The following is a 144,179-nucleotide window of genomic DNA, read 5'->3' on the forward strand; positions in this document are numbered from 1 at the left end:
GTGTTCAAAATAAGAAACAATGTATTAATTCGACACGAATCTATCTAAAATGACCTGATAATCAACATAACATAACCAAAAAAATGCACACTTTGCGGTGTGCGGACTGTGACGCATGACAGCCGTGGCAGTATATGGGGTAACTGCAAACATTTTGCGATGCCAGACTATTTCGAGTGTTATCAATTCGGAAGCTCGGCAACAATGGTGAAACGGTCGCCGTTGAATAACGAAGTTATTCTGATCTTTAAAGCCAGCCAACGGATAGCTAGTCAGATATTTAGCCCGACATAGTGAAATACCCCCTGTAACTGTAAATTATTCTCACGTGGTATGCTTTCCACGAACATCAAGCAAACTCCTACGTGATAATTATTGATGTATTAGTTAGTCTAGCGTTGACACGCGTTGTTACGCGCGACAAACTCTACGAGTGTGCGTGATTTATTTCGACGGTACATTTAGCTAATCAGGGTTGTATTACGTCGTCATTGCCTCGTGGCTTCAATTTCTGGTTCGTCTTTTCGATTTTTTGCAAAAAAATTATAGAAAAAAATGACGTCGTTCAGTAATCTATTTTATGTGTAGGTACTATGTAGGTATATTAACTATATTTCCTTTTCGTTGAAAAAAATATACATTACAAAATTGAAAGAGATTCATACTTTTTTATTGTATTTTGATCAATTTTTAAAATGTAACTTACTTAACAGATATTACCAACAGGAATTACAAGGAGGAAAACATATGCCGGTAGCTCATTCGACACAAGAGCCGTCTTACGTGAAGCCAATATCAACTATGAACGGCTGTTCCGCTCGTGCACCGGGATCAATGCTGCTAGCTCCTTAGAACAGGCTCAGCATGCCCACACTGGCATAAATAAATAAATAAGTATATATTGTAACCATGTAACACCCACCTTCCCTTATTCCTCATCCATTCCCTCTCTGACTTATTACATTTGCGATTCGAAGCCACGAATTATGGGAAAAGAAGGAAGCAATCCCTTGCGGCGTTTCGCACTATTTTCGGTTGCTTTGTTCCTTGCCTATAAGTCCCATCGTGGTTCAGCTCGGCAGTTCGGCTCGCGTGGGTATACGCAACATTATATGATTTTTTTAATGTATGTTTATCTTATATTATACTTAATATAGAGTAGGTAAGTACTTGGATGAGTTTAAAGAAAGGCAGAAGGCGTGAACTCCATCAAAACCTTGGTCCTGTCTTGACTTGACATTATCTTTATTGTTTTTTGGCTTCAATTTTTGTCATAGCTGTAATTTTCCCCTATATTATATCATCTCCTTGTATTAGCATCGTGTAATGTGTTGTAATTGGACATTGTCCATTTTCCCCACAAGGGGGTGGATAAACCTCGTCCCCTCATACGGCCAACGGACAGACCCCGGAAACAGGATATCCACAAACCTACCGCGCCTCCCCCGAGGACAGTAGCAGGTTTGAAGGATGGTCGGTCGACCTTAGGGGATCTTCCTCCCCGCCTCCGACGACTCGACGCATCTCTCCCTAGGGTCTTTGGGTATCCACTCCCCCATCTCCCAGTTACACTTTCTTCAGGGCACCACCGAGAAATCGGCTAAGGGGAGCGGTCCCCTGACTTCGTAACCGATCAACCCAATCACCAACTGACTCGCCTCGGGACCGCCGAAAAGAATGTGTATTATTCCTCTCCGGACCAGCACCAAATGTTTTTCGTTTATACTTTTATTTTCTCTAAATTACTACGCACATACTATGTAGACAAACAGTCTACACCAATTTTTTTTATTTTTGTATTTATTTTTTCCCCTTCTACTAACATAGAAACAGAGGCAAGTACTCTACTAACAAACTAACATTGTACACAGTAAGCACTCGCAGACTGCTTCCCTAAAAACGTATGCGGGGACATTCGAGGTTTAGCTTCGTTCTTATTAAATGTAGAGTCGTTCTTAACAAAAAAATTAGCGTCCTTGCAAGAGCCCTGAAGGGGTAACCATAAGTTACCTATACCGGGGCGGGTAAGTGGTGGGATCCTCGAATGTCCGTTAGTAAATAAATATGTGATCATACATCTATCTCATTCGTATTACGGAAAGAAAATCGTTGCTGTTTCCGTTTCCATTGCAGTCACCGTAGGCATTTCAAAAGCGCCCCATTGTGTTGGGTTTGTGTAGCATGCAGTTCAAAAGCGCCCCATTGTGTTGGGTTTGTGTAGCATGCAGTTCAAAAGCGCCCTATTGTGTTGGGTTTGTGTAGCATGCAGTTCAAAAGCGCCTCATTGTGTTGGGTTTGTGTGGCATGCATTTCAAAAGCGCCCCATTGTGTTGGGTTTGTGTAGCATGCATTTCAAAAGCGCCCCATTGTGTTGGGTTTGTGTGGCATGCATTTCAAAAACGCCCCATTGTGTTGGGTTTGTGTGGCATGCATTTCAAAAGCGCCCCATTGTGTTGGGTTTGTGTGGCATGCATTTAGTTCCCTGTAGTTAGTAAATATTCCCCATTCCTAAATAGTTACTTAATAGGTACGAATAATCGCTTAAAAATAATGCTTCGTTTCAACTTCGAGTTTATAAAATCCCAACACATAAAATAATCTAACATTGCAAATTATTAAACAGTGGTTGGATGATAATCTACTCACCTTAAACATAACTAAAACGAAATATATAACGTTTAGTCTTAATATTCCGAGTCAGCCTTCAATCAATCATACACTAAAAATACATTCTTGTAGAGATAACTCTAGTTGTCTGTGCAATCCACTAGAACGAGTAGATTCCATTAAATATTTAAATATTTGGGTGTAATAATTGACAATAAACTGCGATGGGAAGATCACGTAATAAATGTTACAAAGCGTATACGGAAACTGGCATATATCTTCAGGTCATTACGAAATATTCTAAATAATAATACACTAAAAACGGTATACTTTTCTTTATGCCAATCAATTATATCTTACGGTATAGTAGTCTGGGGAGGATGCCCTAACACGATATTAGATCCATTAATTAAAGCTCAAAAATTGATAATGCGGACTATTTACAAAGTACACTATATTCACCCCACGAAGGACATATTTAACGACTTCAAAGTACTCAACATAAAATCCTTATACGTCAAAAACATATCCTCCTACCTACTATAAATTCAAACATACGAAAAAAAATATTTTTGAATCGACCCATAATACAAGATATTCCAACAAATCCAATTATACTATTCCCCCAATAAAAACCTCAATGGCACAAAGACAATTTAACTTTCTTGCTCAAAAAAATATTCAATAATTTAAAGTTAGAAATAAAATCAATAGCCAAATACGACAGTTTCAGGAAAGCGCTCGGGGATTTTTTGATGTGTGATTGTTATAGTGTTAGTAGCCTATTCCAAGTACTCAGATAGAGGTGTATATATTGTTTATATACGTGAGGATGCGTCATATGGGTGTATGTATACATGTGTTGTTATATGTATATAGGTATGTCTGCTGCTATATACACATGTGTGCTTGCATGCACACATATTAAAAATTATATATATATATATATATATATATATATATATACATATATAATTATGTACATTTTTACAATCTAATGCTAATTTACTTCTTTCTCCTTTCTAATTTCTATCTTCTACTTTTTATAACTATTTTTCCAAAATTTTAGCTTCATCTATAGTTACTAATTTCATATGTTTACACTAGATTTCATATTTCATACAAAGTAATTACACTCAATTGGTCACCATGAAACAGGCAGCCGCCTAGTATGGTGATTCATTATATCTACTTTATGTAAATTTCAAAATAATGTAACGTGTATTAAATAAAATAAAAAAATATCTGTGGTGACCAAAACCTACCTAATTGTAAGTTTAAGTTAGAAATTACTCGCCAGTGTCAGATTTCGAAAGTGAAATCCTATATGTTTTCCGTATTTTACAATTTACAACTATAGTTATGAATCTGTACTCTACACAAAATAAGATAATCTTAAAATTGCAAAAATATCGTAATATCATAAATGCAGATTAGCAAAAGTTAATGAGGGTTTATAGGAATAAGGAATATTCACAACTTAATGATATAATTTTTTTTAAATATTGCTTTAATTCAACATAAAGCATCACAATGTCCAATTTTGTTTACAGAGGAACGCTTCAATGTAGACGATTCTGCCACATTGTGCATAAATTCCTTTTGATAAATTTTGGTCACTCGGCGCCCTCTATATTATACCATTCTTGTGAAACAATATTTGAAACAAAACTTAAGTTTAATTAGTGTCTTCGGCAGGTTTTATGTAAAATTATTAACACAAACATTGATGTCTACCAAATGTGCAGTTCATTTACGTTTTAATAAAAGTGATAATTCTGTGGGAATTTTCTTATCAAATTGTAATTTTAAAACCCTAATAAAAATAAAAAAACCCTTTTTTTTCCCTTCACCTTTTCAAAAAATAATGCCCGAGTTAGCGAATTATCTACATACAAAAATTGTAATAATGTAATATGTATGCGTGCATGAATACTAACTCAATTTTGACTCTCCTAAAACGGGAATTCCTCCTAGTTGGGCAGTCAAAGTATTTTTTATGTATATGTACATGTGTCATTGTATCATCACCTGTACTAAATAAATAAATAAATAAAAAATAAATAAAGCAATAAAAAAATCGTTATTTATTATTTTTCCCGTAATCTGCACATGAAATATGAATAAAGTTTTTTTTTCATTGGAAAAGAAAAATCGGGCACTGAAGGGTGATTTCAATTGTCAGCTGCTAAAAAAGAATCTGCTAAAGAAATACGTAATTACATTTAATTCATTAGTTTCAGAATATATTTTAAAATTTTGTAAAAAATTAAGTATAATAATACCTAATCAAGATCAAAAATACAATAAACTAACCATCATGCCGTTTCGGGACGGACCGCCAAACAATGCAGTCTTGGCACACACTCCTTGCCTCATTCACATTCACACATCGTATTATACATTCACTTCTATTAGTCTGACTCTTATGACCCGACTCAAGAATCTGGTTCACTTGATCGTGCCATGTCTTCCTCGGGCGTCCCCGACTTCTGCTATTCACATTTGCGTCATATATTCTCCTTTCACCTCTTTCTTCGTTCCTTCGCTCTATATGCCCAAATCATTTTAGCGTCCCTTTTTTCCCTTCCACATTTTTCACACGATCATATGTGGTTTTACCACTCATAAGCCTCAGGAATCTAATTTCCACAGCATTCAGTCTTACAATTAATCATGATTAAAAATATTTGTGAAAACATTTAAAAGTCCATGAATAATAATATCCTACTTCCATGAAAGGCAAGTCACAACATCTAGTGAATAGCGTTCTGGGTTATTATATAGGTCTATAAACAGGTCAGTTAATCTAGTGACCTCTAATTACCGCCATATCTATTATAAACAATACAAAGAGGTACGAAATATTCTGCGCCAATTCTGTATAATATCACTTTGAATAACATTATTAATGATTATATTAATGCTGCTAATAAAAATTTGTTCAAAGAACAAGGCTAGCAGTGCACAATGGAGTGCTGATACCAACCATATGGCAGTATGGCAGCGGGGTATGGAACTGACAGAGGAAAGATAAAAGTAGCTGAATGCTCTAGAAATGAGATCTCCATGTGTTAAAACTACATGAATCCGTCGTAAAATCGTGGAGATCAGGAGAAAAAGACTGATATATATCACGGGGAAGTTAATAAACACTTTCAAATCTTTCCAATACTAAAAATATTATAATAATAGGCGATTTAAATATTAACATACTACCGAGCAACCAACACCACCAAAGCCAAGACTATATCAACATGCTAGAATTTCATGGATTAGTGAGTACCGTCAACTCACCAATAAGAACAACAAATTGATCTATATCATGCATTGACTACATTATGGTCAAGTCCAAAAAAAACATCTAAAAGTATCGTCTACAAATCAACTATCACGGACCATTATTCAACTATTTTTGCACTACAAACAGCTACCAAAATAAATAAATGTAGCCTGCGTTTAGCGTACAATGAAATCAACTTTCAAAACAAAATAACCAATTTTAAGAACAAATCATGGCAAGAACTCTTCCAAATTAAACAATCGGAGGACGCATGAATATACTTTGTTAACTATTTGAAAAACAAATTACACCACCATACCCAGACGATGACCAAAAATATAAGTAACAAATTGAAACCATGGAATAACCACTCCATTACAAATTGCATTCACAAAAGAAACACGCTACACAAAAAAACCAAAGAAAATCCGTATGAAAAACTAACATCCAACTATTATAAAAAATATAGAAACATGTGTTGTAACGTCATCAGAAAAGCAAAAGAAATTTACTACTCAGAAAGAATTAAAGAAAATAACAATAATCCCAAAAAAATATGGGAAATACTTAGAAAAGCCCCAAACTCGCAAACTACAAAAGAGAAACAGAGCATAAATAAACTCTATATTGATGGACATATTGTTGAACCACAAAAAATCCTAAGCTCGTTGCTGATCATATCAACAATGTTTTTGTTAACATAGGTCCAAATCTTGCTTCTCAAATTGCCCAGAGTGAAATCACCCAATCTACCGATACAGTGGTTCAAGCAAATAACATAAACACAAAATTTATATTCCAAACTGTGTCACAGGAAGAAATTCTCAAAACAATTAAATCTCTAAAAAACACTTCTTCTGCTGGACCAGATGAAATTCCAACCAAAATCCTTTAAACGCTGTCTTCGGAGATTACATTGCCTCTAGAATACCTTGTAAACCTAAGCATTACGCAGGGCTACTTCCCCTCTAACCTAAAACAAAGTATCGTAATTCCCATCTACATATCTGGAAACAAGTCAGATCCAGACCAATTACTTTACTGTATAGCTTGTCTAAAGTTTTTGAAAACCTCATTAATGCACAACTTTTAAAATTCATCGAAAGCCATAAAATACTTTAAAAAAATCAATATGGTTTTAAAAAAAACAACAGTACCTCAGATGCCATTGTCAGTGTGACAGACTTCATTGTAAAAAGTCTTGATAAAGGAAATAAATGTATCTCAATCTTTTTTAACCTCTCTAAGGCTTTTGATACAATATCACACATTAAACCAATTAAAAAAACTTGAAAAAATCGGCATTACGGACAAAAAGCTAAACTTTTTTAAAAGCTACCTAAATGGACGCAAACAACAGGTTAAAATACAGAATACCCTCAGTAACCAACGCTCAACTGACTATGGAATTCCACAAGGAAGCGTATTGGGACCAACTCTGTTCTTACTGTATATAAACAACTTTTGCAACCTTGAAATTAAGGGAAGCATTGTTAGCTTTGCTGATGATACTGTCTTACTGTTTGAAGGCAACAATTGGTCAGCTGTATTTAAAAAATCTGAAAAAAATATTAACTTAGTTAAAAAATGGTTAGATATAAACACGCTTACCCTTGACACGAAAAAACAAAATATATCACTTCAAGCATCAATACAGGCCAACCTAATGATGATTACTCCATAAAAATACATAATGTACGAATTCCAATGAATGCAATGAGTGCCCCCTGTATAGAGCGCACTCCACAGATGAAGTACCCCGGCCTCACCATTGACCCATACCTCAAATGGAATATACATACTGTCGCGCGTCGGACCTGGGGGGGCCCTGACTTTCCCTCGGCCAGCTCAGAGCGGGGCATGAGACGTCTCTCTCATAGTCAGGGTTCGGGGTCAGCGCGAGGCTCAAGAATCCATATCCCACCGTCTACACAAAACACTCCCATACGACTGCTATTCCCAAATGAAAGAGGTTAGGTTTTTATGAATCAACATTGTATTTGAGCGGCAAAATGGACATTACATGGGTGAATAACAATAGAATACAGGTTGTTACATCCTAACTGGAATTATCATCAAAGGGTTCCCTAATCTCTCTCTGGGGAATAATTAACAGCTCTCTCTCTCTAGACCGACAGGCAGCGTGGACGAATTTAGGTTATTAGCGGACACATTCAAGGGTAATAGGAAACGTAAGAGACTCACAGCGTGGTGTTGTCGGGGTATCCTGTTGATTGTAGGGCTGAGCGCCGTGTTTCAAACAAACGGTGCCAGCCTGCCGATGTTCAAAGCGCGCCATTCTCGTACATATTGCTTTTCGACCGAGCGGAGCGTATTTGGGAACGCGGGCGCTGAGACGAGCACACGTCCAGCTAGGTCAGAGGTCGGCGCGTAAGAAGGAGGAACGAGGCGCTTGGTCGCCGGGGGTGGGGGGAACTGTAGCGGATCTTTTGCGCGTTATTACTGCGTTTGGCCCAGCAACTAACCTGATAATTCCCGCTCTCAGGCTGGCAACTGTAGGATCTTTGCGCCTAAAATCTGTTATATGACAATACTCAGATCATTGCAAATAAAATTAGGAAAACAATACATTTCTTCAGATCCGTAAGGAACTTCCTTAAATTACAAATTCTAAAATCGATTTATTAATACCCAATCTATCATTCAGTATGGTATCATTGCATTGGGAGGGGGTACTTCATCAGCTCTAGATCCTGTTGAAAAGCAGAAAACAATTATGAAAATTATTTTCAAACTTCCTCAAACTGCATACAGTAACTTAATTTTCAACATAATGAAAGTATTTGATGTTCGACAGATGTATGTAAAAACTATCCTCATGCATCTCTTTAAAAACAAACACGTGATTTACGAAAAAAAACTAACTTAAGATTTACGTGTTATTCGAACAAAGACATATTGCAAGTTCCTGCACTTTCTTCCACCTTTGGTCAACGTAGCTTTAGATTTTTTTATTTTTATTATTTTAATATACATCATATGGGTTACATTAATATATATATATTTTGCAAAATATAATATTAAGGTTCATAATTTGTCATGTATACCTTATCAGAAAAGAGGAGCTCTTGTGCCTGATAAGGGAGCCACGATTCTTACTTAGATTCAATGTTATAATATTATGTTATATGTAAAATATATAATTTAAATATATATACATATATATTTTTTTTAATATAAGTTTTTTTGGAAAAAAAGTTTGATTTTATTTATTTGTTCTTGTTGGTTCGTAATAAAGCACAATTCGGAAGGGAGATTATTGTAGTTTTTTATGGCTTGGTAAATATAATGGTTTTGCATTTGAGTTGTTTTAAAGATACTTTGCAACAAAAATATTCAACATGCTCCCAGAAAATATTGAACTGAGTCAAACACAGAAAGAGTTTAAAACAATTTTAAAATTTGGATTTATTCAAATGATCGAGCCTATACTGGTGCCTTCACCCAAACGCCTTGTCATTGCAGTATGTACGGTGCTAAAACTTACTGTATTTGTATTGTGTAAATGCAAACAATAATGAAAGCTAACCAAATGCCTTGTCATTGTAAGTTATTATAGTATGTATTGTGCTTAAACTTGCTGTATTTGTATTTTCTATATGTAAACAATAATGTAACCTATGTATAGCGCCCTTCGTGGCAGCAGGACGCGTCCTAACGCGTCCTCCAACCGCTTTGTGTTTTTTTTGTATTTTCATGGGAAATGAGGCAAAATCCCTTAAATTATCCTTTCCCTTGTTTTTAAAATCAATCAAATAACATTTTAACTTTAATAAAAATAAACTTAACAACCAGTTATTAGAACTTTATAATATGTGATTTGAGTGCAGTGTTTTAAAAGTGAATATTCTGAAATTTTGCTCAAAAATATTTGATATTCGAAACGAACGTCGATCGGTAAATGCACCCAGATATTTTCAACCGAATTCTCGGAAACTCTGAAGGCAAGTGTTTTGCTAAGCCCAGGGTAATTTTTTATCCCGTCGCTTTTTATTGCGGGCAGAATGCACCACTTCAACAATCACCAGGAACAGGATTACATGGAAATGAATGATGGACTCGCCAAACGTCACAGCAGTGCTGCCAGGGTCTCTTATCTATGTGAGGTGTCAGCGCTTTGTTAGCAGCAGACACACGCCTGGACGGATGACGAACCTCGTGCTGGCACTGTTGGTGGATGCGGTGGACTCTCTCGCTGCAGCAGCTGGTCCAGTTTCTTCACCACCAAAGATTCTTGCTGCAGAGTCTCCATTTTCTATCTTCGTTGAACGTCACAACGGTGCTGCCAAGGTCTGGTATCTGTGAGAGGATATTGTGTCAGCGCTTTGTTAGCAGCAGACACATACCTGGACGGATGACGAACCTCGTGCTGGCACTGTTGTAAAGCGCCCCTGAGGTGATATCTCACAAAAGCGGCGCTATACAAATTGTCCAATAAATAAATAAATAACCTAAAATAATGGATTGCTGTATGGGAACCCATATTAAACATTTATAAGCAAACCATAGACAAAATGCGAGAAATAATTAACTAAAAATTCTGCCTCAATACAGGTTCGCCTAGTGAGGCAGGTTGTGCACAACCTAAAATATAGTATATTATGCAATTTCTATATAAAACTCTTACATTCATATCTACTTTTTCTTATATTAGAAACTGCTGTATTATTGTAACATTATTCTTTCAACAATTTCATTGTTTTTAACTGACATATAATTATACAGCTTACTAATGATATACTATATATTCTGTAATTTTTTTGATGAAATAAATAAATAAAATATATATATATATATATTTAGTACCTAGTCCTTACTAGATGTCGTGGACACGGCCCTGGCGAGACAGCTTGCTTATTCTTCCCGTCTCAGTAGAAGAAACGGCCCTGAGAGTGAACTGGATAAACTAGTTTTTCAGATTCATTTGTTGATGCACACTACACAGATGCAGTTCTACCGGCTTGCGTTTTATTAGAATAGCTGATATTATTTGTTCAGCCAATGTAATTATAAATTAATTTAACCGAGTATTCAGATGCAACTTGCCATTTCGAAGTCAATAGGAGAACATTTAACTAGTTGACTCTCATTATAATTTTATAATTTAAAAAAAAATTAATCCCGGGTTACGAATAACCTGACTTATATCGACTTATATCCGCAATACCTACTTATAACAGCCATAATGGGTAAAATAAAGGCATTTGATAATACAAATGTATGTACATACCTTCTTCAAATTTGTCTCCAGCGCATAACGTCACACAACATAGCAAAAAGAACACACGATTATAAATCATTATAGCAAACTTGTGTTTACCAATGACGTGACTGATGGTTTGACGAGCGTCGTGCGTCGGATGCTTAAATACACCGAATAACTATTTCAGAGCGACAACAGCGCTTTTAAAGGATCGACTATCAAGCAACTTAAGGTGACACAATACCCTGATAACGGGGATTTGCCCCGACGTTCACATTTTAATTATTTCTGATGAGCTTATTACTAAAATGTTAAATGTTTCTTGAGGGATTCGAAGGGATGCAAGTTATTTATATATAAGATTAATAAAAACAGGACCTTATCATTAAATATATTATGGAAAAAGGTATGTACATTTTATTCATTGTAAAATGTTGTAAGATAAGCGGCAAGCACCAGATTTTATTTTTGTAGACGATGAATTAGTAACTTCCCGACGAATCTCTCTAGAAACTTTAGAGATTTTATTAATGTATTCATAAGAATTAATCAAAATATAACACTCTGAAATTTCCAATTTCTATACCGCTAAAGGAAACACGGCCGTAAGTACTTTAATACTGTAACGCACGCAACTGTATTCGTGTGCAGGTGCTGAAGTACTTAGACCGTTCCAGGCCAGTGTCGGCCAGAGCTCAAGCCGGAAAGGTCGTCTCTGTTCCGGCCCGAATGTACGGTGATTTCTTTTACGTATTTATTTATTTAATCAAACGATTACTTTTAATTCTATTAGTGAAATTTTCTGTTTTTTATAATTTAACTCCTTCCTCAAGTGAGTAAAGGTTTTTTGTATGTTTCACCAATATAAAAGAAAACATTACTTTTTTTCAATTGTTTATACTTAAAATGTGCACAGTGGTCATGTTTCAGATAAATTTGGACATTGTTAAAAAAATATGAAAACAGTTTATTTGGTAGAAGTTTTTTTTAATTCTTAAGTTTCTTTATTTTAATAGTTAAATATTACCTTAAATATTTTTTTGAATAAAAAGTTCCGCTGTTATGTGCGATTTTTATTTGTAATCGTCACACCTAAAAATGATTATCAAGTAAAACTTATTTCATATAAAAAGTATTTCAAATATAATAATTATAAACAATGTAGTTTCTTTTTACATATAAATTATATTATTTGGGTTTCAGTCACACCAATTTTTGGGCACAGAAAAATTGGAACTGATTGTGAAGAACTCAGACATGCCATAAATACCTAATATAATATTTTAACTAAAAATTGCTTATGCAAACAGATTTTTCAAGAATTAACTGGGTCTGCCCTAGACTAAGGTATTATACAAAGTGACCGGTATAAAATTTTGGAAATTAGAAAGTTTTTTTTTCCATAAAACAAATACTCTACATCGAAAATTTTTCTCCATACAGACAATTAGACATATGTTACCTGTAAAGTACCTAAAGTCATTCGAATATTAAAAAGAGTTATTCATCTTTTAAGTTTAGATTGTTAGATCATTTGTTGTAGATTTAATTGTACAATTATCCCCCCCAAGTTACTGCACTTACTTACTTTGAAATGATTTTCAAATTTAAGGTAAAATTGAACCAATTTATAATAAATCTCTTGGCTAATATATACGTACGTTTCAGTTAAATATGGGAAAACAGAAGACAGAATGAGTTTTATCCCGAACAAAATGACGGCACCAAGGAAAATGCTTAACGGAATTGAGACGGTACTACATAAATAAACACTTAAAAGTAAATTTTTGGGCTAAATTTTCTACAGAAAATAATTGTAAAATGACAGCTTAATTAATTTTATATATCTATAAATATGTAGGTATATACATGTATACGCACTCGATAAACTTCCAGCGATTCCTGAGCTTATTCAATTTGTAGATAGTATAAGAAGTACATTCATTTTGGTTTCCGATGAAATATTTTTTCCACTTCAAAAGAAAAACAAAGCATTGGACGGTGAAGGTTTTTTGATATCGAAATACTGACATAAAATTTTACCCATTAAATCCCACCTATGTATTGTAAATTCCTCTAGTCCTACAATGTACGAACTATTTTCTATGTCAAAGTTTTATTAGTAAAAATATTTTATTTTTCTATTTTTGTACTGTTTCGTATGTGAAACTTATAATTTTGATATCAAAATACCAATGTAAAATTGTACCTAATTACTCCCACCTATGTATTGTAAGTTCCTCCCGTCCTACAGTGAGTTTTTTAACTCATCGGGATTGTTCTATCAAGAAAGAAAATAATAACAAAAAAGTATTTGTCATTTATGATTATTTGTGATGCCTTGCATACTGCAGATGATTATATACTGTATGTAGATACCACGATTTTCAAAACACCATGCAAATTATGCAATTCATTAACTAATGCCAACAATTATGAAAATTATTATTATCATTTTAAATTTATAATTATAAAACTTGTCCGTGTGAAATCAAACTATGTCACACTGTGCGAAATTTTGACCAACGCGGGGCGTGAACGAAATGTTTTGGGCTATAGTATTACTCTAAGGGCTATAGCCGCGCCCACTAAAAACGCCCATAACTGATATTATTTTGACGTCTTATGTCCTCGCTATAAGTGAAATCACTATTTAGATTAACCTTTACTACAAATCGGTATAGGTTATCAATACCAAAAATATACTATGGATACATTGGAGCTTGTTCTATCGCTTGGCTTGATCAGAATTATAAAACAAAAAAGGCAAAACAAATGTATATGTATTATCTTCAAAAATAACATTTTTTTGGAACGTCAAGACTAAAGGAGTTAGCGAGAAACTTGTTATAATTCGGTAGAAATTGAGAATGCCGGGGTTTAACAAGAGACTCATCAGCGGTGGCGTGAGTTAGTGGACCCGAAACCAGTGATTGAACCGATGTTCTAAGTCTTGGATCTTAGGCGTTCAACACCGACGCGTGATATTTTAACAAACATGCTTTCCTACAATTAGATTATTTTTCCTTTTAATTGGTTTACTTCTATTGTATTTTCAATTCGTTTCATCTTCATTGTGAAACTAGTGCCCTAAGTATTAAGTATTCAGTATTTCTACCTACATTTTGACTCACCATCTAATCAACACGACAATTATTTTACCGACTTACTATTTTTTCTTACAGATTTTTTAGTCTCATGCTAATATTTGTAATAATTCAATTAATTATATTCTTAAAGTTTTATGAATCTTTTATTTAAACTCACATTATTATACATCACACATTAGATGCATCATGTGCGTAAAATGTCATTAAGGTGAAGCTATAAGTGAAATCACTATTTAGATTAATCTTTACTACGAATCGGTATAGGTTATCAATACCAAAAATATCTTATGGAAACATTGAAGTTTTTTCTATTGTTAATTACGTCATGAAAAATATAAGCGTAAACTACTAAATAGATTTCTTTTCAAGAGTTTACTATGAACTCCAATAAGATACAACTTTTAAAATATACTGTTTTATGGCCATGTTTATTTACTATCACTTGACTTGATTAACTTTTTACCGTTTTTATTAAATTATTCACAAAAAAATAAAATCCACTTTGGCGCTTACGTAATAATTTTTAGAGTGAAACATTGTATTGAATTCTAGAATTTCTTCAGAAGCCCGCCGAGAGCGGCAACGTCAGACGTCAGTATTTTTAACGGTTTCTTTCCTGTTGACATTCGTTTTCTTGAAAGATTTTATCAATGAAGTGGATTCTTGGAAGTGGAAATTAACCCACTACCCGACATCCAATCGAGCTAAAACTCGGCAATGCATTTTAGTGACACATAAATGAACATATACGCATTTATCTGAAATTGGATAACATTACAACAGTTAATGTACGCAATAAATGTCGGTCTTTCCAAATTGGGATCTGGCTCAGTTGTCAGCGCGGTTGACTCCAGTCCCCGGGGAGGAAGGTTTAATCCTCAGTAAAACCATTTTTAAAACTTTTTATTAATAAAAACAGATGTATTATAGCGAAAAAAAACTTTTTTTGTTGTTCACAGTTTGATTTTTTAAATCTCAAAATACTATTTAATAATCGATGGTTTTATTCCCTATTTACCTGCATTAATGATTTATGTCTCATTAAAAAAATGCTTTCCATTTGTATTTATAATGACTAATAATTCGTTTTTATGTCTCTATAATTCCTTGATAATTTCTAATACTGAGATTTGTTAGATTAAATTGTTTTTTTAAATTTCATTTGTAAAATGGTTTTTATAATGATTCTAGTGGGCCGAGGCAGACGTTGTTCTGCCACAGACCGCCTTTATTAAGGGAAGTTAAATTTTGGGTTTGTATGTATTTTTGGATGACAACTCAGAAAATTAAATTGTCGCTGAAAAAATATTATATATATATATACTATATTGCGCCGCATATCGGGTCTAAAACTATTCTATATTTCAAGCTGGAACCAACCATACACTTTCATTTAAATCGGTTGGGCGGTTTCGGAGATTAGCGTATACGAACACAGTAACACGTGATTTTTATATATTAAGATTATGTAAGGTCTTCTTCTGCAGCACATCTTTTTATAAAAAAAATATAATATAATAGTTATAGTAAAATATATTTAACGTATGTATGACCGGTCAATGGCTTATTTGGCATTGCGGCTTAATTTTTGTCTTTTTTTAAAGTATTATAACTAACACTTCCGGCGGTAAGGGTAGTTTAACCTCTTACGCCAGTCCTATTTGAATAACGGGATATGCATTGCTGTCCGATAATTTTATACTTATTTTTTATACTTTGTAAGGGTTCCAACTTCCAACTATATGTAAATGTATTTAATGAATTTAAACCAACTCTTCAACTTCTTGTCTTTTGTGTGTAAGAATATTTTATCAAAAGGAAACTGGGTATAAACCCGTGGAACGGGTAAGAAGTCCTCCCACTTGTTTCACCGGAGATGCGGAATTTTTTGTTTGTTTTATAATCATTTGTGCATGAAAAAAAAATAGTTAATACTTAAATTTTTTACAAATAAAACGTCACTAAATGTCTAAAAATTGACCTACACATATTACGTGTTAGTAAGGCTCCTGTTATTTTTAATGATTATAAATAAATAAAAACATATACAGGGTGTATCGGCACTAACCCGACAAACTTTAACCAGCTATTCCTTAGCACATTTGGAGTAAAAAATGTTATGGGCACTTTGCTGTCCGGTAGCATTTTTTTTTCAATTAAAAACAAAAAAAATTAAAATTTCCACACTACATCACTGTCATTGGCATTGGGTTTCGTGTTAAACAGCTGTTATAAGCAAGTGTGTCAAAAAGCGTCTTCGCTCTTTCGCACACACTAAATAATAATAGTTAAAAATGAGACGAATGGTGCCGTGCTATTTCGTTGTGACTGTAAACGTGCGCCAATATAGGTACACACGTGCATTATTCAACGGAATTCGAATAAAATATTTGCCAGATGGGTTTTCAAACTTTATCAAAGGATAAAACAGTGGTGACATGTGGTGAAAATATGAATAATAAATTTTTTATTAAAAAAAAACGTTACCGGACAGCAAAGTGCACATAAGATTTTTTACTCCAAATATGCTAAGGAATAGCTGGTTAAAGTTTGTCGGGTACGTGCCGATACACCCTGTATAAAAAAAATGAAATGCAGCTTTTATGGTTAGACATTTTTTTTTTTAGTTTTGTTATTCGACGTTCGGAATTTTCTCATACTTTTTGTAAAAAATTTCGTCTCGGAAAATGGAAACAAATTATCAGAAAACAATTTTAATCTTTTGATATTATGTGAAGTATGGAAGTTTTCCATGTCGGAAAATTAAAAAAAAAATAAAAACATTTATTTTTTTTATATTATGTGAATATTTTTTTATATTATGTGGAAATTTCATTAAAGTTGTATAAAAGTCGGGGACGCCTTCTTCTACAATTCAAACCACTAACAAAGTTTGTGTTAGTGGTTTGTGTTAGTGGTTTGAATGGTAGAAGAAGTCGGGGACGCCTTCTTCTACCATTCAAACCACTAACAAAGTTTGTGTTAGTGGTTTGAATTGTAGAAGAAGTCGGGGACGCCTTCTTCTACCATTCAAACCACTAACAAAGTTTGTGTTAGTGGTTTGAATTGTAGAAGAAGTCGGGGACGCCTTCTTCTACAATTCAAACCACTAACAAAGTTTGTGTTAGTGGTTTGTGTTAGTGGTTTGAATGGTAGAAGAAGTCGGGGACGCCTTCTTCTACCATTCAAACCACTAACAAAGTTTGTGTTAGTGGTTTGAATTGTAGAAGAAGTCGGGGACGCCTTCTTCTACCATTCAAACCACTAACAAAGTTTGTGTTAGTGGTTTGAATTGTAGAAGAAGTCGGGGACGCCTTCTTCTACAATTCAAACCACTAACAAAGTTTGTGTTAGTGGTTTGTGTTAGTGGTTTGAATGGTAGAAGAAGTCGGGGACGCCTTCTTCTACCATTCAAACCACTAACAAAGTTTGTGTTAGTGGTTTGAATTGTAGAAGAAGTCGGGGACGCCTTCTTCTACAATTCAAACCACTAACAAAGTTTGTGTTAGTGGTTTGTGTTAGTGGTTTGAATGGTAGAAGAAGTCGGGGACGCCTTCTTCTACCATTCAAACCACTAACAAAGTTTGTGTTAGTGGTTTGAATTGTAGAAGAAGTCGGGGACGCCTTCTTCTACCATTCAAACCACTAACAAAGTTTGTGTTAGTGGTTTGAATTGTAGAAGAAGTCGGGGACGCCTTCTTCTACAATTCAAACCACTAACAAAGTTTGTGTTAGTGGTTTGTGTTAGTGGTTTGAATGGTAGAAGAAGTCGGGGACGCCTTCTTCTACCATTCAAACCACTAACAAAGTTTGTGTTAGTGGTTTGAATTGTAGAAGAAGTCGGGGACGCCTTCTTCTACCATTCAAACCACTAACAAAGTTTGTGTTAGTGGTTTGAATTGTAGAAGAAGTCGGGGACGCCTTCTTCTACCATTCAAACCACTAACAAAGTTTGTGTTAGTGGTTTGAATTGTAGAAGAAGTCGGGGACGCCTTCTTCTACAATTCAAACCACTAACAAAGTTTGTGTTAGTGGTTTGTGTTAGTGGTTTGAATGGTAGAAGAAGTCGGGGACGCCTTCTTCTACCATTCAAACCACTAACAAAGTTTGTGTTAGTGGTTTGAATTGTAGAAGAAGTCGGGGACGCCTTCTTCTACAATTCAAACCACTAACAAAGTTTGTGTTAGTGGTTTGTGTTAGTGGTTTGAATGGTAGAAGAAGTCGGGGACGCCTTCTTCTACCATTCAAACCACTAACAAAGTTTGTGTTAGTGGTTTGAATTGTAGAAGAAGTCGGGGACGCCTTCTTCTACCATTCAAACCACTAACAAAGTTTGTGTTAGTGGTTTGAATTGTAGAAGAAGTCGGGGACGCCTTCTTCTACAATTCAAACCACTAACAAAGTTTGTGTTAGTGGTTTGTGTTAGTGGTTTGAATGGTAGAAGAAGTCGGGGACGCCTTCTTCTACCATTCAAACCACTAACAAAGTTTGTGTTAGTGGTTTGAATTGTAGAAGAAGTCGGGGACGCCTTCTTCTACCATTCAAACCACTAACAAAGTTTGTGTTAGTGGTTTGAATTGTAGAAGAAGTCGGGGACGCCTTCTTCTACAATTCAAACCACTAACAAAGTTTGTGTTAGTGGTTTGTGTTAGTGGTTTGAATGGTAGAAGAAGTCGGGGACGCCTTCTTCTACCATTCAAACCACTAACAAAGTTTGTGTTAGTGGTTTGAATTGTAGAAGAAGTCGGGGACGCCTTCTTCTACAATTCAAACCACTAACAAAGTTTGTGTTAGTGGTTTGTGTTAGTGGTTTGAATGGTAGAAGAAGTCGGGGACGCCTTCTTCTACCATTCAAACCACTAACAAAGTTTGTGTTAGTGGTTTGAATTGTAGAAGAAGTCGGGGACGCCTTCTTCTACCATTCAAACCACTAACAAAGTTTGTGTTAGTGGTTTGAATTGTAGAAGAAGTCGGGGACGCCTTCTTCTACAATTCAAACCACTAACAAAGTTTGTGTTAGTGGTTTGTGTTAGTGGTTTGAATGGTAGAAGAAGTCGGGGACGCCTTCTTCTACCATTCAAACCACTAACAAAGTTTGTGTTAGTGGTTTGAATTGTAGAAGAAGTCGGGGACGCCTTCTTCTACCATTCAAACCACTAACAAAGTTTGTGTTAGTGGTTTGAATTGTAGAAGAAGTCGGGGACGCCTTCTTCTACCATTCAAACCACTAACAAAGTTTGTGTTAGTGGTTTGAATTGTAGAAGAAGTCGGGGACGCCTTCTTCTACAATTCAAACCACTAACAAAGTTTGTGTTAGTGGTTTGTGTTAGTGGTTTGAATGGTAGAAGAAGTCGGGGACGCCTTCTTCTACCATTCAAACCACTAACAAAGTTTGTGTTAGTGGTTTGAATTGTAGAAGAAGTCGGGGACGCCTTCTTCTACCATTCAAACCACTAACAAAGTTTGTGTTAGTGGTTTGAATTGTAGAAGAAGTCGGGGACGCCTTCTTCTACCATTCAAACCACTAACAAAGTTTGTGTTAGTGGTTTGAATTGTAGAAGAAGTCGGGGACGCCTTCTTCTACAATTCAAACCACTAACAAAGTTTGTGTTAGTGGTTTGAATTGTAGAAGAAGTCGGGGACGCCTTCTTCTACAATTCAAACCACTAACAAACTTTGTTCGGAAAACTTAACACAATATTTCTGCACTGTAATGAGATACGGAGTCGAATTAAATTCGATATGATGTAGTTTTTATAATAGTAACAATATGGTATACAGTACCGAATGGTAGAAAAAGTCAGGGACGCCCGAGGAAACAAAAGTAAACTTTTCAATTACTTAGAATAATATTATTTCCACCTTGAAAATAGAGGTTTTCACCAGTTTTCAGGTACCTACACTAGAATTCACAACATCAAAACCATTAATAACCCCGAGCAACGCTGAGTACAAGTCAGCTAGTGTTTATAAAATAGTATATAATCTACCATAAGTAGTTTCCCCAGAACATTGAATATGTTGGCACTCGAGAGGTTAATAAAGCCCTAGAGGTGATTTTCTCACGAAAACGGAGTTATACAAATAACCCAATCATTATTATTAGTATGCTTTTTTGGCTCCATCTGTATTTCCTAGCGAAATAATCTATATCATCTCTTTTATACTAAAATAAAGTCCCTATCCGCGTCTGTCTGTTTGTGCGCTTACTACACAGAGGATTTTGATAGGGTTTTTACTATCACGTAGAGAATTTCTTCCGAAAGTTTTGTATAGTAGAAAATTAGTTTATCCTAGAATTCACAACCTCAAAACATGACTCCAAATCATTCACAACCCAGAGCAAGGCCCGGTATAAAAAATTAAATCTATCATATGGAAAAACGACATAACAGATCATTACAAATATACGAATATATTTGTTTATGATTTATGTAAAAACTTAGAAATTCATGATTCTGGAAAAAATGTTAAAATCATTTCTAAACTGAACTATCAAAAATTAAATAATAAATTACGTAATGAATCATGAACATCAATACTAAATTTGCCAAAACTCTGATATATGTGCAAATTATTTTGAAGAAACGTTAAATACTCATATCGCTGACTGTACAACCTATATTAATCTCCAAATTAATTAAGGAAAATTAAACCATGGATTTCGCAAGGCTTATTTATATCTATCCGGATAAAAGAAAAACTCTTCATTCAAACAAAAAAAAAACCACAAACAACAATCACATCAAAACTGAATATAAATATTTCGAAACAAACTCACAACAAAATATTAAAGACACGAAAGAAAAATATTATAAAGACAAAATTATCCTTACAAAGAAAAACCCTAAAAACATGGAACACTATAAACGAAATTATGAATAAAAATAAATCAATTATAAATGTTATAAACAACAGTGGAACCATATTAAATGCTATCCGATATTCAAAAAAGTGTGCAAATATTTTCAACATTTTTTTCGTAAACGTCGGACAAAAACTTCCACACAAAATCGATCAAAATTATCAATCAGATGATATACATAAAGATAAACTCAGTAATAACAATCTTATCAGTTTCTAAATCGACTACGGAAAAAACTGTTGAAAACATAATAAAATCACTAAAAAATGGCATCGAAAGTGGAATACTCCCATCAAACTACAAAAAATCCATTACAACACCTGTGTATAAATACGGAGATTCGAAAGAAATAAACAATTACCGCCCAATATCGTTAATACCCAATGTAGCTAAAATATACGAAAGAGTAATAAAGAAACAAATTGTAGATTACATGGAGAACAAAAAATTTATTAACCCCAGCCAATACGGTTTTAGAGAAAAGTTGAGCACGCAAGACGCAATAGCGGAATTAAGTTATTTATAAAGCATTGGATAAAGGGAAAAAATGCTTAAGTATATTCATTGACCTCCGTAAAGCTTTCGACAGTGTTTTACACTCAAAATTAATCAACAAACTAAATAATTTAGGAATAACTGCCAAAGCAAAATCGTAGATAAATAGTTATCTATATCAAAGAACCCAGCAAGTGAAAGTAAATAACTAGTTAAATGATATGGAAAAAAATAATTTTGGAATCCCACAAGGAACTGTGTTGGGCCCAATACTATTCATATTATATTATGTAAATGAACTTTTTGAACTCCCAATCATCGGAAAGATTATATCTTATGCGGATGATACAGTATTAACGATTGAAGAAAACTCTTGGAAAGAAGCCGAAATATCTATAATAAGTAAATAAATAAATAGTAAAAAATCTATCATAATAAGAACGAACTGGTAAAAACCCTTTGCCAGACAGATTATATAGTAGGATGCTAATTAATTTCTTTTTTATTATGTCTTTTTTGTGGTAATACATTATTAGTATTCTTAATTTTTTTTTTATTTCTAGATAATAAACCTATCCTTACTTTTATTTGTTGCCACTTAATCCCACGGTAACTACTTACTCTCTTTAAATGTTGAAAAACACTCATTTTCTACCTCTGAGCCTAACAGAGAATATTTCAAATATAAATGTAAACATTAAAGTTCACGACAGAAATTGTATACTTAAAATCACACGCTGTAACTCAAATTGTATACATATTAGTAGTAAAGAACAAATAAAATATCTCGGAATAATTATCGACAATAAAATCAAATGGAAAAATCAAATAAACTCCACAGTAAACAGAATGAGGATACTAATTTTTTTTTTCAGACTTAGAAATACTATCTCATTAAAAATATCAAAAGAAATTTACTTTGCACTTGCGCACTCTGTACTAAAATATGGAATCATAGCCTCTAATCATATGCCTCAGCACGGGCAAGCCACCCAGTGAGGCCAACATTACTGGAAAACTTTGAAATGTAAAAAATATTGTACCAAATAAAAAAAATAGAAATAGCTTGGGGGTGCATATAAATCATCCCTTCTCCCACTATAAACAATTTAAAAAATTATCCTAAAACAGTATTACCCAACAATAAATGTATTCCAAGAATTTGCTGTTCCCCCACTTACAAAAAATTACGACTAAATTGCACTACTTCAGCTACACAAAGATATCTTTTGAAAATAATACCCCACTGCTAAATATTAGCATAAGGAATACTTCTGTTGGTGGACTAACTGTTCCACCCGTACGAACCACAACAGCACAGAATCACTATGTATAAAGGAATAAAATTATTTAATCAATTACCCGCTGATAGGCGAACAGAAAAAAATACGACAAATATAAAAAAATAATTAAATCATATTTTGTAGTACCACCATATAATTTTAACTTTCTCTTAGATATATTCTTGACTGTTTTGTTATTCCTAATGTTTTATGTACATTCCATATACATTTCTTGTTTTAATTACCTTTACAATCTTAAAAAATATTATAAGTCTAAATCTCTTATATGTTAAATTGTTAAGTTATTGATAAGGATTTTTAAGTTATTTATAAGTTATCCTTCACTAACAACAAGCGTGAGCTTTTGTAGGAGAGTGTGTATATTATATTGTGTAAAAAAAATTGTAAAATAAAAATAAAAATAAAATCATTCACAACTCCTAGCAAGGCCAGGTACACATCCGCTAGTATATCCTAAGATGACTCCAAATCATTCACAACCCCGTGCAAGGCCAGGTACACGTCAGCTAGTATATCCTAACATGACTCCATATCATTCATACCCCGTTCAAGACCAGGTACACGTCAGCTAGTATATCCTAACATTACTCCAAGTGATTCACAACCCCGAGCAAGGCCAGGTACACGTCAGCTAGTATATCCTAACATGACTCCGAGTGATTCACAACCCCGAGCAAGGCCAGGTACACGTCAGCTAGTATATCCTAACATGACTCCGAGTGATTCACAACCCTGTGCAAGGCCAGGTACACGTCAGCTAGTATATCCTAACATGACTCCGAGTGATTCACAACCCCGAGCAAGGCCAGGTACACGTCAGCTAGTATATCCTAACATGACTCCGAGTGATTCACAACCCTGTGCAAGGCCAGGTACACGTCAGCTAGTATATCCTAACATGACTCCAAGTGATTCACAACCCCGAGCAAGGCCAGGTACACGTCAGCTAGTATATCCTAACATGACTCCGAGTGATTCACAACCCCGAGCAAGGCCAGGTACACGTCAGCTAGTATATCCTAACATGACTCCAAGTGATTCACAACCCCGAGCAAGGCCAGGTACACGTCAGCTAGTATATCCTAACATGACTCCGAGTGATTCACAACCCCGAGCAAGGCCAGGTACACGTCAGCTAGTATATCCTAACATGACTCCGAGTGATTCACAACCCTGTGCAAGGCCAGGTACACGTCAGCTAGTATATCCTAACATGACTCCAAGTGATTCACAACCCTGTGCAAGGCCAGGTACACGTCAGCTAGTATATCCTAACATGACTCCGAGTGATTCACAACCCCGAGCAAGGCCAGGTACACGTCAGCTAGTATATCCTAACATGACTCCGAGTGATTCACAACCCTGTGCAAGGCCAGGTACACGTCAGCTAGTATATCCTAACATGACTCCAAGTGATTCACAACCCCGAGCAAGGCCAGGTACACGTCAGCTAGTATATCCTAACATGACTCCGAGTGATTCACAACCCTGTGCAAGGCCAGGTACACGTCAGCTAGTATATCCTAACATGACTCCAAGTGATTCACAACCCCGAGCAAGGCCAGGTACACGTCAGCTAGTATATCCTAACATGACTCCGAGTGATTCACAACCCCGAGCAAGGCCAGGTACACGTCAGCTAGTATATCCTAACATGACTCCGAGTGATTCACAACCCCGAGCAAGGCCAGGTACACGTCAGCTAGTATATCCTAACATGACTCCAAGTGATTCACAACTCCTAGCAAGGCCAGGTACACGTCAGCTAGTATATCCTAACATGACTCCAAGTGATTCACAACCCCGAGCAAGGCCAGGTACACGTCAGCTAGTATATCCTAACATGACTCCGAGTGATTCACAACCCCGAGCAAGGCCAGGTACACGTCAGCTAGTATATCCTAACATGACTCCGAGTGATTCACAACCCCGAGCAAGGCCAGGTACACGTCAGCTAGTATATCCTAACATGACTCCGAGTGATTCACAACCCCGAGCAAGGCCAGGTACACGTCAGCTAGTATATCCTAACATGACTCCGAGTGATTCACAACCCCGAGCAAGGCCAGGTACACGTCAGCTAGTATATCCTAACATGACTCCGAGTGATTCACAACCCCGAGCAAGGCCAGGTACACGTCAGCTAGTATATCCTAACATGACTCCAAGTGATTCACAACCCCGAGCAAGGCCAGGTACACGTCAGCTAGTATATCCTAACATGACTCCGAGTGATTCACAACCCCGAGCAAGGCCAGGTACACGTCAGCTAGTATATCCTAACATGACTCCAAGTGATTCACAACCCCGAGCAAGGCCAGGTACACGTCAGCTAGTATATCCTAACATGACTCCAAGTGATTCACAACTCCTAGCAAGGCCAGGTACACGTCAGCTAGTATATCCTAACATGACTCCAAGTGATTCACAACCCCGAGCAAGGCCAGGTACACGTCAGCTAGTATATCCTAACATGACTCCGAGTGATTCACAACCCCGATCAAGGCCAGGTATACGTCAGCTAGTATATCCTAATTGAAAAAAATACATGGGTTCACATAATGTATTATTTTTAAATACATTATTTGAAATAAATCATTTATTTACTGTACTAAACTCGTTTCTTTATGATTAACATAATATTAATACGTATGTACAAAAGCATAATCCTTCAACAAATAAAAAGTTCATCCCATCCACCACAGTATAATCATGTTTCTCTTCTATAGAATCAGGCGCTTGGGTTTAAATTAAATTTATTTAATTTATATTTCTACAGAGACAGAAAGACTTATATAGGCTTTATATTCAATAGGGTGAGTATGTATACTGTTTTTTTTTTGCCTTAAATTACGATAGTGAAAATATTTTTATGTTGACCAATAAATTTTCTATAGCGACTTTTTTAATTGATACCTTTTTATTGATACCTCATCTTTGCCGTCAAAACAGCAAGATGAGGTATCGATTAAAAAAATAATAACAATTTTAATTGATACCTCACAAGAGCGCCCCATCTGTACAGGGAGCTATGTCGCCACCCGTTGGACAGCGTTTCGAGGCGGCTTAAGGTAGGGGCTGTAGGGATGTATTAATGAAGAGGTCTGAATTATGTGGAGGAAAAACAGATGTCAGTTTCTATGCCAACGGTAATTAACAGTCTTCATTGTCTGTGAAAACACCCCATATCATTATTTAATTTAACAAAAAACAGGTTTAGTATAAACAAGTTCTGCTATCTAATTATTATTACGCTTGACAGGTGTTTCATCTTCCAAAGGCATTATCAAATGAAGAGGCCACTTTTAAATTCAAGTTTAAGGGTCCCTTGGGTTTTAGAAACAAACATCTGCATGAAATAACTCCTCATATGGAAAACGATCAATACAGGGAATTCACTTCAACTCCTCAACAAGTCTTGAGGAGGAATTTTAGATTAATTTAACACAAATTCAGGTTATTTTTTAAGAGAACTTTTCTTCCTATCAAATGTTTTCTTGGAACGAGAAATTAAATTAAAAGCAGTTGGTAATGTGAGATAACATTATTTAATATACTAATTTTAAAATAAATGCTTCATGTTTAACACAAATACAACTAGGTATATGTACAGACTTGTCCGGGGGTAAAGTGTACTAACTTCTGGTGTATATGTTTACGATGGTAGAAGTGCAAAGACAAATAATTTTTTTCGAAATTACTTTTTTCCTATACAAAAATATTTTTTCATACAAACAATACAACTTTTTTTACCTGAAAATCTTAAAACACTGGAATTTCTAAAAAAGTTATCTTTATATATCTTTTTTAACCTGTCCTCGTATCTTGTAAACAGAACCCCGGCACCATAACAACAAGGATCGTCACTCTTGAGAATGAATACCCGCTAATATCTTCATTTTTATAACCTCTCATAAATCTATAGGAGCTTCAAACCTGAGAACCACATTGGACTAATATTGGTTCTACATTCCATCTGTCTATATACTCTTTATAATCTCTATAATACCATTCTGAAGTTACTCACAATCACAGTGCGGCGTTGAATGAACAAAATAAAAATGAAATTAGAGTTTTAAAATTAATATTAATATTTAGCATTTCATGGGTGAGCAAAAATATATATATTGACAAATAAATATTTTTATTGTTATTATTGAATTGTCTATGTATGTGTATCTGTTGGGAAGTAAGAGCTTCATAGATGCACGCACAGAGGGCAGTGCTTAGAGCTTGCGTGGAAATCCGTAAGATGGAGCCAGTGGCCAGTAGTCGCCAGGGGGGCCAGTGGGAAGGCTCCCAGAGAAAATTACTGTTTAAGATTCCAATTAGCCAGCTTCAAGTTAGGTCGACTATCGAGTCATCAATATAATACGCAGAGTATTAATAAATCCCTGATTAATCTAAAAGAACCAATTATTTATAAACTCCTTCCAAGATGAGTTGGAGACCTGTTTGTACGAACACAACAGTATCCTAAACATTCATCCAAATCTTATAGAAAAAACGTCACGAGTAAAGCTCGTGAACGGTTGACAAAAAGGTGCAGTAGTGAAATTCACGGCTGTTAAAGTGTTAAGATACAAGATATAATAAAATGGAGGCGGTGTTGTGAACTACTAATAAATCAGCTATGTGAATTCATATTCCAGCACACAACATATGAAGTGTCAAAAATCCGTGCATGTCTTAATAACTAAGAAGAAAAATAAATGTCAAAAAAAGTGCTTTTCCATAATTAATATTTTTATCATAAATTCATTGTAATTTATTTTCTTTCTTCATTTCTAAGAGCGTGCATCGGTTGACAGCCTCAAAATAACTAGGTATTATGGGACATGTAACTGAAAGAGTTAGACATTCTTGAGGCGAGCATCGGGCTTCTTCTTGAAGTAATTGTTCTCAACACGAGCGGCCAGCGCCAACAGCTCGGGGTACGCCTTGACGGTGGTAGCGAGACGACTGCACGGCAGCTCCGTGGTAACCAGGGCAAACACGTGCCCAAACACCAGCGCGTCCAGCTCACACGGCCTGCAACACACAAACACACACAACTAGTTACTAGTCATTGTGGTAAATGGTCCTAGGTGCGGCCCTTTTGGAACCCCCACTTGTGGCATTCAAATTATATGATAGAGCAGAATTCATTTCGACTGTGAGGAACAATGGCGTGTGGCACTTGGTGGGTGTAACCATATCAAACGCTTTACTTTAAAGTCGGTGAATATTGAGCAGAGTCAACTTGATTTCCAGATACAAGTGAATCGAATATAATATCAGTAAAATCAGTAAATGAACTCACTTATTTCCAAAGAAATATTCCTTGTCTCCGAGACGTTCTGTCAATGCCCGGCAACATTTGTCTACCTGAACAGAAAGGTTTCAGATTACGTGTGTTACATTATATTATGTACCAACATTGTATGCTATGTACACGTGTCATGTACACACATCATGTGAAAATGTGAAGTAACAAAAAATAAAATCATTAGAAGATCAACCAAAAGGCTTGCGGAAGAGAATAAATATTTAGATAAAATAAAGAAGTTATTTCAATCACTTGTTTAGATGAACACTACAGCAATAAATAAACGAAATGAAGACCTTAAAAATATAACAAAATGGCTGAAAATAAGCATGTTCAAACTGAACGCAAACAAAACAAACAATATATGGAAATAAACAAAAAAAAATAGAATAATTAAATGAGATCAAATACCTAGATAAAATATTGGATTCAAAACTAACATTCAAAGCAAATTTTAATATGTGCTAAAGAAAGTATCAAAAAAGTAACTAAATAGAAAGTGTACAGAGCTCATTTTTAAAAGTAAAGTTGCTCCACATTTAGATTACTGCTCCTAGATATTACATTTGGCCAATGAAGGAAACAGTGCCAAATCCTGGCTTCAATTCCTAGATGTTGTCTTGTTACCTCATCCACCACCTGGTCCATGGAGCGCTCAGCCCAGCCAAAGAGCCGCAAGCGCTGCAGGACTTGGCGGCGCTTGGAGCGCGCCTGCAGCCAGCCCAGTGGCCACGGGAACACGGAAGAGTAGCGCGGTGCCGTGACTTGGCGAAAGGTGGGCTCGTGCAGCCAGCAGGCGTACAGCTCAGCGTGGTACAGCACGCTGTGCAACGTGCTACTGAAGGCGCGCGTGTCTGCCTTTTGCGCGGGGGGCGCCGGTGGCAGCAGGCCGCGCTCGCCCAGCAGCCCCGCCACCCCTTCCAGCTCCGCGGCCAGGAAGGCCCCCGCGCGCACGAAGGGAACGCGCCCGCCCGGGGACATCCACTCAGCGTTCCAGCGCATCTCCACGCTGAAGGGCAGACCCAGCATGCGCAGGAAAGCCTGCACCGCCAGGCAATTGGCGTTGTCTGGCAGCAGGATCTGCTCCACCTCATACGGCTGGAACAGCTGCGCGTCTTCCGGCCACGGCTCCCGACCTGCAATAACACAACATGATTCTTACTGCCTGATTTGCCGACTTTTGTGTTTCAAAGTCGGCAAATCCAGTTATCGAATGTCACTTCTTCCCTTCCTTCAATAGAACCTCCTCTCAAAAATAAGTCAATAATCTTCATAGATTAACCAACACGCGTCATCACACTTGTATTAGAATCATTTATAGAAATGACATTATTACAGGTTATGTAAGACAAAAATAAACATCTTTACAAATTCATTTCATAATTACCATCCAACTCAAACGTTGCGTTTTCTACTATGGGAGAAGGCATGACTGAAGATCAACTAATCAATATATCGGAAAATTTATTACGACGAAAACAACCACAATATTGTTATATTTTGACACCCATTGACAGTATTGACACTTGACCATAGATATATATTAGTTATATTATTTTAGTGATGGGCATAATGGTAACATTCAGATAATCGGAAAAAATACTCGAATTATTTATTTTCGTGCAAGCAAGACGATGCAAACTCTAGCACACCAATCAAGTACTTTTTGACTGACTGAGGTTTATTTTAATTTAACCCTAATATGATGAAAATTTGACACAATTATTTTTTTTTATAATGTGCTTAAATATATTCATTTACTTTATGTATAAATGTTTACAAAATTATTAATATGAGCACATTTTTGTACATGTACAGTATTTTCAAGCCGTCAGAAAAATAATATTTCAAGATTAAAGTAAGCCCATCTGTTTCGTACTTAGAATTTGATTGGTACTTGGAATAGACTTATTTTAACAAGAAAGAAAGGATCAAGCAATCGTGTTTATTAATCACAAGGAATATTAGTGAGTGAGGAAAAAGAGTTTCTGGCAGATTCCGTAGGTTGCTTATTGTTCATAGATGAACTTCTTATAAGCACTGTTAATGTTAGAGATTTTACAATGTGAACTCTTTTACAATCACCACAAAAAACTATTTTAAGTATTTAACTTGGGAATGATAATTTACACTTTTTTACCGACTTTTCACGATTTTAATAAATTGTAACAAGGAGCGAAAATAACAAGCACTAAGGCAAGATTTTTAGGAAAGAAACCAAAAAAGGAAAAGGGAATGTGAGTTGGAACCGGAATGTGGAATAATCATAAATCTGTGATTTAAGATTTTCACGGCCAAAAGTATTTTTGTTATTTGTTTTTGGGGTGTTATGCCGTGTTGCGCTATTTCCTTCTTTAGCTTAAAGAAGGAGTTAGGAGGAGGCTAAAGAAGGAGTCAGCGCAACACGGCATAACACCCCAAAAACAAATAACAAAAATCATAAATCTGATTCAATATTAAACACCACTTCTGCTATTTAACTGTTTTCACCACTCGCACTGAGCTTCTCAAGTTTAAATATTATTATACATTTCTTGAAGTCTTTCTTTCTCCGGCAACTCCTCCGTGACGTCACAAAATCCTGCCTGGAAATCTCGTAAGCGGTGTCTGTAAAATAAAAAATAAGATTGATGCAGATTCGTACGGGAAAATGTCGAATAGAAAAATTGTTGTCTTTTATGTACATAAATTTAAAAAAAAAATTAAGATTTTGATATACCTATTCTACGAAATAAATTCTTGAGACGTTAAAAATTTTAATTTTTTTAGAACACAGAAGTTTTTTATTATTTTAAAAAAAATATTAAATTATTTGGAAAAAACTATACAATATATTTTCAAAGGTGAACTCCGTTTTTTCCAGAACTGAAATAAAACACCTTAAGCTCGATAAATAACCTAAAACGTCACGCGACAAAGTGCATTAAAAGATATTTTTTTAGTCTAATTATCTGGCTTTCGGACTTTGGCATCAGTCAATCCATGCATTACTCACTCTAATTAAGAATGCATTTACCGCACTGTCTATTTGATGACACACCCACGACATCATCGTTGAATTTTTTTAAATTAACTTTTATACCTTCTAGCTTTCATGAGGTGAATCACTGTGCAACTGACTAATAAATAATTATTTCAGTGATTCCGATTTGGACATTTCGATTATTATGCACATCGCTATTAAACTCTTATCTCTGGTTAAGTGTGACAGAAAATGACAATGACAGTTCATGGATTTCGGTCAATTTCGGTTCTATAGATTTTACGAGTTTTGTTAGCAGCGGCCAATAACTTAAACAATGCTCTAATTAAAATATTACAGAAAGATCAGTGTTTTACAAATGCAAAGCGTATATTGGAAAATAATGCTGATTTAATAAAATAATGATATTCGCGAGTTTATTAACCTAAAACAGATATTTAATTGTTTGATCCATTGTTGTTATCTGCTGTTTGTTCTGGCATTATAACCTAAAATAGATATATAATTATTTGATCCATTGTTGCTATCTGCTGTTTGTTCTGGCATTATAAGTATATTAAAGTGTGTTATATATGTAATTGTAAAGGCGGTTAGCTTTTGGTCGTTGTTTCCTCGTTTTTTATCAAAATCTTAAAGCTATGGATTTAAATCTCAAGCGCACTATGAAACATAATTGTAAAAATGTTCCACCTGAAAATCCCTTTAATGACGAAGTTGAAAAGCAGCACTTCTACTCCATTTTAGCTGCTTTCAAATATTACAAGTATGTACCTATATGGATTTTAATAAAAGTAAAGTATTATATTTATTCCATTTGTGACGCACAAATCGAAGCTTTAGATCACAGTGGCCTATCTGCAAAAACATAGTTGAGATAAACGCAAATAAAGATTGGAGTGCTATATTCCCAACTGATGTGACCAACTTTATCTCTTAAACTGCTGTATGTACAAGATAGAACTTTGTGTCACTAATAAATATTATTATGGCATTACTGAAATCAAGCTTAACTCAAAACATTTGTTTTTGTAGTTAGGCCCCTGTGTAATGTTACTTGAGGTATAGAAACAAGTTACGACCGCCGCGGTAGAACGAGTTGCTCTGGACCCAGAGGTTGCACGCCCACAGCCCGGCTGGGTTCGGGTTCCCCTTTTCATTAGAGATGTGCAACTCGTTCAACGGTACAGAATGTTATGACAGAACTTCACTACTCCTCACGTGGCTGTTTGAATCTCCCAATTCGCAAATGTTGAGGCGTTGAGAAAAATGATAGTAGACTTCAGTAAAGTGAATAATGGTGACTTAAATCCATGTTGTGTTGTGTTCAGGACCGCAGCTCTGAACCGGGTGGAGCGGCGGGAACAGTTTGTGGACACTCTGCCTTTGCGTCACCAGGCCCGCCTGCCGCGCTACCGCCGCGCGCTGCAGGACATGCGCGACGCCATCCTTCACAACCACCAGCTCATCTGCCTCCTGGTGGAAGGCGCACAGTCCATATTCGAGAACGTGCCTAGTCAGGAGTTGCTCCTGCAGCACCTCCCCGGTGACTCGGGTGCGCCAGTGCCCAAACCTCATGATATCGAAAAGGTTAATCCCGCACAAGTATAATTAATATACTTATATAAAAATGTAGTAAGTGATGATAATGGTTGTATGTGTGTTGTTAGGTACACTACGTACTGAAGCAGGTGGTGCGAGACTGGAGCGCTGCGGGGGCCCTCGAGCGCTTGCAGTGCTACTCCCCCGTCATCCAGCAGATCCAGCGAGAGTTCCCTGACCCCAGGTAATGCCACCAACATGAGACTCAATTTTTCTGCAACATAAGCAATAAGGCAGCTAGAAATTTGCAATTGTCACATTCTAAATAAGAGATTCTGATAATAAAAAGTACAGTACAAAAGGAATTGGCTTTTGCAAATTCCTAGCTGCCTTTTTGCTTACGGCAGAATTATTATTATTTATTTTTCTGAAATCGCGTATTTAGTCAATAGTTTAAATAGCAGTGGTAAGTAAGTAGTGCAGTATTGTGGACTGTACCGGACTATGTATATGGAATGAGTGTGTTTGTCGCAGCGGGGTGAGCGTGCTGGTGCCGGGAGCGGGGCTGGGTCGGCTGGCGTACGAGATTGCGGTGCTCGGATATATCTGCCAAGGAAATGAATTCTCCTTCTTCATGATCTTCGCCAGTAATTTTGTGCTAAACAAATGTCACGAGGTATTACTTTTTTATTTTTTTTAAATGTTCGTGACAAGATTTAAAAAGGATGACATTAAATAATATAAAAATAAAATTAATCCTAATTAATTATCAACAGTTGGGTAACTAGAACAAAGGTTTTAATCAAAATATTATTGTAATTGAATTCTACCACAAAAGATAGAAAGGTAAGTGTCCACAGTACAATCAACTATTGTTAACCACTCGGGTCACATAGTGCTATATCTGTCACCAAATGACACATCTCATAAAACACGTTCTATTACATTTTCTTTTGGGCATACATATGTATTTATAATGTAAACAGATTTAGAAAGAGAGAACACCTAGCTTTCTCTTTGCATTTAGAAGTTTACTATAGACGCTCCCGTATAATTTGATATAATTCTATAAAACAGTTCACCTGATCGAGGTTTACCAATTTTTAATAAGTATTTAAATATAAAAAACAATAACCTTCATAAAACATTTGTCTAATATATAGTGGTAAATAAAGTTTATGAGAAAAAAAACATCAATAAGCGATTTTAAAAACTGTGGCTGTGTTTGTATAATTTTTTTAAATATTTTGAACTACATTCATAAATAAATACATTCAAAAACAGCAAATATATTTGATATTGAATGTATTTATTTATGAACTACATTCATAAATAAATACATTCAAAAACAGCAAATATATTTGATATTGAATCTCATGCAGTTATATTTGATGATATGATGTTTTTTATCTAGACCCGAGGGTTAAATTATATAAACCAGTACAACATCTGTGGTCATTGTTTAAATTAGGTAAACCAGTACAGCGTCCATCCGTGGGCCCACCAGCTGGTGAACAACCTGAATTGCGAGGAGCAGCTGAGGAGTGTTTCCTTCCCCGACACGAGCCCGGCGGCTCTGCAGGGCCAGGAGTTCTCTATGGTGGCCGGGGACTTTGTTGAGGTACAACCTGCCCATGTACATCTCATACTTTAAGTAATGAAATGACGGACTAAGCACGTAAGTCACTCCTCTTGTCCCATTTCAGGTGTATACCAAGGAAGCGGAGTGGGATTGTGTAGCTACGTGCTTCTTCATAGACTGCGCCCCCAACGTTATAGACTTCATAGAGACCATCTACCACATCCTCAAACCCGGGGGCATTTGGGTCAACATTGGTCCTCTGCTCTATCATTTCTGGTAAGCAATACACAATCTCTTCACCCTGTGCACGGTATATACATATTGTTCAAGTAATGCTCATGCCGTGACCTTTCTGCAGCGACACTGACACTGAGGGGAGCATCGAACCTCCCTTTGACATCCTCTGCGACATCATTCAGGACGTGGGATTCATTATCGAGGTGTGTACTTACTCTCCTATCTTATTGTCAACTAACTAACATTACACTATCACAGGGGTCAGCAGACTTCATCAAGTGATAAGAACCAAGTTCTCAAGGAAGCGGGATAGCAGCCATATAATAGGGGGTGGCTAGAGAGTTTCTGGGAAAGAAGAAACCAGTTCCTCAGACTATTTTCGTATCCTGGGGCGTAGCAAGGGTGACTAGAAAAATTCTATGATAAAAACAAAGATTTGAACGTAGAAATAACCGGTTCCTTAGATAAATAACTTTTAGGACGGGTTGTTTCGGAGAATTTGAACAATTCATCAAATTTCAACGTTCATTTACGGGTTCTGTGAAAGTCCTATTCAAATTCTGTTATTATATCATTATAGGCTAGTTGCTTGACAGAACTGAAATAAAAACAGAACTAAAAAATATCTTTCACAGAACTTGAAAATTAACTTTGAAATTTGAAGAATCGTTCAAGTTCTCCGAAACAACCCGTCCTTAAATTTCCATTTGACATGAATGTTTATTTTATACGTTCTGCATTATACAATTCAAAGTTGGTTCGGAGGCTATATCTCATAAGGTTGGTGTTGAGTGGAGGTAAACTTGGAGTTGATGTCTGTAGTCAAGGTCTGAAGAGTGGCGGTCTGCCGACCCCTATACTAGCCTAATACAATAATAACTTTGTGTGTAGTAAAATTGCAGCAACTTGCTCTAAAATCACATTCAATACCTAACTGTTGTGGAAAAATAGAAGTAACTTGTCAAATAGTTGTGTCAAAAATTGTATATTTTGGACCTTAACTCGTTCGGTGCCAGCTATTTTGTTGTTTTTTTTAATCCGCTTATCATAAGTTTATATGAGCCTACTTTTAAATAGCTACGTCGGAGGGAGTGATCGGCACTGAACGAGTTAATGTCAAAAAGGAGAATATATTCATTGGAGCATCAGCGGCAGATAACATATTACAGCTATAAAATGCTATTATATAATAATATTTGCATGGTCTTAAGTTAGCGAATAGCAGAGTTGAGAGTACACAACAATACTTTGAGGGATTTAATAAAAATAGAATTCAAAATGAATTGCAGAAATCAGAGACTGGAGTGAAGACCAAATACTTCCACAACCCGAGTTCCATGCTGCAGCACGAGTACGACTCTGTGTTCCTGGTGTGTCGCAAGCCCAAGCACATAGACGCAGACACAAACCTCTGACTGTATCCTCATCACCACAAATAGTCATAAGTGACCTTTACCTCTGGAATTTACCTTTTCATGTTACTCTCAATTATCCATCCTCTCTGTAAAGCTCAGTAGCTCAATACCTACTCCTATACAAGTAGACACGGGCAAAGCGGACCAAATGAATTGACTGTATCAGTCTGGTGATTTGGCTACCTTCGGCCTTGTTCGTGTGAATCGTTAAACTAATTAACGAAATTGGTGATTTATCAAATTAATAAATGCACTTAACATGCTAAATCTGACTGAATTGATTAATGGATCTGGCCGTGTCTGTAATTCAAAGGTACAGACAGGGCCGGCCATGTGCAGGCGCAATTGGAGCAGTCCGCTCTGGGAGCCAACCTGCCAAGGCGCCTATAATACCTAACTCCTAATACAGGGCCAGCCCTGGGTAAATACTTTACAAAGCTGGGTCTGCTGCTGGAGCGCAATGATCAAGTAACCTGTGACAATTATGTACATATTATTATTTCATTAGTATTTAGAATTTATGTATGTAGCATGACATGTGCCCAAGATTTCCATAGCCAACAAAACGCTGTTTTGTAAATGGAACAGTTTAATAATTGCTCCACTGAACGTTAATTGGTTAATAAACAAATGTGTCAATTGGTATCAAAACTGGTCAACTCCACTTTAGGTGAATTTTCAGGAAACACCAAAACAAGTGCTGGATTTGACTATTTTTCATACCACAGCCGCTTTTTAAACCGGTTTCTCTTACAAAATATGCGGATATGACTGCTTTTGAAAAATAAGAACTGTTCTTTTGTTAATAATGAACACAGTTCAATACTTAGTTTATTTTTTTTAAATTTTGGATCTGACCAGTTTTGATACCAAACAACTCAAATATGCAGTGAGACAGAACTGCCGATTATAATTTGGTCCCTCTATGTTTCGCTAAAATCTTGAATTATTATATGCTGTACAAATATATATTTTTTTAAAGAATGACTAAAAATTTGTTTCAATTATTTTTATATCTTTTTGATTTATGAGTACAAAACTCAATTGCTATGATACTATTATTAGTGCCCTGCTATAACTTTTATTCCAAAATTAAAGAACATAAAGTTTTAATTCAAGTAATTAAACTAAGTAGCGTATAAAACTAACTAATCATCATGCCGTTTCTCCGCAGGGGTAGGCAGAGAGGACGGACCACCAAACGACTCGGTCTTGGCACACGCTCCTTGCCTCATTCACATTCATACACACTCTTCTATTATTCTGACTCTTGACATGGCCCGACTCGAGTATCTTATTCACTTGATCGTGCCATGTCTTCCTCGGGCGTCCCAGACTTAAGTAGCATATAAATATTAAAATTATCCTTACGGTAACTTTAACGCTTTGTTTGTGAGTTAAACAAACTTAATAATCAACATCGCTACTTATCTCACCGGCTTGATAAAAATACAGCAAATATTGGGATGGGCGTAATAATATTATAAAGGTGCAAAGTATCTATGTTCGAAGTCCACGGACGCAGAGCAGATATGTCAACAATATGTCAGTGTTTGGTAATATTTGGTTCCAGAGTTTAACCAGTTTTGGCCCGTAGATACCTACTAGCATCGTTCAGAACAGACTTTATGTTGTATGAAATATGCCATAGGTTTTTAGCTTCCTTGTGCGTTCTGGAATTATTTTTTTTTAGCTCCATACAGGAAGCCCTGAGAAAAATAATTTCTCTTAGGGCCTATGTCATCTTCGGGGATGCTGTGTGAAGGGTTTTTTTAATGAGAGGAAGATCTGGGAAGGAAAAAGGTATGAGTGTAATTTGTTCATATTAAGATTAAGATAAACTAAAATAAAAAATAATATCTAAATAATAAATATGATAAACGCACTCTTGCTTGCTTATGTACTGGGGATGGTTCGCGGTATTGACTTAACCGAGTACCAGTTGTGTATTGATCAATTTCAAAATTTATTGAACTTACATGGACGATACATAAGTGAAACGATTGACCCATATGCGTTATTGAACTTACATATATTATGACTGAATGTATTGTCAAGAGAACAGTTCAAACTATCTAACTATCTAGCATGTAATCTGAAACACTCAAATCAGCCGTTTAGTTTAGTCGATATCATGCCAGTCGTTAACTCCTAGGAAATGGCAAAATAAAAAAAAGTTTAATAATAATAGGGATTAAAATGTATCAATGTTGTATCATGCCTGTATGCTCCTTGAGAATGTCTGGACATAGGTTTCCAAGTGATGAACAGTTAAGAAAAAAGTGGGTTGTGCCTTAAAAAGTTGGGGACCCCCGAGGACATGGACATAAGACATGACAAGGTTTAGTGAACCAAATGTTTTAAATAACTCAATGATTCAAGTATCTTTTGATATCCCCGATGAAATCATACTCACATGTAACAGAAATGTAATTGATAATCTTAAAGACACAAATACATTTTGTTAGGATTTGTATGGTCTGAAAATCATACACCAGAACATAAGAAGTATAAACAACATTGATGACCTCCTTGTATTTCTAGACCAACTTAATTTCACATTTGACAAACTAGTTTAGACCGAGTGCTGGATCAATAAATATTACACCTCCAAAGAGATACAATATTATACTGAGTATCACACAACTAGTGTAATAAATAAAGCTACATAGTGGTATTGTCATGTACGTGAGAGATGGTGTGCAAACGTGAGTTGACGAACTCACTTTATCACAGGCAAACTGTGCTTAACAAAAACATATGTATATTGGAAATCTATATATCAGCATCATTCCATAACATCGATACCTTTCTAAATTCACTCCATTATATCTTTAACAGCAAAAATAATCCAGACCTGAATATTAACACTATTTGAGACAATCATCGTCAATCTGATGATTGTTTATGTTTTCAATCGACACCCCCACCAGAGTACGAGTAAATCCTGCTTAGATCACTCGTTTGTCATACACAACAATTTCAGATCATTATATATACCACAGCTCTAGGCCTAATAAATAAGCCTTCCACCCTTGCTAAAAATAAATATATTTCAAGAATAAATTACAGCAGCATGCTTGAAGAGTTACGTACAGAAAAGTGGCAAAACGTACTAGACCAAACTGATACTGACCAAGCAATGCAGGAATTTATCACGAAATTACCATACTACATAACTAACCAAACTGTCAACAAAGTTATTCCGAACAAATAATATAAACTCATGCCATGGATCTCCCCTGGCCTAGTCAAATCTGTCCACAGACGCAATCAACTTCGCAAAAATGCTAAAAGACAACCACAGAATATTTTAGTACAAGAACAATATAAGAAATATAGAAACTTGTGTAAAAAACTAATTAAATCTACAAAATAAAAATTTCTACGAAAAACATGCATACACTTACTCCAAAAAGTTTTTGGGAAATATTTCCAAAAATTATCAAAACAAAAAAAATAAGTCTTCCTTCATACAATCGTTAGACATTAAAAACACAAATACTTATATCCCCAAAAGGATGGCTAATATTGATAACCACTATTTTACTTCAGTGAAATCATTACTGTAAGAAAATTGAATCTGAACTAGCCAACATACCCTCAACTATTCTTAATCTAAAGAAGTCATAAACATGATAGATAAACTCAAGACATCAAATGCTTGTGGGCCAGACAAAGTTTCCTCAAATCTGCTGAAAGTATTAAAAACGCTTATAGGAAGTCTTATTGCATTCATCTGCAATCTTAGTTTCAAGTCAGTCTTTTCTTCAGTCAGTCGGTCAATTCTTATATTGATTCATAAAACTGGAAATAAATCGGATGTACACAATTACTAATCAATTTCTCTCCTCAATTCATTCTCAAATATTATTGAAAAAATCGTCTTTTTTGTACAAAATATGTATGCTAATTCATCCAAATTTCGACTCTCCTAAAACGGTAATTCCTCCTAGTTGGACAGTCAAAACATTTTACAAATGTACAGTATGTATTTTCTGTACTAAACAGATAAAAAAATAATAATTAGGTGTGGTAAATAAGGTGTATAGGCCCATTTCTTTTATCATATTTATAAATTATTTATCTTTGTATTTCCATAATGTAAAATTCATTATATATTTGTAGATGTCCTAAAGCTTTTCCAGATTAAAAAATGTTTAAGTGATGCACTTATCCTTCAGCAAAATATAGATAGACTTGCGCTGGTCTGAAATAAATTAATTATTCCTGAACATGAAAAAATGTTTCACATGTGTTTTTACCTTTCACGGAATCCAATATCTACATCGTATTCAATTAATAATAACGAAATTGTATTAGCACCATTCGTCAAAGACCTTGGAAGTTATTTTTGACAGGAAACTTACCTTTGATCGTCACTGCAAAACAATTTCCAATAAGGCCATGCAAATTTTAGTTTTTGTAATACGTAACACAAGGACTTTTCGTTGAGTCAATGGAACTATATTAAATGAAAAAACACAGTTTGTAAAACAGTGCTTTTATTGAATTAATAAATGACAGCCAACCAGGATTCCGGGGATAAAGTGCGCTAACTTCGGGAGGTGATTCTACATGATGGTAGAAGTAAAAAAGATAATTACCTTTTTTCGAAATACATTTTCCCATACAAAAATATTTTGGCATAGAAGAATATTTATTTTTCCATACAAACAATTCAACTTTTTTACCTAAAACAACCTGTGTTAAAATGTTGGAATTTCGAAATAATTTATATATTTTTTTTACTTGTACTATCGTGTAAAATCACCCCCCGAAGTTAAAGCACTTTACCCCCGGACACCCTGTATAATGTCACACCCCAAAGTATTTGCTTTCTTCGAAAAAATCGATGAAATTATTTTACTGCTCCTTTGTGAGATTGCATCTAGAATATGCATCTCTTGTACGGTCTACTTGTATTGATATGATTATACTTGTAACTTACACCGCTTGCAGAAAGTACAAAGGAAGTTTCTTAGTTATATTCAATACAAGTTGCGACAACCTGTAATTGACATCTGCTACAAAATATTAATGTCCAATCTAAAATTACCGCTACTTTTTACCTGTTGAACTATTATTGATATTCTTAAACTTGTTAAATTGCTGAATAACTTCATAGACTGCCCTTAAATGTTATATCTGTGTCCCTGTTAAATTTACTAGACTCCACAATCTTTTCCCCTATGACAATCATAGCAATAACTATTCGTATCACTCCCCATTAGTGCGATTTCAGCGAACCGCCAATACATTACAGACCTTTTCCATATATTTAAAAACCTCTCCGTCCAACATCAAAGGAAAAATGATTAGTTGTGAATATAACTAATATGTAATATATGTATGTACAGATATGTTATTACTGAATAATTTTTTTAAATTTTCAACATTTATTATGTTTGTAAAAGCCCTATGGGTATTCAATAAATAAATATATAAAAATAAATGTTTGACGACCTGTACACGAGACAATCATTCATTCAGATTGGTCATTAAGTACTGCACAAACAAGGGGGAAATTGTGGCGGGGTCGACGGCCGACAACATCTGCTTGGTGTAGGTCAGGAACTGTCGGCGCAGGCGGGCGAGCTGCGCCGGGGCGGGTGGCGGAGCGGCAGGCAGGCCGGGCACCAGGCCACACGCCGCGCGCTCGCACACCTCCTGCGTCATCCTGTCCACCCGCTGCAGGAAGGTGGTGGCCGTTAGGGGGGCGTTCTGCGTGCTAAGGTTGGGGGGTGGTGGGGGCCGCTGGAACAGGGCTCCGTGCACCTCTGCTAGCGCCCTCTCCCCCTCTTCCTCCCCCTCCCCCCACATCACCAGCGGCTGGTCCCATCTGCTGTGGGCCATCGGCTCTTCAAACCTGTTACCAGACAACAACAATATCACCTTGTGTATAGTCTGCAACCATGTCATAATTTAAAGTAGAGAGCAAATTGAAAGCAGAAGCAAAGTGCTCGGTGCGGGAACAAGTGGATGGACCCACCTGCTGACAAGGGCATCAAACACCTCGGGCTCGTAGGGCTCCTCTCCGTCGGGGGCCCGGCTGCGAGCTGTGGCGATGTTGGCGATGCAAAACACGGTGCACTGCGTTGTCTTCACAGCCTTGGAAGCGCAGTACAGCTCATAGCGGAATCCTGCAAATTACACAAGATATCACTTTTTTTTTTTTTAATTGAATAAATAGTTAATACATATCAACAAATAAGCCCTGCTAAGCCAATTGAATTAGTTTGTCAACAGGTGCTTAAAGTTTAGTTACAAATACATTTTTTTAAGTTATAATTTACATCTTATATCTACAGAATCCACATTTTTTCATACAATTTTTCATAAATATCATTTTTTCACCATATATTTAACCTTATTCATAGACTTACATTAATACACATATTACTGACTTCCCAATGGAATTCCTGTCCGGTAGATGACAGTCTGAACGTGACATCTGCTCTGATGATGGACACAACAAATGACACATTGCCTCAGGAAGGAGGAAGAAGCGCAACACTGCTTAGTATCCCAAAAGTCGGACAACATAATAACACCTTTTTAAAACTATATTAAGTTAGTATATGTAATTAGAGTAGGGGTGTATAAGCCAACGTACCTTTAATGTAGTTGCCTGAATCCAATATCACAACGTCTTGTTTATCCAACAGTCTCATCACTTCGGATTTTAAAACTCCACGAATGTGCTTTTCTTTTAGCGAATCTACGTAAAATGCATTTTTCTGGTAACCAGCTTTTTTTAATTCATTAATTTCTGATACAATATAGGCATTCTTTTTATGCTCCCTCTCGATGTATTCTTTAATTTGTAATGCTTTTGTGCTCTTCCCGCTATTGGGAATGCCGCACATAACAACTAGAGGCATTTTTATGTTTATTTTCTTCCGAGATGTGCAATCCTTTGGGAGGATTCAGATAACCTCCAAAATAATAATATATTATGGTCTTACGGTCAACCATAAAATTTGAGTGTGATTTATTGTCTGAACTATTTTCAGTGTACCAAACATACATTTTTATTTTATTCGTAATTAGGTCGCGCGTATTTTACTCGAAGTAGCCATCGCAGCAACTATTCTAACCTATAAACTCACATGAAAGCAGACCATAAGCAGACTGTCAAAGTCAAACCTTCTGTTTCTGTACTTCTGTCACAACACAACAAAAAATGTCAAAACATGGTCACGGTCACTCATCTCTTTTCATCTATGGCTTTATTGAATAATATATAATGATGAATATTATACATAATCGAAATATCGATTATTTTAAACCGCAACTGAACGACTTTAATAATAATCGATCGTTGGGTAGGATACGATATCAGAATTATTTTGTATGAGGTTCTAACTAAGAGGTGTTCCATCTAATTATATATATGCAGTATTTTGCGAACGTGAATAGAAGCCTCTAAGTAAGAATATCATCTTATTACTTGCGTAAAGTTATAGTTTGCAATAAAAAATACACTTTAAATTACATGCGGTAAGTTTCAGACTGTTTTGATCATGTCATATATGACACTTTCTTACCATAATATCGATTGTATTTTCGAATTGGCTTAAACTTCAAGGGATTTAAGAAATTTTTTTATTTATATTTTATTTATTTTATACAGGGTGCAGCAAAACAAACAGTGAAGTTTTGAAGGGATATGAAAAAAAAACGGCACAACTTACAGAAATGGGGTTTATTTTATTTTATTCAGTACATCATACCGTTTCCGTAAAGATGATGGCCCCAAGCAGCGATACATTGACGAAGACGATTTCTAAAGTTTTCGGTCGCATTCTGGCGCATCCCTACGGATGTAGAGGTATAATGGCAATTTCCTCCCAAATTCGATCCTTGAGTTCTTCCAAGGTGTGAGGCCGAGGATTAAAAATATTTTCCTTAATACCCCGCATACCCTTTTTCTACCGATATATAACAAGTTTATAGTTAATTCCTTAAGTTTTTAAGTTCCGAAAAAATTATATGTTATTTTTGAAGATAATTTCTTTACATTTGTTATGCCGAAACTAGAATTATATAAAATACCCTGGATGGTAAAAAATCGCAAAGTAAGCTCCGAAAATATTTAAAAACACGTTTTGTTCTCTTATTTAAGATGTTATAGGCACGAAAAAAATCACAGTGTATCTTTAAATACAACAAAAGCATTTGTCAAGAGATTTTTGCTCTATTTCAAACGAATCGTGTTTTATAAAATATTTTCACAGCAAGCCTGTTTATTCCAATCGTTTTGAATATTAGCGCGCTCTCTCTAACATTCTGATTTACATAAATCCCTTTTAAACAATCGTCATTCGCCGCCCAGACGGCGAATGTCGATTGTTTACAAATGTATGATGTTAACAAATGTTAACATGCCCAGATTTTGACTTTCGAGTGATTTTATTAATTCATCGTCGGAGGTTCCATTTATCAGCCATTTTATAATTATAAGCGGATCGAGTTGCTTACCGTCAGTAACCGTCACAACTGTAATTTGTTCCTGAAGCCCTTTACTCAGCTCCGCCTTAAAATTATTTTTGTTCTGTAGTGAGGCTATTTTAAAAATTAGTTTGTCGCTGTTAGTTTTTTGCATCCCCGATACACCAATCCCAAGAGATCGAACACCAACATGCTTCTTTATCATTTCTTCCTCGGGCGTCCTCGCCGTCTTCTACCATTCACTTACACCTCTTACATTCTCCCCAAACTCCTTTTCATCGGTCATTACCATACTCCTAATTTGACTATACATATTATAAGTATTTGTTTCACTTGATCGCGCAATTTCTTCATCGGGCGTCCCCGAATTTTTCTACTTTTCAATTCTGTACATTAAAATACATTATATCGACTATAATTTGACTCCGTATGTCATTCCAGGGCAGAGATAATGCGTTAAGTCTTCCTCGGGCGTCCCCGACTTTTCTACCATTCTCTAATTTATACCACATTGTTATCTATTGTTAAAACAACAACATTATTTTGTCTAATTCGACTACGTGTATCATTTTTTTTTATTTTTTTATTCTTTATTTTGGCTTTCACCCATTAAGAGTGATCTTGGCCATACATTACAACATTTTTCTTATTAATAAATACAACAAATTACAGGATAAAATTGACATGATTGACAAAACAACATTGATAAAACAACATAACATAACATAACGTAACATAAATAAACCAAACATAACATAAACATAACATAACATAAATATAACATAACATAAACATAACATAAGCATAACATAACATACTTAACATAAACGGTACAGAGCTGGTAACAGTAGATTATCACAAAATTATAAAAATAGGAACTTGTGTACTTGTGTACAATATAAGTGGGCGCTTTTCGTTATTAAACCAAAGATTTTTCTAAAATTAGTAGCGTTTTTTAAAAATAGAATTATGAAATTGGCAATCTTATAAACAAACACAGCATATGGGAGTAAACAAATTTGATTATAAAACATAAAGATAAACATAACACAAACATACTATGAACATAACATAAACATATCATAACATAACATGCACATAACATGAACATAACATATCATAAACATAAACCTACCATAAACATAACATGGGTGTAACATAAACATAACTTAACAAAAACAATACAGAGCTGGTAATAATGGGTAATTACAAAATTATAAAAATAGGAACCTGTGCACAATAGTAGTGGGCATTTTTTTGTTATTTAAAAGAACAGATTTTTCCAAAATTAGAAGTATTATTTTTTTTTAAACAGTTCTATGATATGAATATAAACAAATACAATAAAAGAATCAAGAAAAATATACAAATGCATAAAGAATAGTGTTTTAACTCAGTCAAAATATGCAGAGTTGGGATTAGTAAAAATAGATGAAAATAGGAACCTGAACAAGTGAATACAAATGAAAGTGAAAGAAATTTGGTTTATATTTATTATTATGGTCAGATATTAAGGCCATTTTTATAAATAAATTTTGCCAAAAAATGGTAAATTTCAGGAGTGTTTAAACTAAGAAGGCAGGGAATACTGGTAGGCAATTTAATATCAAGTTTTACCAATTCATGCATGAAGTTTGGAAATTGGTCATTGATAGGATACTCAAAAAAATTATGGTCCAGAGTATCCTCTGACCCACAATCACAGTACGGCGAACTGACTATGTGGAACCTGGCAAGATGGCTAAGACAACAAGTGTGACCCAGCCGCATTCGGGTTAAGGAAGAAATATATTTTTTAGGCATGGTAGTGTATTTGTGAAACCAGGGCTTAACAGGAATAGAAGGTTGAATTAATGAGTACTGGTGACCTTTTATCAGAGAAGATTTTTTCCATTCAGAAGACCATTGGAGTTGGTACTTAATTTTTAGAATAGGGAAATGGTCTCTAACCGGAATAGGGATATCACTTAACGGACCATGGGCAGTGGCTTCCTTAGCAATATGATCAGCCATGTCATTCCCAGTAATACCGAGGTGTCCCGGTATCCAGGCTAGGACCACTGATGCATGAACCAGTGACATGGAATGCAGTAGGTTCCTGATCGAGCAGATTAGAGAGTCGCTACTGGAATTGAGTGGGGATGCGCTTATTTTTTGTAGTGAGCTAAGCGAGTCTGAAAGGATGAGTGCGTTTTTAATATTTAATGATTTGACGAGTTGAAGAGCTTCTATGATAGCTATGCATTCAGCAGAGAAAATGGAGCATTCTTTGGGAAGTTTGTGTGGGAAACACAATTTTCTGTGAGGAACATAGACACTGGCCCCGCAATGGGAGTCCTGACTGAGTTCGGAGCCATCTGTGAAAAAAATTATGTAATTTGGCCAGTTGTTTTCAATAATTGTGTTAAATTCTGCATTATTTAATTGAGTTGAGTTTTTAATGTTTTTTTTACTTATTCCTATAAATTGATGGACCTTCGGATAGAAAGTAAGGCTTTCATAGGGGTATGAGTATAAGGGAAGAGATTCATTGAGATAGGTGTTTGTAGATAAATCCAGGAAAGAGTTGTAGCAATCATAAAAAAGGGGAGGGGTATGATTTTTCCAAAAGTGATTTGAATTAACCTCATACTTTAAGGATTGAAGTATAGGAATCAAGGGATGGGATGTTATTGAACATGTTTTGTAAACATATTTTTCTGCTAGGCATCGCCTTCTTATATGTAAGGGAGGTTCGCAACATTCCACTTGCATTGCGTTGATTGGAGAAGATTTCATGGCTCCTAAGACAAGGCGAAGTGATTTTGACTGGATTTTATCTAATTTATGAGAATTTGAAGTGGACATTGGATCAAACAGACAAGATCCGTAATCGAGATGGCTTCGGATGAGGGCATTGTATAGAAGTTTTAATGAAGCTGGGTGGGATCCCCACCACACTCCTGCTAGGAATCTGAGGGGATTGATGTTGCTTTCACATTTTGTAACAACGTGATTTATATGAGAGTTCCAAGTAAGCTTGGAGTCCAAAAACATTCCAAGGAATTTAACTTCCTTCGAGATAGGGATCACTTCATCGCCAAATATTACCTGAATATCCGGAAGCTTTCGTCGACGAGTGAAGATGACAACTTTGCTTTTGGCAGGGGAAAGTTCAAGACCATTACTATTTAACCAAGCCAAGAGTTTTCTAAGAGCGTTGTTAATTGCTGATGCTGCGATGAAAAGATTGGCGGATATTTTGTAAAACGTTAAGTCGTCCGCATATTGGAGTATGTTGCACATAAAATGAATAGATTTTTCCAGATCGTATGTGTAAATATTATACAGTATCGGGCTTAAGACAGACCCTTGCGGGAGTCCTTTGAATATTTGTCTTATGTGGGGAGAGGATTCGGATCCATCTACAAAAACAGTTCTTTCGGAGAGCAAATTGATAATGAATTGAACCAATTTAGGAGGAATGCCAATCGCCAGTAACTTTTCTTTAAGAATGGGTATATTTACATTGTCGTATGCTCCACAGATGTCTAAAAATACTGCAATACAATATTCGTTTTTAGATAACGCTAATTTGACATCTGTAACAAGAGAGGAAAGGTTGTCAAGGGTACTTTTACCCTTTCTAAATCCAAACTGGGAAGGGGGAAGAATATGATTTTTCTCTACAAACCAGTCTAATCTATTCTTAATCATTCTTTCAGCTACTTTGCAAAGTGTTGAAGAGAGAGCAATCGGTCTGTAACTTGAGCCTAGACTTGGATCTTTGGTACTTTTGCAAATGGGAATGATTTTTTGAATTTTCCAGTCCGGGGGAATAATACCAGAGTCCAGAAAGATATTGATGAGAGAGAGAAAGTAGGAAAGGGAATCGTCATCAGTGTGGCGGATGAATATGTTCAAGATTTCGTCATTGCCCGGAGCTGAGTCTTTTAGGTCTTCCGTGGCTCTTTTTAACTCGTCTATGGAAAATGGAGCATCTAGCCAAGATGAAGAATTCGGGGAGTAAGATAAAACAGGCACTTCGTCAAGATTAGGTACATAAGGGGGAGCAATTTTGTTAAGAAAGTCAGAAATCCAAATACCAGAATTGTGAGATGACTTCGGCAGGGAAAAGGAAGACCTAAACCTGCGAATCATGGACCAAACCTCCCCCGCCGGAGTAGCAGGGGATATATTAGTGCAGAAATTACGCCAGCTGTTTTTTTTTTTTAAACGGAATGTACGTTTAGCAACAGCTTGGGCATTCTTGGCTTTCAAGAAATTTTCCATTGTCATCTGTTGGCAGTATATCTTATTGGCCGCTTTCCTCTCCTTCAGCACTCGTAGGCATTCTTCATCCCACCAGGGGGGAGGGTGAGCCTTCGTGCTTACAGGGGATGATTTGGGAATAGACTTGTCTGCAGATTTTAGAATGGAATCAGACCAAGATTTGTAAGAGGAGGTGCAGTTATCTGAAGAAGGGGTAGGCAGGGAAAGGGTGTGACCCTGGACAGATTCTCTAAAATGGCACCAGTCGGCTTTTTTTGTGATAAATTTTGGCTTTCTTTTAAAGAGGTTAGTATTTAACCCTTGAGCCAGATTTATAATAATTGGATAGTGGTCACTGCCGCAGGGGTCTGATGAAGTTCTCCAGGAAATTATTGGATATATACTTGGGGAACAAAGAGTTATATCCACCGCACTAGGGCTCTGCCCAGGTAGACTTAACCTTGTTGGGGATCCGTCATTTAGAAGGCACATGTTCAAAGAGTCCATAAGGTCAATTATTTTGATTCCTGAGGGATCCGTTGATGAAGAACCCCAGAGAGGGGAGTGGGCATTGAAGTCACCCAGAATGACCAGGGGAGAAGATATTTTTCTAAACATGTGGAACCATAATGAAATGTCAAATGGGGTAGAAGGGGGAATGTAGAGGGATACAAACGTAATATTAGAGACAGTAGCTGCCACTAACTGGAAGGATGAATCTGGGGGTTTAATGGAAATGGGGGTGAAGGACAGGGAGTTTTTGATTAGAAGGGCTGCACCACCCTTCCCATCAATGCGGTCGTCCCGCAGACATTGGTAGCCACTCACCTTGAAGAGCTGAGATGGTTTAAACCAAGTCTCAGAGATGGCAGCAATAGAAATTGTGTGTAATTGTAGAAGGCGGGTGAGGTCAGCCTTATTGGAGAGGGCGCTTCTACTATTCCACTGAAGAATCCCTGCTGTCAGGGCAGCCATTGGAAACAAGAGAATTTAAGGAGGAGAGTATAGAGGCAGCGTTGGACGGTAGGGAATTATTGTTATTAATTATAGAAATAAGTAACATGATGAGAGTTTGAATAATATCAGAATTGTCATTAGAAATAATGTTGTTTGAGGAATTGGGATTTGAATCAGGGATAAAGGAATTGCAGTTCAAAGAATTGGTGTTAGGAAAGACGGTATTTTGTGGAAATGGGGAGCTGATGTTACCATTTGGGAACAAGAGCTGGGAGTTATGGCCAAGATGATCATATCCGGGGGATTTAAGAGGACGAGAAGCAGATTTTGTCATTACAGTCTTCCTGTATGACGAGTTTGGAGGAATAATGTTTTGAGTTAACTGGGGTTGAGAGGCGACTTCAGCAAAAGATTTTTTAGAGGGAGCTATTATTTTAGAAGCGTGGAAGTATGATACGCTATTGGAAGCCATATAACTTTTAATGTTTTTTTGGCGTGAAAGTTCGGGGCAGGATGGATTTATGGCTGTGTGAGAGCCTGAGCAGTTGATGCAAGTAGGGGGGTTGGAAGGGGAGGGGCATTGCTCTGCTGACTTTCTGCACATTTAAAGCAGCGAGGAGAAGAACGACATGATTGCTTGGAATGGCCGAACCGACAACAGTTAAAGCACTGAATTGTCGGGTATGAATAAATTTCCACTGGGAGAGAGTTGTGGAAAAGGTACACGTGAGAGGGAAGAGATTGGCCTTCAAATGTAAGAACTACAGTTTGGGAGGGTTTCCAAACTATAGAATCGGAAGTTCTATCTTTATAATTCAGCCGCCTAGTCTTTAAAACTTTCCCCGAAGATGCTGGGATAATAAGTTCCGTGATGAGTTCTTCCTCGGATAGGTCTGTGGGGATACCTCTCACTAGACCCATGCGGGAGACATTAAATGAAGGGATGTAAGCCTTGTATTTTTTGGCAGAGAGATAGTCAATGGAATTTATAAATTTATTGGCATTGAGTGCAGTTGTGAACTCTACACAAATGCGGAATCTTCCTTCGGATCTGATACCACCTGGGGAAATGCCAAGTGGTTTTTTTCCAACAAATTTACCGAAATCAAGGGGATGCAGTGAGTGGCCTTGTGTGTTGTTTTGCACATACACGATGAAGGGGGCTTTTGCTGAAGTTGGGTACAGTGAAGCGAATGGAGGAGCGACAGTCTCTACAGGAACTGTAACCTGAGAAGATTCCTTTTTCGGAAGGACGCTAACTTTTCGTTTTTTGGGAGTAGAGGAATCAGTAATTATTTCAACCTCGCTAGCAATGTCACTATCAAAATTAACAGGGTCAGGATCAGGGGGGACGGGATCTGGTGGTTTTTTACCCATGGCAAAGGCCATTGGGGCAAAAGGAATGTATATTAATATAAAATAACACTTACTGGACTTGGTCAGCAATAAAGGCACTCAAAGAGGACAAAAAATATAGTTTTAACCGAAAAAAGGCAATAAAATTAGGTTTTTTCGTATTCGAACGGAAAAAAGACAAGTGAGTTCTTCAACTGTCAAAGTTCGAATCCCGTGTATCATTTCAATGCAGAGATAATAATATTTTTATAGCTACAGAGCTAACTGTAAATCGCCCCTGAGGTGATGTCTCACAAAAGCGGCGATATACAAATTTTCCAATAAATAAATACCATACTTACCTGGTAGGTCACTTGAGATTAACACTGTTTCATTGCTTATTAGCGAAATTTCGGATTCCAACTGGTCTTCGTTTTCGAGTTTCAAAAACGAAGAATAAGAAATTGGGCACGAAAATAGAAAAATAATTAATAATAAAAAATAACTTATTGCATAATTCCCATCTACGCCCAGTACGCATAAAACTATTGGTTTTAGGATAATATTTAGATCATTGACGAATTATGACATAATAATATAATTACATCAATGTAAAAGATGCATCAGTTTTTTTTTCAAAGTGTAAAACTTCACCACCAAGTTTTTGACATGATGTTTGTCGTTGTTTAATATATATACCTACATTATAATATATAATAACCCAACCTAAGAATCTCACCTATTTTGTGCATATTTTCCTTCTTCCTCGACATAAATAGTAGTCTCTTGTAGTTATTTTAAATGCGTGAAGAGGAGTAATGAAAGTTTACAAAAAAAAATTGTTTGTAGTTTGTAATTAAAAATCATGTTGATTAATCATCTTTCAAATTCCATTATCGTAATTCATTCCTGAACAGTGGGGTCGGAGTTCGCGATCGATTTGCTTGTTTGTCTATGGATTCTTCAGTGATGTGATGTCTAGGGAAATTTACCTAGATCTAGAGGAGAAAATATGTTTTAGGGAAAAGGGTTAGAGAATACAAAATTATGGCAAATTCTGGGGAAATATCGAATATTCTAGGGAAATTTAGATACAATCTGAGAAAAATTTGAAACATTCAAAATTTTTCGCGGAAACTTTTAGGCGAAACGCAATAGACACGAAAAAAATGTGGTGAATTATTTCATTCGAAATTCCCTAGAATAACTTTTCTTTTGTCAGTATAACTATTTTTTTCCTGAAAAACTCTAGCTACTCCTGGATTCGAAAAAATATTGTGGAATCCATTGCTGAGCGAGCAACAAATCCAATTCTGAAATCGAGGAAAATTTCGGTGTAAAATTTAGGGAAATAAAAATTTTGGGCACACCATCACTGCTTGCTTATGTCATGTTAAATTCCATGCGTGGAATTTATTTAGCTGTCAAACAAACTATCCCTGTCAATAATAAAATTAAATAATTCAACATTGTGAATAATATTTTCAGAATATAGTAAGATGGAGAATTACCATTTGACTACCGACTAAGACTACAATGGATACACATTTTGAAGTCCAAATCGAGCATTTTCTCTTGTTCTTGGTGTTTTGTTAAATCGCATTCGATAGTATTCGTTTACCGCGAAATACTTAGGATATGGATACTAAAATAAATATGCAGTCCGCCTGCCGAGCGTGCTTGCGTTCTTCGGGAGAGGGTGCATCGATTTTCGACATACACCAACATGATGTAAAGTTTAGTGAGATGTTGACCAGTTGCAGCGGAGTTTTAGTTTCCATCGAAGACAGTTATCCGAAGAATATTTGTCCGTCGTGCATTCTCGACCTATCGAATGTATGGAAATTTGTGAAAATGTGTCGGTCAACTGACGATTCATTGCGGAAAAATTACGGGAAATCGCAACACCAAAAAACATTTACAGAGATTGACAACCTCGAGGATTTAAAATTGGAAATTAAGGAAGAATATAATTTTCAGTCCATTAAAGCCGAATTTTCGTCCGATAACAATATGGAAGATTTAGACTCCGACTACAAAGTAGAGGAAGAAGTGGAAGTGAAACGTGTTCTCAGAGCGATGGCAAAAACAAATACATCAACGGGTAGAAAGAGATCAACAAACAAAGCTCACAAGACAGGCGCGAGCTTCTCTTGTTTGTTCTGCAGTTATGTTACAGAAACATCCGGTCGACTGAAGAAACATCGGATTCGAAACCATCCTGGGGCAGAACCCGGGGAGTTCCCGTGCAGAAGTTGCGGAAAGATATTCAAGAGGAAGAGCGACCTGGTTGTGCACGCACGCACACACTCGGGGGAGCGACCCTTCGCATGCCCACACTGTCCGCGCCGTTTCGCGCAGTCGGGCACGCTCAGCGAGCACCGGCGTCGCCACACCGGCGAGACGCCCTTTGCGTGCCCCCTCTGCCCGCGACTCTTCGCCTCGCGCTCCTCCTTCTGGCGGCACCGGCGCGTGCACTCGGGCGAACGGCCATACGCGTGCGAACGCTGCGGGGCCACTTTCTCGCACGCCAGCACGCTCAAGCACCACGCTCTGGTACACTCGGCCGAGCGCCCGCACTCCTGTCACCACTGCGGCCGCTCCACCAAGTCGCTCTATGCCATGCGTCAACACATGCTGACGCACGGGGAGAAGGCCTTCGTTTGCGAGCGCTGCGGTAAGAAGTTTTCACTGAAGAGTAATCTGGAAAGCCACATGAGAAAGATGCACTCGGCGGCAGCGGGGCGGTGCGCGCTGTGTCGCAAGGACACGTCCAACCTTCGGGAACACATGTTGCTGCACTCGGGCCTCACGCCTTACGCCTGCCCCGTGTGCGCACGCTCCTTCCGCCTCAAGAACAGCCTGTCCTTCCACGTGGCGCTGCACACCAACGCTCACAAGTACGCCTGCGCGGAAAAGGAGTGCGGCAAGGCCTTCCCCAAGCGCAACATGCTGGACTTCCACACGCGCAAGGTGCACTCCAACGAGACTCCTCACATCTGTCCGTATTGCTCCAAAGGATACTTTAGAACCAGCGATCTCTCTCGACACGTTAACTCCCAACACCCCCATGAAAGTTCTTTGGCAAAGTCAAAAATATAATTTTTTAAACTTTTTATTTATTAGAAAACTTATTATGCAGGTAACCGCATCCAATCAAATCTAGTCAAATATCTATAAATCAATAAACCTACCCTGCGCTAGCGATGGGCAGATGACACAGAAAGTTTTTTTAAATTTCTTATTTTTAGTTTGACAAAACTGATATGACTATTTGATCTTCTATGGGCATATAATCTATTCATGTATATAAATAAAATGTTTGTTTGTTCAAAATATACAATCTCCCAAAGTTCTTCACAGATTGCTTTGAAATTCGGACCCAATGTTGCATTTGAATATGTGTGTGTTTTTATATACCTACTTAGTGGAGCCCTCGCAATGCTTGGCTATTGCTAATGTCTTTCTCGGGTGCCTCCGACATCACCCACCATTCACGACTGTATACCACAATGTTTCTGTTAAAAAACTACATTCCATCGACTTTAATTCAACCCTGTATCTCCTTACAGTGCTGAGATATTGTGTTATATAGGGTGTCCCCGACTTTTTCACCCATTTAAATTTTTTTTTAATGTTTAAATGGTAACTCGAAAATAGCGCCACCTATCGGGTCCAAAACTATCCTATATTTCAAGCTGGAACCAACTATACATATTCAAAAAATTTAATTGAAATCGGTTGGGCGGTTTCGGAGATTAGCGTGTACGAATATGTGATTTCTATATATTATATAAATGCCACCTGTGACAGGTAAAAACATGCTTTTTTAAAAACAGCATCATCAGAATAATTAAAACATGCAAACCAAAGGTTCTGACCGCAATTTGAGAAAAATTTATGAAACTTTGTAATTTTTTTTATTAATTATTTTTATATGAAACGACAAAAAGTGAGGTAGCAGTAATGCTTATAATAAATTTGTCTAATAAAATATGTGGTTTTTTTTATTATCATTTTTCAGTAATTTTAGATCAGTGTTTAGATGAAAAAACGTAAGGTGAGCCATTTTCAAAACTTTTTTATGTTTGATTTAAAAATTTTAATATATCAAAAATTATATGTTCATGTTAATATATAACATATAGTAACATTTGAAAGCGTATTTCATCACCTTTTTTCATGAACAGTTTTTAGTTTTCGCAAACGTTCAGGGATATCCCGTTTATTTGGATTTTATTGAGAATTGTTGTTTTCCCACAAACAGTTCTCCAACTCGTCGTGGAAGGAGATTTTAAATAATAGGTCCTTTGTGATAAATCAGGGATTTATTAATACTTTGCATATTACAATGGTGACTCGATAGTCGACCTAACTAGGAGCTGGCTAAATGAGATCTGAAAACACCAAGTTTGTCTGGGAGCATTCTATCTGGTCCTGGTGACTACTGGCCACTAGCTGCCATCTTGCGGACTTCCAAGCAAGCTCTATGCACTGCCCTCTATGAGTGCACCTGTGAAGCTCTTACTTCCCAACAAGAAGTGAAATACATATAAATTTTCCGATTTTCTGACAGCCTCTTTAAGAAATATAACGGTCAATGTGTCAGAGGCCTGAAGGGTAAACTGATTTATTAAGAGAAATATTTCTATGATTTAAATAATCAATCATTTTGAAATGAAAATCCTGCTATGTTCAGCACATTTAAACAATGCACTAAGTTGGTAGCTGTTAGTTTATAATGCCATGCTGATTGCTGATGGTGTAAATGAGACGTGTAAGTTGTCTGTAAGTTTGTAACGCCATGCTGATTGCTGATGGTGTAAATGAGACGTGTAAGTTGTCTGTAAGTTTGTAACGCCATGCTGATTGCTGATGGTGTAAATGAGACGTGTAAGTTGTCTGTAAGTTTGTAATGCCATGCTGATTGCTGATGGTGTAAATGAGACATGTAAGTTGTTTGTAATGTCATGCTGATTGCTGATGGTGTAAATGAGACGTGTAAGTTGTCTGTAAGTTTGTAATGCCATGCTGATTGCTGATGGTGTAAATGAGACATGTAAGTTGTTTGTAATGTCATGCTGATTGCTGATGGTGTAAATGAGACGTGTAAGTTGTCTGTAAGTTTGTAATGCCATGCTGATTGCTGATGGTGTAAATGAGACATGTAAGTTGTTTGTAATGTCATGCTGATTGCTGATGGTGTAAATGAGACGTGTAAGTTGTCTGTAAGTTTGTAATGCCATGCTGATTGCTGATGGTGTAAATGAGACATGTAAGTTGTTTGTAATGCCATGCTGATTGCTGATGGTGTAAATGAGACGTGTAAGTTGTTTGTATGTTAGTAATGCCATGCTGATGGTGTAAACGATACACGCAAGCTATAGGAAATAGAAGTGCACCCAAATAGTTCCTGGTTGTGAATCGCAACCCCCAACTCCAATGGAAACAATCAAATCAATCGATTGCGGTTGGAATTAAGGAGATTTAATACAAAAATATTATGCTTTACACTTAGACAGTATATATCTAGGAGAATATGACCACCAAGTGCTCTGGGACCAGAGCATTTATTTTCACTCCCACCAACGAACTAGAAATTATAGAAATCATTTTAACATTAAAAAGTAGCCACTCTACAGGAATAGACAAAATCTCTAATCAACTTATTAAGCACCTAAAAGTTTTTATTGCGAAGGATCTCCTGCATAAACTTAAGCCTCCAATCTGGCATATTCCCAAACATGCTTCAATCATCCCCATATTCAAATCAGGTGACAAATCTTCCCTAAATAGTTACAGGTCAATTGAGCACAATTTCCAAAATCGTTGAAAAAGTAGTAAAACTAAAACCCCTCAAGTTTCTCGAGGATAATAAAATCCTAGCAAATAACCAGTATGGTTTCTGCAAAGAACATAGTACTGCAGATGCAATTGCAACCTTTACCAAACTGATATCTGATAACCTCGATAAAGGAACTTCTTTCTGTCTAAAGCCTTCGATACAATTTCACACTACATTCTTCTAAAAACACAGATTGGGATAGAAGTTACTGCCCTGAAATCTGTTAAAAACTACCTCACACAGAGAACATAAACAACTGTCATTCACCCCAATTAGGAATATAGAAGTAAACATTTACCAATCTCCTACGGTGTTCCCCAAGGAAGTGTTCTAGGTCTGCTCCTATTTCTCGTATGCATGAACTCCTTATTGAATTTGGACATTGATGGTAAAATAATATTATTATTTTTTTTTTACCATAAGCTAATGTTTATAAGACAAGGTTTTTTTATGCACGGCACAAAGGATAACAAACTATTATAAGCAATAATTACTCGCCTGAAATATCCACACAAATTGAAAATATTTCCAGAGTAAAAATAAATGTCGCCGACGGGAATTGAACCCGCACCTTCTGATTGCCGGTCAGGTGCTCTGAACCACTAAGCTATGTATGGTTATTCCCAACCAAACTCAAAGAATCTTGGGTGGACTTACCAGGTTTTGTTGTATAGATTCAACAACTCGGGATATTATCTGAGATTGCATATAAACAGTTTTTTAAGGTTGTTTTATTAAAATTAAAAAAACAGTACAGCTGAAGAAAAAATTAAACCATGCAAAATTAGTTAGAACCTAAATAAAATTAGAAATTCACTACATAAAATAAATGATAATTGTGGGAATCACTTTTCAGCTGCTGCAGATGATTGAATTTTCCTCTTCTCTGTTTAAAGTGGTTTTAACTGATTATATGGACATTTATCAAAAAAAAAATTAATGAATCTCTTTTCTAAAATTGTTCAGTCGTCAGAGTACTTTAGTTTGAAAAATATTTTCCAACTATCTCATACTTAGGCTTTCACATTAGCGACGGTCGAGTCACCTACTTTTGATCCAGGACGAATAGACTGCACTTCAGAATAATAGTCCTTAAAAATATATATAATAATCATAAGAGTTCAGTGTAATTAGCTGATTTGCAGGCATCTCTATGTAGCCGGCAGGAGAAAAAATATCCCTATTCTCACCTGCATTGGAATATGGACGAGTGCGCACTCCATCCAGGTGTGTCCACGTTCTAAGATCTTTTGTATTATTGTAATTTGTTTTTCCATGGCTAGATTAAGTAGTGAATTTGTTAATGTAGTGTTTCTGTTCTGATAATTGCGTCCATCGCTGAATAATATAATTTCTTCCCCTTCTTGGATGCCTGATTTATTAATGATAAAGCTGCAAATAATATTGGCAAACTCGTTTGCTGTAATGCCTCCGTCTGCCTCACAAATAAAGAGTTCTTAATAACCCTATACTCGTATTGTATTGTAAACAGAATAACTTACATACCTTTTTACGGCGAAATTTATCCTTTGTTAACACCTATCACTGCAATTTGACTTCTAAAATGGGATTTTATTAGGTATTGACAGCCGCTGCCCAATCCAAGATTCCAACGATTCTGTTATGACTAGCTGAGACTTACGAGGTTTTAATTCCAACTCTCAATGACAATTACTTACGAGCTTTTGAAATTATACAATAGATGGACAAATATAATTCCTAGAGTTCCAAGATTTTAATAGGATTCAAAATGTTTTTTTTTTTAATTTTTGTAGAAGAAACTTCAATTTTGCCAAAAATTAGACTTACGTGGTAATGTAAGGTGACGACATGTCAGTTTATTTTTTCTGATTAGTACTTACATTGATTTCGTAAATTGAATTGATATATTTTTTTCTAAATTATATGCTTCTTATATTCTATACTCCTTATTTTCTTTTATATTGTATACTTTCTATATTTCTTTTAATTTCTTCAATGTTTCCTTACTTGATATATTCTTTTAATGTAGGTACTTTATATATATTCAACCACCACAACACGGGCATGTGCCTGGCTTGGTGGTATTAACATTGTCAATGACTGTAATAAACAATGCACTGAAAAAAAAAATATATATATACTTGAGGTGAATTTTTACAAAAACTGTGCTAAGATTATTATGAAATTATCAATTTAATATTATAAAAATAAAATAATAATAACATACTTGAGATGAATTTTCACAAAAACAGAACTAGATTATTATGAAATTATCAATTTGAGTTATGAACAGGAGAAAAACACAAAGTAATAAAAAAATAGTTATTTTTCAAATCGCCTGGGAAGCTTTCAACAATCTATCATCTTCCCGGGGATGATTGAGTTTCAAGTGTTTTGTTAAATGACAAACACGCACAAATCCTTTAGAACAAAAATTGCATTTGAAAGGGGTAGCCCCTGTGTGCTTTAACACGTGGCAGTCAAGCACCCAGCGGGCCCGGAAGGAGCGAGGGCATCCCTCCACGGGGCAAGGGAACTCTGGCTCTGCCGAGTGCTGGCGGGAGTGCACCTGCAGCCCGCGGCGCCGCGAGAAGCGCTTCCCACACTGCGCACAAGTGTGTGGCTTCTCGCCCGTGTGCAAGGACATGTGGTCATGCAGGTCAGGCACGGCGCGGCGGCACACAGTGCACTGTCCCGAGCGCTCCGAGTGGCGCGCGCGCACGTGTGCCACCAGGTTGCCCTTCACGCTGAAGGCAGCCCCGCAGCACTCGCATACGTGGTCGCGACCCGCCGCGTGTAGCCGCACGTGCTGCTTGAGGGCAAAGGCGGACTTGACGGCCTTGCCGCAGGCTGCACACACGAAGGGCCGCTGCAGGCTGTGCACGGAAGCGTGGCGCCGCAGGTGGGTGCGCTCAGCGAAGGCGGCGGGGCAGGCTGCGCAGCGGTAGGGCCGCTCGCCGGAGTGCCGCCTCGCGTGTGCCGCCAGGGAGCCCTGCTGCGCGAAGCCCCGACCGCACTGCCCGCAGCGGAAGGGTAGTTCCCCGTTGTGCAGGCGCTGATGCACACGTAGGTTGGAGGCGCTGGACAGGCTCTTTCCGCATACCTCACACGTATGCTGCAGCTCCTCTCTCCTTACATTCTTCTTACGTCTCGTTGTACATCTGTCTTTCTTTACACGCTGAACGGGAAGCGGAGAACTCTCCGCTGATTGATTTTCAGAATCCCAATTAATGCTTTCAGTTTTTACATTAGTGTCGTCGCAACTTTTAGATTCAGGGCTGTTGCTAATACATTTAGCAGAGTTATTGAATTTTGAAAGATTTCTTAATTCTTTATCAGAATCACAACATTTTTCGAGAAATTTATAACAAATTGCCAGTTCTTCAACGCATTCCTTACATATGGAGGACGGGTGTCCTTCTGTCCGTATTATTTTAATTCCTGAACAATGTTCAATTTTTTCACAAATGCTTTTTATTGAGCTGACTTCAAATAAGGAAGTCAAGTTATCTTTATTGGATAGACAAACTCTACAAATTTCTTCTAAGCAGTCCAATTCCAACTTCATTCTGACAAATTTGATTCACTATTTCAAGAATATAAGAATAAGCTTTGGCAACTAAATTTACACCATTTTATAACAAAATTAGGTAAATATTAATTACCCAAAATTATTAGGAAAACGAAGCTGGTTGAATTAATTGCTGGGTTGTATAACTTTCCCTGCTTTTTTTAGTTCGGTAAATTTGACCTAATAATCAAAGTTTTTACTTAACATTATATTAATATTATTATTGAGTATTGTATCAGTACGGCGGGAACGGACATGGAACGGAGCAAACAAATAATTATTGATATTTTTGACTTTTTGACAGATATAGCACAGATTAAGTGAGTTTGGAATGACGTTCAGGAAACAATATGGATACTTCTATTTTTTCCATTATTATGTAATATAATATTATAGATACATTGTAAATTCTAAATCCCCCAATTTGATCCCGATGAATATTTATTTATTTATACTATTAACGCCTTTCGGCTTAAACACACCATAACTTATAAGCATCTTATAAGTATTTTTTTATAAGTAGACATAAATATAAAACTATAACATGAAATTAGAATTGCCTAAAATTGAGTAATAAAAAGACCTTTATAGTGTGTAAGAAAGCAAAGGAATAGAGTGTTAAGAAAAAAATGTGTAACTAACAAACCAAAATGAGATCCTGGAGTAGTAAGATGTTGGAATGCCAAAAAATATGTAAAAATATATATAACTCATATGTAAAACAAATATATGTAACTTAAGATAAAAGGAAGGTTCAATGTAAATACTTATAGGTAGGGTAATTTAAATGTATTTATATTTCCGCTGAAGTTGTGACAGTTATTTGCGTTTTTCTACTTAATAAATAAAAAGGGATATAGGGAATATAAATACTACACTACTTTTGGTTAATTTAGCACTGGATCGATGTGCGACTAAACGGAAAATAATTATTTTTTATGACATCTCCGTGTTTTGTGAAATACGGTTGGCATAAATAAACCAGCGTTAGACGCATACTGCTTCAATTGCAGTGCCATTGCATTGCCGAATTAATCTTAAGGCAGAGTAGAAAATCATTGAACGTGGGCCTATTAGGAGTTTCGTGAGAACGAATCAAATAATTCAGTACAACGAAGATCTCTTAAAATATTTACAAAAGCTAAAAATTAAATCAACTCACAATCGGTCTACAAAAGCGGTTCTAAGAGTAGGGCCGGTGTAAAATTTTCATACACTTTATATTTAAATAATAATATAAATAAAATACCAATATTTTTTTATGAACATAACAGTTTTCGAAACGTAAGTAACTTTATTGAAAAAACTTTTATCTAAGCTTTGTGTACCACCATCAGTGTTGCCAACGAAGGCGATTTATCGCCATTTAGGCTACTCAGAACGAGAATCGGCGACTTAAAAATTTAAAAGGCCGATTAGGCTACCTCAAATTTTGGAAAAATGTGAGGAATTTTTCGAAATGGAATTCCGTAGCCACCCCCCCCCATGGATTTCAAAATTTGTTGTGGGGAATCATACAATGTTTTTGGCTGTGCGGAAATTTTTTTCTTTTCGGAATTTTTTTTCTGTAACAACCCCCCCCCCCATGGATTTCAAATATTCTGTGGGGAGTACTTATTTTGAAACATTTTTGTGGGGAATTATGTTTTACAGAAATTCTCTAACAACCGGAGGGTTGTTAGAGAATTCATGGGGGGGAGCCCCCATGGATTTCCAATAATAAAAGGGGGAATTAAGCTCACGTAGAATATTTGTGGGGAATATGTGGGCAGAATTACTGCAACTGAAATTCGGCTACATTAGGCTACTAAATGTTTGAAAAACGGCGACATTAGGCCAAGATCCGTTGGCAACACTGACCACCATTATGTCAGATTATAAACGTCAATATTGAATATTCATATTGTTTGTATATTTGTGATGTCGTTGCGCTTGATAATTTAAAGAAATAAAGATAATTACTGGTCATAATGGACGTACGCACAATCGACTCTACTTGCAGAACTTGTCTGCAAAGCGCCATCTACGGTGTATCATTATTTGACGTTACAGAAGGTAACGGATTGAAATTTTGCGAAATGCTTTCTTCTTGCGCCGGCCTGGATGTATCCGAAAAGGACGATCGTCCGAAGATTATTTGTAAATCTTGCGCCTTTGAACTTCCTTCCGCTTGGAAATTTATAGAAATGTGTAAAACTTCCAACGAATACTTAGAAAAGCATTTCAAGGAAGGCAAATTCGCCAATATTTCAGATATCTTAGACGTCAAACTTGAAATTAAAGAAGAATTTGATAATCCAGTCGAATGTGACTCATCGAGCGATAGAGAAGACCGTTTATTTCCTCCGGAAGTCCACGAACCTCGGAACTCTACACTGCTCCGAAAGAATAAGAAAATAAGGAAAAAGAAATCAGCGAAGAAGACCGAATGGAAATGCGTCTCCTGCTTCTATATTGCCGCCACCGAATGCGGGTTGAAGAAACACATCAGGCGCAACCATCCCGAGCTGGGAGAGGAAACTTTCCCATGCACTTTCTGCAGCAAGACCTTCAAGAGGAAAAGCGACCGCGTGGTTCACACGCGCTCACACTCCGGGGAGCGGCCCTTTGCGTGCGCGCACTGTCCGCAGCGATTCTCGCAGTCGGGCACACTCATACTGCACACGCGGCGCCACACCGGAGAGACGCCCTTCCGCTGCGCTGCCTGTCCGCGCCTCTTCTCCTGCCACTCCTCGCTGCGGCGCCACTCGCGCACACACTCCGGGGAGCGGCCCTTCGCCTGTGAGCGCTGCGGGGCCACCTTCGCGCAGCCGAGCTGTCTGCGCCAGCACGCCGCTGTGCACTCGGAGGAGCGCCCGTACGCCTGCGCAACCTGCGGCCGGAGCCTCAAATCGCGCATGGCACTGCGCAACCACCTGCTAACACACGGTGACAAGAGTTTTGTGTGCGAGTGCTGCGGTAAGAAGTTCTTTGTCAAGGCCAACCTGGACAAGCACTGCAAGAAGATGCATCGTTCCGAGGCGGGGGTGTGTACCGTGTGCGCCAAGCCCTGCTCTGATCTTACGCGCCACATGCTGCTACACTCTGACCAGTGCTCATTCCGCTGCCAGCTCTGTCCCCGAGCTTTTCGCACCCCGGGCAACCTCTCCTTCCACGTCACCACTAGACATGACAACGACCGCAAATACAAGTGCGACATGGACAAGTGTTCTCAGGCATTTCCTAAACAGAGCATGCTAGACTTCCACACACGCAAAGTGCACTCCAACGAGACGCCCTACACTTGCAAACTCTGCTCAAACGGGTTCTTCCGAAAGAGCGATCTCTCCAGACATTTAAACACGGTTCATCCCAACGACAGAATTCCTCTGGCTGTTTAATTTATCTCATTCAACAGGTTTGTTTTACTGTATGATTATGACATAGGAAATACATTACTAATGATTAAAATATATTCTTACATTATTACTTTGTTAAAACCTTGCGCAAGCGACAAATTCTATACCTATATTCTAATTAAAAATCCAGGGGAAGCTTGAGGGAAGAGGAAGGCTTGGAAATCTGCGTAACTAGTACGAGTATAGTTCTGCTGAGTTGTTCCTACTGCTGTAGGCTGCTTTGCCAACCTTCCGATGGGAGACGGAACCACAAAAGTTAACTTATATTAAAACATAGGAAATTTCGCTGTAAACTGGTTGGATTCAAATCTTAAATATTGTTCTTTAAAATTATGCCTTGAAATCTTTAAAACTGATGTCACTAATAGATTTACTTTGAAATATTCTCATACTAACAACATCATCCAATCTTTGTAGTCATAGAATAAAGAATACCACAAGAAAATCTTGGGCGTGTTTCATGATCCAGTACAAGAAACTCCCCGCTTAAATTTCACAAGCAGAACTGTGTTTCAAGGGTAAGAGAGACCGAGCGCATGCTAAACGGGCTAGAACCCAAAGGTATTAAGTCAGGGGTGACATTGGTTTTCATGCAATATATATGTAAAATATGGCTAGTCAAGTAAGGCTAGGCTAGTAAACCTTGAAAATCAAGTACACTGAGCGTAGTGGTTTTCTGACATGCTTTAGAATTGTTATTTTAGGTTTTAAAATATTTTTACCTTCAAGTCCCACCAACACGGTGATGTCTCATGGAATTTCGGAATGCTCCTGAGGTATCTAAAATGTTATACATATTTCTATTTCTTGAAGTTGTCGTAAAAAGAAATACCATTTTAGAAATTAGATAAAATTATCTTTGAAATGTTTGTATTTGAAATAAACATTGATATATCTAAATAATTAAATCTTAATATCAAACAAAAAAACTTACCGGGACATTTTGACTCGAGAATTTGATATTTAGAAAACTCACTCCTTTTGTGCAGGGAATTAGTAAGAAAACTGTCACTTCATGTTTTATGCCGTTTATACAATAATTTTTTTTTAAACTTTCAACTGTCGATGAAAAAATCCTGCCAATTTGTAATCATACACTTAAACAATTTTTTTGATTTTATCCATGTAATCATGGATAAATATTTGAGACAAACTGAGAAGAAGAGTTATTTTATCTTTCAAGCGACGAAAAAGAAAAAATAGTTTTTTTTTTTTAATAGTGTATAGACACCCCGGTCAGATCTGTCTTTCCGAGCTTCTAATGGAATATGATGTTTGTGGCTAGTAATGTCCTTCCAAGCCTTGAAGGGTTAAATAAAAAATTGCTGTAAAGATATCTGTACAAGTACTTACATCATATTTATTTTTATTGCACTTATGTTTATAAAGTCTTGTTTATGTAAAAGCACTAAGGCGTAAATAAATTACATTCTATAATGTACTGAAACAATCGCTGGTACAGCTCAGTGAGTACCAGCAACTAATAAATTACATTCTATAATGTACTGAAACAATCGCTGGTACAGCTCAGTGAGTACCAGCAACTAATAAATTACATTCTATAATGTACTGAAACAATCGCTGGTACAGCTCAGTGAGTACCACCAACTAATAAATTACATTCTATAATGTACTGAAACAATCGCTGGTACAGCTCAGTGAGTACCACCAACTAATAAATTACATTCTATAATGTACTGAAACAATCGCTGGTACAGCTCAGTGAGTACCACCAACTAATAAATTACATTCTATAATGTACTGAAACAATCGCTGGTACAGCTCAGTGAGTACCACCAACTAATAAATTACATTCTATAATGCAGCGTTTCCCAAATGGTGTTCCGCGGAACCCTGGGGTTCCGTAGAAGCATCACAAGGGTTCCGCGTTCCGTCCGGATTTAACGTATGTATTTAACAAAAAAAATAATGCGCACGGGAGCTAGATCCAGCGCGCTTGACCGCCGTCGCCTCCTTCCGCCACCCGCGACCCGTATCGCCCGCCGCAAGCTCAGTCGAGTCTATGACTGTGACATGAGAGAACGTGTGTGTTCTCGTTCTTTTTTAATTCGTGTGAACTTACAAAGGTGACATTCCAGTGATATTGTTATTCCTGTTCTTATAATCTTGTACTTACGATATCCGTTTTAGGTAAGTATTTTTTTACCAATTTATTTGTTACCAATTGCAGATGGTGCCAAAACAAATAAAAACGATTTATTCATATTCATGTTATTTTTTATTTCAGCCTTTATTAAAAAAATGGATAACTGGCTCAAAACAGGGCGCTTACAAAGTGGCATAAGTGCTTCATCAAGTTCATCGTCAGCAAATAATGGAAGTATTTCAGAAGAAGCTGTTGATTTATCCGTAAGTAAATTATACTTACCTAGCAATAGTAATCATTTAGGCCCAGTTCATGAACATATTTTGATTGGTGACAACCGTGACAACCCTGACAAATTACTTTAATGTAGTATAACTGACGCATGGGTGTTCGACTCTAGCCTTTTAAACAGCAAATGCCATCTAATTTTGATATAAATGAATCACGCCCGAAAAAGGTGTCAAATTCCAGACTGTGCCAAAAGAAGATTTGAGGTGGGACTGTTCTTTTTAGCCAACACCAAACTGCATCTTGCCGTCACATTACTAATGTTTTTTATTTAATTTCAGGATATCGTAAATACTGAAGGATATTGTCCTGAGCAGGATAGACAAAATACACCAACGACTAAAAGGGCTGGGCAATCTCAGGACAACACTTCTTCAAAAAAGAGAAAATATGACGAATCTTACTTGTCCTTTGGATTTATTTCTGTTGGAATGCTTGAGAATCCGGATGGTCAATGCGTTATCTGCAACAAAATCATATGTAATAGCTCTCTGGCACCTGCAAAGCTTAAACGACATCTTAATACCAACCGCCCGCAATTAAAATACAAAAGCTTAGACTTTTTTTAAAAGATGCACATAAAACCAGTGTGGCTGCTTTACATAAATATGTTAAAACTGATAACGAGAATGCCACCGAACCATCATTCCTGCTAAGTTACAGGATTTCTCGTGCTGGCAAACCACAAACGATTGCAGAGACTTTAATAAAACTCCGTATGACAGAAATTGTCAAGTGTGTACTTGGCGAAGACGCAGCGAAGAAAGTTGCAGCAGTTCAGAGTTCATATCATATCTGATCCAATCCATAAAATATCTGACCACATTGAAGATGAATTGATTTGTAGATTTAAAAGTAGTGAAATGTTTGCATTGCAACTCGACGAAAGTACAAAAATGTCGCTGGACTATCAATACTGCTTGTTTTCGTAAGATACCCCTTCGGGGGACCTATTGAAGAGGATTCGTTTATTTGTGCTCCTTTGGAGACCAACACCACTGGAGAAAAAATTTTCAAAGTCGTTGATAATTACACGAATGTACATAACATTCATTGAAACAAATGTGTCGATGTATGTAGCGATGGAGCTGCCGCTTTGACTGGCAAAATAAAAGGTACTGTAACAAGAATTAAGAATGTTGCACCTAAATGCAGCAGCAGTCACTGCGTTTTACATCGACATGCCCTTGTCGTAAAAAAAATACCACACGAGGTAAAGAAAGTTCTCGATCAAGCCGTACAAATTGAGAATTACGTTAAATCACGTCCGCTCCAATTGGGACTTTTTAAAAAAGTGTGTGAAGATATAGGAAGTCAGCATCAATCACTTCTTCTTCCCACGGAAGTAAGATGGCTTTCCAAAGGAAAAGTATTATCAAGATTATTTGAATTGCGCAACGAACTAGTGGTATTTTTTTTCAAAGAATCGCTTTCTTCATCTTTGAGTGGTCTTGTTCAACTATTGCACGACGAGCAATGTCTAATGAAACTGGCGTATTTGGCAGACATATTTGATAAACTGAATGTAATTTGCAAGTCATTGCAAGGAAGAAACACAAATACTTTTACAGTAAACGACAAAATCTCTTCTCTTAGAAAGAAACTTGTCTTCTGGATAGAATGTGTTGAACAGAAACAGTACCAATGTTTTACTCTTTTAAACGAGTTTCTGGAAAAAAATGAGTTGCAAGTAACCTCAGATGTTGAAAAATGCATTTACGAACATTTGATGGCCCTCAACAAATCTCTGGAAGAGTATTTTCCTGAAAAAAACTGCAGGACATTGACTGGGTACAGAATCCATTTCTAGTTCACAGGACACCGTCGACTCAGAACTCGTCGAACAGAGAACGAGGCTTTGATTGATATCATGTGTTCTTCTTCCTTATAACAAAAGTTTAATTCAGAAAAAACTAATCTGGATGAGTTTTGGATTGGACTTAAAAACGAATATCCAGAAGTCGTCGAGAAGGCTATCACAGTTTTGTTACCGTTTGTGACCACTTACCGATGTGAAACTGGTTTTTCGGCTTACGCTTACACAAAAAAAAACAAATACAAAAACAGACTGGATGCAGCTCCAGATCTTCGTATTCAGCTGTCTGGCATAAAGCCTGATTTCAATGCTATTTTAACAAAAAATGTAAAAAGATATCACTCTTCACATTAAATTAAGTTTTACACAAAACTTTTTATCTTTCTTTACATGGTAAACATGAAAGTATTCAAACTACAAGTTTATCTTTTTCTTATAAAAATAGGGTTCCGCCTAGAAAAGTATGATCGATAAGGGTTCCGGGGCGAAAAAAAATTGAGAAACGCTGCTATAATGTACTGAAACAATCGCTGGTACAGCTCAGTGAGTACCACCAACTAATAAATTACATTCTATAATGTACTGAAACAATCGCTGGTACAGCTCAGTGAGTACCACCAACTAATAAATTGGTCTGTAGGGACTGTTGTAGTGTGCATCCACTATTATTTTATTTTTTTTAAATTCCCCTTACACAACAGAATGGTAGGTATTAAATTAAAGAAGAATAAACCTAGCAAAGGGGTGTATTCTTGAGCATCTGGAGTATTATACTCTCTTACAATAAATTAGGTATCAACACTCTGATATTGTATATATGTATTACAAAATTACAACTCAGCGCCACAAAATGCTTGCGTCTTCCACGACTCTTAAAGTTACATTTGTATAGAACAGTTTTGTCTGTAATATTCATTATATATTATTGACCTTAATAATAATATCTCAATGATTTGTAGAGTGCAATTTTTGGGAAAATCACTCCAAGGGCACTGTCTAATTTTGTGCCAGATTATGTCACCGTCCAGCAAATGATGCTACTTATTAGTGAGTGCAAGTAGTACTTATACTCGTTTAAGACAGGCACATATTTAGGTAGAACAATACCTACTTTAAATTGTTTTATTATCAAAAGAATAAAGATTTTTTTGTGTAAGGGCATGCAGAGATGAATTGTGTAGAATCACAGCGTAATATTCTTGTAAGAACAACATAAATGATAATACATTATAGATAGAAGATTGTGAATATCACGGAGGAGAGATTTTCAGTGTTTTATTTACACAGTGGATACTGTACACAATACTTATTTTACAATAGAATTACAATTGTTGTTTGTCTCTAAACAAATATCCTCTCTATCTAAGACATGACTTCAATCTTCCATCTTAATATATAAAAATCATGTGTCACACGCTAATCTCCGAAACCGCCCAACCGATTTCAATGAAATTTTGTGAATGTGTTTGGTTGGTTCCGGCTTGAAACATAGGATAGTTTTGGACCTGATAGGGTCTCGAGCTGTTGTCGAGATCTAAATTATTTTTAATTTTTTCAACTAATTTTCTTCACATGTTCATCCAAAAATACATACAACCACAAATATTAACTCCCTACTACATAGAAGTAGGTCTGTGGCAGGACAACGTCTGCCGGGGCTCACTAGTATGATTATAGAATTTAGCCATTTAAGGGTAAACTCTCATAGATGGCACTAATTTTATTATTTTAGGAAAAACAATTTTATGGCGCATTGTTTGTTTGTGCTTGTACATATTAATACTGCGTCAAAATATATATAACTAGCCGTTGAAAATAATAGCTACAGTGCTACCTCGACATACGAGTGCCCCAATATACGAGTTTTTCGAGATACGAGCCGGCGAGCGAGTGATTTTTTGCTTTGAGTTACGAGCAAAATTCGAGATACTGTAGCAGTGCTTACTTCTGGGCGGCGCAGTTCCTACCCGATTAGAATAAACATTGGTCAATTTTCTCCGGTTGGCACTACTGTTTAGAGCTAGCAGTCCGGAGCGCACTTCGTCGAGCTCAGTTGCTGGCTGGACTCAAGGGACTACGGTGTGTTCGTGCGACACCGGAACAATGAGGGACTACTTTGCAAGTCACGAAAGGTCTTTTTCTCTTTTAACTTTTTAATCATGTAACTTATCATTCTAAGAGGGATTACTTATTTAACTTCTTGCGTAGTTATTTTATACTACGCTGGCGCCCGCTCAGACATTCCTTACAAGATTTTTAAGGTTTTTAATTTAATAATGTTACCTGCTCTTAGTCATATTTTTATCAAGATGGCGTTAAACTTACGTACATTCTTGACACGCCCGGAGATAAGATGTTTATTAGAGTCTCATGTTTATTTTGATTGATCAAGTATTTTAATAATTGTTATTTAATAAATTAGCGTCTGTTGTTATTTTAAACCTTCTATTATTTAACTTCCTTATCAGATCTCATCTCTACCTACATACATTGTGTTGAGTGCGTGTGCGTAGATGACTAGATTATTGTATTTGGTAATTACCAATTAATGTCACAATCGTTTGATCCATCATTAATTTATACAATTAATCTTTTCATCACCCATCCATTGGCATTAATGTTACAATACGAGTTCGGTTTAGCAGGTCGGCCGGTAGGAGATTGTGTCTCTGGGGAAATCCATGGGTCTAGAGGTGGAAGAAAGAGACGTGAACTAACTCATTCAAGTTTCCCATACAGCTGAATTGCAGCACCAAGCCTCAAGCTAATCTATAACGATTCAAGTATCCCGTACAGCTGATATGCAGCGCCAAGCCTCAAGCTAATCTATAACGATTCAAGTATCCCGTACAGCTGATATGCAGCGCCAAGCCTCAAGCTAATCTATAACGATTCAAGTATCCCGTACAGCTGATATGCAGCGCCAAGCCTCAAGCTAATCTATAACGAATCGAGTATCCCATACAGCTGAATTGCAGCACCAAGCCTCAAGCTAATCTATAACGATTCAAGTATCCCGTGCAGCTGATATGCAGTGCCAAGCCTCAAGCTAATCTATAAAGGTAAGAAAAGAATAGCATTTCAGCATCATTAAGTATGTTACATGTTTTAATAGATAGTGTTGGTTAGGAGTGATGGTATGAAGAAGAATATTAGGTTTAATTACCTACATAAATATTTTATTCGACTAATTTCCAATATTGGTTTATACAACTCTTTTTTCTTAAAAAAAAAACGAATCTTATTTTATTTTTCAACACTGGACATTATATTCTTACGAATATTGGTGAAAAAAATATCAGAAGCGTTGAAATACTTAGATCTATTTTTTACAATGTAAATGCTTTATGATTATAATAATAATGTATGTAGATAGTACTAGATGTATCTATATAAATAATAATAAAAGAGGTGGTGCATGAGGCTTCGCTAAGTACGGAGCACTATAATACACAAAACAGTCCTATGGAAAACGTTAAGTACCGGGCAGTGATAAATCACTAGAAATAACGTCGGCATTGTTTTCAATGGTAATTTTCAACAGTTGAAATTCTCCAATGTATATAAAATAATTAAATTAGCGCCATCTATGAACGAGCAGTTTTAAGTTGACCCTTAACAGCTCCGCCTCGATCTAGTGATGGCGAATCGGGTTCTACGTACAATCAAGTTACAACAAATAAATAATATCAACAAATCATACCAAGACAAAGTTTGGGTGATGAATTTTCGTATGTCTTTTTAAATCACCAATTCTCAAGAAACCTTTAGTACAAATTCTACAGACATGGGGCGTTTCACTGGAGTGATATTTCAGGCGGTGGAAGTCCAACAGGTATTTTAGGGAGAAGGATTTTGGGCAGTTCTGTTCTTGGCACTTGTGCTTACCGGCATTGTTGTGCTTGTGCATGTGGACAGATAAGCTGCGGCGTAATGGGAAGCGCTTGTCGCACACGCCACACACGTAGGCCGCCTCGCCCGAGTGCTTGCGGAGGTGCTCTGCCAAGTCGGGGCATTGGCGCCCGCACTGGCCGCACTGCCCCGAGCGCACTCCGTGCTGGCGCCGGATGTGCGACACGAGGTTGCCCTTGGTGCTGAAGGCCGCCCCGCAGCGCTCGCACATGACGGGCTTGGCTTCGCGGTGCAGGCTCATGTGTTTGTTGAGAGTGTTGCGCGACTTGACCGCCTTGCCGCACTCGGCGCAGCGGTAGCGCTTCTCCTCGCTGTGCACGGAGCGGTGCTGCTGCAGCATGGAGCGGTCCGTGAAGGTCTTGCCGCAGCGGGGCTCTCCGCAGCGGTAGGGCCGCTCGCCCGTGTGGGTGCGGCGGTGGCGGATGAGCGAGCTGAGTTGTGAGAAGCGACGCCCGCAGGTGGTGCAGCCGTGCGGCAGCTCCCCCGTGTGGATGCGCGTGTGCACCGTGAGGTCCCGCCGACTGAAGAAGCAGTGTCCGCAGTGCGCGCACTCGAAGGGGCGCGGCCGGCCTCCCGGCGGCGGGGGCCCGGAGTGGCGCCGGGCGGCGTGCACTTTGAGCGTGCCGGCCTGCGAGAAGCGCGCCCCGCACTCCCCGCACTGGTACGGCTTCTCGCCAGTGTGACGACGGACGTGGATAGCCATGGCCGAGCGGCTCGTGACCAGCAGGCCGCAGGTGGCGCACTGGAGTTCGCTCGCTTCTTTCTTTATCTTTATTCTCTTAATCTTGCCTTTTGACTGGCGCTTCTTGGGCGCCTTTCTTTTCATTTCATTTTCACTTTTAATGTGTTGTAATAAATTTATATCTTCTTCCCCGATGTCGTATGGACTACAACTTCTATCAGAGATGCTCTGATCGATCTCCGTCTTAACCTCAACTTCCACATTGGAGGCGCGCAATAATTTATCTGAATTTTGGCACGTAACGACGAAATCGTAAGCTATAGACAAATCCCTTCGACAGTTAGTACAAATTAAGGAAGGAAATTTGTCCAGCTCGGTGATGGTAATGTTAGTGCAATGCTTAATTTTATCAGTGTATTTGAAAGTATCCTCGTATTCGAATATCGATATCAGTAACTCTCCAGACTTTAAGCAAACACGGCATTTTTTTTCAAATGCCGTCATCATAAGTTATTTCTTTAATTACGCATATATTTTTAAACAAAAATTATTTTTATGGGAAAACAGAAAACTTTGACGTTTGTAAGAATAACAAATAAAAGCATCTGTCAGTAGTGATGGGCAAGATCGAAACATTTACATTATCGAAGTTTTTTGACCGAAACATCAAAACAATCGATTTAATCGCTCGGAAGACTGCGTTTTTGGTTCTCGTTGGGTTTATATAAATATAGCACATTTGTATGGCAATGTTTAACTTAAGAGGAATATGAAAGCCAAAAATATTTTCGTTCTTTCAACTTCCAAAATAATGATCGAGCTACTGGTATCGTAAAAAATATTTGTGTCGTCTGCGCAAAGCAAGGAATTGTAAAATAATATAGTCGCCGTGCTGTGGGTCCCTGCAATAGAAATGTTAGATGTAAGCTGTTTAATTATGATATTATCTAGTTTGTGAACCATTCATTCATTTTTAGGTTGGAATTTAGGACGCCCTTACATTTAGGATATGAAACCATAATGTGTACCACATCCCCCGATTGGAGATGCCATAATCTCACTGGCTCCAGACGGTTGGGAGCAGTTGGGGGCGGGGCTCTTGTTCGGTTTCACATTAAAAAGTAATGAAATCAAAAAAGAGTGGAGACTTGAAAATGAAACTAGCCAGTGTAAGATATGTTGCTATCTAATTTATTTTTAGTAAATTCCGCTGCACCCTTGGAAAAGGAGGAAAGACAACGAGCCCCAGTTGGTAGTACCAACCAGTGTGATTAGCAAAGTTATAACCGCCTACCATGTTAGTTCCGTGGCCGGACACCCGGGAGCAAGGGAGACCCTTAAGATTTTGCACATTAAGTAAATCGGGAGATCAGAATGAGCCAGCCAGCGTCATCTAGCGGTAAGAGTGGCGACGCCATCGCCATGGACCCGAACAAAGTCACGAAGTGGTGTAAACCACGATAGTTTTAGCACCCCACCATCGCGCAGCTCAAGATAGAAGATGACCAGTCAGTTACCATCTTACCTGCGCCGAGGAACCTCCTACCACCCCCCTTGGAGCGGTCGCCGAGGCTCTTACGCCCAGGAAGCCAGAGTGGTCGCCTGACTTCCGCCCAGGAAGCTGCCCTCTCAGGAGTCGCTGCCTGCCGACTCTGCCCTTCGGAGCCTTGGCCCACGCTGAACTGCGAGTGACTGCCCTACTATCAACAATATACTGTTTACGCCTTTCGGAACCAGCCCAAGCTGCCGCGTGTTTTTATCAGTGATAAGTGCGGTTCCAGAAGCATCGAAAAGGGAAGTGCCTGAACAATTTTTGTATGTTTTACTTCGTAGCGCGAACCAACTTTCAAAAGGCATTGAATGAAAATAAATTAGAATTAATAAAAAAGACAAATAATTTTAAGAATAGTATTAAGCCTAAATTAAAACTAACCCTCAACTTTATACAGTTTTTTAATAAATTTTTAAAAAATTGTAACAACGTAACTTCTTTTTTTACTCGTTCCTCCTTTCTTTTTACATGCGCAGTGTTAATATTAGAACTCCCCTAAGTATAGTTATAACAAGGTGGAAAAGGAACTTTTGGGGAATTTGAACAACTATTGTGGGTATTTTAGAACATATGCATTGGCAACCCTGAACGACAACGAAAAACGAAAACATAACAATGTCCTCCTGTCAGTTGACAGCGCAGCGTGTTATGACGTACCTTTCTGTTATTATTATTTTGTTCACACAAGAATTGTAAACTAGCGTAGTTGTTTAAAACGCTGTTCAAGTAATCTAAAATGATGAAGAAACTTCCCGTTTTTGTATTCCCTACTGCCATGGAGTTTTACTTGGCTGCAAGGCACACTCACAAACAATTGTTAACGCTCTACAATCCATGTGATTTTCCCGTGAATTTTCAAGGTATGTGGTATCGTGTTGATATTATGTTATTGTTTTAATTTGGATTTATGCTGATGCTGCTATGTGTGTATGTTGTTGTGCAGTGATGTGCATGTCCACCCACAAGTTCACGGCGACGGATCCCGAGGGGCCAACTTTCCTTTGAGCTGCGTGAACGTGGCGCCATCTTTCCTTTGAGCTGCGTGAACGTGGCGCTGCATTCCTTGCAGGCCTGTGGTGTTGTGTTTATATTAGATATGTTATTGTTTTAATTTGGATGTATGCTGATGCTATGTATGTATGTTTTTGTGCAGTGATGTGCACGTCCCCGCACAAATTCACAGTAACGGACCCCGAGGGGGCCATCCCTCCTCTGAGCTGCGTGGACGTGGCGCTGCGTTATTCGCAACCCTCCAGTGCGCACTGCCATACGGAGGACAAGTTCCGCATCACCATGCATGACCGGATCACCAACCAGGTATTTTATGTTAACAAATCATTCGCGATTTACGGGACGAGACGCTCACGCCCGTGGCAAGATTCGATAGGATATTGTTGAAAATAAATTAAAATACACACACAGTGTATAATTATTGTCCCTTACGACGGTTGGGAACATCTGAAACTAGGCGACATGCTAAGCATAGCACTAAAGTGGTTTTAAACTATTTTTTCTTCTTTTTTTATAACCTCACACTATGTACCATATCGGAGACCAATGGTCAATAAATGAAAAAAATAAATAATAATTACAAAAATAAGAAATTCCTACTTCAACCCCTATTTGAATCATAAAGATGCAAAACCCGCTCTGGAATTTTTTGGAAATTTGAACAAAGTCACGAAAAACTGTTTGGAACTCCTTGAATAGACAGAATATACCTTTTATGCAAAATATCAAATAACTTATTGTTTTGATATTTAGCCAACAGGAAACCATTAATCTTAATAAATGTAAAACTCACGTGTCTCTATCTTCGTACACGCTAATCTCCGAAACAGTCCAACCGATTCAATGAAATTTTGTGAATGTATGTGGTTTGTTCCAGCTTGAAAGATATGATAATTTTGGACCCGATAGGTGGTGCTGTTGTCGAGATCAAATTTTTATTTTTATTTTCCACGAATTAGTTTTTTTTTTCGATTTCTCATCCAACATTAAATACAATTACAAATTTAACTTCCCTATAACTCCCCTCCATCTCCTAGGATTATAAAGATTTTTTAATAGGTAAAAAGGGTCATAAATCATTTTTAAGTTGTGCAAGTTTTCAATAGATAGCAGTGTGAACAAATCTATTGACATCTGTATTACGCATACAGAGAGAATACCACACTCTAACATCTGTATTACGCATACAGAGAGAATACCACACTCTAACATCTGTATTACGCATACAGAGAGAATACCACACCCTAACATCGTTCCATTTTCAGTTATGATTTAAACGTTTGCACATTCAGCAATCAAGCTGCCATTAGAAAGACTTTGTAACATTTTACTGTAACGTTTTGTGAATCAAAACTAGTCGAAATTTCCAGAGCGGATTTTGCGGATCTCCATGACTCATTTATAATAAAAGAAGTATGTATTATATAAAACAGGTGGAGCCCGCAATGCTTGGCTATTGCTGATGTATTTCTCGGACGTCTCCGACTTGTTTCACTATTTGCCTTCCATTCACTACTGTATACCAAAATGTTACTGTTAAAAAAAACTACATTAAATCGACTTTAATTTGATTCCGTATCTCATTCTGGTCCAGAGATATTGCATTTAATATTCCTCGGGCGACCCCGACTTCTTCGATCATCAAACCACTCTCTAAACTCTCCTGGCACTAATAAGAACAAACTTAAACAAAAGCAATATCGGTCATATACTTTTGGAGTGTTGCGACCAAAAACATGCGCATGCTCAATTTTTATATATTAAGAAGAAGATGTAATGTCGGAAAGTAATAATAAATAAATTTTATAATCACCAAGCCACAAAAATAAGTGTAACTTAAAGTTGTTTTAATCTAATTATTTTATTATTTATTTATTTATTTAACGCCCAGAGGGCTTTTACATGGTTGGTAGTATAATTTTAATTTGACAGATACTTTGAAACATAAAAAATAAGAATAAAATTACATTTGATAAAAGCTATGCAACAAGTCATACAAACACAAGAAACAAAAACAGAAAATTACAGCTATTTGTAGGTTTACATGATGTGTTTAGGAGTATTGTTGAAATAAATGTTTTAAATGATCCACAAAACTTGCCAAGTTGGTATTGAATATGTCAACATCACCCAAGTTATGATTTCCCATGGTGTGAAGTCGTTGTATCGGAGAGTGGGCAATGTAGTTACACTTATGTGTGCTGCTCTAGAATATTGTATTTTGTCGTGTTGTTACTGTGGGTGTATGTATGTTTATAAGTTGCAGAAGTTCACAACAGTCGAATTTAGAGTTAAGTATTTTGAATAAGAACGTTAAATCATTTATTTTACGTCTATCTTCTAATGTATGTATTTTTAGAGTATTTAATAAGAAATTGTATTTTAAGTCTTCGACAGGGATATTTAATTTAAAATTTATAAGACGTTGAAATTTTTTTTGTATTCGCTCAATGTTGTTAATGTGAATTTTGTAAGATGGATTATGTATTACATTGTGATTGAACTACACCACAAATGAACAGTTGGATAGATCTAATGTGTTCCGTGTGCAGGTGCTGGGCAAGCGAATCGTTGTGGCCAAGTTCCTAGCCGGAGAGCCGGAGGGGGCAGAGTGTGCAGAGGAACGCGAGGCATACCAGCCGCTGGCAGCGCCCCCCCCGCACGGGGCCCAGCACAGGCCGGCGCACAGGGGGCCCCCGGGGCTGCTGCTAGCCGTGTGCGCGCTGTGTGTGGGAGCCCTGCTGCTGCCCAGCGCGCCCCCGCCGCCGCCCTCCCCCAGCCCCCTGCTTGAACTGCTGCCCCCTCGCCTGCAGGCCCTGCTGCACCTGCCCCCCGCCCTGCAGTTAGTCTGCTCCTTCGCTCTCGGTCTGCTCACCATGGTCTTGTTGAGACCATAATACATAGCCTATTGAATACTCTCTTTGATCTTCACATTCTCAAATGGGTATTCAATAACATTGTTAAACTTGTGGTGATGCTTTTTGGACACATCTCTGTTCGAAGTTCAATATAACCGGCTCTTCAAAAACAAAGTTTTTTAAAATTTTAGTTCTTTTGAAGCAAAGTTACTAGCCTCCATTGAATGCTGCAAAGTGTATATTGTCTCTTACAGTCAGTTAAATCCATTTCCAATATTACTATAATCTAGTGTCACACAGTGCAAACACTCGTCACCATTAACACCATTTGGTTTTCATAAAACCTTATTACCTAACATTGCCTCGGTGGAAACTAGAACTATGTAAATAAATACATAATCAACCAAAAACTAATGTGCAAATGTATAGTTTATTTCTAATTAATAATTCTATTAAATCTTTTAATCATTTTATTTTATATGACTTAGAATAATTATATTTTCAAAATTTCAAAATAAGCATGCTGCGGAAAAATTTCAAAATAAGTCTGAGGCCAGATGAGCGTAATTTTGATATTTATGAATCGCGTTTTTTGAGTCGCATAATTTATGCTGCATTCGGTTTCATATAGAAGTCTGGATTGTGGCACACGGCTATAGCGTTGCCGTGTAGCACCACATTACGCTCGACCGGCTTCAGCCAAAATTAAGAAAAACATGCCAGTCTAATTTTAATGGCTTGCAATTTACAAAATGATATCAATATAAGTTTTAATTTCAACATAAGGGAAGTGGCATCGCAAGCACAAGTGTAACCATCCATACAAATCAATTATCTTTTTGTTAATTCTTGGCAGATTAGCAGTACATATTAGTAAAGTTGGTATTGACACCGAGATTGTAGACCTTGTAGTGACAGAGTTGCTTCTGTTCTGTTTAATTGGGTGTTCTCTACTGACTCCAAATCTAAATATGCATTAAAGCAGTGTTTCTCACGGCAAAACAACCTCAACACGCATCGTCTCCTTGTGCTAGTGTTGCTCTTCTTGTTTTATCGTTGGAACGTCAGGGTTGCAACATTAATTTTTTTTTGTACAAATGTGATTTTTGAACATTTTTTTGCAAATTAATACTAATAGTTGAATTGCCCTCCAGTGGGGCGCGCATGCGTTGAGAATCACTGCATTAAATTATTAAAATGGCCCAAATTTACATAATATATGCAAATGCATGCATAGTAGAAGTCTCATGTCTGAATATAATATAGTAATACATACTAGTCTTTGCTTGGAATCTGAGAAGATTTTCGTTGATAATTGTATATTGTGAAAAATACTCATTTATTTGTATGTTTATTACTTATATGGGCTGGTGCAGTTTTACCTGTACTAGCCGTAATTATAAGCCGAATTTAAACTGCGTTTATAAGTAACACACTACAAGCGGGCAAAAATAGGGTCGAGAAATTGGATTTTGCTTCAAACCGCTAAATCTTTGAAAATAAAGTATATATTTACTATTTACAATCCGTAAACTGAAGTTAAAGTCAGTTTTTGGCCATTTAGTGATGTTTTATGTATAAAAAATGTACATATTCTATTACATTACAAAAAAAATGATTTTCATTTTCGCACAAATCATTACAAAAAAATAACGATTTCCGCATCTCCAATGCCTTAATTGCAAGGATTTATTATTCATTCTATAGGTTTAGAATAGTTTCCTTTTGGTAAAATATTACATTTTAGAAAGAGACGAGAATATAAGAAAATGGAGGCTTGTATCACATTGTTTATGCATACATATATTTATAGTTGAGACCCTTACAAAAAGATTGGTATGCAATATTCACATAGAATTATCATACAGCAATTCAAATAGGACCGGCGTAAAAGGTAGAACTACCCTTCCCATAGGAAGTGTGTTAAGATGGCAAGTCTTAAAGTTTCCAATGTCAGTTTAACATTTTTATTGAAATTGTGGAGCAATTGGCTGACATGGCATCTTGTCTTATTTTTCGGCAGTTAAATGGATATTTTAAACTCCACAGCTAATATTGCAAAGCTTGCAACTTAAAATTTATTACATTGAGGTATAAAAATTAATGCAAATTCCACAAAGCCAGTTTAAATGTTTTTATTGCTTCAACAAACAGATTTATATTATATTGTATTTTTTATAGAAGTTTTTCTGTAAAAGATTAAATTGTCCAAACTTACCACATGGTGTGTGTGTGTATCCACTTTGTTTGAATTTATTATTATGTGATGGCTTTTCTGTAATATTTTTTTACTTTTTTATATTTATATTACCATTATGAAATGTATTAGTATTGACTGAGAACATGGCATGACATGATCTTGTGTTAGATAATTGCGATTTTTTCAATAAAAAAATAATGTATAAATGTATTCATATTTGAGTACCTTTATACAGTGTATTATCCTAAAAATATAAACTTGTTTTCTCCCTTCCTTGCCGGTGTTGTCAACTGTTTTCTTCCCTTCCCTTCCTTGCCGGTGTTGTCAACTGTTTTCTTCCCTTTCCTTTCATGCTGGTGTTGTCAACTGATTTGAAATTTATCACCTCCATACTAAAGTTGCCAATATACAGAGGGGGTTTTTCACTATCTCTGATTATGTTCTGACCAAGCACTAATCCGCGGATTAGTCATTTTTTCGTTTTCACTATATCTGAATAACGCTAACGCTCGGGTTAAAGTTAGATTTGACTAATCAGTGCTCGAACTTCACGTTAGGCGCTATTCCTCGAATCAAAGATGGCGTCAAAACATTCCGAGTTTAACAGCTGAGAAGTGAGTCGAATTTTGTAGAATGAATTTGAATGCTTGTATGATCCATCCTGAATTATTTGATTGTGTTCAAAATAAGAAACAATGTATTAATTCGACACGAATCTATCTAAAATGACCTGATAATCAACATAACATAACCAAACAAATGCACACTTTGCGGTGTGCGGACTGTGACGCATGACAGCCGTGGCAGTAGATGGAGTAACTGCAAACATTTTGCGATGTTGCCAGACTATTTCGAGTGTTATCTATCCGGCAGCTCGAAACAATGGTGAAATGGTCGCCGTTGAATAACGAAGTTATTCTGAACTTTAAAGCCAGCCAACGGATAGCTATTCAGATATTTAGCCCGACATAGTTAAATACCCCCTAAAAGTCAGCTTTATGGGATCAAAAAAACTATTGTTTTTTTAATATATTTAAAAAAAAATTATTTGTCAGATTCGCAAGTTGTTTGTGGTCTATTTTATTGATAATCCATATTTACACCATGGTAAATATTTCTATCTACTTTTTTTGTAAATTTACCCTGAGTTGATTCAAATGACTAATAATATATAATTAAGATTCACAAATTTGATAAGTTTGATAACTCCATGCGTACAGTGCGTATCGTTACAGAATTTTTTTCATCAAAAAATAATTTTCGCAAAAATGGCAGATTTAGCATGGAGGTGACGATGTTTATAATTATTTCAATATCTCTGTAAATATACTAAACACAGAGTTCATATTTTAGGTGTTGTATTGGATAAAATATATAAGTTTTTATCAAACTCATCAGACAATTGTTTTTGCTACTATAATATATATTCGTCTGTGTGCGTTGATACCTTTTCAAGTAGTGGCCGGCGGTAATGGTTGTATCAATCAAGTAAGTAATACATGTAAACTATTCATTTTTATCCAATTTAATAATGACAAAATTCTAAATGTGTACCGAGTATACAGCACCAGTGATTTCCTACCACCGTACCACACAGCATCCCTGAAGATGACATAGGCCCTGAGGTAATTACTTTCTTCAAGAACCAACACCACACAACTTTGTCTTGACATACTCCTTGCTTCATTCGCACACACACACACACACTGTTCTGATATTGTTATACATACATAGAGGTGGTTTACCCTCTGGAAAACCAATTGTGCATCAGTGACAAGAATTTTTTTCCGCCGACAAACCGTTCATGCGCTACTGGCATAAATAACATGCTGTTGTATACCATCATTGGACAATTGTTATATATACTTTGCAATTTCCTTAATATCAACCCTCTGACTGTTGTACACTTACTGATGTTCTTACTTACTTCTATCAATATATATTATTTGTTATCTTCTGTTAATAAAAATCTGTTTGTACATAATAAGGTAAAGCTGCCTAGTTTATCCAATTATTAACATTAGAATTAGACAAACCTCGTTACTTCTGAAGCTATACGAAGCGTATTTTGAAAGAATAGGAACAGTGTTAGAGCAGAGTATTTCGGCTTGGAATTTCTTCCTAGCTGGAATTTTTTGATATGCGATTTAAACCTGCATGCCATGAGAAAGTGCACTTTTTTTTTAACAGAATCGCTTGAACTTGTAACACTTTAAAGTTCATTTTTGTTTTCCCTCAAAAAGAGTTAAGTTCCAAAGGTTAAGGGAGGGATTTGGTGGCGCAGTTAAGGGACGATGTTGATTAATGAGCAGGTCTTATAAAAGGGTCAACCTTATGCAATTGACATCAAACTGTGAAGGGCTGAAGACCAGATCTTGTTCACTGAGTTTGTCCAACTGCATAACAGTGACAGTATTTGTCCTTGTTTTCTTATAAATAAATAAATATTCTCAGTCGTACGTATTTATTCAGTTAAAATAATATAAAAAGCACAAATACATTGATATGCATTTTTTATACAGAGGAAGAGAAGGGGTACAGGAAGAACAAATTATGCTACTTATACATACATAAATATATGTATCTGTCGCAAAACTCAAATGATATGTATCACTTTATTAATACGAGTTTGCTACCAGTCAGGTCAGGTGGTATCATTGCCATCATGCGTCACAATGGCAAGTTGTGCCGAAACCGGTTGGCGTGTTCGTTTAAATAAAATGATTTACACAAAGTAAAAATGTTTAATTTAATAATGTCCAACACAAAGTTACAAATATTTCAGCATACGAATGGCTCACCAAAGTGGGACCTCTCACCAACACCTTATAGAAATGCCTGGACATTGGCGGGAGGGGCCTATTTCTAGGACCTAGAAAGAGCGTAGCCCTAAAGAAAAAAAATTACGCGAAGCTCCCTTTACCACTTGTGCTTCGCATTTTGGCTCAAAAGTTAACGGTAAACGAAACATAATCTACGTGTTCATAGATGGCGTTAATTTAATTACTTTATGAAAATACACTTTTTGCAAGTTATTTTTTAAATATTAAAACTAATTATTAGTTTGCACCTGTACATACGCAATATGAATAAATAGTTTTGTCTGTGTAAAATCTCAATTCTTTCACGAAAGGCAGACAAATACGATATTGTTTATTTAATTATTAAATCAACACCATCTTTGAATGCAAAGATTATAATGTACGTTACTTTTACCCTGAACTGTAAACTCTATTGTAGGTTTGCTCCAGAAGATAGCTTTGTTATAAATTATAATGGCCGTGTACGGCTTAACCAAAATATTCATAATCTTAAATACATTGATGGCTATTTCACCATTCACTTGTTAGCTTATCTAAAGTATAACGTATATTAATACACAGAATCATCGTTTCTCGGAATCTACCCTGAACCCGCACAAGAAAAGAGTCATTTGGCGACTCATGCAACCCCTGCCGCAACCTCCGCTCCCCACCGCTCGTGCCCTTCCGCGCGTGGAATAATGACATCGGAAATGAAGGATGAAATCGGAATGAACCCGCGCTCTTTGGTTTGCTGTCTACATGGAGTGTTTTAAAACAATTATATAGTGATAAAATAACTATTTTTAGTGGTAGTTTATTTGTTAAGTTAAATGTTATATTAAGCGTATAAATATGTATTATTTGTTTTATGTGTGTAACGATATGATAAGTTGTATAATTAAGATGTTTAAGTAGTACTTGGAAGGGAATGGCCGACAAAGATGTCGATGAGGTTCGCTATCCATCACATCGCCAACCCTTCGGTGGCGCAAAGAGGAGGACGGAACGTGATCAATGTCGAATTGGTACATGGAACATTAGAGGAGGAATGGAAAGAAAGATGAACGAACTGTGTGATACTATGGTGAGCAAATGTTTGGACGTACTTTGAATAACAGAGAGTATGAAAAAAGGTAGCGGTACAATGCAGCATAATGATAGGCTCGTCATTTGGTCTGGGAGACCAGATACGGAGAGGGCTTGTCAAGGTGTTGCAGCGCTACTGTCTCCCAGAATGATTGAATGTATGTTGCAGTATGAATGTGTAAGTCCGAGAATAATGTGGATCAGATTTAAAATCGGTTTGACAAGGGTGTTTCTTGTTATTTGCTACGCCCCTGTTAATTCTGAAAGCGATGAAGTGAAAGATGATTTTTGGACTGGTGTGAATGTTGTAATGAGACTAAAAAATATGAACGAAAGGATTATAATGGCAGGCGATTTGAATGGGTGGGTGGGAATTAGACGTGACGGATTTGATTCGGTCTTAGGTATGTTTGGGGATAAAAGAACGAATGACAACGGGAACAGAATGCTTGAAGTATGTTTAGAGTGGAACCTGTTTGTGTCGAATACTTTCTTCGATCATAAAGGTATCCACCAATATACGTGGGAAAGAGGAAATGAGAGGTCAATTATTGATTTTGTAGTAATTGACTCTAGGTTGAGAGCTGTTACCGAGGACACAAGAGTTTTCAGAGGGGCTGAGGTCGAAACTGACCACTTTCTTGTAGTGTCGAGAGTAAACCTCTTTCGCGGTTGGCGCTCTAAAGTGAAAACGGTACCAGCTCCGACAAGAGTCAAAATAGAAAAACTGCAAAACGATAATGTGAGAAGTAAGTATGTGAATTGTGCAGAGATAAGATTGAATGCGAAGGAAATGGATGGTCTAAGCATAGACGAAACATGGAACCACATAAAAGTGTGTCTTTGTGAATCTGCTAGGGAGGTTTGTGGAATAAGTACGCAAGGTAGGAAGAAAGGTGATGCATGGTGGGATGATGAGATTAAAGCACTGGTCTCAGAAAAGAAGAAAGCATGGTTGTGTCTGATTGCGGCTGGCAGTGCTTCCAGCGAAGAGAAGTATCGAGCGAAAGAAGTATATAAGGAATGTAAGAAAAAAGTAAGAGTTGGAGTGAAAGAACGAAAGAAACGCCTGGAAGAGGAAGAAGGAATGAAAATGACAAACCATTTCCAAGAAAACATTAAGTTGTTTTGGAAAGAAGTCAAAAGGTCCCGGAGTGGCCCAGAAAACGGAAGCATGAAAGTGATAAAATCAAAAGATGGAAAAATGTTGACGAATGAGGAAAAAATAAAAGAGAGATGGATGAATTATTTCGAGGAAGTCTTCGAAAGCGAAGTGAATGACAGTGATTCCAGTGGCGAATCAGATATGAATGACGATGGAGTGAATGTTACCGAAATTAGCATGGATGAGATAGAAAGCTCGATTAAATGTATGAAGAATGGTAAGGCTGTTGGGTTTGACAATATTGCTGCTGAATATTTTAAAGGAGGTAGCCGTGTAATTCTCACATGGTTGTGCAATCTTTTTAACCAATGTTTAAAGGAAGGTTACACGCCTTTAGATTGGAGAAGGGCTGTGATCATGCCATTATACAAAGGTAAAGGGTCACGTATGGAATGTGGGAATCATAGGGCTATTAGCCTGCTTAGTTCAGTTGGCAAGCTGTATGGTAGAATTTTGATTGAAAGAGTAAGAAAGGAAACAAAGGATAAAATATGGGATGTGCAAGGTGCTTTCATGAGTGGAAGGGGGTGCATGGACCAGATCTTCTCATTGCGTATGCTCACTGAGAAGTTTCTGGCAAAAAACCAGAAACTTTTCTGTGCCTTTGTAGATTTACAAAAAGCATACGACCGAGTCGACAGGAAAAAGCTATGGAAGGTGTTGTCCAAGTATGGAGTGAATACGAATCTGATTCAGGCAATTGCGTCTCTGTATGAGGGAAGCGTTGCATGTGTTAGGGTAAACGGTGGTTTTACGGGGTGGTTTGATATCACAAAAGGTGTTAAACAAGGCTGCGTAATGTCACCGTGGTTATTCAATCTATACATGGATAATTGTATGCAAGAATTGAAAGAGGTGGGATTGGGCGCGAATTTGAATAATTTTAAAGTATGTTGCCTGTTGTATGCTGATGATGCGGTGCTGATTGCTAATAGTATAGATGATCTACAGTCTCTCGTGTCTAGGATGAACGAAGTATGCATGAAGAATGAGTTAATGATGAATGTAAGTAAGTCTAAAGTAATGGTGTTTGAAAGAGAGAGTACGAAAACAGTGTGCAATATAATTGTGAATGGGGAATACTTGGAGCAGGTGGATGAGTTTGTGTATTTAGGAAGTATGTTTACGAGAGATGGGAAGGCTGACAGAGATATCGAAAGAAGGGTAAATGCAGGTAATTCCGTTAATGGAGGACTAAACGCCGTAGGCGCTAACAAAAAATTGTCCAAAGAAGCGAAGTTAGCAGTCCACAACGGAGTGCTGGTACCTACCTTGATGTATGGAAGTGAGGCATGGAACTGGCAAAGAAAGGATGAAAGTAGATTAAATGCTGTTGAAATGAGATCCCTGAGGCGTATGTGTGGTAAAACCATGTTTGATCGTGTGAGGAATGTGGAGATCCGCAAAGAGTGCAAGGCTGATGTAAGCGTAATGAGTAAGATTAAGAAAGGGACGCTTAGATGGTTTGGGCATGTAGAGCGAATGAGCGAAGATAGGAGTGTAAGGAGGATATATGATGCAAATGTGAATGGTAGCAGAAGTCGGGGACGCCCGAGGAAGACATGGCACGATCAAGTGAATCAGATACTCGAGTCGGGCCATGTCAAGAGTCAGAATAATAGAAGAGTATGTATGAGACGATGTATGAATGTGAATGAGGCAAGGAGTGTGTGCCAAGACCGAGTTGTTTGGCGGTCCGTCCTCTCTGCCTACCCCTGCGGGGAAACGGCGTGATGGTTAGTTAGTTAGTTAGTTAGTTATTTTTTAAAGAAAGACAAATATTCATGGGCTACGAATAACCTGGCAATATTTGAAAATCTTCTAAAACGGAAAATGTTGCTTGTCAAACGCGATGCCTAATGATCGGAATAAACAAATAAATACTGGAAATATGTAGAAAATTTAGCTAACTTATCTAATATATTACGTAGCCAGTATTCATAGGTTCCAGTAGCGAATAGTAAATTCAGCTAACTTATCCAATATATTACGTGGCCACTATTCATAGGTTCCAGTAGCGAATAGTAAATTCAGCTAACTTATCCAATATATTACGTGGCCACTATTCATAGGTTCCAGTAGCGAATAGTAAATTCAGCTAACTTATCCAATATATTACGTGGCCACTATTCATAGGTTCCAGTAGCGAATAGTAAATTCAGATTATATAAATAATTAAAACGTAAATCGGAAATATACATTTTTCTAAATATAAGCTATCAAGAGGATTGTGAAATACATCCCGTTTCTAAAAATTATTTTTCAGACATTTCAATAAAAATGAATCTGGATATTTCAATTTAAAGAAAAATTGATAAACACTTAATTTTAATAAATGAAAATCACAACTAAACCAGTTTATAGCCGATAAAAGGGCGCATTATGAATTGTTACCCGTACATTTAGGACGGGTTGTTTTGGAGAATTTTTTTTAATTTTTTTTAATTTATTTATTTAGACGCCGTAAAAGGCTTTTACAATATACATGATTTATGTTTACAGTGGTTCACAGGAGCGAATTTGAACAATTCATCAAATTTCAACATTAATTTTGGGTTCTGTGAAAATTCTATTCAAGTTATGTTATTATATCACTATATGCTTGACAGAACTGAAATACAAACAGAACTTGAAAAAATCTTTCGCAGAACTTGAAAATGAACATTGAAATTTGATGAATTGTTCAAATTCTCCAAAACAACCCGTCAGTCAGTATTTCCAAAGTCCTTCTCTATTTACAAAGGATAAACCAAAACCGAAAATCAAATCATAACATTTCTCTTTATTACTTACGTACATTCTATTATTAAATGACTAGATATTGAGATTCCTAAAATGGATAATAAAGTTTAAAATGAGATAATAATATGACCAACCTTATAAATGTACTATCAGAGTAAGATGCAAGCTTTCATTCGTTGCCTTGCCGCTTGCTACCCAATAAAGGCAACTGATATAAACTGTACTGATGAAAATAATTGTACAAATTAATATTACATTCAATTATTATTATGGCTAATTTTTACACATTTATTCGCTAAAAGTTATCTTTGCAAACCGACACTTTATTAGGAACGCATTTGTATTCTTTTAAATAACGTATTGTATATTTGCTTTACTGTAAATTCTCTTATATTTTATTTTGTAAAGGGCACTTGTGTCTATGCTACATGCTTTAAATCCTATTCTAGTATTATAATAATATAAATAGTGAAAATTATGTTTGTACTGGTAGACCAGATTGGGGGCTCCCAAACTTTGTAATTGAGCCATCAACTTTCGAAAACAACCAACTTTAAATTAGTGTTAGCAATTCTACTGCAATTGGCTCATGATCTATAAATTGGGAACCTCTGTACTATCTAGTTCATATATTGTATAATGCGAATAGTTCTACAGTAACAATAAACCCTAGGCGTGTTGACGTCTCCATCTCAGTGTAGCACTGCATCGTGAAAATATTATCAATTAATGTGGCCGTAATGAATGAAAAGCCTGCAGAAGTATCGGAAGTAAAGCTGACCTCGTTAATTCTACTAAACATACTCTCCTAACAGACTGTCTAACTCCATCTATCTACAGCGGTGATACAAAACCCACCGCTGTTAAAAAGTTAAGTTAACTGCGCATCACAGATGAATAGGTTGCCTTGGTCAACTTATGTAATAACAATAGTAGAAGTTGGCGAAGACAGCTGGACTTGTGGAAGGAATAAGGAAATGTTATTTTCAGAGCTGCACCACAATGTGCGTGAAGAGCGGGTGAAGTTTGGTAGACTTCTCGATGAAGGTTAGGGAGTTCAAGCCGTCAATGGCGTAGCGCAGGGAGGCCTGCGCCAAGAGGGCCTTCCTCTCGGGACTGGGCAGCTGGCTCTGGTGCCGCATCATGGAGTATACGCTGACCTCGGGCTCCAGGCGCACAGGGGTCAGGCTGATCTCGCGCAGCCGCTGGTAGAGGTCGTCGTCTTCCCCGCCCCAGCCGAAGTAGCGGTTGCTCATGCCGTTGGCCGCCACAAACTGCTCCGACAGGAGGGATACGGCTCCGCCAAACAGCTCCTTGTATGGCAAGTTGAACCTGCAAGCAACAGACACGGCGCTCTCAGCTGCAACGGCAACAAGTAACAACGAGGGAGCTAAATGATATGTGCATAATTATATACCTGTGCTTATCGATACTGGCAGACATGTGGCGAGGAGACTTGGTGCAGGCGTACAAGTTCTTCAGCTTGAGGGGCAGGAGGTCCACATCATGCAGTACGAGGCACGGGAAGCCGTGTTGGATGGCGATCACGGAGCCGATGTTGAGGAGCTTGGCTCGGTTAAAAGGCCTCCTGTCGTCTTGCTCTACTATGTAAATACGGTAGTGTATATTCTGCTTTGCGAGGAACATGTGAATATAGGTGAGGAAGTCTTTCAGCTGCTTGTCTCGATCGCGGTAAGGCACTATAACGGCGGTACTAAACGAAGGTTTACAATTCGGCGGTACGAATTCTCCGCCGATTTTCAAATTGGTCGTATCTAATACGGCTTCACCCAATGAAGCCATATCGATACCGGAGTTATCGTTTAATATCGCAGTGTAGTCGCATGCGACTACACTGCGGATGGTCAGGTTTTTTGATATTTCCTTTGCAAAATCTTGCCAAACATTTTCTTGTTTTATATATTCGTAGTGAGAGGCGAATCTTCTGAAATTGAATGATAATACCGCTAAAAGTAAAAAGAACGAATAAATTAAATATTTTGAGATTTTCACGTACACGAACATAATATTAAATGACGGTGGATATGGTGGATATTATTTAGACCGCCGCACGCTTGTGAACTGTCATTTCTGACATTCGGCTCATATAAACAGTGATGCCATACCGTGAAAATGAAAATCGGCAGATTTGAGTGAAAAAATCGGTAGATTAGAGACCACATGGTAGGTCGTCAAAATATGCTGTGCAAATCAGTGATGATATACCCAAGTATAATTATCCACCATATTTTCAAAACATGGCTGAAAATTTTCAAAAAATTTCATCCCAGAATTCAATCAAAAAACTTCGGTAACTTTTTTGTGGATATTAATTGATTTCGGTAAATTTTCAAAAATTTCGGAAGATTTACGAAAAATTTCGGTAGACTAATATACCCCTTCAGACAGGGCGATTTTAGTTGATCGAATCTGTGTTGAATGACTCTTGAAAGCTAATTGACAAGGGTGAATACCCTTTCAACAGAGTTGATCAAGTTTTTAGTTGAGTGACAAAAGATAGCCCGTCTACTTTTATTGTTCACGTATGAGTCATCGTTCGACTTTCCCGCCGAATCCAAACGTGTGAACATGTGTTTCAAGTCGCTTGCGATTGTTAGTTCCCTGAAGTCGAAAGTAGACGCTAGACGTTCCTAGTGAATGGTTTATTTATGCGTACCTAGTACCTTCCATCGTGGCATCTACTTCAATGAAAAAATGTATTATGTGGTCGGATTGTATGATGTTTAGATTTACGGATCTATCCAAAGCCATCCCTGTCTTCAGAAGCAAGAAGTTTACAAAAATAAGAATGCCCGTGACACTGCAATTAATAATATTATTTTTGAAATGTTATTGTAACTTAGTAGTTATTATTCTTAAATAACACGTGTCTGAATGTAAAATAAAATATTTATGTTTTTTACCTTCATAACAAATTTTAGGGTATCAACCATTGCAAAGAACACTTTCTTTATAAACAATTATATGATAATTTTTTTTTGTGAAACGTATTGGTGCTATTTGCACTTTGAAGGCCCGGGTAACTCCGGAGCACAGAGTCCGTGCGAAGGCGTATATGGTGTCACATAAATATTTTGTGACAAGTGTAGTTCTTGCTTAATTGGGGTTATTTTGTCTATGGTGTTTTTTTTTTGAACTTTGGCAATATTTTTTGGAGGAAGGAAGGACAGTTTTGTTTTTGGTCACTTCCTCCCCGGTCTGCTTGGCCAGCGGCTCGGTGATCCAGTCACTCGCCAGTTAAGGTGTTTTAATCTGAGTTAATCATGTGAATAGAAGTTATTCTTTTCTTTTAAAAAGGGCGCGGGGTGTTTTTCCTATCACGAATAGTTCGTGTTGGTTATTATTTTTGTCCTCCTGTTTCCACTAAGTGAAGGATGTCCTGGCTCCGTAAGACGAGTCTGGTTGCTTGCCACGTGCTGCGGACTTGATGATCCTACAGGCGCGCGTTGAAGGACTTGCGCCCTCCCGTCTCCATTAAGTGAAGGATGTCCTGGCTTCCGTCACGGGTCCGTTCCCCGTTACCGGAGACAAGTTTTCGTTCGCCACCCGTTGTTATTCCTTCGTTTCTCGACCGCTTAAAGTTAGTTTAGTTTGGTTCAGGAGTCCATCTGGTATGTGCCTACTTTTATTCCTATTGTTACATGGTTATTATTTGTACTACTTTGTTGTAACTTTTGATGGTTTCAATATAATTTCTATTAAGTATTTACTCTTATTATTTCTAATTTCCCACCTTACTTGACAGAAAATTAATCCCACAATCATGAGATTGAGATCTTTGCTCTACCGTTTTTGTAAACATTGGAATGTATCTACATAACATTTTACACCGTTACATTTGGCGCCCAACGTGGGCGTGTTTCTGTATAGTTTTTTAAGTCTAAATGTGATAAACATTAGTGTCTTACTGTTAATACCAGTATTAGACTATAAATTGAGTATTCCTAGTGTCATTCATTAAAATTTTGGATTGATCACCCCTCGAATAGTGTCAACTCACTGAAAGCCATAGTTGATCACACAATTTTGTTTTGTTTGTACAAGAAATGCTGACGTTTTGTCTACACTTGGAGTGTTTTTTAAGGAATGCCAGCTTGGGTATTGCCTTGGTCTCATTTTTTTTACAAACAATGTCACTCTGTTGAGTGTTTGCTGCAGGTCGTTATATGGATTTTTGTATATCCTAAGGTATGAGCTTAACTTTCTAGTTTCTGTTTTGCTTTTGAGTGCCAATTGACTTTTGTCATGAACTGATAGATAAATAGATAGGTATTGTGTTATGTAAATCCTATTCTGTCCACCTTGATTGGCAGGTATTTATTGTTTTATAAAACCTGACCTGATTTGATTTTCGAAAAATGGATAATTTAAATATTATTCTTGTTTGACGACCCTGTTACATATAGGTATTTCTTCGGAATTGTAAATCCTGGTTCAATAACGAACGATAAATAATCCAATACAAACCCCTATTCTGGTCACGTCTAATAGACAGTTTGTTAACTGATTCTATATTACTTTTATCACAGAAAAGTATTTTGTTGTGTACTAATTTTGCCAACGTTGAACTTCATTGTTCTGAGTTGTAAAAATGTATATCTATAAAGATATTTTCACTATCTTTGATTGTTTAATTTTAAGTATTGTTTAATTTTAAGTCTTGTCATAAGAATGTTGTCATAAGATTTTTGTCATAAGACTGTTAAACCGGATGGACTTAGTTAGATAGGTTTCTCATTTTGCTATTTAATTATAGCGTAAATTAAGTGTAAGTGAGGGCTGTTTAACCACCCTAGAAATTTAGTTTTTAAGAAATTTAGTTTTTAAGAAACTTAATTCTAAGTTTATTATTTATTTATTAAAAAAATGTTCAATTACTGTTACATATGTATGTAATAATTTATATTTAGATTATTTTATCTAGGTAATCTTTTATTTTTTAATTACGTTTCTTTTTCCTGTATTTTGTATTTTTATTTATTTACTTTGTACTTTTATTCACTTTTATTATTATTGATATATGTAATGGTAGATACTGCTACCCGGCTCAGAACAGATATTGTCTAGTGAGTCGGGTAGCGCACATAATTTGTAAACAAATATTGATGTCAATAAACGCCCGGGTTACCGGCAAATATAAAAAAAAGTTGTTATTTTAACTACTAATTAATGTTTTTGTTTTAATTTTTCTAGATACCTGATGGACTCATAGTTTAGTTTGTTAGTGGTCTTAGTTTTTCATGTTTGAAGGCAAACATTTTCGTGGGAAGGGGGGAATTGTCACATAAATATTTTGTGACAAGTGTAGTTCTTGCTTAATTGGGGTTATTTTGTCTATGGTGTTTTTTTTTGAACTTTGGCAATATTTTTTGGAGGAAGGAAGGACAGTTTTGTTTTTGGTCACTTCCTCCCCGGTCTGCTTGGCCAGCGGCTCGGTGATCCAGTCACTCGCCAGTTAAGGTGTTTTAATCTGAGTTAATCATGTGAATAGAAGTTATTCTTTTCTTTTAAAAAGGGCGCGGGGTGTTTTTCCTATCACGAATAGTTCGTGTTGGTTATTATTTTTGTCCTCCTGTTTCCACTAAGTGAAGGATGTCCTGGCTCCGTAAGACGAGTCTGGTTGCTTGCCACGTGCTGCGGACTTGATGATTCTACAGGCGCGCGTTGAAGGACTTGCGCCCTCCCGTCTCCATTAAGTGAAGGATGTCCTGGCTTCCGTCACGGGTCCGTTTCCCGTTACCGGAGACAAGTTTTCGTTCGCCACCCGTTGTTATTCCTTCGTTTCTCGACCACTTAAAGTTAGTTTAGTTTGGTTCAGGAGTCCATCTGGTATGTGCCTAATTTTATTCCTATTGTTACATGGTTATTATTTGTACTCCTTTGTTGTAACTTTTGATGGTTTCAATATAATTTCTATTAAGTATTTACTCTTATTATTTCTGATTTCCCACCTTACTTGACAGAAAATTAATCCCACAATCATGAGATTGAGATATTTGCTTTACCGTTTTTATAAACATTGGAATGTATCTACATAACATTTTACACCGTTACAATGGCTGCTATTAGAACCACAGTGAAGTTTAAAAAGGCGAGCGTTTTAGGGAAAGATGCTACTACTGCTTTGCCGCAGGGTGATGGAGCTTTTTTTAAATCAGTTTTGGACAGCAGCATCGAGCTCGGTGTACGTGACATTCAGCTGGTGAAATATTTTATCAACCCAACGGTGATCGAAAATCTTTCCTTACATAATGTAGTTTGTGATTTTCTTTACAAAGATATGGGTTCAACATCAGCAGATTTAAGAAATATATATTTGCATCATAATATGAGCACAGTTGCCTATGAAAGGGCAGCTCAGATGACTGTTGGACAATCACACTGTCCATTATGGCATAACTTAAGGTATGCTAGAATTACCGCATCTAAAGCCCATGAAGCTGCTCATTGTTAACCATGGAAGGCTCCCTCTTTGAGAGCATTCTAGGTGCTAAGCTAGTAAACACCAAGTTTCTCAGGCGTGGCAGAATTCTAGAGGCTGAAGTATTGAAAGAAGTGGAGCAAATACTTCAAATAAAGTTTGAGAAGTGTGGCCTTATTATTTCCAATCAGCATCCTTTTTTTGGAGCTTCTCCAGATCCAATGGGAGACAATTGCGTAGTGGAAGTTAAATTTCCAAGTAGCGACATGGCTTTATGAAGATATTTCACGGTCGTCATGGACAAACCCAGTGATAGGTACATAGCTCAGATGCAATTGCAAATGCAATTTGCAAAAAAATGCAAAGGTTTGTATTGTGTAGGAAAGCCTAAATTCAAGGGAGGTTATTGTGTGTTGCATAGAATATGATCAAAATTACTGTTTAGCTCTAATGGCCAAGTGCTTAACATTTTGATCCCAAGCTATTTATAAGAAACTAAAGTTTTCAATGTTACTAGCGTTTAAATTAATCTCGTTTTATCCCGTTTTGTATCTCCTGTAATGTGTGAAATGGTTAATAAAACCACAAACTATAATAATAATGTGATCAATTATGGGAATGTGGTTGTGATCAGTACTCGCATGCATTCTGAGCATTTGGAATTATCTAATTCTACTTATGAAACGCTCTATGTGAATGCGCAATGCGGCAATTCTTTTGGACTGCTTCACTTCTTCGCGGCTATAATGAATGTTTGCAAAAACTCCTGGTGGGCGAATCAGTTTGCAGTCCATCTGCTGCAAAATATGGGAAATATTTTTAAAACCCCTGTCTGCCATTACAGACATCCCAGGACTCGGGTGCGACAAATATACACAGTCGTCTATAACAATCGCGTCAGACGCACGACCACCATATCCATATGATACATAGTTTACCAGACCATCTATGTACCCGTGGTGTACATGAAATTAGGTATTTCAATGTATTGCATCCTTTATAATCATACCAATACATGTATTGGTGAATTGGGTTTGAGGGTTTTTCAATTTGTATTTCTAAACAGAATTTTATGGACTGAACATTACTGTATCTAGCCCTAAAGGATATGAGTAGCTGAGCTATTATATTGGGAGTGATTGTCCAAATTATTAGTTCCTGAAATTAAGTTCTTAATATTTTGATAGTCATGGAGAAAATCCGTATTACAGAGGACGCCGACAAATCAAAGTAAAGTGCAAGAATGGCAAACAAATCGTCTAACCTTATTTTTTTAACAGCAATTAATACATAAATTGTTTCTGTAAGTGCCTTCGCAACTACAATAGAAATAATATTGTACATTTCCTTAGGGATTCCTAAACAGCGTCTAGGCTCTCTCTCTATGAATAGTGTAGCGACGTTACGGGAATATTCTGGAACGCTCGCCAATGCAAAACGCATTGTAGCAGGAACACTCTAGATACAATGCGAGCGTTCGGCGTTCCTAGCTACAGTTCTTAAAGTCATCGTGCACCCGGGCGCCTATATAATGAGGCGCGCCGAGATGTCCTCAGTCGGTCATTAATTAGCAGTTTTACGAGTGACCAACAAGATGCGAGCGCTGCTACTGCTCGCTGCGTACTGAGGAAACGGCCGATATGGCCGTTTACCCCCACGTTGCGCCCCCGCAGTTACTACACCTCGCCGCTACAGGATCTACTCACCTACACCCGGCTCTGCACGGACTACAATTTATTAAAGACTCCTCGGGATCATATCAGCGCCCTGGCCCCGGCTGTCATTTCTGGCCAGTGCTTACCTCACGTGCCTAGACCCTGCGACACCTTTGCCGGTCTGCACCTCGACCCCGCGGTATCGTCACCGGCCTGCATCTCCCGCTCATCTGACGACCAGGTCCATCGCACCTTCGGCTACCTCGTTCACATTGGAGTACCCCGAAGATTCCGTGTCTTCACGAGTGCTGAAAACATCCACGAGTCCGGTCTCCACCAACGCGGTGTCGACTCACTGATCACCGCCTCGACCACTCCATCGCCGTTTACACCTGGTATTATCCTCATCGATCCAGAGTCATCTCCCAACTGCGCAACTCAACTGACTCAAAATAAACGCCATGACGCAGCACATTTATCTTTCATTGTCTCCTTACCAGATTCCCAAACTAGCATTAAAGATTTTCTCATTGTCAGATTTACAACTCCAGTATCAATCTCAGACCCATTAAAATTGCTACTGTTGTCTAATGCAGACGGGGTGTAGTCTGAATCATTGTCCTCGGAACTAATGGAGATAATATCTATGTTATCACAATGAGTAGGCAAGCCACCTTTGACAGATAAACTTTGTGGGTGAGAACTTCAATGGGGAGCAAGCTGTGTTTGTTATTGTTTGCACAGTTGAAATAGATTTGCTTCTATAGGTAACGCGACAGCGAATATCTACTTGTACTACCTTATCAACCATTTTACGATTGTAATTAGTAGGTTCCAGAAGGTAGTGAGCGGCTGTTGAAGTGGAGGCCTCCAAAAGATTAGCTGCTGTAGATGTAGAGGGCTCTGGGTTCCATATTTCGGCTCCTCCATTCTCATAGCGTATTTTACTAACTCGGCACGCAATATTTTTTCTGTTTGCCTTAGGGTTGGTGAAGCTTTTTTTGACAGGCTAAAATATCTGGGATAACATTTGTTTTTTAATCTGATTTTGCATCCCATCATTTTGACTTCCAAATAATTTTCTAAATCCTCTTGGAGCTGTAAAACACAAAAATAATTTAATTTATTTACTGTGAAGTACCGTCATAGTTGCCAAAATCATTTTACATGCAAGATAACAATATCATAACATAACTATAGGTACAAAATATTGTTTGGATTGTTAGAGATTTTTAAACATATAACCTGCAATGAAATTATTTATATGCTGAAATATAATATTGTAAAACTATGTAGTGTAATTCGTACCCGATATTAAATTACTCTATCAGGTATAAATAAGGCTTTTTTAAATAAATATATTTTTGTGTACAAATTTTATAAACACTTTGAAATTTTCTACAAAGCTTAACGTTGCTAAAAATGTTACAATTAGCCTCAATTCCTTGCAGTTTTTTGTGTTTTAGAACATAAATGAATTTAGCTACTTACATTGAAATGATCTTCACAGCAACAACGGTGAGATTTAGTGGAATGTACACCATTTTTGTTTGATGTTGTGTTTGTACACTTTGGTACTATACAGTATTTATAAATGGTAATTACAGACATTTTCTCCGAAAAAAAAATTATTAACTTGAGACTGAAAGAAAGCGTTTCGATCGTAATTTGAAATGTGAATATAAAACTGTTGAAAGACTATCGTAATTTTTTTTTGTTTGAATATTCCAGTAGGTATTTTTTTTCTTTAATTTTTGGTAAAAAAAAGTGATTGTACCCTATTCGATCATGTAAATGTTTTGATCCTGCCCATCACTACTCCGCATTATTATTTATTTGACAGATTACCTCTGTGGTTTTCTATGGTTAACGAGTCCAAATAATCAAAAACATAACCCTACTGACAGGTGGTAATTTATTCTACCTTTTACCGAGTATTTAACCATTACAAAATGTCCTTAATTGAAAAAATTGATTTTGGAGACGTTGCTTCCGATATCGAATTTACTGGCAAAGCGGTAGAGCTAAATAATGCGATTCTTAATATACAAAAACATGTTCGGTTAATGGAAGAAAACAAAACAAAGGTTGAGGATATGACTATAGAAGACCGAATAAATTACAAGTTGTTCTCCGTGTACGCTATCAACTCTCTGTGTTGGATACAGCTGCGGTCGCGGGGCGCAGACCCCAACTCGCACCCCGTGAAGCAGCAACTGCTGAGGATCCGTCAGCTGATGCAGAGGAAGGACGAGCTGTTGGATAGGAAGAATAGGCCTGTGGTGAACAAGAACGCGGCCAAGAGGTTCATCCGTAGTGGCCTGTGGGACCCCAAGGAGAAGCAAGCCAACATGGCTGGGCAGGCCAACAAGAAGATTAAGTTCACCGATTCCTAATAACTTTAACCCTATCATGTTTTTCTTAGTTATAACACAACTGTTGTTATTTAACTCTTTATATTTATTTGTATATGTGGCGATTTCCTCCAACCAACGCAGATATCTTCTCTGCGTGGTATGAATATATGAAAATTAGTAAAACCTAATAGTAAATGAAGCAAGGTACTTGTGGGAATAGAAGCAACCTTGCCTTGAAAGTGGTATTTGAGAGATTACTCAGCCTGGATGCAACTTTCCTTGTTTTGTGTTCTGGATGAAGAAAAGGATAATCGTAATTGAAAGACAATGAACAGGTTAATATTTATTAATTTAAAATATTACAAAGACTAACCAACCACATACGATACAAATTACAAAAACCTTTCAATATTACGGAATAATAATATCAGTCACAACTTAATATCCTAGAGCAGAATGATTTGGAATGCTTTGACAATCGCCTTTTAAACACATCACTGATAATATTAAAACCTTCATCACTTGGACCTACGCAGATACTTTTAGCCAAGAGCCGGTAATTCAACACCAACACAACATAGCAAAATACGTGATGAAGACCAACTAGTGTAAACACAGTGCCATTTTACTTCAAATAAGGATGTAACTATATAAATATAAACACTGATAAAAACAATAATTGTAAAATAATATTGTTTTGAAAAATTTTTACTATCTTTTTGTGACTATTAAATACATTTTCCTCTGTCTAACCAATCTTAATTATATGCCCGGCACCAACTTGTTCACAGTACTTGTAGTAAGCGACTCTTACGTCATATGGATGAAGGCCATCCTACACCCTGGGCGGCCCTGAGCTAAACGGTACCTGGTGCTGAACCTGAACATTAGGTTCTAATATTGCTTTTCTGAATGCATTACTAACACAAGTTAAATAACAATAAATGTCAGTAAACACTATAATAAATTGCAATACAAAACAAATCAAAAAAGGCTTATAAATTGATATTGTTCTATTATAGGATTGTGTAAAAACACAGAAGTACTCTGAAACTTTAAACCCTAAGGTTATTAAGCCAGGCGTCCATGGGTTTAATCCTCTGCTAAGTTCTCCATTATTGCACAAGTAACATTTTCCAATTATAATTATGGATGTAGAAAGAATTCAAATATTGTCAGGTTATTCATAACGCGGGAATGTTTCTTTCAATTAATACTTGAAATCTTGAATGTTTGTTTTTTACTTGGGTTGGTAATGCATTAGCTCAGCGATATTACAATTACATATTTAAAACATAAACCACTCTTCGGTAAGTTCTTCAAGACAATAGATAATAATATTATCTAAGTTGGAACCAAACTCCGACCACCATCAGTCAGTTAGTGAACTAAAGCTACACGTCGAGGATCTTCAACCGAGCCTACAAAATAAAATAGTGTATAATAAAAATAATTGTAAAAATATCACCACCAAAATGGAATCCGTAGAGTAATGATAAAATGCATAGAAAACAGTACACAGATTATCGCTGTCATCGCTACATAATATTAGGCAATATAATAATATACTTAAGCTGTCTTTAGTATTGCAGGGCGTGTTGATCAAAACCTTCCTTTAAATACCGAGACACACAATGCACGCCATCTTCTTTGAATATCATTTAATATTTTTTAGCAATGTATACATAATTATTTTTCATAATTTTCTTAGTATAGCTGCAATGTTTTTAGGCAATAACTTAAGAAATTATGTTTGAACGAGATGGACAAGGCCACGTAGCGTCTAGGAAGGTTTTGGTCGTAGCAACACAGGAATAGGGTGGTGGAATTTCAAAACCATTACATATAAACTGCATTCACAGAGTGAAGTAATGGGATTCCACCGTTTTAGTTAGTCAGCTTCGGGTTAAACACAACATTCATAATAAACATCAACAAATATTTCATTCAATACAACAATCAACCTAAATAATATATGACTTGCGAGAATTAGAAATGCGGGTACATACTAGGAAAACAGTGGTACAGGTCCACTGGAACCCCTCTCTCTTTCTGTAAATGTTGCACGCAACAGAAAGAAGTTACAACGGGCTCTCAGCGGCGGGACCGTAATAATGGCACTCGGACAGAATGATTAAATCTGCAAAACAAGGCCGGCTGCGGAGATATTGTCTCCGGCGCCAGCAGTCTGGCGGGCGTTGGTGCAGACCAGCACGGGGGCCACGCAGATCAGCACCCGCTCTCCCTCCGCTTCCTCCCAGCAGGACACGGGGCGTGCCGGGTCCAGGCTGACACGCGAGGCTCCGGCGCCCCCAGCCGACGTAGAGAAGCTGTCGTCCATCACCAGGCGCACCTGCGACGGTAGGATGGTGGGGGTGCCACACACATGTCTGTGCGCTGTCAGCGAGGCTTTGGCGGCAGCAGCCATTGTCTTTTTCCACGCCGACCCGTGAACCGTCATGATGGCTTGGTACGCCAAGGTGTGAACGTGAATCCTCGTCAGCTGTCTACTATTTGGAACGTTAACACTCGTCTTCCGAATAATTTTAAACACATTCCTCATCTGATCCAACGCAGACGCGACTCTCGGGTTCGAGTCGGCTACGACGCTGATATTCCCGTATTTCAAGGTATGATACAGGTTGACCAGTTCCTGTTCGTTCATTCCCAGCGAGTCGGAATAGGGAATGATTTCTTTAGTCAAGTCTGTCATGAGCTTGGCTTCCACGTAACTCGCCATTTCAAAGTGAACCAGTGTGGAGGACTTCTGGGATATCATCTGTTCCTTAATCTTTGCGAGACGCGCTTCTCGAACACCTAAAAGAATATAAATTTATACTTTAAGGATAAAACGAGCAGTTGTGAACTCTACCTCTTTCTCATAAACTAATTATGTAATGTAAAGGGACGTTTCAGCGACAGGACCAAATAAATTTATAATTTTGATTTAACCGAAGGGGAAATACTGTCTTGGTCACTTCAAATGTTTACCAATGGTAAACAAGTCAGATGTAGCAAAAGAAATGAACGGAGAAAGTAGGTTACATACAATACAGCAGGGATAGGATAGAAATGGGATAGAACAAGTGTTGAGTATTGAGTGGAGTAAGTGAAATGAATAGTGAGAATACCTGCGGGGAAGGGATAGCTGTCCATCATCTGCAGGCCGCTGACCACCAGCAGATTGGGCTGGAAGGACTTCAGCACCTCCCCCAGTGGCTCCAGCGAGCTGACCATGGGGTTGTTCTCGTCATTGTGCAGGATGTACCGGTTGGCTCGCGGGGCTGTAAAGGGGCCCCACTGTGCGTCGGCCTTGTACTCCAGGATGAGATGCACGTCGTCCTTGTCCAGGGCGCCCCCTACGGTGCGTAGTCCCTCGGGCAGGGCCCCCAGCAAGCGCGGACTGGTGCGCGCCGCCAGCACCACGTCGCAGCCCTCCAGCAGGAAGCGCGAGGCCATGACAGGCGCGTTGCCTCCCACTTCCCAGCGCGCACCCGGGTCCTTCTCCGCAAAGGCCACCAGCTCGTCAAACAAGGACCCATTGGACATGTACCTCCTGAAATTAAATGACTAACTGTCAAACCGACTAGCTAACCTCCTTGCTTCATTCACAGTCATACATCATCTCATAAATAGAGTTGTGTTTATAAAAAAATATGGTATAACCAACTCCTGACATGTTTAGTGTTGTTATTATTACGTTTAAAGTTTATTCTGAATTTTTTCAACAAGTCTAGATATGGTTTGAGATTTTTACAGCCAAAAATGTATTAAAGTGATTTTTTTTTGGGGTATTATGCCGTGTTGCGCTACCTCCTTCTGTAGTCAATGTATCGGACAGCACTACAGTGTCCATCATCAGGATTCACACATCTGCCCTGATGATGGACACTGTTATGCTATCCGAAATGTTGGCTAAAGAAGGAAGAAGCCCAACATATCACAATATGTCCTCTTAAACACAGGTGACTTCTATAGGTCAGAATAGAGATCACTGCTAGTTTTGCATTTAATTTGTGATAAATTAATAAACAACAAAAAAAAATGTATTAATAAAAATTAAAATGTTTGTTTGTTCAAATCTTAAATCTCAGTATGTTTTCCATCGATTGTTTTGATATTTTGACACAACGTTGCATTCGAATACGTATGTGCTTTTACATTATATAGAATATAGATATATAAAATGAATGAAAGGATTATAATGACGGATTTGATTCGGCCTTAGGTATGTTTGGGGATAAAAGAACGAATGACAACGGGAACAGAATACTTGAAGTATGTTTAGAGTGGAACCTGTTTGTGTCCAATACTTTCTTCGTTCATAAAAGTATCTACCAATATATGTGTGAAAGAGGAAATGAGAGGTCAATTATTGATTTTGTAGTAATTGACTCTAGGTTGAGAGCCGTTACCGAGGACACAAGAGTTTTCAGAGGGTCTGAGGTTGAAACTGACCACTTTCTGGTAGTGTCTAGAGTAAACCTCTTTCGCAGTTGGCGCTCTAAAATGAAAATGGTATTAACTCCAATAAGAGTCAAAATAGAAAAACTGCAAAATGATTATGTGAGAAGTAAGTATGTGAATTGTGCAGAGACAAGATTGAATAAGAAGGAAATGGACGGTCTAAGCATAGATGAAACATGGAACCACATAAAAGTGAGTCTTTGTGAATCTGCTAGAGGTGTTTGGAATCAATACGCAAGGTAGGAAGAAAGGTGATGCATGGTGGGATGATAAGATTAGAGCATTGGTCTCAGAGAAGAAGAAAGCATAGTTATGTCTGAATGCGGCTGGCAGTGCTTCCAGCGAAGAGAAGGATCGAGTGAAAAAAGTGTATAAGGGATGTAAGAAAAGAGTAAGAGTTTGGAAGAGGAAGAAGGAATCAAAATGACAGACTACTTCCAAGAAAACGTTAAACTGTTTTGGAAAGAAGTCAAAAGGTCCCAGAGTGCTTCAGAAAACGGAAGCATGAAAGTGATAAAATCGAAATATGGAAAAATGTTGACGAATGAGGAAGAAATAAAAGAGAGATGGATGAAGTATTTTGAGAAAGTCTTCGAAAGTAACCTGAGTGATAGTGATTCCAGCAGCGAATCAGATATGAATGATGATGGAGTGAATGTTACCGAAATTAGCATGGATGAGATAAAAAAATCGATAAAATATATGAAGAATGGTAAGGCTGTCGGTTTCGACAATATTGCTGCTGAATATTTTGAAGGAGATAGCCGTATAATTCTCACATGGTTGTGGAATCTTTTTAACCGATGTTTAAAGGAGGGTTACACGCCTTTAGATTGGAGAAGGGCTGTATTATGCCCTTATACAAAGTCACGTATTGAATGTGGGAATCTAATAATCTAATCTTAATGCTAACCTCAGTTTATCTATTTAGGAAAACCAACAGATTTTTTAAAGCTTTCAATAATAAATTTATAAACAATATAAATAATATAATTTATTTTTTCACTTAAAACCTAAAATTATAACAACAAACTAAGGGTCCAATACCAGTGGGCAAAAAATATTTACAAAAATACAAAATTGTAAATATAAAAAAAATATAAAAATAAAATAGGATATAAGAACACAAATAAATGACAATATATCAATTTTATCCTCACTGACAACACCAATAATCACTAATATATGTATATACCTACAACTAAACTGAACAAATGTTTAAAAAATAAATCACATGCAACTGGACAGTGGTTCATATCAACAACAAGATAACTTGAAGTATGTTATTAATAATTATTTAATAATAGCTAAGGTGTATTTTTGAAATGTTCCTAAACTACACAAAAGTATGTCAATATCATTAAATTTCTTATTATATAAAGTATATTGATATATTTTTTGATATATATTTGTATATATCTTTTGAATATAAAAGCGTTTTGTCTGAGATTAGTAGAACATTTTTGAAGATTAAAAAGTGATTTGTCTTTAGTTCTAAAGCTTGGAACTCTAAAATTAATCTCAGACAAAAGGGGCGAACAATCAATAAGGACATTGATAATTTTATGGATATATATTATATCTGCGGAGTCTCTTCTAGTTTTCAATGGCTTTAGTCCATAATATTCCATCGAGCTGTTAATGTCGTGGTTACCAATGTTCATCTTAAAATTTAAATAGTTGACAATTTTTTTTTGGATGGCTTCAATGCGCTTTACAAAAATATTATAGTGAGGATTATATATGGGAGAAGCAAATTCAAGATGACTACGAACTTAAGAAAAATACAATATTTTAAGTGTTGAATATTATTGAATTCTTTTCCAATACGGAATTAGAATCCTAACATTCTAGGGGCTTTCTTCACAATCATATCAACATGCGCCTCGAATGTAAGTTTACTGTCAAGCAGAACACCTAGGTGACGAATTTGTGTAACCTTTTTAAGTACTTGGCTGGATATAGGATATGGACGGTCTTATCGTCTTTTATCGATTTGAGTATTTTGCATAAATAAAATTTATCTTGAATAGGGTAGAACTTGTTCTTCCCTTCTGTTAAAAAAAAAAAAAAAATAAATAAAAAAATAAAAAAAAGATATGTGGTAGTTACGTTCAAATTTTATTTTGTTTCTAGTGAAGGTAATAACATAACATTTTGAGGTGTTCATGTTGAGATGATTGATAATACAGTAGTCATCAAGTCTATATAGATCTTCTTGAAATTTATAACAGTCAATACTAGAATTAATAGGAAGTAATATTTTCATATCGTCGGCGAAGAGTAGAATATTTGCATAGTTAAAGCATTTTATAATGTCGCTGATGAAAATTGTAAACAACAACGGTCCCAGGTGAGATCCTTGGGGCACACCTGAAGATATATTTATAATCTCAGATATGAAGCCATTAATAGTTACTCCTTGGGTGCGTCCATTAAGATAGGAGACCAACCATCGATACAAATCCCTGTGAATTCCCAGAGCTAGTAGTTTAGATAAAAGAAGACTGATCAATTTTATCAAATGCTTTAGAGAAGTCTGTATAGATTACGTCAACTTGGATTTGATCATCCATAGATTTAGAAATATTTTCAGTGAAAATTGCAAGATTAGATAACTGATATTTTTTTCATGAATCCATGTTGGTTAGCAATTATTACAGACTGGATACAATCATACAGTTGTTTGTGAACAATTTTTTCAAATATCTTACTGAATATCGGAGAATATACTATGTCGGGGAAGATGAGATGTAAACATGCACAATATGAGATTTAAGGTTGTTAGTTTGGGATATAATAATTTATTCATTAGACGCAAATGTGAGTGGTAGCAGAAGTCGGGGACGCCCGAGAAAGACACGGCACGATCAAGTGAATCAGATACTTAGTCGGGCCATGTGCAGAGTCAGAATAATAGAAGAGACGATGAATATGAGAAGATGTATGAATGTGAATGAGGCAAGGAGTGTGTGCCAAGACCGAGTTGTTTGGCGGTCCGTCCTCTCCGCCTATCCATGGACGGCGTGCTGGTTAGTTATAATCATTTCAAATAAATTAAATATACACCAACCAAATAGTTACAAAACCTCAAAATAACCTAACCTTCAGTGAATGTGCGAAAAATATTCACCATGGCAATCTTTTACAAATAAAAAATATTATGGAAACGTAAATCTTAACCTAAAAGTAATAATTCATCCATTGTTTATAACATCAACAAGATCATCAAATCTTTAATACCTAGGCAGCTAACAATGTACTAATTTTGCCACAATGTTGCATTAGAATACGCCTATGTTTTTATTTACCCATATTACATAGATACACCTGTGACAGGTAAACACTTTTTTTAAAAACAGCGCCATCTCTTGGACGTAAAGGCAACACACATTATTGTTTCTCTATCTGCAAAGACTGAGAAACAGCAACGCGTGGCGGGGTACAGCTAGTAATAAAAATACAAATTGAAGCCAGTGCAAAGTGAGGCATGCCTAACATTTTTGGGTAAGGTAAACACACTTAGAGACATGTAGATTTTTTCCCACTAGAATTTCTAGCCAAATATCCGTTATTACATTACTACTGTGCAGATCTATGCACCTAGCCAATTTCCTTTGATAAAACCAAGCATTTTGTGAGACGTGCACTAGGTACCCGGCAATTTGTAGAATTATTGAATTCGTAGAGTTATTGCCAGGTGGCAGACTGTAGTCATAAAACATGTACTTGTGGCATGGACCTAAAAAGCCCTGGACAGAGCAGAGAGAAGCCGAATATAGGGTGAGGGGAAATTGCCCGACAGCCATCTTGTATGACTAACTTTTGAACTGATTTCTATGCAAAGTGGTGCATAATGAACTATTATTATTTTATTTTTGTGTTGTTAATGCAGTTACAGTGGCTTATGATTTTTTTGGGGTATTTGATGAGACAAGGAATGGGATACTTAATTAAAAAAATTTAAGTAGGTTTTGGCATTTTTCATACATCTTCCCCTTCACCCATTCAAATTTTTCTTGAATTCCTCCGTAAAGGGATTTTTAGGTCCATGACTTGTGGTCATATAACAAAGCGGTAACATTTCCTTTACATCTTTACATTTCTTTAGTGTTGTAGCGAAATTCTTTGGTTCAAAACGTTCTCATTTACATTTCTGCTTCCGTTCTGAAGTTCCAAATTATTTAAAAAAAAAAACATTACGAATTTTATACAAAATATTTTTTCATTGTGAATCTAATTTCGCGCACGAATCTGAAAATATTTCCCACTTTATGGAATGTATTGATAGAAAACACCACCTGCAAACATTGTGGTACATTTATTTATAGAATACAAAAATAATGAAAAAAGCAAACATACTTTGGAGATATCTTTCTCCAAGTTCTTACTTAACAAAAAAAAAACAGTAGCTAACAAATAAAAAGTTGATTAACAAAAAAACAATGGCAGTGCTTGGGTATATATGTATACCTGGGATAGTATATCTTAATGAAATGTTATTATTATATTATATGTGAGTATGCGCATAGAGATATAATACACACACACACATACATGTTGCGTAGGCAATACATGTTGCGTAGGCACCACATCACGCAGGCCAATGCCTCCTAGCCCCATTGTGCGCACTTCAAATGAACTATTATATTACAAGAGTAAATGCAGTTTACAGTAATCTTTCTTATCACCAAAAGGAAGAGAATACCATCAGAGCACACAACATTATTTACAAATAAAATGAAAGTTTTTTTGTTTGTGCCACAAGTTTAACAAAACTACTGGACCGACCAAAAATGAAAATTTCAAGTTTGTTTTTATTAGTGCCAGGAGAGTTTAGAGAGTAGTATAGATTGTAGAAGAAGTCGGGGACGCCCGAGATAGGCATGGCACGATCAAGTGAAACAAATACTTATGTTCGGTCAAAACCTTACTCTAATCCATTCATACCTCCGAGCAAGGTCAGGTACAAATCAATTAGTAAAATATAAATATGGTACAAATAATTAAATAACATTTCGATTCAGGTTGTTTTGCCAACATTTTACTGATAATAAAAACTTATCAGTAAAGATATAATTCTTAAGCTGTAGTACTGTAATATTTGTCTGATGGGCTTTATCAGCGGAGGCAAACACACAAAAACATGTTGGAAACATTTGTATTACGTAATAATCAAAACATTAGATAACCATTTAAGCAGTGAAATGAAAGAGGCAATAGCAATAACTTAGGTCATGGTTGGGTTCATTTCTGTTGTTTTTTATTCTATTTTTAAGCCTTAGATTATTAATGTTACAAAACACTAAATCTTGATAATATACAGGGTGTATCGGCACGTACCCAACAAACTTTAACTAGCTATTCCTTAGCACATTTGGAGTAAAAAATGTTATAGGCATTTTGCTGTCCGGTAACATACACATATACACCCTGTATATATATATATATAGTCATAAGCCTCAAAAGACTTAGTTCAACCGGTATTCCGATGGAAGATGCTCTGTGGAATTAGTGTCATTGATTCCTTCGGTACCGGTACACAATTGGTAAACACACCAAACAGTTCTTGAGTTCAATAGTTCAGTTGCGGAGTGATCTGTCTTTTTAAACCCAGGTTCACTCCTTCCTCAAAACTCCCCACACAGCATCCCCAAAGATGAAATGGCACTGAGGGAAATTTTTTTCTTCGGGGCCTCCTTCTGTGGAATACACTTTATTTTCTTTTTTTAAAAAGCTTACTTTATTTTCATTTGTTGGGATTTCACCTTCTATCTGTCTTTTTTTGTTGTTTGTTTTTGGGGTGTTATGCCGTGTTGCGCTAACTCCTTCTTTAGCCGACGTTTCGGACAGCGTTGCAGTGTCCATCATCAGGGCAGATCCGGTAGATCCGAAGATGTGATCCGAAGATCTACCGGATCTGCCCTGATGATGGACACTGCAACGCTGTCCGAAACGTCGGCTAAAGAAGGAGTTAGCGCAACACGGCATAATACCCCAAAAACAAACAACAAAAATGCTTTTGGCCGTGAGAATCTAAAAACTTACCTTCTATCTGTCTATCTATATAAATAAAAGTGTAAGGACGGGTTGTTTCGGAGAATTTGAACAATTCATCAAATTTCAACATTCATTTTCCAGTTCTGTGAAAGATTTTTTCAAGTTCTGTTTTAATTTCAGTTTTGTCAAGCAACTAGCCTATAATGATATAATAACATAACTTGAATAGGACTTTCACAGAAGCCGGAAATGAACGTTGAAATTTGATGAATTGTTCAAATTCTCCGAAACAACCCGTCCTAAATGTTTGTTTGTTCAAAATCTTAAATTTAAAATTGAAATCTCAAATCTCTCTTGAAATTTTGACACAACGCGTGAATTTTTATATACCTTTATTATATAGATGTCACCTGTGGCAGGTTAAAACAGCGCTATATGTTGGACATAAAAGCAATTGTTTTTTTTTGCACAGACCAACGACTAAATAAAATACACTATAATACTAAATACAAATAAAACGCGTGGTGGGGTACTTATACTAATTATTACGAGGGGCGCAAATATGCAACAATATGCGACGACGACGAAATTCCAAGCTTCAAAACAAAATACACTCGCTGTGGGATTCTTTTTTTCAAATATCAATGTCTCATGCTTATAACGGTTATAATAAAAATGAAAGTAGGTTAAGTCCTCATAGTAAAGAAATTGTTGAGTGTTACTGAATAACGACATGTCTGTGTGGTTTTATAGCTTCTATTTCTTATTAAATTTTAATAAAAAACCTAACAAATACATGTTTTTGTGATTCCCCCGCTCTATGTAGTCTTACGGAATCCTGCAGTTTCCGGGTTTTGTATCTATCTACCTATCGTGCTTTCTCCAGTACTTCTGTATTGAAACTCTAATGGCACAGAAATTAAATTAAAGAATAGAAATAGTATGAAAAAAAACTACAACTGAATGATGCTGAGGAAAATACAAGAAGGAGATAGGCGCCTAGACTGCCTATACGATGCAGTGTGTAAAATATAAGAAGAAAAAAATTATAAATTCTGGGAATGAACTTTTGGACCCTCGCAATTCTAGAATATTGTTCTTTGAGCTATCCGCTAAAGGTTCAAGGAATATTGTGGAAGGAAAACTCACTCAGCTGCAGCGCCGTGTCTAAAATAATAGGCAAAGCTCTTGATTAATTCAGCAAATGTCGATACATCGTCGAAGTGCTCCGGCTCTCCTTCCATCTCGTCGAACTTTAGCAGCGGCACGGCATTGGCAAATATGTCATAACAGGCTCCGTAACCCACGGCCACCTTCGGCTTGGAAGCCCCATCCCCTACCAGGTTTTTATTCTCAATCCTCAGTAAACTATCCGAAATCGATGTTATTTTCAGCAGATTACTATCTTCATTTTTGAAATAGACCGCCCAGAGCACAACCGCGATTGCTAGCAGGGAGCTGATTTTAAAGGTCCGACCGAACATGTTGACGTGTTAACTGAGACAGAACCGGCAATAACAACTAAAGTGAAATGCATAAACTAAAACTTTGCTAGCCACGTCAATTAGCATAATATCTCGAATGTCAACGGAATCGGAATGTGATAAACATGAATGCAAAAAGTGACAGAAGAATCATTGCCAGAGATTAAATAATTAATTGTATGTCAAACCGGCCGGCAGCATATCGCCTATTACATTTCGCCTGGCAACACTGAATCTGCACTGAGTAGAATAAAGTCGACAAATTAATTTCAGGCGCCACTCAATCATATTTTTTTAGCTACATTATTTTGCAATAATTTTTTTCATTTAATTCATAATATTCACTTTTGTATCTATATTTTAAATTATCACAAACTGAGTTCTGCATGTTTCTGTAGGCGAATGTGTGGATGTGCGGTTCGGTAGGAAACTGTGCAGGTGTGGGGATTCGGTAATCCTGGGCAATGCTCGTGCATTGATGTGAGTCATTTCGTATCGAATCGCGCGCTCGCGAACTGCATACAAATTACGCTCATGTAAAGACACTCTCCCACAAATTATCCTATCCATCCTCTTAATCCTGCTCAAACAGATAATGTCTTCGGAAGGCGATACAGCTGTCACGCGTAACAAAAATCACATAGCAGGACTTTTTTAAAAAACGAACCGTTTTTTAATATTTTTTTTTCTCCAACTTTATGTCCGGGTTAAATCTTCCCCACAGGAAAAACTAAACCCTTCCACACATTTTTCCACAAATGATCATCTAGTCAATCCACACTATGCAAGTGCATTATATAAGCATAATAAATACAAAAACAACACGTCAAATCACCAGAGATCAAATGGGAAAATAATTCACCGACTCCAGATATGTTCATATCAGAGGATTCGGCTCGGTAGAACTTCTAACTGAACCTATAAATCCTACTGATCCCGCAATATAAACATTTAAAAAAGCTTTTTGCATTTTTATGTATAAATTCTTTGACAGATCTAATACGAATAAATTTTGAATGAGAGAGCTAGGTATAATGTTATAATAATATTATAATTTAATGTTGTATTTTTCTTCTAATATTATAATAATAATATTAAATGAAAATTGTTACTTAAAATTGAAATGAAGTTATTTTTTTTCTGAGATTATTTATAAGGCCAAGATGTGTTCTACCAACAGTATTTATTGAAGCATTTATAATATTTCAAAACCATTAGTTTTTAGAATCAAAAACACATGATTTTGAATTACTTCGCATGAGGAAGCTACAATCCAAAAGTGTGTATATATTGGTACGCCTTTTCATGAATGTAGGTAATAGGCATTAAAATCGCTTGATAAACGGAGTCTAGAAACGTTCGATTTCAAGCACAAAAAATTGTTTTTATTTATTTTGTAAATAATTTTATAAGAAAGCAAAAAAGTTAATCAAGGGAAACTGTCACACATAATCTTAGTTATAATACTGTATTTTTAAAAGTTGTTTCCCTTACGCGTTCACACATTTCCATTGAAAAAAAATTTAGCAGCTCACATTTTTTTTTTTTATTGAATAATTTATTTTTTATTTATATTCTACTCAAGGGAAACGATAGGAAAACCTTTTAGCAAATTTTTGGTCATTCATAATGTACACCAATTCGTTATAAAGATTCATCAAAATAGTGATTTAGCATAAAGCTTTGCCTTAAACTATTGGTAGCAATAACGGTTACACATGCGGACGTATACACATTTTTCTGAAATTGGATGACATTAAGTACATCTGTTAATATACGAAATAAGTGACGGTCCGACCTAATCCAGATTTGGATCAGTTATTAACTTCAGTCCCTGGGGAGGAATCAAATCTTAGTCAAACAAAAAAAAAAAATTTAAATATGTTTTTTTAACATTAACTCCACACAGGAGGCCGGTGTATGGTGTATGGATGGTGGAGAGTGCATGTCATCTTTGGGAAGCTGTGTGGAGGGTATTTTTGAGGACAGGAAGGAGTGAACATGTTGTAGGAGGGAGGAAACACAGAGGCTGGCAAATCGATCCACAGTCAAGCTGTTGAACTCAAGAACGAGTCCTAGAAGCGACCCGTTCTCATGTGACAAATGTCAACCGTGTACATTATTTTTTTATCTCATAAGGTTTAGCCAGCGTTAAAAATGTATGCCCGTAAATATATAAATATTTTTACGACTTGATTACAAAACCTCGACCTTTCTCTGCGTTCTATAAATATAATTTTCCTGTATTATATATATAAACCTTACGGAAAAAAATCTCTAAATGATAGTAAAAACCCTATCAAAATCCGTTGCGTAGTTTATAAGAACTAAGCCCACAAACAGACAGACGCGGATAGCGACTTTATTTTATACTATTTATAGAAGATTTTGATTCTACAATAGATATTGCCAAATATATAACTTAATCACGACGATGCGATGGTGCTACGGATTACAAAGAATTTACTATTATCTTTAGGCATGAACCTTGTTATGGTGGTCGAGAGAACTCAAATAAAATGTAACAGGTATGTAAAAAACTGGTTCAATAAAAGTAATCGGATATTTTTTTCAGCTTTTTTAAGAATATTAATGTTTCTAATTATTTCCAAACAGTTTTATGAAGAAACAAACAGTTCCGATAAAAAAAAACACACAATTCGGAAGAGATTATTCCTGCAGTACCTACCTACCGATTCATAAATTTATGAAGGGATTTTTAAAAATTTATTGTAATCAAGTTTAATTTGTAAATCCAATTTTTTTAAATATTCAATAATGATATCATTCAATTTATAAAAACGCCGAACTTATTTATAATATGTTATAATAAATTGAATGATAAGATTATTAAATATAAAAAAAAAATGATCTAATAACTAGCTGTATCCTGCCATGCGTTGCTGTGGTTCAGTCTGTCTGTACAAATAGAGAAACAAAAGCGGGTATTGCTTTTGCGTCCAACAGATGGCGCTGTTTTTCAAAAAAGTATTTACCTGTCACAGTTGACATCCATATAATATAGGTAAATTAATATTCTAAGGTGTACCTAGGTAGCGGTACTAAAGATTTGATGAGCGTGTTGATGTTGATGATGCGTGATGATGATGAGTGTTCGCGCTTAGAAGCTGCAGACACGCATCTATTTAAGCTCCCAGATTTAAATTCTCCTGAAAGGGTAGTTCTTATACTAGTGTTCTTAAAGTGTGTCCTTATAAGTGAAATATGCCAAATTATGTGTTTTTTATGTTAAAATAATTGTATAGTGTAAATTCTGATAGATATGACATTTTCAAATATTGAATGTAAAAGTTTTATTCAAAAACTTTTTAGCAGACATAGTTTGTTGAATGGTGCAGTGCGAGTTCACAGATGCATTTGTGGCATGTGGTTTTCTGCTGGGACGGTGCGATGACCGATATCAGGGTACGTTGTATTTTTTGTGTGAACTTTCGAAATGGGTCGTAAGGGTCATAAATCATGATAAGATATACTTTGGACGAATTGTGTGCTTTACGACCCTTGCCAGTTAAAAACAATATTAATAGTGATAATGGCAGTGATAATGACAAAAACCATAGTAATAATGATAATAACAATAGTGTACTATTTCCCCGACGTAAGGGAAGAAAACGAGGGTGTAGAGCCGGGAGGAAAGTTAAGCTACTTAAAATCTTGCGTTTAGCACAAACCAGGAATGCTCGTCCGCCTAAGTTTTTAACCGTTGCCGCCTGGAATGCGCGATCCATTGGAAACAAACACGATGATATTGTGGATCTGATACGTGACAAAGGTATTCACATTTTGGCGCTATCGGAGACTTGGCACGAAAATGCAGACTCACTTTCAATCAAAAACCTTCGATCAAGCGGGTTCTCGGTTTATGAAGCTGCAAGGCCCATTAAAGATGATACAACGAACATTAATTTTACAAATCATGGGGGAGTTGCAATTGTAGCGCAAAGTGGTATTCGTTTAGACAGTATAGGGATACGTCAGGTTTATACTACTTTCGAGTTCGTCAGTTGCAAGGCTTCTGCCAATGGTGCATCCCTCGTCATAATCTCCATCTACCGTCCCGGGTCGTGCGCACCGACTGCAAATTTTTTTAATGAATTCAGGTCTCTCCTAGAATGCACCTCCAACTACAACTGTGATGTTATCATTTTAGGAGATGTAAATATTCACCTAGAAAAGAAAACTGAACTCATGTCCAAAAAATTCACAAAAATCCTGTGTGACTTCGGCTGCGAGCAGTGGGTAAACTCAGCTACTCATGATGCAGGAGGTACACTTGATGTAATCATTTCCCGAGTTGGGTCTCCCCCGAATAAAACTCACGTGACTGACATTGGACTATCGGATCATCGTCTCGTCACATCCGTGTTTGCCTTCGATCCTCCAAAATTGGAGTTTAAATCCGTTATCTCTAGAAATTGGAGAGAATTCGACTTCGAGGCATTTTGCAATGAACTGAAAATCTCACCGCTCTGTGATAAGGAAAAGTTTTGTAAATACCAGGTAGAAGAGTTAGTAATTCTTTATAATTCTACGCTACTGGCATTACTTGACAAAAATGCACCTTTCACAGAGAAGGTCTGCCGCATTCGAAATGGCTGCAAATGGTTCGATGCTGAATGTCTCAAGAAGAAAAGGGAAATGCGAAAATTCGAGAGGTTGTACAGACGAAACCCGACTTTCAGCAATCGGCAACTTTGGATTGCGAAACAAAATGCTTACAAGGAAGAAGTAACGCAGAAAAAATCTAACTTTTGGTGTGAACAAATTGAAGCAGAAAAGGACCCTCGAAAACTGTGGCAAAATATAAAAACTTTATGTGGAGAGAGCAATATCAAGATTGATTCCTCTCTTGAAGCGGATAGTCTTGCGACATATTTTAGGAGTAAAGTCGAAAAAATTCGGGCTCTCGGTGGGGTAGGAATGCCTTCTGTCGCAGCAACAACTCCGCTCACTGGTAACTTCACTACTTTTGCAGCAGTAACTGAAGAAGATGTCGTACGTGCTGTGAAGTCTTGCCCAAACAAGCAATGCGCTCAAGACCCCATACCGACCTGGCTCTTAAAGAAATGTCTCCCGGATATAGCACCTGTAATTACCGAAATTATCCGGAAGTCTCTTGTAAATTCACTTGTACCGGGATCACTTAAAAAATCAATTATAACTCCAATACTAAAAAAACAAAATCTTAATACTGATAATACAGATAATTACAGGCCAATATCCAACCTACCATTCCTATCAAAACTGCTGGAGAAAATCGTTGCCAAACAATTAGTGGGGTACTTGAACTCCGCTGGTCTGTTTGCCAAAAATCAATCCGCTTATCGACGGTTTCATTCAACGGAAACTGTTCTTTTGCGGGTTGTTTCAGACTTGATCATCGGGATGGAAGCAGGTAAGTTGGGTTTGATATCTGTTCTTGACATGAGTGCGGCATTTGACACAGTAGATCATAGTATTTTACTAAATGTGCTTGAAACCGAATTTGGCGTTCGAGGTGATGCACTCCAATGGATGACATCGTACCTGTCTGGACGAGTAGCCTCAGTAACTTTCAATAAATGTACATCACCTGAAACTCCCATAGAATTTGGAGTTCCCCAGGGTTCTGTCCTAGGCCCCATTCTCTTCATTCTCTATACGAATTGTCTTGAACGACTAATTCACTCAGCTGGCTTTGAATCACAAGGCTACGCAGATGATCGTTTGATTTTCAAGTTTTGTTCTCCGGACGAAAAAGACGTCCTTAAAAACCAGGTGGTTAGCCTCATTAACACAATCTCAAGTTGGATGTCTGTCAATAAACTTAAACTAAATCCCACAAAGACAGAATTTATGTGGATAGCTTCCCCTGGAAGGCAAGCTCTCCTTGACTTCAGTCCAATCCGTATTCAGGATACGGATATAATCCCTTCTGCAGAAATAAAATTTCTAGGTTTCACTATGGACAATATTCTTTCTCTTGAATCGCATATTTCAAAAGCTGTGAGTTCTGGTTTTTTCCATTTAAGGCAGATAAAATCAATCAGGAGATGCCTTCCCTCTGATGGAGCAAAGTCACTCATAAATTCGTTCGTCGTCTCACGTATGGACTATTGCAATAGTGCATATGCCGGCCTACCTCAGAAACAAATCAATAGAATCCAGTCAGTTTTTAATGCTGCGGCAAGAATGATTTTTGGTGAATCTAAGTATTGCCGTATAACCCCACTTCTAAGGGATCGCCTTCACTGGCTTCGATGCCCTGAAAGAATAGAGTTTAAGATCTGCTTAATGACCTTCAAAGCATTGCAAGAAATGGCGCCAGCATATATATCGGAACTATGTATCCGACAAAACTTAAGCAATAGACAGCTTACTCTAAGGTCAGCAGATCTAGATATTAGTAATCGTCTAATCGAACTTTCTAGGTCAAATCGAGCTGTTTACTATGATCGTTCTTTTAGTGTAACAGGCCCTCTCATCTGGAATAGACTTCCCTCAGCTCTTACTAATCTCCAGAACTTGGCTGAATTTAAACGAGCTTTAAAAACAAAATTATTTAAAAATCTTACCATTTATACATTTTAACTTCTTTTCAATATTTTATAATAAGCCATATTCTAAAACTTCCGGTAATTGTTTGGTTTCGGTTGTCTCCTTATTGTACCTTTTTCTATTTCCTTCTATGATTCGTTCTTAAGTTCAACAGCTCGGCTGTGGAACGAACTGCCGGCCTCTGTGTTTCCTCCCTCCTACAACATGGGACTCTTCAAGACCCATGTTCACTCCTTCCTCTCCACAAAAAGACCCTCCACACAGCATCCCCAAAGATGACATAGGCCCTGAGGGAAATTATTTTCTTCAGGGCCTCCTGTGTGGAGTAAATATTAAAAAAAAAAAAAAAAAAAAAAAAGTGTCTGCTCAGAAAATTCTCATTTCTGAGCACAAACTGCCTCCTGTTTTATGTTATGTTTTAGTTTTAATATTCGTGTTTTGTCCTGTCCTACTGTTATTGTTATTCTAAGTTTTGTCATCACTTTGTATAAACAGTGTATTTAGTGTTATAATATTAGATCTGTATTGGGTAAGGCACACTGAAGGAATAATTTTAAGAACTATTAACACTGAATTACCATTTTTTTTAAAGTTTGTTTTACGAGTAGTTAAGCGCACTTGAAGTGAAATGACACTAAACTGCGCTATATAAATTCCATGTTATTATTATTATTATTATTATGTTATAATCAATCGATGAATTAATACTTTTACGTTTAGGTTTACGTTTACGATTTACGTTTCGTAGAAACAATAGCGCGTTTTGCCTTTGATGGCGCTGTTTTAAAAAACGCATGTTTTAACCTGTCACATGTGACATCTTTATATAAAAACATACGCGTATTCTAATGCAACGTTGTGTCAAATTTCAAAGCAATCTGTGAAGAAATTTCGGAGATTTAAGATTTTGAACAAACAAACATTAAGATTTGTATGTATATAGACTAGCTTTACCCCGCCACGCGTTGCTGTGGCTCAGTCTGTCACCGTTTTTTTAAAAAAAGCATGTTTTACCAGTTATAGGTGACATAATATATATAATATTGTATATAAACACACGCGTATTCGAATGCAACGTTGTGTCAAAATTTTTAAAGCAATTGGTGAATAACTTTGGAGATTTAAGACAAACGAAATTTTTTATTTATATATTGAATGCTGTTTCGGTAACACCTACAAAGAGGTTTGCACGCAACATTAGCAATACCTGTGGTTAGAAGTATGTTTCGATAACATATACAAAGAGGTTTGCACGCAACATTAGAAATACCTGTGTTTAGAAGTATGTTTCCATAACATATACAAAGAGGTTTGCACGCAACATTAGAAATACCTGTGTTTAGAAGTATGTTTCGATAACATATACAAAGAGGTTTGCACGCAACATTAGAAATACCTGTGGTTAGAAGTATGTATCGATAACATATACAAAGAGGTTTGCACGCAACATTAGAAATACCTGTGTTTAGAAGTATGTTTCGATAACATATACAAGGAGGTTTGCACGCAACATTAGCAATACCTGTGGTTGGAAGCATGTTTCGATAATATATACAAAGAGGTTTGCACGCAACATTAGAAATACCTGTGTTTAGAAGTATGTTTCGATAACATATACAAAGAGGTATGCACGCAACATTAGCAATACCTGTGGTTAGAAGTATGTTTCGATAACATATACAAAGAGGTTCGCACGCAACATTAGCAATACCTCTAGTTGGAAGTATGTTTCGATAACATATACAAAGAGGTTTGCACGCAACATTAGCAATACCTCTAGTTGGAAGTATGTTTCGGTAACACCTACAAAGAGGTTTGCACGCAACATTAGAAATACCTGCGGTTAGAAGTATGGTTCGATAACATATACAAAGAGGTTTGCACGCAACATTAGAAATACCTGTAGTTGGAAGTATGTTTCGGTAACACCTACAAATAGGTTTGCATGCAACATTAGCAATACCTGTGGTTGGAAGCATGTTTCGATAATATATACAAAGAGGTTTGCACGCAACATTAGAAATACCTGTGTTTAGAAGTATGTTTCGTTAACATATACAAAGAGGTATGCACGCAACATTAGCAATACCTGTGGTTAGAAGTATGTTTCGATAACATATACAAAGAGGTTTGCACGCAACATTAGCAATACCTCTAGTTGGAAGTATGTTTCGATAACATACACAAAGAGGTTTGCACGCAACATTAGCAATACCTCTAGTTGGAAGTATGTTTCGGTAACACCTACAAAGAGATTTGCACGCAACATTAGAAATACCTGTGGTTAGAAGTATGGTTCGATAACATATACAAAGAGGTTTGCACGCAACATTAGAAATACCTGTAGTTGGAAGTATGTTTCGGTAACACCTACAAATAGGTTTGCATGCAACATTAGCAATACCTGTGGTTGGAAGCATGTTTCGATAATATATACAAAGAGGTTTGCACGCAACATTAGAAATACCTGTGTTTGGAAGTATGTTTCGATAACATATACAAAGAGGTATGCACGCAACATTAGAAATACCTGTGGTTAAAAGTATGTTTCGATAACACCTACAAAGAGGTTTGCAAGCAACATTAGCAATACCTGTTGTAAGAAAGGTTTTAGGTGGTACGCCTGCTTTTTGAATATGTAAGAGCGAGATGACAGATCGAGGTATAAAAGATGATGGATGCATCTGCTCGCTCTCTTTTCCCAACCGACAGCTAAGAAGATAGTAGTAGACAATCCGTTCTAAATTGTTAATAAACATTCTATTCGCACACGCGTTCTATTATTGAGATCCTCACAGTACCACCAAGTCTGTATATAACACCTGTGGTTGGAAATATGTTTCGGTAACACCTACAAAGAGTTTTGCACGCAACATTATCAATTCCTGTGGTTGGAAGTACGTTTAGAGAGATATAAATACATATAAGGCCTGAACGCGATAGTCTCGTTTCCTACGAGGCTTTTGTCGTTAACTTCGGGGACAGAAGCCTGGGGTGGGGTGCAGGGGGAGAATTTCAAATTGACATGCCCATTCATCGCGATTCTTTTGCAAAGTGTTATTCAAAATAGCTATAGATGGCGCTTAATAAAACGTTAATATAATTTGAACTTTGAATATAACTGGTTGGGAAGTGCAACAAACGAAATAAACAAATATCTTATTCATAAAATAGTATTTTAAAAACAAGGCGACGTGCACCAAATAATAAAATGCTTTTTAATGTCTATTTGATTTATTCATGAAATTATGACGAGAGGTAATCTAGCGGAATCAAATGAAACAATTATTGCGTACCGACCATTTGGAATAACAATGTTCCATCTGACAAGCCAAAGCTATGCGATTTTGACCCCTATAGCATCTCTGAAGTGACTTTCTTCAAAGCCCATTATCGAGTAACGTTAAGAGAAGAAAAGTAAGGCTATCCTTAGTTTTTTTCTTGGTTTTTACAAAATTTCATCGTTTAAAGATGACAAACTTGTGAAGGAACAGTCCGTTCACGCCAAGCGGCGAAATCATAAATAAACAACTCTCCGGGAGAAATCAATCAATTGTGCCCGGTTGAGTTTGTTCGATGTGATGTGCCCAGTTGCCCTAGTTCCATCTTCTCTCCGAATAGTCGAGTTCAGGCAATAATATGATAGGCAACTATTTGTATGTCGTTAGTTGGCAGTGACTGAATGCTGTTCAAATGAGATACCTGAGGAAACCAACTATTCCACATCCCACACTCAAAAACTAACTACGCACAGCAGTCATTTTGCAGAAAAACGCGCAAAAAATAAAATAATATCTTTTCAATTGCTGAAATTTTTCATTTGTCCTCAGGTCAATTTACTGGATGCGTATTAGGAAAAAATTATTAATTGCGAACCCTCTACTCCTCTCCTGCTGTGTGGAAGATATTTGTTATTTTCTTATTTCATTATGTTATTTTTAATATTTATCTGTGAATATTATTTTATAATGTAAGTATGTATTATTTTTATATAGGTACTTAGTTTACATTATCTATCAGTAAATTTTTTTTAAACATTTTCTTTTTCTGTCAACTCCACTTAACTTAACTTTATGTGGAATCCGCATGAAATCGGTGCATCGGAGATCGGAGAGAATTTCCTTAAATAATTATATTACGGGGCAGACATTTAGGCCATTTTAATGATAACATTTTTATTATATAATATACTAATAATTGGTTTACATGATTATTCGAGTGATGGCAATTATTGCACCAAATGTATATCACAGTGATTTGTTTTTGGGGTATTATGCCGTGTTGCACTACCTCCTTCTTTAGCCAACGTTTCGGACGTAATCTAGATTACACATCTGCCCTGATGATGGACACTGCAATGCTGTCCGAAACGTTGGCTAAAGAAGGAGGTAGCGCAATACGGCATAATACCCCATAAACAAATCAGTATAATACTTTTGGAACTAGAATAAAAAACGAAAAAATAGTGCGTCCTTTGCCCGCTTACAAGGACAAAGATTAGTGTGCCAAACGACGAATTTAACGGTATTTTGTGCGAAGGTGATGTTACAAACATTAAAACAAGTTTTGGAGAAATATAAATTTGTTTATATTTAATATTTGAAATGGTCCGGCCTAAAACTAAACATTCAAATACTCGTAATATAAATGAAAATTAGGTACCCACGAAGTCACTATACATCTCACATTATGAATATCTGAAATATCTCTATAATTATTATAAATAAATGCCGCCTACTTGTTTTTGGATCAGCCGTCGAAGAGCAAACCCGAAGGTAAAAACCTGTAGGGTGGATCCACCCCCGCGTGGTCACCGTGCCCCCCCCCCCCACGCCACCCACTCCCACAGCCTCGTCTCACCTCTCGCCACTCCAGCCGAGGTGCAGATCACTCGGTGAGCAGTCACAGTCAGTCTGCAGTCAGAGGACTGCGACAGAGGAGCTCTGTTCCCCGTACTCCGTATTGTTGGCTCGCGAGACACGCTATTTATATTATTTCGAAGCGTAGTTTTCCTCTTCAAACTATCTTCTTGTATTGTTAGAATAATGTGCACTATTTAATTATTCTAAATATTATGGTGAAGTGAATAATGAATTTTGATGTGATGATTTATCATTAATATCATCAAAGCGAAAGTTTTTCTAATAAGGACAGTAAAAAATGTGAAGATGAAAGTTTTAAAATACGCAATTAATTTTAAAAAAATAACAAAGTAGTGAATGTGGGACAAAGTAAAGTTGGATTTTGAAAGTATAAAACGTAGCGATGAAGTCTAACGTCGTGCTCCAGAATTCCGGTAAGGGGAGGCTGTTCCCCGACGCCAACAACAACCTCGGGGAGCGGAGCAAAGGGGGCCCAGGTGGCGGGGGCTACGGCCTGCGCCCCCGCTCGGGACGCAAGGGGGCGACTGGGCGGAAGAAGGCCGAGGGCGCGGCGCCCCTCAGCAAGTACCGGCGTCGCACGGCCAATGCGCGCGAGAGGACGAGGATGCGGGAGATTAACGGAGCCTTCGAGGCGTTGCGACGCTGCGTGGGGGGCGCCGAGTCGGGCCCCGGGGCGGCCAACGAGAGGATGACCAAGATCTCCACCCTGCGACTGGCGGCGAGGTACATCGCCGCCCTGGCCGCCGTACTGGAGGAGGAGCCCGAGCAGCCTCTCTACTACCAGCACGCGGACATCAGCCTGTCGCCCGACATCAGCCTGTCTCCGGACATCAGCCTGTCTCCGGAGGCGCCCCTGTCCCCGGCCTTCCCCCACGAAGCGCTGTCGCCCGCCTTCCCCCACGGGTGCCTCTCCCCCGCCTTCCCCGACAGATCGCTTTCTCCCTTCGACCCCTTCTTCACGGAGTTCAGCTAGCGGCTCCACCAATACAAGAAGCCTATGACTGTTATGATTGCGAGTTATGAGCGTGCCTTCTCACTAACAGTGTAGATCTAATATTATCTTAAAGAGTAGGTATTATATTCATAATGAATACAGGTATATTTTATTTATGTCGTTTCACATTACTGAAGAATTATTTTAAAAATCTACACCGAGATTAACTCAGTTAATCTTTTTGTCATTTATTTTGTAAATTATGTAAAAATATTAGTGTTTTGTGAATTCTCAGTAGAGTGTGCCATTATTTAAGAAATTACGAGATTTACATTCGACTTTGTTTTGTCCACGAATGAATATAATATAAAAATACTCCAAGTAATTTATACGATTTTAGTCATGTTATTACCTTTATAATATTGTACAAATAATAAGGATGTACTCATAAATTTATTACCGATGCCTGGACTTTGTATTTATTATTTTAATTAATTATTTTAAATGCTCGGATTAAGTTAAATCGATATTTATTTATTTATTCCAACATTTTTTACAAGAAAGTATATTTTCTTTTGTTCATATTCAATTTGTTTTTGAAGAGATTCGTATCAGATTTTTGATGTTCACTTCCTCCTGAAAATAGAATAAACAAGAACAAAATGAAGAAATAAAATAGATCCGTATCGGATATCGGTATCAGTATCGTAAACAACGTCGTAATATCTGTTCTAATGTGAAATACAACAACAACAAGTATGCTTTGTTCTATAGAACAAAATAAGATAGGTTATTCCATATGTTTAAAATAATCAATTATAAAACAAAAAGTGAACCCCCTTTTAGCCCTCAAAGAGAGTAAAGTTGGTTTCTTCATATCCATCTATGTGTTACGAACACTTTTGTAATTTTACCCGCTCAGTTGGAATAGGAGTGTTGGCCCACTTAAATAAATTTATGTAAAATACAAAATCAAAACACTGAAAAATCAAGAAAATGTGCATATAATTATATTATTTAAATAAATTATATGAAATTTATACAGAAAGTTATTTTATTATTAACTATGCAGAAATACCTATTACGAAAATTTAATGAAACTACTCAAGTTTTCAAACAAGACCCATGAAGATGAGGTATGATCTCTCGCTGGGACTAGTTTATATATGCTTATTGCCAACTACCTACATTCATTTGATCATGTCATGAAAATAAAAATTTTGGAATTCACAAAATTTCAACAATTCATCTTAATTCAAAGATGATATTCAAGTTCGGTGAAAGTCCTATTGAAGTTCTGTTTTATGCAAGCATGGTGAAACAATCGGTTCATCATGAAATAATAACGGAACTTTCACAGAACTTTAATTTCAACTTTGAAATTTGATGAATTGTTCAAATTCAATTTCATGAAATCACTCGGAAAATAATGAACGCAAGGTAAAGCACAGAACCAGCACACAAATACTGTGACTGAAATAAAATATTCAGAAAATTTTTAGAAAATTATGTGGCTATTTTATTAAATATCTTAAAATATGTCATGGTAATTATCTTAAGCACTTTTCAGAGAAACAATAACTGTTACAATTTATTTGCGCATCCAAAGGAATATGATAAAATCAATAGTCAATACATATACCTAAGTAAATAAGAATTTAAACTTGGTAGAAGGAACCTAACTAAACTAGTACAGTATACCACAATTGCTACATTTATTGTGCGTTCTATCTTTCTATTGTTCTATCTTTTTATGCCAACGTATACAAGGGGCTTTATAGTCAACGTGTATTATTTAAAGAAATGATTTCTTCCCACTGAAGGACATACACTTTTATTAGTAGGTAATGAAGTATTGCTTGCCTCAGTAAAGTGAATACGTAATTAAAGTTAAATGTGGGAATTCGAACGTAAGGAAGTGATTCAACCCGGAGCGGAGGTGTTCTGCGCCGAGAGGTCGCAGGTCGCAGGTCGCAGGTCGCAGGTTACGCCAGGTCCTGTCAGTCCAAGTCTGGTCAATGGTAAGCAATATAGAGTAGACACGCAGGCAATAAGGAAAGGTACACAACAATTGACCTGGGACGCAGGAAAACGCCACAGGTTGTTTACCCTCATTATAAAATAATAGTGCATGCTTTGTGTACCAATATCTGTTAAACAGTTTTAAATGTATTATTTATTAAATAGTGTAAACCAACCCAACAATGTATAATGCAAAACTTTCCATTAAACATAATTCGGTAACCCGCTGTAGGTATCCAAATAAATCAAACTCCAGTCCTGGAAACCAAACTCCCTTAATACGATATTAATAAGAGTCAATTATTTATTTATCCTCATTAACTATCCCGCAGCCAAGTGGGGAAGTAGGTAGTACCCAAAATTACACACCTTACATTACCTTATATTAGCTTAAATACTTGACATGTCATTTTACTATTTTACGCATTTCTGCGCAAATACATAATTTATTATTTATAGTTGACTGAATAATTGGGATTTCTATAGTTTAAAAGGTAGACCCACTTGGTTACAGACGTTTTGTTTAGCATCTTGGCCTGTCCAGAGTCAAGGACAATAGAGGCAGACCGTGAAGTGGAAAGCTTATATAAAATACTGTTAATTTATTAAAAATCTGGTCATATTATTCATATATACGAATTGAAAAAGTTCCTAACAAAGTAGGTATCAGTCAAAAGCAAATGTTTAACGAGGACGGCGGAACACGCGTTCATACAAATACTGATATTGATATTGACATACTTGTATATTTGTTAGGAAAATAACACGTGGTCTCGATATATTTTGAATCACTAATATTTTATGAGGAAGTTGGCATGCTGTCACTTTTTGAACAGGATCATTTTTATCAGTGATGCATATTAAAATTACATGTACGTTATTTGCTAGTTTTAAAATCGAAAACTTGTATTAATCGGGCCGTAATAAAAATATATTTATTGGGCCGCGGGTTGTGCATCAATCACTGATATATGTTTTACGTATTTGCTAACAGAGATAATATGGATGATGTCAATAATGAATAATCAACCAAATGAGAATCGGCAGCCCGATGTAGTCCGGTTGTTCCATACCTCAAAATCATCTCAATCATTAAGCGATGAATATTCAGAATCGACCCTGAAATTGGGGAGAAGCGAAATATTCCTTGACGTTGAATTTGATTACTCGCGTCATGTAACCCGCTGTGATTGCATATTTGACAAGTCTAGTAATGGCCTTATGTGACACAGTAGTTAATTATTAGGTTCTGTCAGGAGACAAGGAGGCTGAGAAACAAATCTTCAGTGAAAACCATCATCCAAGAAGTTATAATTTCTTTCAGATTCTAGGTTTTATTTGTTCACTTGAATGCAAACTATCGGAAGTGTGGCGAATATGGTTCGGTGTCTCTCAAGAAGCATATTAATTTAATACTTAGTTATTTATAAATATTCCTAACGACTTAAGACTACCTAAACTAAGGACTCTCTAAACCTAAAATTCCAACTTTTAATGAGTAGGAATCTATTTTAACGCAATGCGCAAAAGTCGAACTGTACACGGAGAAAACATACCGATATAAAATAATGCTAATTTATCAAGAATCTCTTCAAATTATTCGTAATCCGGTTAAAAACGGGACTGCAGGCCTTTAACGAATGAATTGATAGGTTTCCTGTTCCTGTATTATCGCGATGTCGGAATATTTATTAAATTATTGAATTATTATATTTACGAATTCCGTTATAATATAATATAATATCAGGTCAAATACAGGTGCATGAACACGTGTTCCGATATATTAGGAATAAACAAAAGTTTAACAAGTAACGACCTGCAGTACCGTTCATAACCGAATTTTATTAAATCAGTAATTCTCATTTATCTCCGTGCATAACAACCTCCCGACACCAAGTCAAATACCTGTAGGTTACTGCGAATACGCTATGGAGGCCATCAATTTCCACATTTGATATGTTTATAATGTTACCTGGAGATAAGGTGAAAGATTAAATAAATGATTTCGGGGTAAATAAATAATAAAATAAAGTTCGTTTAGCTAAAGCCGCAAAACACAGAAAAAAATAAGAGAAATTAAAGAACAATACTAATTAATAGTAGATTTCACAAGACTCTGACAAGTAGATACAAATTGACATAAATCACAAACACATGTATGTTAAAAATGTTAACATTATATTTGCCTACATAATAACTTTATACAGTTAAAAGTGTTGACCTTTTGGTGCGCAAGAAAGTTTGCACCTACTTATCTTAAGAGCTATTAATTAAATCCTTTTTATAAACGTTTCCTACCTTCTTATACAGTTGTCAATAAACGTGTATGTTTCTGAGTACATACACATTACTTCTACTACGGATTTCAATAAATTTTAAAGGGGTACCCATCAATGCAAAATAATACTAAAAAATTTAAACGAAACATGAAACAGAACAATACACAGAAAATAAAGAAGGTAACAGTCGCAAATGGGAATCGAACCCATGATCTCTGTTTTACGAATTTATCTATGACCTAGATAGTGTCTCGGATAAAAATATATGCGATTTATATATACAGGGTGTATCGGCACGTACCTGACAAACTTTAATCAGCTATTCCTTAACCCACTTGGAGTAAAAAATGTCATGGGCACTTTGCTGTCCGGTAACATTTTTTTTAATAAAAAATTTACCATTCATATTTTCACCACATGTCACCAATGTTTTATCCTTTGTCACAATATTTTATTAAAGTTTCGTTGAATAATGTACGTACGTACCTATTTTGGCGCGCTTTTACAATCACAACGAAATGACATGCCACCATTCGTCTCATTTTTAACTATTATTATTTAGTGTGTATGAAAGAGCGAGGACACACTTGCTAGTAACAGCTGTTGAACACGAGAAACAATGCCAATGACAGTGACTGAGTCTGGATTTATTTATTTATTTTTTTGTTTTTAATTGAAAAAAATGTTACCGAACAGCAAAGTGCCCATAACATTTTTTACTCCAAATGTGCTAAGGAATAGGTGGTTAAAGTTTGTCGGGTACGTGCCGATACACCCTGTATATATATATATATGTGACACCTGTTGACTTTTAGTGGATAGATGCGTTGTCCCGGTCTTGGGTTCGATTCCAGGTCCGACCGTTACTTTTTTATTTTTGGTATTTTTCTGTTTCATGTTTCGTTATGATTTATTAGTTTCTTTTTCTTCTTCAATGATTAATAATTTAATGTTTATTTATGTTGAGTATTTGTTTGGCATACAACAAACATACGAGAAGCAAGCTCGCGGAATGGATATATTTCTCGTGTTAGGTATAATATGTAAGATACAGCCGGGCTTACCGATTCAAATCCAGAGTTTTGATTTCAATGGGAGATAGTAGAATGATGTGGAAGTTTCTCCGTTACATATTTATAGGGCGATATCTAATCTGAGCACACCGTTTACACGCAGCTCCCGATGCGAGATAACGAGAAGTATTGTTCCCAGGGAGCACTGAGCACACTGAGCAGTGTAGCCAGTAGCCGTATCCTATATTCACAGGGCCGCCGCGATGCGTGCAGCTACTGCCACCTGTACACGAGTGTAAATAAAAAAAAGGCTTCCGTAAGAAAGAAATAGTCTCCCGATACATTTAAAAAATGATCTCGAATCGCATAGATTCATCTAGGAGTGAGAAAGATACAAAAAATAGGCAAAAAAGTCGGCCGATCAATCAATGTCTGTAAATAATCGTAGGTAGGTACTATCACATAAATAACATAATTACATTATAGAACGATTACTCCTCTGTGAATTTAATGCGCAATTAAGGCGATGCACTACGTCGTGTAATATTTTAAATTGAGCCGCTATCAATAACAACCCTTACGTAGATGGCGATAAGGTTTAAATTCCTGCTTAAAACCATCCGCCTGTTTTGATTTATGCAAGAAAAAAACATGGCCAAAAAGTGCCTTTTATTTTATTTTGTGGATGTTCAGGCATAAATTTTTTTTTTTTCGAACATTTTATAAATAACTTAATTTGCCACATTATACAATGAAATCATAACCGAAAATAAGTTCGTAAGTAGGAGATTTTGAACTTTAAAGCAGTTTTCATAGGCATTATACATTATTTTTTTCTGGGCTTATAAAAAGACTTATCTAAAAAGTACTCGATTATTTCAAAGGCCAAGATGTATTATACTCTCAAAAGCATCTGAAACATTTCTAGGCGACCAAATTTTCAAACCAAAAACACAAGATTTTGCATTATTACGTATGGCATCGCCTTAAAGGATTCCTATGTATGAATGTGGGCTACTACAAACCATACCTATAGCATTATAAATATACAAGACACGTTATATTCATACAAATCGAACAAAAAATCAACCCGTAGTTTTTTAAACTATTATACCTTACATCTATTTTTAAATGATCAGAGTGAACCGCGCCGTAATATCGTTCGATTTCAGAAAAATGCGTATAAGTCCGTACGTGTACGTGATCGACACTAAAAGTTGATAGAATGGCATTGTCATCGACAACGGGTCTGCCTACCTAGTTTTAGCTCGATCGGATGCTAGGAAATGGGTTCATTTTAACTTTAGATTAGATTTGCATTGATTCATTATTGAAAACAAAAGTGAAATTCAAATAGATGACCGCTAACTCCGCTTATGAAAATGATGACCATTCAAAGAGTTGTGTGTTTGAATGAAATAGCTATATGAACGACCCGCTAAACTATGTCCACTGGACCTAGTTTAGTGAAACCACGTACGTTGTCTTGGTAACGTGTTTTCACTCATCATCTATTCATTCATCTAAGCCTGCGTAACATAAATATTGTAGATAAATGCCCACTCCGCAAGTCGCTCAGAAACACCTCTTTACTTTACTTTCACAGAACTGGTGTAAACTGTGCGCCCTAAAGTTAAAGTTTGTGTGAAAGCACTGTGAAACAACAATACATTTCTAAAATTTCGTTAAAAATAGCAACAATATTTTCGGTAAGAATTCACATTCACTTTCGTGTAGCATAAGTTTCTGAAATGAATGATGACGATTAAATCATACTTGGATCAATTAAAAGAGAAGATATGTTACTGAAACAAAGCGCGTTGTTGCATAGAACTAGGTCCAGTGGACATACTTGAGATTTACTGCGTTTAGTATCGTTCATCAGCACGTCGCTCTGGGTTCTTTTTTGTGAAAAAAATGCTTTCCTGTTCTTTTGAGAGGTGCCAAAATCACTCTATAGCAAAAAACAAATGGAGATTCTTTCCACTCGTAAATACACACTAATAATTTATAATTTAAATTTAAAAATATATTATTCAAGGCTTTTGTCTACTCGAAATTGGTGTCGATCGAAATAAAATAAAGCGAGATAGGGAACCCAGAAACACGTGAGTGTAAGAAGGATAACCATAGTGACGGTACGTCGTACTACGTTATTCTACTACGTATTCGGGAGCGGGCTGTTGATAATGCAGCTATTTTATCCGTACGCACACATTCATTGAATTGCTATTCTTTTCTCATGCGTTTCGTTTCTCGCTTAGCACTAACTTCAATAGACGCGCTTACAGCTGTATTGCTATTTCATCCGAACACACATATTTTCTGAATGCCATCCTTTTTCTATTCGTTTCGTTTTGGCTATGAAAAATAAAACAAGAACGTGCCATATTTTTTGTTCGATTAGTTTGATGTCTTTTTATTTAGTCTATGCTTACAAACCAGTCAGTGGCCGAGTTGGAAAACTCGTAGGGTTCTCACCCAGGTATCGTGAATTCAATTCCTTGCCTAAGTCCTCCATCATTGCATAAGCAACACCTTCCATTTATAATTATATTAGTTGGCTGGAGCGGAAAGCAATATTCGCGACACCGCCCCTTGGTTCATACGCCTGCAAGCACAGCACACAGAACGCAGCCCTGCAGCCCTGCATGTGCTGTGCACTGTCCATACAAATCAGTATTAATATGGGAGCCGTGGTACGCTTCTGGAATATATCCGTATCTTGTTAGGAGCTGACTGCAGCCGTGTCGCGTCGGTCAGAACGATAACATCGTGAAATCTGACTTGTTTGCTACACCGAGATCGTCGGGTACAAAGTATTCCGATCAAATGGCAGGTTAAGACTTCTATGGCCCGGTATTTTGCTCAAATCTAAGCGGGCTAAATCCTTTCTTAGATAATAATGGATTCTTTTTTATAGACGTCTAGGCGCAAAGAACATGTCAAATATGATGTGACACCTTAACAACTTCCCCCCCCAGGATAGACATAGCTTTTGTCTAACAACCCCCCCCCCTTTTGGCTGATGGTGACTCCTATAATAATAATACTCCTAACCAGTGACGGTTTGTGGCCTACTTCATTGGGTGTTCATGTTTAATCGAAGATTAAAAAAGGGAGAAACTATTCCCTCATCTCTAAATCCTACATTGGTCCTTTTCTTAATTGTATATATTTTTCTCTGCATGTAAAGGAATTTGTTCATATTACTGCAATAGAGATTAGTAATTTAGCAGTAGGATACAATTTGGCGATCCATTAAGGCTTCTGTGGCTAAAGAATTTAAGGTCTTGACAAAAATGTCCATTTATAAATATGTGCGCGGGGCTTTATTCCAGCATGCATCAGAGTACCGGTATATCCGCCCCTTGCGTTGGTGTTTAATGACGATGTCGTGTTGTGTTATAGTTTGTAGTATTGCAGTCTTGTAGTGTTTTAGTGTTATTGCAGTGTTACCTGGGAGTGTTGTCAGTTAGGGCGGCAATTGATTATTGTCGCCAGAAAACATTTTTAGTAACAGATAAATTGTGTTAAGAGTTCAAAAGCGATCATGACGTGTTCTTTGATATGTTGGCTGCCCACGCGTGAAATCGTGTATACAATGAATACCTATTATTTGTGTTTTCTGATAACAAATAATGATAGCTAGGCCTACATCTTATGCAACTGGAACGGTTTAAATATAACGGACCGGTGTCACATTGGAATTAGATTGCGACCAGAATAACGTCAGGGTATAAATATTTTCATTTCCACCTTGACAGCAGAATGGCAGTCAAATTAAACTTAATTTCTAAAGCACAGGTTAATACTTAACCTGACATGTTATTCTTCTAGCCAAGTACAAGTACGTTATACCTACGTCTATATTACAGCGAATTATTATAGGCGATTCCCTCGACATGGGTACTCCAGATTGGGCATTGCTACACAAAAAATGACAGGTTTCATATCAACGTGATAAATTAAATTATCTGTAAAATCCATCCCCAAAATTGATTCCCAGATTGAGCTCTTGTGCTCTTCCTCCACATTATTGGGCCAACATTTATGGTGACGGACGCTGCAGGGTTGTCTGAAACCAATTACCTTGTATATAATCACTCTGTTATTTCCAGTGACAGGCTTAAATCACTTTAATCTGTTTTGGTTTGTACAATTCAATAGTATCTATTATGATTCATTTTATATTTATTATCAAAAGAGTTTATTTATAAACAAGTTCTGATGTTAATTATTACTACCCGTGATGGCTAATTAATCTTCTGAAGGTATTGTCAGACAGTTTTATAGTGCCTTCGGAAGGCGAAACAATTGCAATAATTACACTGCAGTACTTGTTTATCTACTCGAACGATAGGTGTTTGGTTTTCGATTTGGTCATATTATTTAATTAATATCGTTCCTCAAAATATTAATAGGGAAACATATAAACTGCTTACGGCGATTGAAGCATGTGACAGACCACCCTACAAGAGCGCTATATTTTCGTGGCTTGACCTATTTCATTCAATCCATCTAGATTTCATCGTTTACCCCATATTATTAAGTTCTGTTTAAATTTGGCACATTATGGCAAGCGATCGACATTTGCAAACTTGCCATGATATGTCAAAAATCGTTGAAAGAACTCTATTCATGAAACTGAAGAAAATTATTAATACGTCAAAGGTCCAGGGTTTTCTATGAGCCCACGTCAAATTTTGGATGCATTTTTCGAAGCATCTTTCAATGAAATTACCAGTAGAAAAAAACACAACCTTCCCACATTTACGTACATGATCTCAATATAACTATCTGTTCCTTACAAAAATGTATTACTTACCTACCTACTTATTACTACTATAATATTTTCTGAATGATTTACGACACCACACTACAAAAAAAGTTAAAGGATCCAACTAAGTTCATTCTTATTTTCATATGGGATTGTGGATATATATATATAGATGTATACGTACGTTTAAGAGCATGTCATGTATGATGTAAGGGCATATTTAGCATGCTGTAACTCAATGGGTGGTGCTGCGGACTGTGTTAGTGAAGGTGTAGGCAATAGGCAAGTACCCTTGTGTCTAACTCCAAGCTTCTGTATCGGTAGCGGGAACAGGTTTGAGAAATGGCCGCTTCAATCATGCTCGATTAGTTGATTTATTTCTACATTTAACGAATCGGTGTCATTTATTAAACTCGATTAAGCGTAATCATGAAAGAATTTTAATCGATAATTTTTTTGGAAAGTGCACGCGCAAAACGTTACAGAATTCACAAAAATCAATTCCACACCTCACAGTCGGTTAGTTTAACACGGCTTAAGGGAATTCTGAAGTTAATGTTTTTATATTAATTTGTAAATTACTGTCCAATCACACAGCACTTATGTAGCTGATAAAGTTAAAATACCAACCGCCTGTTTTGATTTATGCAAAAAAAATCGTCCAAAACCATGTTTGATTTTATATTGTGAACTTCAGGCACAAATATTAAAATGTTTTCCGATCACTTTCTAAAAAACTTAATTTTCCACATAATAAAACCATATCTGAAAATAGGTTCGTAAGTAGGAAATGTTGCCTTTTTAACAGTTTTTATGGGACTAGTATTATTTTTTTCTAGGCTTTTAAAAGTCGTTCAATTATCAATTTTGTGTGTTTTACTCGCAGTATTTAATTAAAGAATTTACGTATAATATTTCTAGTAGATATATTTTCAAATTAAACACACACGGAGAAAATTAGTATTGCTAATTTATTAAGAATCTCTTGAAATTAGTAATCCGGTAAAATGGGATTACAGGCCCTTAACGAATTAATTGATAAACTTTTAGTAGACTACTAATATATTATCATGATGTTCATAAAAATTCTAGTATTTTCGTGTATATCAGTAGGTTCATGAACACGTGTTCCAATATATTAGGAATTTACTTAAAATTTTATCAGGAAATGACATGTAATCCAGTTTTTTACCGGATTTGCGAGGTTCTTCATTTTTCCCCGTGCATGTTTTTGCATTACTTCACAGTGCTTCGCCTTAAATAAAAAATAACATGGAAATTAGGATAAAATCAATGTTGATTTCTGCCCACGATGTTGGTCTTTTCTTTCTGCAAATCCTTTAAAACAAATTTATTTTGTAAATCCGATGTTTTGGGTGTTAGTTTCAGAAATAAAATCATTTCCTAGGCCATTCCTAACAGCCTTCGAAGACGTTAAAAGGTCCGGGTTACCTTGGATCCTGGTTCTCGAGATCCCGGGATTGAAAGCTCTAATTTGGTGATCTTTATTCCCGGGGGGGGGGTGGCGGTGGGTGGCATTGTTCTCGGGATGCAGGAGATCCGTACCACACGCGGCACATGGCTTCACGCATGACCAACAACCATGTTCATTGAAGCTCCGTAACGTTCGCCTCCCATTCAACGTTCTCGATACGGATGAACTGTTTCTTATCACATCACCTATCACCCGATGTGGATATCATTACTTGCCATTGTGGGCCAAGATTTATTTCACGGACCTACGGATATCTGCTCCGATTCGGTAAAAGGCCCTACCCAAACCAAAACAACGATTCATTAAATTATCGGTACGCAGTAACACGATTGCAGTAATGCATTTTTCTGTTTTCCAGACTTAAAGATTTCACGTAAATGAAATTAATATTTTATTCAGTTTTCAGGCACACTAGAATTCACAATTTAAAAACTTTACTCCAAACCATTCATTTTCCCGAGTAACGCCGGGTACACGTCAGTTAGTAAATACATAAATAGTTAAATCTAAAACATATAAGTTTTTTTCTATGTGTGAAACCGCACAAGAGGCACAACTGCTCCCAACCGTCTGGAGCTAATGAGACTATTGCATCCCCAATTGGGGTATGTTGTGTTGGGAATGTTGGAAGGTGGCGGGGAGGGGAAGGCGATGGGGAAGAGGAAGGTGAGGAAGTAGCTGGCTATTCGTATCTGGTCACCAAATACGGCCAAAGCCATTTCAAGCAACGTATCAATTCTGAATGGTTGTCTTACTCCAGAGCGATACTGAGAGTTTATTTTAAACAAGTATTTTTTGTAATAACACAAATTGATCAAATAAAATTTATTTGGGCACGCCGGGATTTGAACCCGCGACCTCCAGCTTGCTAGTCGAGAGACTTACCCCTCGACCACGGAGGCCTTCAATACGTTATTTATTTATTTTCTAGAAATCGACAGTTTGTATTTTATCAGTTCGTACATGTGTAATATAGCTATATGATACTAAAACATGTAATTTGAAATCACGAACGCCTCTATGTATCTTTATTTATCTTTTTTATGTATCTTTTAATGTATCTTCGTTTTAACATACTTATTTTAGCTAGTCTTAAATCATGTATTCGTCTAGTCTAGGATAACTTGAAACCTGTAAATTTGACTGTCCTGAAACGGGAATCCTTCCTAGTTGGACAGTCAAAATCATAAAATGTAATTATAAAAAATAAATAAATAAATAGCCATAGGCATCAATGAGTATAGCCAAAATAAAACTGATAATGGATTTCCTCCTTGTAGCTAGCTGTACATCTAATAAGACAACACGTTTAGAATAATAATAACGATAATTATGTGCTTTTGACAGCTTATCGGGAGGAAAAATCACCTTAGGTATCCAAATATAGGTGGAAATAATAGTGAAAACTTCGTTCCTGTTACAATAATTATGTTTCCACTAATTAAAATAAGCTTCGAAGTAATATACTGTTATGATGGTTTGGAGAGAAGGGGAGGAAGCGAGTGAAACAAACAAAATGACATAGGTAGGTACAGGTAGTTATGAGGTACGTATATGTACGGTATCCAGAAACTCATACTGCAAGCAGGAATCTCCATCACATTTGAAGTCGATTTTGTGGTAAGTACAGCTTGTTTTTTTTAATTTGACGTTTCGTTTTAGAGTAAATCGAGTCCAAAGTTGAAATATTTAGGTCAATTTAAACATAAAATGGACACCAGGGGGTCAATATCAGCTGTTTAATGTATTTTAAAATGCGTCAAAAAACGTAAAAAAGAAAAATCGAAATACTCTGATAGAAATTAGTTTTAATGTTGGTTTTGGTGGGTAAATTTCCCAATTTCCCGCTTGTACTGCGTTTTCGGCAACCTTGTTTACAAAAAATAACATCATATCATATAAAACCTACTAAATTCGATCCATTAGATTTTAGGGTGTGAGGGTGTGGGGCTCAAGTCAAACAATCTGACGGTAATAAAAGTGTAGAAAAATGTGTCAGTTTTGTTAAGAATTCGAGAGAGAATTCGTCGAGAGACGCAACATGATTTTGATTCCTAACGAGTCTAGTACCTACCTGCGCTTGAAGAGGTGCAATTGATTATGCTCTAGGTTTTCAGGGCAATCTATGATCGACGTAATATCTATAGGTAATTGTTTTAAGGAATATTACAATCAATGGTTTATCAGGTGTCTGTAGTAGGATTAATGGGCGCTATAGACGACTTAATTTGGTTGAACGGTTGTATCAATCTGGCTGTGTTGAACGTAAAGTTAAATCGTCCGGAGTATGCGATAAGGGGGCGTGGTTACCAAGTTGAATGGTTGTACCGCCGGAGCATCCAACCACCACCCAACTACCGCCAAACAAATTGGATCTTCTGGAGTGTGGTTGAGTGGTTGAATGAACATTATTCATTAAATCAAATACGTACAGAACATTATTCAGCATGCCTAGGTAGACGTCGTGCGTAGTTACTTATGAGCATACATTTAATGAAGAAAAATAAATGAAATGATAGGTATGACTAATGAACGCGAGATTTTTTTAACATTATATGAGAATTTAACTTGCTACAACAAGATGTACTCTGATAGAGATACCAGAAATTCTTGTGATCCTTTTGGGGCAGTTGAAATGTATTGAAAAGGATGCAATGAATTAAAGCGTTATAAGCTATTTTTTTTTCTTTTGTATCAAACACTACTGATTTTTTTTTCGTTCCTTTTTCATTTTTTTCCCAGGTGTATCTTTTTCTTTCATGTTTCATGTTACTAGAGCGATTTTGTTTTTTTGTTTCCCCAGAGGAGCAACTGGAGAAATTTTAATGTAGGAGGCATGCTACGTGTGTTCCCCAGAGGCGCAACTGGCAAAATTGTAAAATAGAAAGCATGCTACGTGTGTTCCCCAGAGGAGCAACTGGCGAAATTGGACAAACCATGTTTTAAGAACACGACTGCTTCACTTACGTCGGTAAGATTCTGACTTTATTTTAGGGTATTGTCTCGTCTTAAGTAGGTAACTGCCCACCACAAGGTGTACCTACTTTAAAATTTAATAAAAGTTGCAAGCAAAGACTTCGGATATATTGTGTATTTTCAAATCACTAACGGTATGATCACAATACTTTCTGATAAGATCTAATTCACTCGTGTCAGTTAATGTTAGTGTGTAAAATATAGTAGGTATTGTATTGTTTATAGAATGACAGGGGAGCGAGCGGTTCGGGCGATTAGTCGGCAATGGCTGTTGGGCAATGTCTGACATCTCTCATTCAATCACACAATCACATCTGAAACAGTAACAGTAACCAGCACCGTGACAGGTACACAGGTCTACAGCGCCAGAGCCTCCACAAGAAGAATGGGAGAGCTTCTCGTCCGAGTCTGAAGAAAGGGAAACTTGCGGTGGTCTTCAGGGGCGGATTTTCAGTACGGAAATAAGTTATAACCCGGGGAGCATAAATTTGGACTCAGAAAACTCAGAAATTTTCCTATCATTGCATGATTACGAAATAATAGTTGATGGCTTATAAACACCATGATTACGAAATAATAGTTGATGGCTTATAAACACCATGATTACGAAATAATAGTTGATGGCTTATAAACACCATGATTACGAAATTCAAATAGGATGGCTAAACAGAATTTCAGGCAAGTGTAAGAGAGGCAGACCGCGTGAAAAATGGTCTAGGTCTAGAATCAAAAGATACTAAGGAAAGGTAAGTCAGTTTCACATTTGTTTCCATTCAAATTTATATAATAACAATAATAATAAGTGTTTATTCCGGTATGTGGGGAGGTTAGTGCAGTCCCACACATTCCATATAGAGATACATACAGTATAAAAATATTATCAAATACAAAATACAAAACAAAAAAACAGATGAATTTTTTGTTGTTTGTTTTTGGGGTGTTATGCCGTGTTGCGCTAACTCCTTCTTTAGCCGACGTTTCGGACAGCGTTGCAGTGTCCATCATCAGGGCAGATCCGGTAGATCCGAAGATGTGTGAAAAAACTTATTAATCTTCGGATCTACTGGATCTGCCCTGATGATGGACACTGCAACGCTGTCCGAAACGTCGGCTAAAGAAGGAGTTAGCGCAACACGGCATAACACCCCAAAAACAAACAACAAAAATGCTTTTGGCCGTGAGAATCTAAAAACTTAACAGATGAATTGTACATAAAACAGAATGAAATGATAATAATAAACTTTTCCGGAAAGTATAGAACATATTATATCGGGATGTTCTGAATTAGCGCTGTCCGAGTATACATTTAGGCACAATCAAGTTTTAAAAATAATTCACCATAGTTTGGTAATTAAACATAACTTGATTGACTGCCGTAATATACTACCATATTATGATAAGAACCAAATTCATTTTTAGAAAATGAATTTTATAAAATATATTTTGATAAAACTATACTAACGGACCAAACGATTAGTCACAATAGACTCGATATAGTTTTACATAACAAAATTTAAAAAAATAACTTATATCATTGATGTTGCTATTCCAAATTCCTGTAATATTCAAAAATCTGTTAGTGAAAAAATAAAAAAATACACAGATTTAGGAAATGAGATTAAAAGAATTTGGCATAAATAAAATATTTACCATTTGCTATTTCGGCTACTGGCATTATACCTAGCTCTCTCTTTCAAAATTTAGGCATATTAGATCTGTCAAAGAATTTATAAATAAAAAGCAAAAATCAGTCATTTTAAATTCATGTAGGATTACGAAAGATTTTTTTTAAATATTTATATTGAGGGATCAGTAGGATTTATAGGTCCAGTTAGAAGTTCTACCAAGCCGAACCCTCTGATATGAAAATATCTGGAGTCGGTGAATTATTTTTTCATTTGATCTCTGGTTAGTTGACGTGTTGTTCTTGTATTGTTTTGTATTTATTACGCTTATATAATGCACTTACATAATGTGGATGACTAGATGAACATTTGGGCAAAAGTGTGTGGAAGGGTTTAGTTTTTCCTGTGGGGAAGATTTAACCCGGACATAAAGTCGGAAATTAAAATTAGTTGAAGCCTTTAAGGAGTCGCGACTATGTTAGGAGCTAGTATTTTTATCTATTGTGCGTCAATGCTGGAGGATGGAGTGAGGCGGCGTTTCATGATAAGGCTATTTCCAGAGCTGCTTATCCTTTCCCTCATTCCTGCCACTCTGGATCTAATAAGGGCTGCATATCCGGGAACTCGCCCCTCCGTGAACACACATACGAGTATATGGAAGGCACTTCTAGTTTACATCTTTATTCTATGGTTATGAAGGACAATAATACTATAATACAATACAAATTCTTATTTTTGTACAACAGGTTTATACCTACAAATAATTATTGTATGCATTTACTATTTACTTGCTGTTATAATATGTGAAATGGAAATGGTTTTATGTATTATTACTGTCACTATTGTGAACTTACAATCTTCAGAATATTTTTTTATGAACTATGTATGTAAAAGCCCAATGGGCGTATAAATAAATAAAAATATATGTTTGCATTCTATGATTCATTCTGCAGAGTGACGATTGCTCTGGCGATAGTCATATCCGATAGCGGAGGGAACCAGAGGAAGACATTTGATTTACCTACATCTATTAATCGTAATATTACTTTTTGATATTATAATTTGTAAGCGTTGGATAGAAAATTAGATTAAAATTATCTTTACTACCAAATCTTAGAATAAAAATATTGGGTTGTTGGTTGAAATTATTCAATTTGGTGAGTCAAGACGAAGCAACGACTTTTCAAACGATACAATCATTTAGAGAATTCTTTCCAATATATCTGCAACTAGACCGGGCAGGAACTTGTCTTTAAATGCTAAATCACAATAGATTATTGTAAAATGTTTTCAAATAACGTAGATAAACACATATTTCGGTATGTAATGTTGATTAACAAAAAGTGTCTAGAATAAATCCGATTCTGTATAAATACATTCCAAGACACGAGACAAATGGCGTCACCAACACACTCCAGCAAGAGTCAGTAGGTATCTGTTCGTTACGTCTGTTGACTTGACCCGCCCGCGTGACCTAATATCTAATATCTAATATGAGTGCCGACAAAGAGGCTGGGTGGGATACCAATCAATAGCCAGATCCAACCTCTAATTGGCGAATCGAATGGAAATAACACTGCCCATTACTAAACTACTTAGTATCCACCTCTATACATCTCTACCTGTCTCTTAGCATTTTAATTGCTTCGGATGATTAATTAAAAGATCTCTCGCTGGTAGGTAGCAACCGCAGTAAGTAGTGTCTACTTTCTTGGCTCTACCCTCCCAATAATGTCCAGTTCCTGCAAATCAATTCGTTTTATTGCACAGATTAAATCAAAAGCATTAAGCTGTACTACATTTCATTACTATTAATCCAGTTTTACATTACTCGAAACAATAAATCAAAACATTTTTGCAGCGAACTTAATTGGACGCTAAAGACATTAAATCACAGAACCCCAATAGCTATACATTTCAGTATAATTGCGAGTTTATAGGTTGGCGTAGATTACTCGACATCTAATGCGTTAATTGATTCTATTCAACCTATTTCATAGAAGTTAATGATCACTATAAATATAAAAATAGTGGAAAAGGTCAACGAAGCAATTAAAAATTTGGACCGTAAATGAATGTTTTCAAAACAACCGCACACGCATTGAGTATAATGACTATTAAATTAACAATTAACCGAAAAAGCGGCTTTTCATATAAATTACATAGAAACTTGTGTAAAACAGCAAATGGGATTTAATCGTGAATTAACAACGACTTGCTGGTATCACGAAGAGAGACAAATAACTGATAATCCAAGAGAAGATGATGACTTCAAAACCCACGTACCTATTCGATTGCATTTTGACTTATATTATCCTGGCTGCGGCCTCGGGTTGGAGATTGTCCTGACGATAGCCAACATCGATGGGAGGGGGGACCTGAAGAAAAAGTTGCAAAAAGCACATATACTAAAGCACATGAACAGTTCTACGAAGTCAACAAAACCACTATTCAGGGATGATAAATAGACGATCGTGATATTATTGGCGATTTATCTTTATGGCCACCTTTATTTTGTTATTCGCGATCATTATCCTAAATGTTTTCAGTAAAGTTTGATTTATAAATATCAATTTTGGCGAAATTTTGCCGGTTCTGCTATAAATCACGAATATTGGGTCAATCTCGAAATAATACATTTATCTAACAACGGATGCTGATGTATAGGTATAACTCGAGCAATGTTCAATGATGGTAAGTATTAGATTAAAGATTAAAATATTTTACGATTTTCAATTCTAAATTACCTCGCTTGTTGAAATCGAGAAGAAGAGAAGAGTTTTAGCACAAAATGGCTTGGTTCGGGTGTTTAGTAACCAGAACTAACGCCAGCTTCTTTTAACCTCTGATCTTCCTCTTCCAGGTTCTTGAACATTTAGCAATAATAACAAAATATCTAAGAAGAAGGAACTGTTTCTGTGGAACTGTTATTGTGTATGTGTTTCCGCAATAATAGCATAAATTCAGTCTCAAGCTAAATTTTGTGCCTAACTGCTAAACCCCTATAACCTAACATAAGTGACCTTGTTCAAATACTATGCGGTTACATTAAATGAAGTGTAGCAGTACAATTTGGGAAACCGCCGCCACGAGAACCATTCATTCACGGGAACCTTTCTAACCGGACTCCCTCGTCGATGGATTCGTACGTCACTCCTGTACACGCTGACCCCTGGATTCCTACACACCCTCATACGTTTTTTCCTTTCCAGAACTTTCTCTTCTTCCTTCCCTTAAATAGACCCATCGTACAGCATCCCCAAAGATGACATAGGCCCCAAGAGAAATTATTTTCCTCAGAGCCTCGCATTCCGAATTATTACATGATTTATAACGTATTCTTCTATAATACAAAGTTTTTTAAAATAATATGTTATTTGTGAAGATAATATCTATACATTTGTAAAGCCGAAAATGTAATTGTATGAATTTCCCCCTTTAGAAAAATAATAGCAAAGTAAGCTTCGAGAAATATTAAGAACACGTTTTGTTCTGTTCTTTAATACGTTATAGGTATGAAAAAATACACAGTGATTTTTTCTTTATTTCACATGAGTCTTGTTTTATTAAATATTTTCATAATTTTCGGTAAATTATTATCGTTTTTTTTTTAAATTAGCGCGCAAAATTCTCTCAAAGAAAAAAATATTTAACTAGTGTCATTTATGTAACAACGACAAAACATGATTTTTCCTATAAAATGTATGTCCTATCAAAATTTCCACCATCATACTTACTTAATTTTTCTTGCATTTTTTGACGATTTTAGTTGAAGTTTTTCACAGTTTTAGAAATATAACAAATGAATAATATAATATTTAAGAATAACATCGCCTATTTTAGCCTTCTGACACAAATGTGTCGACTATATAATAAGATAAAGTGTGCTGAAGTAGACATTTTCGTCGATGATTTATGTGGATTCAGAAAAAATGTTCTGTTATTCTAAAAAATATGTTGATTATATTATGTATTACTTGTGTATCTTTTTTTATCTTGTCTCTCTTTGTATCATTTGTCATTTAAGTGAGCTTTTACGTACTTTTATTTGTTTTTATATTAAATTAATATATCCTGTGTCTAAGAAGATTTTTGTAATTGTATGTTTTTACAATTGTTCTCGCGTTAGTGAGAAATCACGAAAGAAAATAAGAAAAGCAAAAACCCAGTGTAAATAAATAAATATATTTCAAGAATTTTATTGCATATTATTAAATTCGTTCCATAGTAATGATTCATAGTAATGGAACGAACGAAATGATAAAACATTCAATTACACACCTACGCTAATTAGTTCGATGAATAGTTTGTAAATGTGAATCAACTCTGTAATACCGAGAAGATCTGATTATAGTAGATAAACCCTGTAGTGCATTAGTGATGTAATGAAAGATAGTCCGTGAGAAATAGTTCAGGTTGAACTTAAGTATGTATTCACTGTTCATATCGGTATTCTCCTCAAGCTTTATAATACATATAACTAGATGACGTTGACAACCCGGCGTTGCATATTTATGTATAAACCTTCCGTAAGAAATTCACTAAATGATGTGAAAACCCTATTAAACTCCGTTGCATAGTTTAGAAGATATAGCCCGCAAACAGACAAACGCAGACACATACGAGATATAAAGAGGTCGGTGGCGGCGTGGCTTTGTGTTTTATACATTTCTACAGTTTATTCCAAGATTGAGAGGAGGGTGACTGTTTACATGAGATTTCAGAAGACCGCCTCTTTTCCCTTTTGCGCGATCTTTTTCATGCAAAACTTACATTTGCATTTGAGGCCAAAATATTTAGCTGTACCGAAAAATTATTGTTTTTTAATGTAAAGGATTAGCAAATATCACATATGTCATATGTTCTACACTAGTTAGGGCATTCAATTTATGATTTTAGAGGCAACTTTGTGATGTTTATTGTGAGTTAATAGTAATTATCAAAATAGTAAACTTGGCCAACCTAATAGGTTAATATAATGAAATATAAAATTAAAACACCTCAAAAAACGTTTGTTGGGTCAAAATTAAAATAAACAGCTCTCAATAATTTCCTTCCTTCCTTCTTAATATATAGTAATAATTTGAAAAACAAATAAATAAATTAGCACATATCCATTCTAAATACTTTGGCTTCAAATGCAAAATTAAGTCTTATATTAAAATGACATCGCAGCCGTTCATTTTAAAGCAGAATTTTGGTACTTCGTGATGAACTTTGCGCACTTGACATTAAAAATAA

The 144,179-nt window shown here is 36.7% G+C and overlaps 12 protein-coding genes across 12 annotated transcripts; 6 read left to right on the forward strand and 6 right to left on the reverse strand.

Moving 5' to 3' along the window:
- Window positions 1-25,941: 25,941 nt before the first annotated feature.
- LOC149415192 (metaxin-2) lies at window positions 25,942-29,720 on the reverse strand. The gene is made up of 4 exons (XM_089642702.1): window positions 29,584-29,720; window positions 28,824-29,332; window positions 28,191-28,255; window positions 25,942-27,919 (listed from the first exon to the last, which is right to left on the reverse strand). The coding sequence occupies exons 1-4, from the start codon at window positions 29,624-29,626 to the stop codon at window positions 27,742-27,744; spliced, it is 795 nt and encodes a 264-aa protein (XP_089498828.1). The 5' UTR covers window positions 29,627-29,720; the 3' UTR covers window positions 25,942-27,741.
- A 1,726-nt stretch (window positions 29,721-31,446) lies between these two features.
- Window positions 31,447-36,942, forward strand: LOC149415193 (protein-L-histidine N-pros-methyltransferase CARNMT1). The gene is made up of 8 exons (XM_089642701.1): window positions 31,447-31,942; window positions 32,508-32,766; window positions 32,847-32,962; window positions 33,253-33,394; window positions 34,190-34,339; window positions 34,425-34,576; window positions 34,659-34,740; window positions 35,827-36,942. Exons 1-8 carry the CDS (start codon window positions 31,818-31,820, stop codon window positions 35,950-35,952), a joined length of 1,152 nt encoding a protein of 383 aa, XP_089498827.1. The 5' UTR covers window positions 31,447-31,817; the 3' UTR covers window positions 35,953-36,942.
- A 3,232-nt stretch (window positions 36,943-40,174) lies between these two features.
- On the reverse strand, window positions 40,175-43,127 carry LOC149415194 (protein KTI12 homolog). The gene is made up of 3 exons (XM_089642703.1): window positions 42,569-43,127; window positions 41,945-42,095; window positions 40,175-41,821 (listed from the first exon to the last, which is right to left on the reverse strand). Exons 1-3 carry the CDS (start codon window positions 42,834-42,836, stop codon window positions 41,434-41,436), a joined length of 807 nt encoding a protein of 268 aa, XP_089498829.1. The 5' UTR covers window positions 42,837-43,127; the 3' UTR covers window positions 40,175-41,433.
- Window positions 43,128-52,347: 9,220 nt separating this feature from the next.
- Window positions 52,348-54,887, forward strand: LOC149415195 (zinc finger protein 711-like). Its single transcript, XM_089642283.1, has one exon. The coding sequence runs from the start codon at window positions 52,588-52,590 to the stop codon at window positions 54,049-54,051; it is 1,464 nt and encodes a 487-aa protein (XP_089498409.1). The 5' UTR covers window positions 52,348-52,587; the 3' UTR covers window positions 54,052-54,887.
- Window positions 54,888-58,928: 4,041 nt separating this feature from the next.
- LOC149415196 (uncharacterized) lies at window positions 58,929-60,641 on the reverse strand. Its single transcript, XM_089642374.1, has one exon. The coding sequence runs from the start codon at window positions 60,342-60,344 to the stop codon at window positions 59,106-59,108; it is 1,239 nt and encodes a 412-aa protein (XP_089498500.1). The 5' UTR covers window positions 60,345-60,641; the 3' UTR covers window positions 58,929-59,105.
- A 1,586-nt stretch (window positions 60,642-62,227) lies between these two features.
- Window positions 62,228-64,706, forward strand: LOC149415197 (uncharacterized). Its single transcript, XM_089642704.1, has one exon. It carries the CDS (start codon window positions 62,318-62,320, stop codon window positions 63,725-63,727), a length of 1,410 nt encoding a protein of 469 aa, XP_089498830.1. The 5' UTR covers window positions 62,228-62,317; the 3' UTR covers window positions 63,728-64,706.
- A 6,837-nt stretch (window positions 64,707-71,543) lies between these two features.
- LOC149415198 (uncharacterized) lies at window positions 71,544-72,818 on the reverse strand. The gene is made up of 2 exons (XM_089642826.1): window positions 71,845-72,818; window positions 71,544-71,611 (listed from the first exon to the last, which is right to left on the reverse strand). Exons 1-2 carry the CDS (start codon window positions 72,692-72,694, stop codon window positions 71,544-71,546), a joined length of 918 nt encoding a protein of 305 aa, XP_089498952.1. The 5' UTR covers window positions 72,695-72,818.
- A 1,885-nt stretch (window positions 72,819-74,703) lies between these two features.
- LOC149415199 (motile sperm domain-containing protein 1-like) lies at window positions 74,704-83,543 on the forward strand. Its single transcript, XM_089642359.1, has 3 exons — window positions 74,704-74,962; window positions 75,256-75,419; window positions 77,666-83,543. Exons 1-3 carry the CDS (start codon window positions 74,839-74,841, stop codon window positions 78,008-78,010), a joined length of 633 nt encoding a protein of 210 aa, XP_089498485.1. The 5' UTR covers window positions 74,704-74,838; the 3' UTR covers window positions 78,011-83,543.
- Window positions 83,544-87,832: 4,289 nt separating this feature from the next.
- On the reverse strand, window positions 87,833-90,009 carry beta4GalNAcTB (beta1,4-N-acetylgalactosaminyltransferase B). Its single transcript, XM_089642301.1, has 2 exons — window positions 89,386-90,009; window positions 87,833-89,300 (listed from the first exon to the last, which is right to left on the reverse strand). The coding sequence occupies exons 1-2, from the start codon at window positions 89,991-89,993 to the stop codon at window positions 88,955-88,957; spliced, it is 954 nt and encodes a 317-aa protein (XP_089498427.1). The 5' UTR covers window positions 89,994-90,009; the 3' UTR covers window positions 87,833-88,954.
- A 7,914-nt stretch (window positions 90,010-97,923) lies between these two features.
- Window positions 97,924-99,174, forward strand: Rrp47 (Ribosomal RNA processing 47). The gene has a single exon (XM_089642343.1). It carries the CDS (start codon window positions 98,018-98,020, stop codon window positions 98,459-98,461), a length of 444 nt encoding a protein of 147 aa, XP_089498469.1. The 5' UTR covers window positions 97,924-98,017; the 3' UTR covers window positions 98,462-99,174.
- Window positions 99,175-99,318: 144 nt separating this feature from the next.
- On the reverse strand, window positions 99,319-110,504 carry LOC149415202 (ADP-dependent glucokinase). The gene is made up of 3 exons (XM_089642342.1): window positions 110,039-110,504; window positions 101,554-101,978; window positions 99,319-101,239 (listed from the first exon to the last, which is right to left on the reverse strand). The coding sequence occupies exons 1-3, from the start codon at window positions 110,371-110,373 to the stop codon at window positions 100,557-100,559; spliced, it is 1,443 nt and encodes a 480-aa protein (XP_089498468.1). The 5' UTR covers window positions 110,374-110,504; the 3' UTR covers window positions 99,319-100,556.
- Window positions 110,505-121,857: 11,353 nt separating this feature from the next.
- On the forward strand, window positions 121,858-122,959 carry LOC149415203 (uncharacterized). Its single transcript, XM_089642311.1, has one exon. The coding sequence runs from the start codon at window positions 122,197-122,199 to the stop codon at window positions 122,785-122,787; it is 591 nt and encodes a 196-aa protein (XP_089498437.1). The 5' UTR covers window positions 121,858-122,196; the 3' UTR covers window positions 122,788-122,959.
- The last annotated feature ends 21,220 nt before the right edge of the window (window positions 122,960-144,179 follow it).

This window comes from Hesperophylax consimilis, chromosome 18 (genome assembly GCF_061612785.1).
Source record: "Hesperophylax consimilis isolate HC1 chromosome 18, BYU_Hcon_1.0, whole genome shotgun sequence".
NCBI classification, from domain to species: Eukaryota; Metazoa; Arthropoda; class Insecta; order Trichoptera; family Limnephilidae; genus Hesperophylax; species Hesperophylax consimilis.

Bases quoted from the DNA above. Each gene is read 5' to 3' on its own strand.
- LOC149415192 (XM_089642702.1), bottom strand. From the start codon at position 29,626: ATGCCTTCTCCCATAGTAGAAAACGCAACGTTTGAGTTGGATG. The intron at 28,256-28,823 runs GTAACAAGACAA...CTTTCTGTTCAG, and splicing joins TGGACCAGGTGGTGGATGAG to GTAGACAAATGTTGCCGGGC. The intron at 27,920-28,190 runs GTGAGTTCATTT...TGTGTGTTGCAG, and splicing joins GAATATTTCTTTGGAAATAA to GCCGTGTGAGCTGGACGCGC.
- LOC149415193 (XM_089642701.1), top strand. From the start codon at position 31,818: ATGGATTTAAATCTCAAGCGCACTATGAAACATAATTGTAAAAATGTT. The intron at 32,767-32,846 runs GTTAATCCCGCA...GTGTGTTGTTAG, and splicing joins AACCTCATGATATCGAAAAG to GTACACTACGTACTGAAGCA. The intron at 32,963-33,252 runs GTAATGCCACCA...TGTTTGTCGCAG, and splicing joins CGAGAGTTCCCTGACCCCAG to CGGGGTGAGCGTGCTGGTGC.
- LOC149415194 (XM_089642703.1), bottom strand. From the start codon at position 42,836: ATGCCTCTAGTTGTTATGTGCGGCATTCCCAATAGCGGGAAGAGCACA. The intron at 42,096-42,568 runs GTACGTTGGCTT...TGTAATTTGCAG, and splicing joins TTCAGGCAACTACATTAAAG to GATTCCGCTATGAGCTGTAC. The intron at 41,822-41,944 runs GTGGGTCCATCC...GTCTGGTAACAG, and splicing joins TTTGATGCCCTTGTCAGCAG to GTTTGAAGAGCCGATGGCCC.
- LOC149415195 (XM_089642283.1), top strand. From the start codon at position 52,588: ATGGATACTAAAATAAATATGCAGTCCGCCTGCCGAGCGTGCTTGCGT.
- LOC149415196 (XM_089642374.1), bottom strand. From the start codon at position 60,344: ATGAAGTTGGAATTGGACTGCTTAGAAGAAATTTGTAGAGTTTGTCTA.
- LOC149415197 (XM_089642704.1), top strand. From the start codon at position 62,318: ATGGACGTACGCACAATCGACTCTACTTGCAGAACTTGTCTGCAAAGC.
- LOC149415198 (XM_089642826.1), bottom strand. From the start codon at position 72,694: ATGAAAAGAAAGGCGCCCAAGAAGCGCCAGTCAAAAGGCAAGATTAAG. The intron at 71,612-71,844 runs GTAAGCACAAGT...GATTGTACGTAG, and splicing joins GCACAAGCACAACAATGCCG to AACCCGATTCGCCATCACTA.
- LOC149415199 (XM_089642359.1), top strand. From the start codon at position 74,839: ATGATGAAGAAACTTCCCGTTTTTGTATTCCCTACTGCCATGGAGTTT. The intron at 74,963-75,255 runs GTATGTGGTATC...GTTTTTGTGCAG, and splicing joins TTTTCCCGTGAATTTTCAAG to TGATGTGCACGTCCCCGCAC. The intron at 75,420-77,665 runs GTATTTTATGTT...TTCCGTGTGCAG, and splicing joins ATGACCGGATCACCAACCAG to GTGCTGGGCAAGCGAATCGT.
- beta4GalNAcTB (XM_089642301.1), bottom strand. From the start codon at position 89,993: ATGTTCGTGTACGTGAAAATCTCAAAATATTTAATTTATTCGTTCTTT. The intron at 89,301-89,385 runs GTATATAATTAT...TGTTGCTTGCAG, and splicing joins GCCAGTATCGATAAGCACAG to GTTCAACTTGCCATACAAGG.
- Rrp47 (XM_089642343.1), top strand. From the start codon at position 98,018: ATGTCCTTAATTGAAAAAATTGATTTTGGAGACGTTGCTTCCGATATC.
- LOC149415202 (XM_089642342.1), bottom strand. From the start codon at position 110,373: ATGTTCGGTCGGACCTTTAAAATCAGCTCCCTGCTAGCAATCGCGGTT. The intron at 101,979-110,038 runs GTGAGTTTTCCT...ATTTAATTTCAG, and splicing joins AGACACGGCGCTGCAGCTGA to GAGGTACATGTCCAATGGGT. The intron at 101,240-101,553 runs GTATTCTCACTA...ATATTCTTTTAG, and splicing joins CAGCTATCCCTTCCCCGCAG to GTGTTCGAGAAGCGCGTCTC.
- LOC149415203 (XM_089642311.1), top strand. From the start codon at position 122,197: ATGAAGTCTAACGTCGTGCTCCAGAATTCCGGTAAGGGGAGGCTGTTC.